General features: G+C 40.4%; 7 protein-coding genes across 7 annotated transcripts in view; all 7 read right to left on the bottom strand.

Moving 5' to 3' along the window:
• The window catches only part of LOC130040351 (olfactory receptor 14J1-like), a 9,415-nt gene extending 3,324 nt beyond the window's left edge, over window positions 1-6,091 (bottom strand). Inside the window, exon 1 of the mRNA XM_056132396.1 lies at window positions 5,170-6,091. Coding sequence (XP_055988371.1) covers window positions 5,170-6,091 — 922 coding nt within the window. The remainder of the gene's footprint in view (window positions 1-5,169) is intronic.
• A 7,249-nt stretch (window positions 6,092-13,340) lies between these two features.
• On the bottom strand, window positions 13,341-14,306 carry LOC130040350 (olfactory receptor 14J1-like). The gene has a single exon (XM_056132395.1). The coding sequence runs from the start codon at window positions 14,304-14,306 to the stop codon at window positions 13,341-13,343; it is 966 nt and encodes a 321-aa protein (XP_055988370.1).
• A 33,126-nt stretch (window positions 14,307-47,432) lies between these two features.
• On the bottom strand, window positions 47,433-48,371 carry LOC130040234 (olfactory receptor 14J1-like). The gene has a single exon (XM_056132245.1). The coding sequence runs from the start codon at window positions 48,369-48,371 to the stop codon at window positions 47,433-47,435; it is 939 nt and encodes a 312-aa protein (XP_055988220.1).
• Window positions 48,372-55,880: 7,509 nt separating this feature from the next.
• Window positions 55,881-56,849, bottom strand: LOC130040233 (olfactory receptor 14J1-like). Its single transcript, XM_056132244.1, has one exon. It carries the CDS (start codon window positions 56,847-56,849, stop codon window positions 55,881-55,883), a length of 969 nt encoding a protein of 322 aa, XP_055988219.1.
• Window positions 56,850-64,361: 7,512 nt separating this feature from the next.
• Window positions 64,362-65,327, bottom strand: LOC130040232 (olfactory receptor 14J1-like). Its single transcript, XM_056132243.1, has one exon. The coding sequence runs from the start codon at window positions 65,325-65,327 to the stop codon at window positions 64,362-64,364; it is 966 nt and encodes a 321-aa protein (XP_055988218.1).
• Window positions 65,328-82,325: 16,998 nt separating this feature from the next.
• Window positions 82,326-83,294, bottom strand: LOC130040231 (olfactory receptor 14J1-like). The gene has a single exon (XM_056132242.1). The coding sequence runs from the start codon at window positions 83,292-83,294 to the stop codon at window positions 82,326-82,328; it is 969 nt and encodes a 322-aa protein (XP_055988217.1).
• Window positions 83,295-89,647: 6,353 nt separating this feature from the next.
• LOC130040230 (olfactory receptor 14J1-like) lies at window positions 89,648-109,319 on the bottom strand. The gene is made up of 3 exons (XM_056132241.1): window positions 108,407-109,319; window positions 101,742-101,881; window positions 89,648-89,863 (listed from the first exon to the last, which is right to left on the bottom strand). Exons 1-3 carry the CDS (start codon window positions 109,317-109,319, stop codon window positions 89,648-89,650), a joined length of 1,269 nt encoding a protein of 422 aa, XP_055988216.1.
• Window positions 109,320-144,179: the final 34,860 nt, after the last annotated feature.

Genomic DNA, 144,179 nt, shown 5'->3' with positions numbered 1-144,179 from the left:
AGGACCCTTGGGGGATGCTGTGAAATGCCCTCTCCATTTATAGTGTTATCCAGCTCAATGCTCTGCTCGTTAATAAGCTTCGAAACTCTATTCGCTGTCATCAGCCTTCCTATTTACACATCACGACAACCACAGATTAGCTATTCTAGCAGGTTTCTAATTTTGTCATGTTTGAGGGCGAACGTTCCTGATGCTTTTCCTCTCATTCAATATTTTTCCTTGGAGTGAAAAAAATTAGTAGCTGGTTTTCCTCTTAGGTGGAAACAAAGGACCAAACAGGAAAACTATCCTTATAGTCTGGGAAAACTGTGATTGCCTGAGAGAAAGGGAAGGAAGGTAGGAGGTGAGGCTACAGGGTGTGAAGCTCAAACCCTGAATTTCTAAAGTGAATAAATCAGCCAACATCCAAAATGTCTACAGGTAATAACACTGGTAATAACACTGTTTTTCTCCAGAAAAAGTTCTATTTGATGGATTCCCTTGCAAACTTTTCCAAACATTTAAAGAGGACCTACTTCCAGTCCTTCTCGAGCTTTTCCAGGAAATTGATAAAAACAGAAGCTCTCCCAAACAGTTTCTATGAAGCCCATATCTTTCTAATACCAAAAGGAAACAAAGACACCACAAGAAAAGAAAATTACAGGCCGATATCCCTGATAAACACGGATGCAAAGATTCTGAACAAAATACTAGCAAATAGAATTCAACAACTCATCAAAAAGATCATACATCATGACCAAGTGGGATTCATCCCGGGGATGCAAGGATGGTTCAACATTCGGAAATCAATCAACATAATCCATCATATCAATAAAAGAAAAGATAAAAATCTTTTCTTTCAGATGTGCTTTTTCTTTGAGATGTGCAGCCGCAGGAATCGTGCACTCCAGAAACTCAAAATGTTTTAATGAGATGATACAGCATGAGTTAAAACATAAAAATCTTTTTTCTTGGTATTGCTTTGAATACTGGGGTGTTTGTGGTTTCAGATATATTTAGTACCATTTGTCCTGTCTCATTGAAGAATGCTGTTTTGATTAAAAAATATTTTTATTGAACCACTGTGATTTGCAAAGCTTTTTACAAAGTGTCAATTTCCCTTCATCAATGACCCCAGTTTCCTTCTTCCCTGTGACAGATACATTTTTAATTGAGTTGTAGTGTGATCTCATGGTTTTAGTGCTAAAAGTATTTGCATTAAGTCCCTCTAATGCCTCAGGTAGACCATTTATTTGTACAAGGTTAATTCTTTCAATCTATGAATACAGAAATATTTTCCATTTCCATCTTTACAGCATACAGCCGCAGAGAAGGGCCACATGGAGGGCTGGCTCCACAGCTCCTGGAGAAGGCACCAGCTTCCAGAAAGAGCCGAGATCACCGGGAAGTCCCAGATGGGGTAGGTGCCGCATCCCGCCTCCCCGAGATGGAACCCAGGTGACCAGAAGCCTCCACAAGCATAGCTCGAGTATGCGGGAACTAGGACTCTTCCTCCAAACGGCCGCGCGACATCTCTGTTTATACAAAGTGATCAATGGGAAGTAAACCACCCAACGTTTCTCCCTGAAAATCAGAGTTAAGTTTGGAGCACGGCCACAGCCCCAGAAGCACAAGGACTTAATGCAGAACCCAGCAGTTTGGAGCAGAAAAGTGAACGAACGATGAGTTAACCCAGGCCATCATTTCTGCCCAGAGGGGAAAGGGTGTTGCCCCATTCGCCCTCTCCTCTTTGGAAAGAAGATGGCAGCCACATGGGTGCCTTGTGGAGAGCAGGTGTGAGCCGGGGGTGTGGGGGCGACAAAAACCTCATGGGAGGGGGGGCGTTCCGGTCCATCCTTCACGCCCTACCGAGGTCACCAGTTGCCCCCTACGAGCGGCTCTTCAGCACGGCCACAGCCCCAGAAGCACAAGGACTTAATGCAGAACCCAGCAGCTTAGAGCAGAAAAGTGAACAGACTATGCGTTAATCCAGGCCATCATGTCTGCCCGGAGAGGAAAGGATGTTGCCCCATTCGCCCTCTCCTCTCTGGAAAGAAGATGGCGACCACATGGGTGCCTTGTGGAGAGCAGGTGTGAGCCGGGGGACTGGGGGTGACTAAAACCTCATGGGAAAGGGGGCATTCCAGTCCGTCCTTCACGCCCTACCGAGGCCACCAGTTGCCCCCCACGAGCGGCTCTCCAGCACCGCCACGACTCCAGAGCACAGAAACCAATCTCTTAATTATCTGACTCTCCGTAGAAATACTTCCAGGGTTAATTAGCAAAATCGCGGAAATCCAAAACCAACATTTAATTCTTGAACCCAGCTGTAGAAAGCGAATCACTCCACAATGCTTTCTCAGCATGTCTGATTTGGGGGGGGGGGGGTAAACTCTAAATAATAGTGGTGCATCTTTTATTGCAACAATGAATCTAATCAAAGCAGATAGAGTGTCAACTAGAATTCATCTGCCTCGCAGGCATTGGGTGGGGTGGGGGTGGGGTTTAATTGGGGTTCTTCGTGGTAAAAAATAAGTATTGGTAAAGGGAAAGGTGTTTGATATTTGTATGACTGAGACCTAAACCTGAAAGCTTTGTAACTTTTCCCACAGTGATTCAATAAATAAATAAATTATAAAAAAAAGAAATATATTACATTTCCTTGCATCTTTTTAAATTTTCTTTGGTGAAAGCTAGTGTATAAGTCATTTCACCTTTGTTAAGCTGATTACTAGGTGCCTCATTTGTGGATGCCATTTTAACTGTGGTTTTTAATTTTGCTTCTTCTTTAATGTGTTATTTGCATGGAAAATTCAGCATTCTATTGTATATTGATTTTTGCTTCATCAATTTACTGTGCTGGCTTATTGTATCTAAAGGATTTTTAGTGAGGATTTAGTGTTTTCCATAGATATTACCGTAGACATAGTGATATTTAAGTCAAATAATGAGACTCTAACTGGCTTTCAAATTTGATTTAGCATAGCTATTTTTAAATGTCAAATATCTGTGCTGTGTAAGTCCAATACAACTTTAAATGATAGTGAAAATGTTATATATCTTGTGCCTAATCTTAAAGGGAAAACTTTCAGCTTTTCGGCAATTTTTATTGGAATATGTAAAAAATGCCTGGGGCAATAGCAAAGCAGTAGGGCATTTGCCTTGCAAGCGACCCAGGTTAAATTCCTTTGCCTGTCTCGGAGTGGCCGACAAGCTACCAAGAGTATCTTGCCTGCGTGGCAAAGCCTGGCAAGCTACCTGTGACGTATTCGATATGCCAAACACAGCAACCACAAGTCTTGCAATGGAGACGTTACTGGGTCTGCTCGAGCAAATCGATGAACAAGGGGAGGACCGTGCTACCATGCTACCCTGTAAAAATGCCAGCCAGAGTCATAGTACAGGAGAGAAGGTGTTTGCATTGCAAGCCACTTACAAAGGTTTGAACCCCAGTATTTCATATGTCCCCTTGGGCACTGCCAGGAACTACTCTGGTACAAAACCAGAAAAAAAGCCTGAGTATCACGGTTTGGGGTATGCCCCCAAAACTAAAAGCACAAAAACCATAAACAGCAGCTGCAGAACAATGTCAAATGGAAATTTCATATCCCCTGAATTCAAAGTAACAGCAAAGCGAAAAGAACTGAGTCAGTATGACATTTGAATAAAAATAGGCACATAATACTGGTGGGGATGTTTCAAAATATCTTATTCACAGTTGCTGGGACCATTTCTTGATTCTACCTGATGGGAAAATGTTTTTTATTTTTGACGCTTCTTAAAAGATGAAGAATAGAGCTTCCTTTTGATCATGCAACTCCCAAGATATTTACCTTCAAAACATGAAAATATTTAACTGAAAGCACATATCCACACCCATGTTCACTCAGCATCATTTTCAATATACAAGACATGTAAACAACTCAAGTGACCAGTGGCAGATGAATGAACAACTATCAGAATATGTACATAATGGAATACCACACAACTGTGGGTGAAAATGAAATCATGCAACTTGCTTCAGCTCAGAAGGAATTGAGGTAAAGTTTACAGAGTGAAGTCAAACACCTGATTATCTCACTCATTTTCAGAGTTAAGGAAACAAGCAAAGAACTGAACAATTCCCAGTGAATACAGCCCTGAGATAAAGTCAAGAGAACAGTTGTGTAGGAGGCGTGGGGAAGGGGATCTTGCAACAATGGTGGAGGGGTGGAGGCACCTGCTGGTGGGCATCTTATAAAACAATAATATCAGTTCTATTATCAAAATATAAAAAATAAAAAAGGAAATAAAATTTAAAATCTAAATAAAAGTAGTAAATATTTATTATTATGGAGAGGTTGCAACATTGAGGAATATTTCAGAAAACAAAATATTGACATTTAATAATATGATAAATTGAAATATCGTATCAAATTATCTGAACATTTTATCGCTTACATACTGTACCTGCACAGACTATTCTCTAAATGACAAAAGCTTTCAGCATTATTGTTTTACTGGTGGTGGGATTAGAGCTGGGATGTTGTAGGTCTGACACTAGTCTCCTGTAAATGACCTGTAAATCATGATGCATAAAAAATAAGTCAATAAAATTTATAAACCTGCATTTCTTTGGATCTCCCAAATTATACTTTTCTTTAAATATTTGTTTCCTGTGAATGCAAAGTAACCCAATATACCTGGAGATGCAAAGCAAATGGGATATGGAGTTTTTCAAGGTGACTTCAGCATGTGTGATTGAAGTCTCAGGAAGTTAATAGAAGATTACTGGGTTTGGAATAACTAATGATGCAAAGAATCAGTGTTTTCTCAATCTTCGCTATCAGGTATGTAAAAAAGGAAAATGAGCGCTGAACCACATATACACTATTTTCCATGACTACCATATAAATTACCAGGGAAACAAAACTAAGTTGATGTCCTAAACATTATGTATTTTGCACTATTTTCACTTCCGGTTTTGTGAAGTAAAACTTAAAATATTCAAAGTGCTCTTATAAAATAAAACTCAAGAGTAGTTTTATTTAGTAGCCCTAAGTATGAATGTTTTTTTCAGCAGCACACACACACAGAGATTTCATCAACCATAAACATCAGTTAAAATGAATATTTATCTGTGAACTAGCACACGTTAATTTTACCCACATATATTGAACTTGTCTCCAAATAGAGAATGAATAGAAGTACATCTTTCTTTTCTTCTTTGAAAAATCTTTCTCAGGGCCAACTTTATAGCTTTGTTTCTCAGACTATAGATGATTGGATTGAATGTTGGGGGAAACACTGTGTAAAGAATAGTGAGCAAAATGTCCAAAGAAGATGGAGATTTTGAAAGAGGTTTAAAATAATCAAAAGCAACTGTAGAAAAAAATAATATGACAACAGCGAGATGTGGAAGGCATGTGGAAAAGGCCTTGGCTCTGCCCTCAGCAGATGGCATCTTCAGCACGGAAGAGAATATGTGCACGTAGGAGAACCCAATAAAGACAGAACAAAGAAGTGCCACTGAAGACAAGAAGGCAGAGACACCGATCTCACTGATATACTCATTGGAGCAGGAGAGTTTCAAGATCGGGGGGATATCACAGAAGAACTGGTAAATGATACGGGGACCACAGAAGTGGATGGAGAAAGTAGTTGCTGTATGCATGACTCCAGAGATAGTCCCACTGACCCAGACGCCTATGATGCCATGGACACAGGTTCTGACACCCATGATGATTTCATAGCGCAAGGGATGGCAGATGGCCACATAGCGGTCATAGGACATCAACGTGAGCATGGACACTTCAGCAGTACCACAGGAAACCAAAGCAAATACCTGCATGATGCATTCCCAGAGGGAAATATTCCCACTGTGCATGAAAGAGTTGTAAACGAATCTTGGCACAGTCACGGAAATATAGCAGAGATCCAACAAGGAGAGATGCTTCAGGAAGAAATACATGGGGGACTGGAGACTATCATCCAGGGAAGTCGTGGTGATGATGAGCATGTTGCCAGCTAACGCCAACAAGTATAGGACCAACAACAGACAAGCATAAAAGATTTCTAGCTCGGGCTTAGCAGAAAAACCTATGAGAAGAAATCCACTCGTGAAATTATCCATTCTTATTGATTTCTTGCTGTGTCTGACTGAAGGACAAGATGGAATCTGTTGAGCAGAAATATTTTATTATACTTTAATAAAGTTGTTCACAATGATTTATTCCATTTAATATTCCAACACCAATATCACCTTCAATACACTTTCCCACCAACATATTTCAAAAGTTTTATCCCAAGTCCCAAGGCCTGCCCCCAAAGACGGACCTAAATAATTTATTTTGCATTGCTTGAACAGAATGTTTGGGTAAGAAGTCGACATCATAAATTCCTCCTTATAAATCTGAAGAAGTTTTGTATCGTGATAATGATCTCAAGCAAATAGTTACATTATCTATGTGGAAGATTTGCATATTGTTTATGGGAAATTATAAGTTTTGTTATTGCCATTTCAATTTTCCAAACAACCAAAGTATAGGTTCCTAGGACATAGATGAAAAGGATCAAAGTCTAGGGTGATGGCACATAGTAGAATGGATTGTTAGGTTTCATGTTTTGGCTGAGCCTGACCTATAGTTTTTTTTTTTTTACTGGAGAGTTTGAAATTTGGGTGTTATTTGGTTTTAGGCCTCTCCCAGTGATGCTGGGGGATATTCCCAGCTCATAGGAATGTCTGGGAACCTGTGGTGCAGGAACAGAGCATGGAATTTCTCAATGCAGAGCACGACTGAGTTTATCCTGAAATTGATCCCTTGGAACAGGTGGTTTCTGAGCACTGCTAGGTGAGCCCTGGAGGCCCAGCAGCACTGCCAGACTGAATCCAGTCACCTCCAGCGTGACAGGATCCTAGAGGCACCTCCTCTTGGACTTTAGATATGAACTGGAAGCATCGTTTGCAGCATATTATGGGATTGGCCCAGGGGTCCCCCGAACACACACTGGGTAGTTTCTGCCCTCCCTAAATGAAAACAAACATATTCACATTCACATAAAAATATATGTACAGCCCAGACCTGAGAGTTTGCCTTGCATGTACCAGATCCTTGTTAGGCCCTTGGTACCACATGCCTCCCCCACAGTATTGCTGATCCTGAGGTCCCTGGGCACTCCTGGCTGGCATAAGTGCTCCCTAGCTCTGGAGGGCCCAGCGGCACCCCACCCTCAGGCCCTAGCATGGAGTCACCAGCCCCTGTGAGCTAGACTCACTGCTAATGGCTGCAGGCCCCTTGAGAACTTCTGGAACTTCCCTCTCCATCTAGAGTGCTGTTCAGCCAAAACACTGCTTGTAAATAGGCTTCAAAACTCTATTCATAGTCATCAGCCTTCCTATTTACACATCACTAGGAACACTCAGTGGCTATTCTGTGGGAGGTCTCAGGGCACAAGCTCCTGATGCTTTGACCTTCTTCAAAATTTTTCCTTGGAGTGAAACAAAATTAGTAGCTGATTTTCCTCTTACATGGAAACAAAAGACAGAACAGGAAAACTAACCTTAGAGTCTGGGGAAACTGTGGTTGCCCATAAGAAAGGGAAGGAAGCTTAGAGGTAAGGCTAAAGGATGTGAAACTCTTATCCTGAACTTCTAGAGTATATAAACCACCAAACAACCAAAATGTCAACAGATAATAACAAATAATAAATGTTTTTCTCTGGAAAAATGCTTTATTTTGTCATTTGTTTTTATTTTTGTGGTATGTCATCAGTGCTCGGGGAAGACTCATAACTTTGTGCTCGGAGGTTGATCTCTGCAGTGCTTGGGGGATGCCCAGTTTCCTGCTGCAAAGCCAGTGCTCAGCCTGCTGAGTTGTCTCATTCTCCCCAGAAAAACACAATTTCAAAACAGACTGTATTGATATGACCTATACAGGCACGATGATATGCTCACAATCACTGTGGTTAACACAAAGTACCATATCACATGTCCTGAAAACCTAGTTTCCCAGTCTGAAAGCTCAAAAGAACACTCTTTACAATGTGTATTGTTAAAATATAAGAATGCTGCTGAAATAAACTGAACTTATTCAAGCTTTCAGTTGAAATTTTTTATGTTGTGAAATATCATTTTTTACCCACCAAATATAGTTTGTAAAGATTTATTTCAAATTTGTTTATCAAGTACTGTTAGTTAATGAGAAAGTCACCTGAACGGTACAGTAAAATCTGTGTGTTCTCTGGAAAAAATTATATAGTTAAATCTATTTTGGGTCTATTCTACATAACACTTAAAATAAGGCACAAACTAATCAGTACTGAAGATTATTACGTCTATTTAAAATGAGTTACTAGCAAAATCCATTGAGAAACACTAAAATTAATGAACAATTACTTATATAAAGATTTCAAAAGGCTCTGAAAACAGGACATTAAATCCTTTTTTTCTTGAAATGGAATCGTGATTATTCTTGTAAGTAGGATTATATATTATATATACCTGAGAATCTCAAAAATGTGACTAGATAGGAGTGGAATTGGTATAGAGCATAAGGAAATAAGACAAATAACAAGAAATCATTTCTTACTGTGAGTGTATGATTATATCTGTTGCTGAATTATAAGTTTGCTTAAGTCTGAGATTGGTGGAACAAAATTATCTGATAGGAGGTGTCCCCAATACTTAACAAAGCTAAGTTCTTGGCATATTTGCTCATTGTTGGGGTGACAGTGTTTGAGCATGTGTGTGAGTGGCATCTGTGTGTATATTTGAGTGGAAGGTACCGAGTTAAAGATATTGATAGGAAAATGATGATTTTATTCCACAAAATGTTTCTGGATGGAAGAAGTTTCTATTTCTATTTTAAATTAAAATAATGTGAATTTTTGTATTTTAGTTTAAAATTTTCAAGTAAAGATGATTCTTTTTATGCCCTCAGAATCTGTCATTTATTTGCTTTCCATTTTGCAATATAGCCTTTCTTGAACCTAAGGAAACCTGCCAGAGCAACCCAGAAATTTCTTACCTGATCATAGGGATGGATAATCTGTCAGTTTCAGAAGTTGACATTGAGATGAAAGTCGTATCTCTGCCACTCAGTTCATATCAATAAAATTGGCCTGTGGAGAGTAAAGATGACTCCTTTTCAGTCCTTTGGCCATCTGGGGTTTGGGGTGAAGTCCCATTGCAGCCACAGAGATTCTGGGTTCTCTGTGTATAGGCAATTCTGAGCAACACCCTGGGGTCCAAACTTGCAATTCTATTGGGTTTTCCTGCAACGCATTTTTCTGTTGAAGTGATTTAATTAGCACATCTAGTAACTGGAAGTACAGCTTTATTTGTGTTCATTGAATCACATGGTAAATACTGTATAAGTTGTGTTTTGATTACAGAATACCTACAAGGCAAATTAATTTCTTTAATTAATTTTATTGACTCGATAAATAATTTAATTCATAATCTGATTTTAGGATAATACCCCGTTTGTAATAGTCTTTATTTAAAAATGAGGTAAATATGAAGTTTCCTGTCTATTAGTAAAAGAGTTATCCAGTCTTAATATTTTATATTAAAGATTTGGTAACATGGTTATAATAATATTAAAGTTTAGAGCATTGATGTACAAAGTTACTATATCCCACCAAAGTATCCAAGGAAAGTATCCCAGATTCTCCACCATTGTAACTATGTGACCTGTAATCTGCCTTTTCCTACTCCATCACTTTTCTCACACTTTCTGATAATCTGAGTTTTGTAATGCAAGGCCAAGGATTTGTCACTGTTCAATCCTATCCAATGTGATTCTACAAACGTAGCTTATATTTCTGTATACTACAGATAAGTGAGATCATCTGGTATTTGCCATTTACTCTTTGACTTAATTCACTTAACACACCTTCCAACTCCATCAACATTGCAGTCAACTGTATATTTCACCTGTTCTTATATCTACACAGTATTGCATTATCTGTATAATAACTTCCATATCCATTCCTCTGTCACTGGACATTTGGGTTGATTCCAAGTCCTGGCTATTGTATTAAGCATTGCTAGGAACATAGTTCTTCTCACTTATGATGTTAATGTTTACTTGTTGTTGGGTGGGGTAGATGCCCAGAAGTTGCATTTCTCCAACATATTGTAGGTATATTATTAGTTTTTTAAGAAATATTGATAATGCTTTCCATAACATTAACTATGTCGAGGGTTCCTTTTTCACATTTCTGGTTATTCCAATCTTTTTTTTTAATATATGCCATTCTCACTGGTGTGACATGTTATCTCACTGTCATTTATTTGTTTATTTACATTTCCCTGATACCAGAAGACAATATGCATTTTTTAATATCCATGGGTCGGTCATCTGTGTATCTTTTTCAGGGATGTGTCAATCTTTTCCCCCTCTTTTTGATGGGGTTTTTGGTACTTTTACTGTTGAGCATTTTAATAGCCTTATATGTAATGGATAGTAGCCTTTATCTGAATTGTTGTGTACAAATATTTTCCCACATTCAATAGGGCATCTTTTAATTTTTAGCCATGGGATATTTCGGCCATAGAAACCATTCTTAATTTGATGTATTTCATTTATTTACCTTTATTTTACTTATTATGTTAGGATGCGGATTTTGACTCCAGAGACTGCAAACAGCAAGCAAGGTTTATTGTAAGACTGGATAGCCAGGGTTGAGCCGAACCATCAGGCAAAACCCCGAACTTCTTCAAAAGGAATCTTATATATATAGGCCTTCACTGGCCATTACAGCAAAGCCCACACATTTCATAGCCAATAGATTTGTAACAACATATACTTTCTTAACCAATCCATTTAAAAGTACATCACTCCTTAGCCTATAGATTCAAAGATCAGCATTGATGTACATAGGCATTGTGGCTAGTGGGTATCTGGTAACTCAGATATTCGGTTATCTTCAATATTTACCTGGGTCCCTTTGATTCTCAGCTCCTGGCTCCTGCATTCTGGTGGGGCAGATAAGGGAAAAGTTACTAGCAGAGGTAACAGATAAGTAAGAGCCAACAAATGGTTTCAGAATTTACATCCCAATAAGGAAGGGCTTCACAGCTAAGGCTCTACTAGGGAGAGGGCAGGAAAGGGAGAGTTACTAATTAGCAGAGTTTAGCTCTGGAATTTTTCTCAGGGTCTCTAGGGACCTTACAATTATTGCCACTGTTTTTATTTATCTATTTTTTATTATTTTTATTAGTGAGACTCCATCTCCGAATGCAACAGCTATGTGTACCTAGGTTGAGAAGTCAACATGACAAATGACCTGGCACCCGAGCTGCGCAGGAGGAAGAGAGTGGCTTGGAACGCCTTCAAGAACTTCAAAGAAATAGCTAAGAGCACGAAGAACCTCCAGCTCTGGGCACATCTCTTTGATTCCACTGTTCTTCCTGCATTAACATATGCCTCAGAGACCTGGGCCCTACACAAACAAGATGAGAATGCTATTCAGGTCTCCCAAAGAAGAATAGAAAGAGCTACGCTTGGAATATCACGTTTCACTCAAATGAGAGAAAGAATCCTGAGTTCTGACATCCATCGACGATCAAGAATCAGGGACGCTGTCTCATTTGCCAAGGTGTCTAAAATCAGATGGGCTGGTCACGTAATGAGATTTAAAGATGACCGCTGGACTAGAGCTGTTACCGACTGGATCCCACGGGATGTCAAAAGACCGCGTGGCCGCACACCTACCAGATGGTCAGACTCCTTCATCAAGATCATGAACGATCGATTTGAGGCTCTTCATGTTCCCAGAGCAAACAGATGCCATTGGGCTACACTGGCACGCAACAGGGACAAATGGAGACGTTACTGGTGCCCGCTTGAGCAAATCAACGACTAACGGAAAGTTAAGTGATTAAGTGATTAGTGAGGCACCATGAGGTACAGTTGTATACTTACAAACTTTTGTGCTTGGGTTTCAATTATACAATGATCAAATACCCATCCCTCCACCACTGCCCATTTCCCACCACCACTAGCCACCGTTTTTAAATAATTGCAGACTTCTATTAGGTTCATATGCCGAACAGCTCTCGATATATTTACCTCACATATATTTAATGAATTTTGTTCTAATAGCATGTTCTTTTACTAGAGATAATTGCAAAGTATTTAAAGATTTCTGATTAAGCCCAGCACAAAGCAACAATATTTCTTTTAGCAATCTGTAATCAGTGTACTCTTAGAAATTCTTGCAACAACAATTAGGCAAGAAAAATAAATCATTGAGATACAAGTTTGAAAAATATAATGTGAGGAGTCACTATATACATGTGACATGATAACATCCATTAAATTAGAACATGTCATGAAAAGGGAAAACGATTAAAAATTTAAATTTAAAATTTTTAAATAGAACAGATATAGAACAAATGTCTAATATTATATTAAGCTTACAACATGGAGACTATATTTCAGAAGACAAAATAATAGCATAAAAGTATAAAAAATTTAAAATAGAATATAAAAGTATCCAAACATCAGATTATTCCTTCGATACTATACCTTCACAGGTACAATTTTCTAAATGACAAATCTTTTCATTTTTGTGCTTTTACAGATGGTGATATGGAATTTGGAACATTGTTGACCAAGGACTATCTTATCAACAACATTTTCATTGATGATGCCTAAAAAATAAATATATAAAATAAAATCCTAATATTTGTGTCTCCCCAGATTATTTTGTTATTTAAATATTTATTCCTTATGAACGAATGCATAGTAATCTAGTAATCTGACGAGGCAAGCAAATGGCCCTATGTGATGTTTTCAGGGAATCTTTGCTTTTCAAATTGTAGGCTAGGGTGATTTGTAGAAACTGATGGAGCTCTGAACGGCTAGTGATTGTAGAATCAGAGTGATCTAATCAATTCTTGGATATCATGTATTGTCTAAGCTCCAGCGAAACTAGGAAAATGAGCTATGAATGTTATATTTACCTCTTTTCTATAATTGCCACATAAATTGCTAGAAAAAATTGAGTTGTTGTCTTAAACATAGTGAAATTTCCGTTATTTTCAAACTGATTTTGTAGGATAGTACTTAAAATATTCACAAATCCTCTTTTGTAGCCCCAAATAAGTTTATTTTAGTTTTCCAGGTTGCACATATATAAAACGGTTTCAACAATCTTAAAACATCACTTAAAATAAAATGTAATCTAATACATTTAACAGGTAGGGCTCTTGCCTTGCAGACTGCTGATTCAATTCCCAGCAGATGGTCCCTCTAGGCCACCAGGAGTGATCCCTGGACATAGAGTCAGGACTAAGCTCATAGTACCACCAGGTGTGTCCCAAACACACATACACAAACAAAATTATCAATCAACTCCATAAATACTAGCAATTATATATTGAACTTGTCTCTCAACAGTGAATGAAAGGAAGTAAGTGCTTCTTTTCTTTGAAACACTTTTCTCAGAGCTAACTTAATGGCTTTGTTTCTCAGGCTGTAGATCATTGGATTCAACGCTGGGGGAACTATCGTATACATGATAGTGAGCAACATGTCCAAAGCAGTTGGAGATTCAGAATGAGGCTTGAGATACTCAAAGGCACCAGTAGAAAGAAACAATATGACGACAGCAAGGTGGGGGAGGCAAGTGGAGAAGGCCTTGGCTCTGCCCTCAGCAGATGGCATCTTCAGCACGGAAGAGAATATGTGCAGGTAGGATAATCCAATAAATATAAAACAAAGAAATGACAGCAAAGCTGTAAAGATAGTGACGTCAATTTCACTCATAAACTTACTAGAGCAGGCGAGTTTCAGGATCTGGGGGATATCACAGAAGAACTGGTGAATGACGCGGGGGCCACAGAAGTGGATGGAGAAAGTAGCTGCCGTATGCATGGCTGAAGAGATGGCCCCACTGACCCAGACTCCGGCAACCCCATGGACACAGGTTCTGACGTCCATGATGACGTCATAGCGCAGAGGAAGGCAGATGGCCACGTAGCGGTCATAGGACATCAATGTAAGCATGGACAGCTCAGCCGAACTACAGGTCATCAAAGCAAAGCACTGCACGATGCATTCCCAGAGGGAAATATTCCCACTGTGCATGAAAGAGTTGTAAAGGTATCTTGGTACAGTCACGGAAATGTAGCAGAGATCCAACAAGGAGAGATGCTTCAGGAAGAAATACATGGGGGACTGGAGACTGTCATCCAGGGAAGTCGTGGTGATGATGAGCATGTTGCCGATTAAAGCCAACAAGTATAAGACCAAGAACAGAGAAGCATAAAACAGTTCTTGTTCAGGTTTGGCAGAAAATCCCAAGAGAAGAAACCCACTCATTGTGAAGTTATCCATAGTCCTTGACTTCTTTCTTATTGTGGCTGACTGCAAGACAAGATGAAATCTGTTGAATAGAAATTTTTTTGATAAATCAATCTGAACTGTGAATTTTGGGTGAGAAATCAGAATCAGCACTTCTTACAAATTTGAAGAGGCTTTGCATAGTGATAAACATCTCAATAAATTTAGTTACTTTGGCTATTTGATGGGACTAGATATTGGTTATGGAATATTGTGCATTTTACCATTGCCATTTCAATTTTACAAAAGACAACAATTGAGGATCCTCAGACAAAGATGAAAAGAAATCAAAGTGCAGGAGACGTGGACATATGTAAAGGGTTGTTAGGTGATGTGTTGTGGATGAAACTGACCTTGTATCCTTCTTAGTTTTTTACTTGTGATTTTTGGAAATTTCTAGAGTTTATTTTTAGGCCACTCCCAGTGATGCTGCTAGCCACTCCCTGCCCTGATCTCATGGCTTTCTGGGAACCAGCTGTGCAGGACCAGAGCGTGGGATTCCTGCATGCAAAGGATCACTTTGCCTTCTCATAGATTTGATCCCTTGCAACAGTTGGTTTCTGAGCATTGCCAGTGAGCCCTCAAGCACTGGGGGCCATCAAACACTGCCAGACAGAATCTCTCATCCCCATATGACATGATCCTAGGGGCACCTCTTTTGGGGCCCTAGCTCTGAACTATAACTGTGCTTTACAGGATATCATGAGAGTGGCCCAGGGGTTCCATCAGCAGTGGCTGGGTTCTCCTGCCCTTAATACACCAAACATATATACAGACAACTGCACATATGTGCACATAAAAATAAATCTACGAAGAAAGTGCTCCCTGGTACTGGAGGGCCATAGGTGCATGGACCCGGAGGTCCTAGAATGGAGCAGCTGCCCCTGTGTGTGAGAGTCTCTGGGAATGGTTGCAGGTCTCTTGGGAGCTGCTGTGAACAGCCCTCTCCCTCCAAAGTGCCCTTCATCCCTCACACCTCTTGTAAATAAGCTTCTACACTCCATTCACTGACATAAGCCTCCCTATTTACCTGTCACTACAGAGCACAGTGGCTCTTGTGGGAGGTTTCTAATTTGGTCATGCTTGAGGGCAAACGTTCCTAATGCTTTTTCTTCTTTCTCAAGTTTTCTTCTTGGAATGCAAAAAGATTGCCAACTGGTTTTACAGTAAGGTGGAAACAAAGGACCAGAGGGGAAAACTAACCTTAGACTCTGGGAAAACTCTGTGATTCCCTAGAGAAAGGGAAGGAAGGTAGGAGATGAGGCTGCAGACTTGTGAGCAAAGACGCTGAATCCAGCCAGCCAGTGCCCACCCAGGACCAAGAGGACAGGCACCGTAGCTGGAGCAGAGGGAGTAGTGAGGTTCAACTGCACGATGTGAGGTGATTGTGGTTAAGTCCCAGGATGTAAAAGTGCCGGGTAGGCCAGAGCGATATCACAGCCGAGAGGGCACTTGCCTTGCATGAGGCTAATCTGGGTTCATTCCCCGGCATCCCATAAGATCCCCCTAGATCCACAGGAGTAATTCCTGAATTCAGAGCCAGGAGTAAGGCCTGAGCACCAACAGGTGTGGCTTTTAAACTAATAATATTAATAATAATAATAATAAAAACTGTTGATCTCCAGGGCTGAGTCTGCTGTGAGTGCCATGAAGAGTGGAAGGTATGGAGTTAAATGTAAATGATATGGAAGGGATCTTATGAATCCACAAAGTTGTTTCTGGAATGGAAGGATGTCCACAGGAATCTGATCATTTTATTCCACAAAACGTTTCTGGATAGAAGAAGTTTATATTCTTATTTTTTATTAAAATAACGTAAATATTTGTATTTTGCAATTCTCAAGTACAGATATGATTCTTTTTATGCCCATAGATCTGTCATTTATTTGCATTCCATTTTACAATATCACCTCTCTTTCTAGAACCTAAGGAAACTCACCAGATCAACCCAAAAATTTCTTACCTGATCATAGGGATGGATAATCTGTCAGTCTCAGAAGTCAACATTTAGTTGAAATTCAAATCTCTGCGATTCAGTTCATTTCAATAAAATGCAGTCCGTGGACAGTAAAGATGAGTCCATTTCTGTCCTGTGGCCATTTGGGGTTAGGTGTGAAGTCTCATTGTCAGGTATAGAGATTCTGGGTGCTCTGGGTGTAGGCAATTCTGTGCAACACCCTGGGGTCCAAACTTGCAATTCTATTGAGTTTTCTTGCAACACATTTTTATGTTGAAATGATTTTAATGATAACACTTACTGGGTTCTCCCTGCCCTCACTCTACCAAATCTCTATACATCCATATGTGGATATGTGCACATAAAATTAAAACTACAAAGGAAGCACTGGGAGCTTGCCTTCCATGTACCCGACACCAGTTAGGTTACTGGGACCACATGCTTCTCCACAAACAATTCAGTCCTTTGGCCCCTGGGCACTCTGGGCTGGCATAGTTGCTCCCTGCCACTGGAGGTCCAGCAGTACCTCACTTTCAGGCACCAGAATGGAGCAGCTTGCACTGAGAATGGCTGCAGGACCCTTGGGAGCTGCTGGGAACTGCCCTCTCCATTTACAGTGTTATCGAGCTCAATGTACTGCTTGTTAATAAGCTTCTAAACTCTATTCGCTGTCATCAGCCTTCCTATTTACACATCACGATAACCATACATTGGCTATTCTAGCAGGTTTCTAATTTTGTCATGCTTGAGGGCGAAAGTTCTTGATGCTTTTCCTCTCATTCAATATTTTTCCTTGAGGTGAAAGAAAATTAGTAGCCGGTTTTCCTCTTAGGTGGAAACAAAGGACCAAACAGAAAAACTAACCTTACAGTCTGGAAAACTGTGACTGCCTGAGAGAAAGGGAAGGAAGGTAGGAGGTGAGGCTACGAGGTGTGAAGACAAACCCTGAATTTCTAAAATGAATAAACCAGCCAGCAACCAAAATATCTACAGGTAATAACATTATTTTTCTCCAGAAAAAGTTCTATTTTGTTAGTTATTTTTATTTTTGTGGTACGTCAGCAGTATTTGGGGATGACTCATAACTCTGTGCTCGGACGTTGATCTCTGCAGTGCTGGGGGACCCCAGTTTCCTGCTGCAAAGCCTGTGCTTAGCCTGCTGAGCCCAGAATATCACTATTTCAAAACAGTGTGTATTTCTTCGTCAAGACCCTGAACGATCGGTTTGAGGCTCTTCGTGTTCCTAGAACGAACAGAAGCCATTGGGCTACACTAGCACACGACAGGGAAATATGGAGACGTCACTGGTGCCCACTCGAGCAAATCGATGATTAACGGGAAGTCAAGTGATCAAGTGTATTGATAGTACCTATATAGAAACAACAATATGCTCACAATCCCTGAAGTAAACATAAAGCATGATGTAAATTGTCCTGAAAACCTAATTTTCCAGTCTAAAAGCTTGAATAAACAGCCCGTCCAAAGTGTTTTGTTAAAAAATAAGAATATTACTGAAGTAAACTTAAAAATAATTATTTAGTCTTTCAGTTGAAAAATCTGAGTTGTGAAATGTCATTTGCACTGACGAAAAATAGAGTAGTTTATAAAGATTTATTTCAAAGTTATTTATCAAATGCTATTAATTATTGAGCATGTCACCTGAGCATACAAGATAGTACAGTATATTTTGTCTATTTAAAGTTAGTTCACTTGGGGCTGGAGCAATAGCACAGCGAGTAGGGCGTTTGCCTTGCATGCGGCTGACCCGGGTTCGATTCCCAGCATCCCATATGGTCCCCTGAGCCCCACCAGAGGTGATTCCTGAGTGCAGAACCAAGAGTAAACCCTGTGCATCGCCAGGTGTGACCCATAAAGCAAATAAATAAATAAATAACTGAATAAAATAAAATTATTTCACTAGCAAAATCATTGAGAAATTTTAAAATTGATGAATAATTATAACCAGAGATTCAGAAGGCTCTAAAATAGGATTCTGAATCATTTTTTTCTAAAATGGAATAGTGTTCATTCTTAAAACAATGATATATATATTTAATGATCCAAAATGTGTAACTAGTTATGAATGTGGTTTCTATAGAGTATAGGGAAATAAGCCAATAACCAGTAATTTTTCCTCAATACGAGTGTATGATTATGGTTATTGCTAAATTGGAAGGTTGTTTACAAGTCTAGTTACTGGGGCTGCTCGAGCAAATCGACAAGTCTAGTTAGTGTAGAGAAATTATCTCAGAAAAGTTGGTTTTCAGCACAAATCAATGCTAACCTCTGGGCGCATTTGCTCATTCTTGGGGTGATGGTGTTTGAGCACGTGTGTGGGTGTGCATGTGTGTAAATATTTGAGTGAGGTGTAGTGAGTTAAAAGGAATTGATAGGGGAGCGATCATTTTATTCCACAAAAATGTTTCTGGATGGAAGGAATTTCTCTTCCTACTTTTAAGGAAAATGATGTGAATTTGGGTATTTAAGTTTAGAAATATCAAGTAAAGATATTATTGTTTGTATGCCCTCAAAATGTCACTCATTTCCGTTCCTTTTTAACAATAGAGCCTATCTCTGTAGCACCTAAAAAACCTCTCCAGAGCACACCCAGAAGTTTCTTACCTCTTCATATGGACAAACTGTCGGTTCCAGAAGCTGACACTTAGATGAAAGTCGTATCTTGGCCCCTCAGTCCATTTCATTAAAATGCAGCCTGTGGAGATTGGAACCTACGTCAATTTGAGTCCTTTGGCCAAATGGGATTTGAGGTGAATTCCCATTGGCCGCTATACAGTTTCTGGGTGCTCTGGGTATTGGCAATTCTGTGGAACACCCTGGAGTCCAGACTGGCAATTGTATTGCATTTTCTTGCCACGCAGTTTCTATTAAAATGATTTAATTACCTCACTTAGTTACTGGTCGAATAGTTTTATTTGTGTTCATTGAATCACACCAACAATACATTATAAGTTGTGCTTTGATAATAAAATATGCTACAAGACAAATTAATTTCTTACTTAATTTTATTTATTGTATCAAAATTGAATTTACAATTTGATCTTGGGATAATGGTTCAGCTTGTAGTTGCCCTTCATTAAAAATGGGGTAAATACCCATAGTTTACTGCCAATTAAGCAAACAAAGACTATACCTGTCTTTTAAAAAATATTTTACATTATAGATTTGGTAACATGGTTATGCTAGTATCCAAGGTTAGAGCATTGATGTACAAAGTTTCTGTGCCTCACCAAAGTACCCAACCAAGCAAAGTATCCAAGAACCTCCCCCCTCCCTGTCCCTATATGATCTATAATCTGCCTTTTCCTTCTCCATCTCTTCTCCAAATCTGAGTTGTATACTGCAAGGCCAAGGATTTGTCATTGTTTAATCTTATCCAATATCATTTGACATTCTTGGTTCATCTTTCTGCATTCCTCAGATAAGTGGTATTTGTCATTCATTCTCTGACTTATTTCACTTGACATACCTTTCAATTCCATTGACACTGCAACCAAACTCCATGAGTTTATATATTGTAATATCTGCATGGTATTGCATTATCTATGCATTAACTTCTTTATCCACCCGTCTGTTACTGGACGTTCCAACTCCTGGCTATTATACTAAGCATTGCAATGAACATAATTTTGGTATTGGAGGGGTAGATGCCCGGAAGTCGAATAACTGGATTGTTTTGCTGGTCTATACCTATATTTTGAGAAATATTGATAATGTTTTGTATAGAAACTATAATAGGTGACATTGCAACCAACAGTGAATGAAGGTTCCTTTTTCACAGCACTAGTTATTCCAGTGCTATTTTTGGTGTGAGATGTTATCAATGTCTAATTTATGTATTTACTTATTTATTCACTTATTTTATTTTTTTGCATTTCTCTGATATCAGAAAACAATGAACACTTCATTGCATCTGTGGGTCATCTGTATGTGTTCTTCAAGAAGTGTCCATTCATCATTTTTCTTCAATTTCGATAGGATTTGTTAGATCTTTTCAAAATAAATTTATGTACTGGTTCTTCAGGTGTTCAGGTGTTCAAGTCAACTGAACACCTGAAGAACCTGCCGTCAGTACTCATCAATACACTGGCTCGGCTCTTCATTCACTACCTGTCTGAATGCAAGTTTCTGTCCCAATGGAAAACCAGCAGGACTGTACTACTGTTCAAGAAGGGAGACATCCATGACATTGGCAACTATCGCCCGATCTGCCTATTGTCTGTCATCTACAAGTTGTTCACTCGAGTCATCCTAAATAGGATTGGCAGAACACTAGATGAAGGACAACCATGCGATCAAGTCGGGTTCCGCAAAGGATTCAGCACCATCGACCATACGCACACAATCACTTAATCACTTAATCACTTAACTTCCCGTTAGTCGTCGATTTGCTCGAGCGGGCGCCAGTAATGTCTCCATTTGTCCCTGTCGCGTGCTAATGTAGCCCAATGGCATCTGTTCGCTCCGGGAACGTGAAGGGCCTCAAACTGATTGTTCATGATCTTGACGAAGAAGTCTGACCATCTGGTAGGTGGGCGGCCACGCAGTCTTTTGACATCCCGTGGAATCCAGTCGGTAACAGCTCTAGTCCAGCGGTCGTCTTTAAATCTCATTACGTGACCAGCCCATCTGATTTTCGACACCTTGGCAAATGAGACAGCGTCCCTGATTCTTGATTGTCGACGGATGTCAGAACTCCGGATTCGTTCTCTCATTTGAGTGAAACGTGATATTCCAAGCATAGCTCTTTCTATTCTTCTTTGGGAGACCTGAATAGCGTTCTCATCTTGTTTGCATAGGGCCCAGGTCTCTGAGGCATATGTTAATGCAGGAAGAACAGTGGAATCAAAGAGATGTGCCCAGAGCTGGAGGTTCTTCGTCCTCTTAGCTATTTCTTCGACATTCTTGAAGGCGTTCCAAGCCGCTCTCTTCCTCCTGCACAGCTCGGGTGCCAGGTCATTTGTCATGTTGACCTCTCGACCTAGGTACACATAGCTGTTGCATTCGGAGATGGTCATTCTGTTGAGAGCGAATGGGGCATCAGGAACGAGGCTGTTTCTCATAAACATTGTCTTCGTAAGATTCAGCTGTAGTCCTACCTTTCGACACTCATGGTCAAAGTCGGCCAGCATTTGTGCCGCTTGGCTGATGTTTGGTGTTATTAAAACAATGTCATCAGCAAAGTGAAGGTGGTGTAGTTGCCGACCATCTATCTTCACTCCCATTCCTTCCCATTCTAGTCATTGCATGATGTTCTCGAGGGTGGCAGTCAAGAGTTTCAGTGAAATGGTATCACCCTGCCGCACCCCTCTCTTGACATCAACGATCACTTCTTTGTAGAATGGTGAGATCCTGGTAGTGAATCTGCAATACAGCTCATGAAGGATCCTGATGTATTGGGCTTGAATGCCCTGATTGGTTAGGGCTTCAATGACCGCTTCCGTCTCAACAGAATCAAAGGCCTTCTTTAAATCAATGAATGTTAAACAGAGAGGCATCTTGAATTCCCGAGAAACCTCAATGAGCTTGGTTATCGTGTGGATATGGTCGATGGTGCTGAATCCTTTGCAGAACCCTGCTTGCTCGCATGGTTGTCCTTCATCTAGTGTTCTGCCGATCCTATTTAGGATGACTCGAGTGAACAACTTGTAGATGACAGACAATAGGCAGATCGGGCGATAGTTGCCAATGTCATGGATGTCTCCCCTCTTGAACAGTAGTACGGTCCTGCTGGTTTTCCGTTGGGACAGAACCTTGCATTCAGACAGGTAGCGTGTGAAGAGCCAAGCCAGTGTATTGATGAGTACTGACGGCAGGTTCTTCAGGTGTTCAGGTCTGACCTTGTCTGGGCCGGGTGCTGTTTGTTTCTTTACCGACGAAATGGCGTGTCGGATTTTGGAAGGGAGAATGTTGGGAACGACATATCCATCCTGTGGAATTTGGTATGTCGGCAAGTGGACATGGCTATCGAAGAGATTTGAGTAGAAGTCATGGATAATCTTCTCCATTGCCATTCTGGAGGATGTGATGGATCCATCAGGACGTCGGAGGGCAGTCATCTTGGTCTTGTAGTTGACGAAGGACAGGCGGGCCTTACAAATACTTTTCCCAGCTTCTGCTGCATCTACCAGTACTTCTGCTCTTCTCTCTTTGAGGTCTTCCTTGATCGCATCTCTACACTGCTTTGCGAACTCGGATGTTAGCTTGCGGTTGCCTGAGGCATGCGCCAAACCACGCTGGCGAATTAGCTCAAGAGTTTTCGAAGATAGGTGATTTTTTGTGGCTATCTCTCTCTTGGTGTTCCTCGCACATTCATGGAGGTGCTGAACCAGTCGATCGTATTCCTCGTCAATGTTGTCAACAATGGCATCTTCCCATGTTGCCTCAATAGTACCAAAGAGTTCCCAGTTGGTGGTCATTCTGGGAGTTCTCTTTTTGAACTTTGCAGCCCTTTCTCCCCGCTCTGTGAAGTAAAATTTTGCACGAAGGAGATGGTGGTCCGATCCCGTTCGAAATTTTGGGACAACAGCGACATCAGTCAGGCAAAACCATCGATTGAATATGATGTGGTCTATTTCGTTGTGGAATCGTCCACCGGGAGACTCCCATGTCCATCGTTTAGATTCTGCCTTCTGGAACTGTGAGTTACCATGAATGGTCTTGGTCGACATGATGAACTCAGACAGTCTCTCACCCTGTTCATTCCATTCTAGGCCATGGGTCCCGATGTGAAGTTCTTCAGCTGATCTTCTCGGTCCTATCTTGGCGTTAAAATCACCCACAATGATCTTGTAGAAGGTGTGGTCTTCTTTATAGAACTTCTCCAGCTCCATGTAGAACTTCTAGATTTCTCTTTCATCATAATGAGATGTTGGTGCGTAGACAACGAAGATAGAAACTGCAGGCAGTGAGCCACATCTATTCAAATGTAAACGTCCGATTCTGGTTGTTAGGCATTCGAATGAATCAATGCTCTTGGCCAAGTTTGTGTTGACAAGGACACCGACGCCTCCAACACCTCTTTTATCGCATGTTCCGAGGAAAAATTCTTCTCCAGTGTCGAAAACGGCATGGTGAGATTCGTGCCTTCTTGTCTCGGTCAGACCAATGATGTCGTACTTGATCATTCACGCTTGTACCATCAGGTCCTCGATGGATGCATCTGATGCTAGCGTACGTGCATTGAAAGTACAGATGATCACTTTTGTCTTCCTTTGTTGTGGCAGCCTAGGTCGGCCTTGAGATTTTGTCGGCCTCTCCTTTCTCATCCTTCTCAGTGCTGCCATGTCGGTGAAGCCTTCAGGGTCAGGTGAATGAGACACTACTTCCACTACCCAGCCGTCGCCACACACTCCAGGACGCTTTCCGGACACATCATAAGACACTAAATACCCATCTTCCAGAATTGTCGTACCGTATTTGATAGGGTTCAAATATGGTAACACCTACAAGGGTGATTAGAGGTCACCCCAAAAGCTTCTATCCCTCTCGGAAAGACTGGCAAGCTACCTAGATTATTCCGCCCTCACGGAAGAGCGTGGCAAGCTATCCGTTGTGTATTCGATATGCCAAAACCAGTAACTACAACTGGTCTCATGCACACGATAACCAAGCTCATTGAGGTTTCTCGGGAGTTCAAGATGCCACTCTGTTTAATGTTCATTGATTTAAAGAAGGCCTTTGATTCTGTTGAGACGGAAGCGGTCATTGAAGCCCTAGCCAATCAGGGCATTCAAGCCCAATACATCAAGATCCTCCGTGAGCTGTATTGCAGATTCACTACCAGGATCTCACCATTCTACCAAGAAGTAATCATTGATGTCAAGAGAGGGGTTCGGCAGGGTGATACCATTTCACCGAAACTCTTCAGTGCCACCCTCCAGAACATCATGCGATGACTGGAATGGGAAGGAATGGGAGTGAAGATAGATGGTCGGCAACTACACCACCTCCGCTTTGCTGATGACATTGTTTTAATAACACCAAACATCAGCCAAGCAGCACAAATGCTGGCCGACTTTGACCGTGAGTGTGGAAAGGTAGGACTACAGCTGAATCTTACGAAGACAATGTTTATGAGAAACAGCCTCGTTCCTGATGCCCCATTCGCTCTCAACAGAATGACCATCTCCGAATGCAACAGCTATGTGTACCTAGGTCGAGAGGTCAACATGACAAATGACCTGGCACCCGAGCTGCGCAGGAGGAAGAGAGCGGCTTGGAACGCCTTCAAGAATGTCGAAGAAATAGCTAAGAGGACGAAGAACCTCCAGCTCTGGGCACATCTCTTTGATTCCACTGTTCTTCCTGCATTAACATATGCCTCAGAGACCTGGGCCCTACGCAAACAGGATGAGAACGCTATTCAGGTCTCCCAAAGAAGAATTGAAAGAGCTATGCTTGGAATATCATGTTACACTCACATGAGAGAAAGAATCCGGAGTTCGGACATCCATCGACGATCAAGAATCAGGGACGCTGTCTCATTTGCCAAGGTGTCAAAAATCAGATGGGCTGGTCACGTAATGAGATTTACAGACGACCGCTGGACTAGAGCTGTTACCGACTGGATTCCACAGGATGTCAAAAGACCGCATGGCTGCCCACCTACCATATGGTCAGAATTCTTCATTAAGATCATGAATGATCGGTTTGAGGCTCTACCTGTTCCCAGAACAAACAGATGCCATTGGGCTACACTAGCAAGTGATAGGGACAAATTGAGACGTTACTGGCACCCGCTCGAGCAAATCGACGACTAACGGGAAGTTAAGTGACTAAGTGAAATTTATTTATTGAATCACTGTTGGACATGTAAAGCGATTTGGAGAACAACGCTTGACTAGAAACATTACCGACTGGATTCCACAGGACATCACAAGACCGCGTGGCTGCCCACCTACAAGACGGTCAGACTTCTTCATCAAGACCCTGAATGACTGGTTTGAGGCTCTTTGTGTTCCTAGAACAAACAGACACCATTGGGCTACACTAGCAAGCGACATGGACTAATGGAGACATTACTGGTGCCTGCTTAAGCAAATCGGTGATTAAAGGGAAGTCAAGTGATCAAGTGACTATGAGAGCAGTTACAAACCTTTTGGGTTTAAGTCTCTGTCATACAATGATGAAACACATTGTCCCTTTACCAGTGCCCATTTTCCACCACCAAAACCCCCAGTATAGTCCCTATCCAACACCCTCCCGCTACCTGTGTGGCAGATGATTTCCACATTACTCTCTCTCTACTTTGATTACATTCAATATTTCAACACGATCACGATCATGATCATTCTGTTGTTCGTCGATTGCCTCGAGCAGGCACTAGTAAAGTCTCCTTTGTCCTAGCCCTGAGATTATAAAGTGCCATATTCAGGCTCTTTCAGGGTTAGGAGAATGAGACATATCATTGTTACTCGTATTTGGAATATTGGGTATGCCACGGGGAGTTTGCCAGACTCTTCCATGTGGGAAGTTTATATTCAGTAGCCTGCCAGGTTGTCCAAAGAAAGAATGAGATAATAAGATGTCGCGGGCCCGCAAATGCGGCCACACTTTCACAGAGCTGGACTTTGTAGTCTCTGTCTCTTGGCCATTGAAGGGATTATATGGTGCCAGGGGGTCAGTTGGTGGGTGTGAACCCTGCCGACTGGAAGATAGAGGATCTGGGTGGAGGATGCTCAGCCCCGATCCGAGCAGGCTTGGAGATCTCAGCCCCAGGACCCACATGCCTTTGTTCCTCTGCCGATACCTTCGTGCGTGTGGAGAGTGGTCTCAGCAAGACACAAGACCTGAAGAAAACTCCTAGGGTGGCCAGAGGGTGGCCACCCAGGTTCTGGGGTCCTGGGCTGCTCTCCGAGCCAGGGTGGCCCAGGGCCCTGGGGCAGATGGAGGTGGAGACAAGGGCCAAGCTGGCAAATTGATCAGATGCCATTTATTCCATTCTCATCCCCATTCACTCCTGTCTCTCTCTCCTCTCCCGGAGCCGATCTGGAACCCTTTTGCTCTGACACTGGATCTCTGGAGCCCCTTCCCATCTTACAGTTTTAGTTTATATAGCAATCATGTAGGATCGTGACACAAAGGTAGGTTGAACATTAACAAATCAACAAAGAGAGGTAAGACCCCTCCTCCAGGAGATTAACTCAAGGATGAAATCTCATCTAAAGAGATTACTCCAGATTACTAGGAGATCTGTTCAAGGTGGATTCCCAACGAGGGTGTGTTCTTTCCTCAGCTAGGAATCTACTTAAATAGTTGTAGTAAATCTACTTCTAATATTTCTAGCAATGCCATTCTGTATGAGTCAGTAAGAGATATAAACTTACAGTTTGGTTCATCCTGAGAACATCTCACTATATATTCCATAGTCCTCAGGTCAGGTTAGTCTTCCTACCCTAGCAGGGTCCTAGTCTTGTCGTTACTTACTTTTGGATAATGACTGCATTTGTCCATGATCATGCCCTCAACTTGTAGTGGAGTATCGTGGCGTGTTGGCCTGGCCCGTTTCAATGCCAGGGTAGCTCACAGCTTGCCCTGTGTTCATTCAGTTCCTCGTTGGGACCTTGCTTTTGCGGTGGTAGGAACTAAGGGCAACTGAGTCAAGAAAGCAGATGCCCAGGAGTAAATATCATTTGGAGTTAATCAACTCCCAAGTTACAAAACATAATATTAACTGTCTTCCTGTGTCCATACAGAAAGGGCATTGCTTTAAGGTAAACTATGCAAAAGTTTAAATACAAGTTCAGTTTCCTTAGAAGGATCTGATCTTACAAGCTAATAGAATCTGATTAGGGAGAAAAGGTGATTAACTGGATGGGGAGGAGAGCACAGAGAAGAGTTTACAGATAAACAGAGGAATGGGAGTGACTTGGGAGCACTGGGATTGGTGTGACCCGATAAACCTAAGCTACCTGAGGAAGGACAAAACAGTGTTATCCTACACAGACCCACGATTATTATTTGGGATTTTACCCCAACACTCAGATCTGCCGAAAAACAACATTAGAAAATTTCTTTTTTATTGCTGATTATGAATAGCATATAATGATGCGCTCTCACAGTAGCGGCTAGCGATCTTGGAATTCTGAAATATTAATAGTTAAATCTGTAGGGATTTCTGCCCAAAGCAACTGGGTTCCAAGATTTGTTTCTGAGTCTCTGGGATCCTTGCTTAAGGAGCTTGTTGAGTAGCTAGAGGTCCCGTTTGTGGGCAGCGACTCGGGGGTCTTGCTGGGGCAGGGGAGGAAAGGACTGGCTCCACCCCCTTCCCATGAGGCCCTGAGTGTCTTGTCACTGCGGCCCCTACATGGCTGTCAATTGGACTCTGTAAGATGGCGGACCCTGAGTTACCAGGGGGATGAGGCAGTGAATCGGCACCTTTTCCCACAGGGGTGGGTAGGGGCTCGCAAACTATTGCTGAGTCCAGCTTTCTGCCAAAGCTGCTGGCCACTGGGTTCCGAGATCTTTTTCTTGGAATTTGTTAGACTTTGACTATTGAGCTTTTTGATAGCCTTATATATAATAGATATGAGTCTTTATCTGAATTATTGTATGAAATATTTTCTCATCTTCAAAAGGGTGTCATTTAATTTTAGCTCGTGGGAGTTTTATGGCCATAGAAACCATTTTTATAGGAGGTAGTCCATTTCTATACCTTGATTTTTCTTATTCTTGCCCCATTATCAGATAATTGAAGATTCTTTTGAGGTTCACATTCTGAAGAGCTCTAGATATGTTTACCTGGTGGACATTCACATAATTTGGCCTAATGCCATTTGTTTTAATTATAGTTAATATCAAAAGATTGAATTACTTCTGTCTTTAAATCAGCACAGAGCAAAAATATTTTTTAATCCTCCTGTAATCAGCGCATAGTCTTAGAAATCCTTGCCACAAAGTTTATGCAAGAAAAACAAATTATTGAGATTGAAATTGGAAAAGATAGGTGAAATATCACAATTTATATATGCCATGATAATGTACAGAAAGGGGATTATAACCCGTTTTGAAAAGGGAAACAAATTAAGAATTAAATTTGTGGAATATATGTCAAATATTATACTAAACTTACAAAAGGGAGAATATTTCATAAGACAAAATATTGATATTTTATATAATAAAATAGAAATGGAACAGAGCTGGAGCAATATCATAGCAGGTAGGGCATTTGCCTTGCATGCAGCCAACCTGGCCAAGTCGGGTTCGATTCCTCTGGCCCTCTCAGAGAGCCCGGCAAGGTACTGAGAGTATTCCGCCCACACTGTAAGGACTGGCAAGCTACCTGTGATGTATTCGATATGCCAAGAACAGTAACAAGTCTCACAATGGAGACGTTACTGGTGCCCACTCAAGGAAATTGATGAACAAAGGGAGAACAGTGGCAGTGACATTGAAATGGAACATCAACATGTCCAAACATGAAATTATCACTTACAGACTGTACCTCCACAGGTACAATTTTCTAAATGACAAAATATTTCACTAATATGCTTTTAGAGGTGGTAGGCTTGGAGTTGGAAAAATGTAGGCCTAAGACTATATTGTCAATAACTTTGTAAATAAAAGTGCCTTAACATATGATTCTCCCAGATTATTTTGTTATTTTAATTTTTATTCCTTAAGAATGAATGCAGAGTAATCCATTAATTTGAAAGTTTCAAAGAGACTGAGGTTTCAGACTTTTTCAAGGAAACTTTAGCATTTTTGATTTGAGCCTAGAGAGATTGGTTGAGAGTCATAGAGCTCTGAATAGCTAGTGATGTTAGAATCAGAGCAAGGTCATCAATTTTTGGATATCCTAGATTGTTTAAACTCCACTTCAAATAGAAAATGAAGCATAAATAAGTGCAATATCTAGCTGTTTTCTATCATAGCCAAAAACTTACTAGGGAAAAATGAATCAGTTGATTTCTTAAACATTGAGAAATTTTCATTATAATCACAACTGATGTTGCAGGGTAATACTTAAGGTATACATAAGTAATTTCTCTGTGACTCAAAATATGATTATTTTAGTTTTCCTTTAGCACATACATAAAATGGCTTAAAAAAACATAAAATGTCATGTAAAATAAAGTTTAAACTCTGGGGCCAGTGTGACAGTACATCAGATTGCCTGGCATACGGCTGCTTATGGCTTAATTCCCAGCAACCTATCTGGTCACGCTAGACCACCAGCAGTGATTCCTGGCACCAGAGTGAGGAATAAGTGCTGAACATCACTGGTGTGGCCAAAACACACGACAATTTAATTTATAAGAAACCTCTATAAATATTAGCAGTTATACACGGAACTTCTCTCCCAATAGTGAATGAGCGGAAGTAAGTATATTATTTCTTTGTAAAACCTTTCTCAGAGCTAACTTTATGGCTTTGTTTCTTAGGCTATAGATCATTGGATTGAATGTTGGGGGAACGACCGTATACATAATAGTGAGAAACATGTCCAGAGCAGTTGGAGATTCAGAATGAGGCTTGAAATACTCGAAGGCACCCGTAGAAAGGAACAATATGACGACAACGAGGTGGGGGAGGCAAGTGGAAAAGGCCTTGGCTCTGCCCTCCGCAGATGGCATCCTCAGCACCGAAGAGAATATGTGCACGTAGGAGAACCCAATAAAAAAGAAACAAAGAAGGGCCAGGAAACCTGTAAAGAGACTGACACCTACCTCACTCATGAACTCACTAGAGCATGCAATTTTTGTAATCTGGGGGATATCACAGAAGAACTGGTGAATGATGCGGGGGCCACAGAAGTGGATGGAGAAAGTAGTTGCCGTATGCATGGCTGCAGAGATGGCCCCACTGACCCAGACGCCGACGACTCCATGGACACAGGTTCTGACGTCCATGATGACGTCATAGCGCAGGGGCAGGCAGATGGCCACGTAACGGTCATAGGACATCAACGTGAGCATGGCAGTCTCGGCAGTGCAACAGGTAATCAAAGCAAAGCACTGCACGATGCATTCCCAGAGGGAAATAATTCCACTGTGCTTGAAAGAGTTGTAAATGAATCTCGGTACGGTCACAGAAATGTAGCAGAGATCCAACAAGGACAGATGCTTCAGGAAGAAGTACATGGGGGACTGGAGACTGTCATCCAGGGAAGTCGTGGTGATGATGAGCATGTTGCCAATTAAAGCCAACACGTATAAGACCAAGAACAGAGAAGCATAAAACAGTTCTTGCTCAGGTTTGGCAGTAAATCCCAAGAGAAGAAACCCACTCTTGTTGAAATTATCCATAGTCCTTGACTTCTTACTGTGCTTGACTGCAAGACAAGATGGAATCTTTGAAGAGAAATTGTTTTTGTAGCATCAGTATATACCATGAAGTTTGGGTAAGAAGTCAGAATCAAAACCTCTCCTTTATAAATATGAAGAGAATTTTTTTTATAGTAATAACCATCAATTCAGTTAATTTGTCTATTTGTAAGGAATGAATATTGGTCATGGAAAATTATGCATTTAACAATGCTGTTCCAATTTTACAAATGATAACTGAATTGACTCCTCAGAAATAGGTTAAAGAACATAAACTATAAGAGCCGGGACACAGAATAAAATATTTTTAGGTCATATATTTTGATAACTCTGACCTTGTTTAATTTTTTGGTTTTCCCCTGTGATTTATGGAATTAATTTTTCCTTTTAGTCCATTCCCAGTGAAGCTAGGGGGTCATTCCCAGCTCTGTTCTCGGAAGTGTCTGAGAACCAGCTGTGCAGGAGCAGAGCGTGAGATTTCTGCATGCAAAGCATGCACTGATCCTATCCTGGAACTGATCCCTTGCAATAGGCAGTTTCTGAGCACTGCCAGATGAGCCCTGGAAGCTTTCAAGCACTCCCAGACTTGAGCTGCTCACTTTCAGAGTAACAGGAATGTAGGGGCGCCTCTTCTTGGGCTTGAGCTCTGAACTACAAGTATGTTTAGCAGAATATCATGAGAGTGGCCCAGGGGTCCCCGCAATGATATTTGGATTCTCCCTGCCCTCACACTATCAAATCTATATACATCCATATGTGGATAGGTGCACATAAAAATAAAACTACAAAGGAAATGCTGGGAGCTTGCCTTGCATGTACCTGACACCAGTTAGCTCCCTGGGACCACCTGCTTCTCCACAAACATCTCTGTCCTTTGGTCCCTGAGCACTCTGGGCTGCCATAGGTGCTCCCTGCCACTGGAGGGCCCAGCAGCACCCCACCCTTAGGTCTTAGAACAGAGCAGCTGCCCCTGTGTGTGAGACTCACTGGAATGGCTGCAGGCCCTTAGAACTGCTGGGAACCACCCTCTCCATCCAAAGCTTTATTCAGCCAATGCCCTGCATGTCAATAGGCCTCTAAACTCTGTTCACTGTCACCAGCCTTTCTATTCACACATCACTACAGCCACAAAGTGGCTATTCTGACAGGTTTCCAATTTTCTGAGGCTTGAGGCAAAAGCTCCTGATGCTTTTTATTCTTACTCAGTATTTTCACTTGGAATGTAAAACAATTGCCAGCCAGCTTTCCTCTGAGTTGGAAACTCAAGACAGAACACAAAACTAATCTAAAACTCTGGGAAAACTCTGGGGTTGCTTGTAAGTAGGGAAGAAAGGGAGGAGGTGAGGTTAGAGGCTGTGAAGCTTCATCCTGAATTTCTAGAGCGAATAAAACAGCTAGCAACCCTTTGTCCACAGACAAAGTGATAAAGTGAATGTTTTTCTCCTGAAAACATCTTCTTTTTTATTGGTTTTTATTTTTGTGGTACGTCAGCAGTGCTCGGGAAGACTCATAATTCTGTGCTCGGAGGTTAGTCTCTGCAGTGCTTGGGGATCCCCAGTTTCCTGCTGCAAAGCCTGTCCTTACCTGCAGAGCCCAATAAATCACTATTTCAAAGCAGTGTGTATTGATAGTGTTAGGTCCCTAGGGACCCTGAGGGAGATTCCAGAGTTACAACTCTATAAATTAGTAACTCTCCCTTTCTTGTCCCCTCCCAAGCAGAGCTTTAGAGTGAAACTCTTCCCTGTTGGAATGTAAATTCAGGAACCATTTGTTGGGTCCTCCTTATCTGTTACCTCCCTTAGAACTCTTCCCTTATCTACCTACACCAGAATGCAGGGCTGAGAATCAAAGGAAGCCAGGTGATAACCAAATGTCCCAGTTACCAGATGCCCACTAGCCACAATGCCTATGTGAGTAAATGCTGATCTTCGAATCTATAGGCTAAGGAGTGATGTACTCTTAAATGGATTGGTTAAGAAGGTATATGTTGTTACAAATCTATTGGCTATGAAATGTGTGGGCTTTGCTGTAATGATCAGTGAAGGCCTATATAAGATCCCCTTTGAAGGAGTTCAGGGTCTTGCCTCACCTAACTGACCTGCCTCTCTGTGTAAGCGGCTTGACCCTGGCTAGCCAGTCTCACAATAAACCTTGCTTGCTGTTTGCAGTCTCTGGAGTCTCTTTGTGGATAAAGGGAGATCAGGATCCTTGCCCTAACAATAGCACCTATATACAAACAACAATGTGCTCACAATCCCTGAAGTAAACAAAGAGCATCATGCAAATGGTTCAGAAAACCTAATTTCCCAGTCTAAATGCTGAAAGAACAGCCTGTCCAAAGGGTATTGTTAAAAGATAAGAATATTACTGAAATAAACTTAAAAAATAATTTAATCCGTCTTTCAGTTGAAAATATTTGAGTAATGGAATATCATTTTTACCCAACAAAATAGAGTTATTTGTAAAGGTTCATTTCAAATATATTTACATATATATATTAAATGTTTTTATTGAGCAAGTCACCTGAATATACAATGGTGAATATACAATGGTCACCTGAATATACAAATGGAGTTATGAGTTTTCCCAAGCACTGCGGACCTACCACAAAAATAAAAACCATCAAAAGAGAAAAATTTGTGTGTGCTCTCTGGAAAACAGTCTTACTTAAATGAATTTCGTAACTAACTAATAAGAAACAGGCTAATCAGTAGTCAAGAATATTTTGTCTATTTGAAATTAGTTCACTAGCAAAGTCTATTGAGAAACTCTTAAATTGAGGAAAAATGGCTTATACAAAAATATTTCAGAAGGCTCTAAAATTAGGATTTTGAATAATTCTGTTTTCTGAAATGGAATCGTGATCATTCTTAGAACTAAGATATATTATTTATATACCTTAGGATCTCAAAATATGTAACTAGAGAAGAATGGGAGTTGTATAGAGTGTAAGAATATAATCCCAATAAAAGTAATTTTTTCTTACTGTGGTATGTGATTATATCTGTTGCTCTATTGGAAGGGTGTTTAAGTCTGAGATTAGTGGAGACAAATTATCCCCAAAGAGGTGGTTCTCAGCACAAATAAAGCTGATCTCTTGGTATATTTGTTCATTCTAGGGATGAGGGTGTTTGAGCATTGTGTAGGTGCACATGCAACTGAGTGTATATCTGAGTGACAGGTACTGTATTTAAAGGTATCGAAAGGGAAGGGATCATTTGATTTAAACAGAATCTTTGTGGATGGAAGGAATTTCTAATCCTGTCTTCAATGAAAATAATGAAAATATTTGTATTTGAGTTTAAAATTTCAAGTAAAGATATTATTCTATTTCTACCCTCAAAATCTGTCATTGATTTGTGTTCCATTTTACAATAAATTCTATCTTTGCAAAAAGAAACTCAGCAGAGCAAACTCAGAAATTTCTTACCTCATCCTAGTGACAAGCTGTCAGTCTCAGAGGCTCACACTTAGGTTAAAGTCATATCTCTGCTCCTCATGTCCTTTCACGAAAATATTTTAGACTCGAGAATATAACACAAGTCCATTAAGTCCTTTGGCCATTTGGGGTTGAAGGTGAAGTCCAATTGGCAGCAACAGAGTTCCTGGGTGCTCTGGGTATTGGCAATTTTGTGTAACGCCCTGGGGTCCAAACTTTTAATTCTATTGGGCTTTCTTGCAATGCATTCTTCTGTTGAAATGATTTAATTGCCTCACCTAGTTGCAGGAAGTATAGCTTTATTAGTGTTCACTGACTCGCATCTAAATGCAGTATGAGTTGCGTTTTGATTACAAAATATGCTACAAGACCAATTAATTTCTTATATTAATTTTATTGACTGGCTACAACTTAATTTATAATTTGATCTTAGGCTAATGTCTTGGGTGGGAGAGAGAGCACAGCAAGTAGGGCGTTTGCCTTGCACGTGACCAACATAGGTTCGATTCCTCCGTCCTTCTCGGAGAGGCTGGCAAACTACTAGAGTATCCTGCCCACATGGCAGAGTCTGGCAAGCTCCCTGTGGTGTGTTTGATATGCCAAAAACAGGCACAACAAGTCTCCCAATGGAGACGTTACTGGTGCCCGCTAGAGCAAATCGATGAACAACGTGAGGACAGTGCTACAGAGCTACAGATAATGTCCTAGTTTGTAACTGCCTTTGTTTAAAAATGGGGTAAATACCCATAGTTTACTACTAACTAAGCAAAGAAATATCATAGTCTTTTTTTTTAAATTAATTTTTTATGTTACACATTTGATAACATGGTTATATTATTGTTAAACTTGAGAGCATTGATATATAAAATTACTGCAATTTTGGATACCACTGTATCCAAACAAAGTATCCAAGACTCCCCACCGTTGTCCCTGTGTGACCTGACATTGGTCTTTCCTTCTCCTCCCTTCACTTGTAACACTTGTCATCCCGTTGCTCATCTATTTGCTCTAGCAGGTGCCAGTAACATCTCCATTCACCCCTGTCACATGCTAGTGTAGCCCAGTGGTGTCTTCTTGCTCCAGGAAAACAAGGAGCATCAAACCATTTATTCAGGGTCTTGACGAAGAAGTCTGGCCACCTTGCAGGTGACGGCCAGGCCACCTACGTCCATGAAACCCAGTCTGCAATGGCGCTAGTCCTGCGGTCATCTCCAAATCACATTATCCGTCCGGCTCATCTGATGTTTGATGCCTTGGCATGGAGGCCAAGGGTTTGTCGTTGTTTGATCCTACCCAATATCATTCAATATTTTTGGCGTATCGATCTGTATACCGCAGAGAAGTGATATTTGCTCTTTACTTTCTGTCTTATTTCACTTCATATGCCTTGCAATTCCATCAACACAACAGCCGACTGTATTATTTCACCTGTTCTAATGACTGCACAGTATTGCGTTATCTATATAATAACTTCTGTATCTGATAGTACAGTGGGTAATGTGCTTGCTTTGCACCCTGTCGACCTGGGTTGGATTCCTTTGCCGCTCTTGGAGAGCCTAGCAAGCTACTGAGAGTATTTCGCCTGCACAGCAAAGCCTGGCAAGCTCTCTGTGATGTATTCGATATGCCAAAGACAGTAACAAGTCTCAGAATTTGTTGTGAGACGTTACTGGTGCCCACTCGAGCAAGTCTATGAACAATGGGAGGACATTGCTACAGTGCTGCTGTATCCCTTCATCTGTCATTGGACATTCCAAGCCCTGGCAATTATATTAAGCTTTGCAGTGAACACAGTTGTACTTAGTTTTTATGTAAATTTTTTGTTTTTTTTGTCTGAAGGGTCAGATGCCAGAGGTTGAATTGCTGCATCATCTTGAAGGTCTATTCTTCCTCTTTTGAGAAATATTCACAAAGCTTTTTCATAGACACTGAAACAGGAAACATTCCAAAGAACTCTGAATGTGGGTTCCTTTCTCACAGCACTGGTTATTCCAATCTTTTTTAATATATGTCTTATACGTGCCAATTTCACTGCTTTGACATATGACAGCAATGGCATTTTTATTTATTTATATTTTCCACTACCTTGGTACCAAAAGACAAGGAAAACTTTCTCAGTCTGTGAGTCATCTGTTTGTCTTCTTCAGGAAAGTGTTTATTTTTCTTTTCTCACTTTTGATTTCACTTTGGAGTTGAGCATTTTGATAGCCTTCTTTACTATGGATATTAGCCTTTAGGGCTGGAGCCATAGCACAGTAGGTAAGGCATTTGCCTTGCATGTGGCTGACCCAACAGACCCAGGTTCGATTCTTCTGCCCCTCTCGGAGAGCACAGGAAGCTACTTAGAGTATTTCGCCCAAAACGCAAAGCCTGCAAAGCTACCTGTGACGTCTTTGATATGCCAAAACACAGTAAAAGTGTCACAATGGAGACGTAACTGGGCCTGCTCGAGTAAATTGATGAACAAAGAGAGGACAGTGACATTAGCCTTTAATTGAATTATTGTGTGCAAATATTTACTCACATTCAACTGGGTGTCTTTTAATTTTAGCCTGTGGGTAAGGTTTTGGCCATTGAAAATCTTTTTTACTTGATGTAGTTCATTTGTTTACCTGGGTTTTACTTATTTTTGCTCCCATTATCAAATAATTGAGTATTCGTTTGAGATCCATATCCTGGAGAGGGCTGGTTATATTGACCTGATAAATTTCATGAATTTTGGTCTAATATCATGGTTTCATTAACCATAGTTTATTACAAAAGATTGACATATTTCTGTCTGAGATCAGGAACAAAGCAAAAATATTTCTTTTAGCAGCCTGTATCCAATGTACTCTTAGAAATCCTTGCCAGAACAATTGGGCTAGAAAAATAAGCCATTGACATCCAAATTGGAAAAAGACAAAGTGAAATAACACTATATCTGACATGAAAATGTGCATAAGAGAAATTAAAACGTCATGAAAAGGGAAAAATTAAAAATTTAAATGCGTGAAATAAATGTCCAATATTATATTCAGCTTAAAATATGGGGAATATATTTCAGAAAACAACTTATAGACATTAGCAATACAATGAAATTAAAATATAGCATCAGATTATTCAAAAATCAAATTATCTTTTACATTCTCTACCTGCAGAGATGCCATTTTCTCAATGACAAAAATTTTCAGTATTATGCTGTTACAGGTGGTGTGATTGGAGCTGGACATTGGAGACCTGAGACTAGATTGTCAACAACTTTGTACATGATGGTGCCCAAAAGTAAATATATAAAATAACGTCTGTATTTCTCTGGTTCTACCAGGTCATTTTGAAATTTAAATATTTATTTCTAACGAATGTCTGCATAATAATCAAGTAATCTGAGGCAGAAAAGCAAATGGGTTATGGGATATTTTCAGGGAGACTTGAGCTTGATAGAAGCCTAGAGAGATTGGTAGAAAATTTTGGAGCTTCGAGTGGCTAGTGATGTTAGAGTGTGTGCAATCTCATCAATTCTTGTATGTGAGGTTTTGACCAAACTCCAGTGTTAGCTGTTAAATGAGCTATGAATGTTATATCTAACTTTTTTCCATCGTCACCACAGAAATTACCAGGGAAACAAAATTAAGTAGAACATTGTTTAATTCGTATTATTTTCACATCTGATTTTGTAGGGTGATGCATCAATTATTCACAGGTCATTTTTCTGGAGCCCAAAGTATGATGCTTTAGTTTTCCAAGAAGCACATACATAAAAGGATTTTATCAACCATAAAACATTACCTAAAATAAACTTCGATATGTGGGTCCAGAGAGATAGTGCAACACTAGGGCTCTTGCCTTACATGCTGCTGATTAAAGTTTGATTCCAAGCAACACCAAAAATCCCCTAGTCCACCAGAAGTGATCCCTGAGCACAGAAACAGGAGTAACCATTAAGTAGATCAGGTATGGCACGAAACACAATAAAAACTAAATTTAGCAAACAATTTTATGAATATTACCATTTATATATTGAACTTGTCTCCCAATAGGGAATGAATGGAAGTAAGTGCTCCTTTCCTTCTTTGAAACATCTTTCTGAGAGCCAACTTTATGGCTTTGTTTCTCAGGCTGTAGATCATTGGATTCAATGCCGGGGGCACTACCGTATACATGATAGTGAGCAACATGTCCAAAGCAGTTGGAACCTCAGAATGAGGCTTGAAAAACTCGAAGGTGGAAGTAGAAAGAAACAAGATGACGACAGCAAGGTGGGGGAGGCAAGTGGAAAAGGCCTTGGCTCTGCCCTCCGCAGATGGCATCCTCAGCACGGAAGAGAATATGTGCACGTAGGAGAACCCAATAAACGTGAAACAGAGAAGTGCCAGGAAAGCTGTAAAAAGAGTGACGTCTACCTCATTCATAAACTCACTGGAGCAGGAGAGTTTCAGGATCTGGGGGATATCACAGAAGAACTGGTGAATGATGCGGGGGCCACAAAAGTGAATGGAGAAAGTAGCTGTCGTATGCATGACTCCAGAGATTGTCCCAGTGACCCAGACGCCAGTGACGCCATGGACACAGGTTCTGACATTCATAATGACGTTGTAGCGCAGGGGCAGGCAGATGGCCATGTAACGGTCATAAGACATCACCGTGAGCATGAACACCTCTGCAGAACCACAGGTCATCAAAGCAAAGCACTGCAGGATGCATTCCCAGAGGGAAATATTCCTGCTGTGCTTGAAAGAGTTGTAAATGAATCTCGGCACAGTCACAGAAATGTAGCAGAGATCCAACAAGGAGAGATGCTTCAGGAAGAAATACATGGGGGACTGGAGACTGTCATCCAGGGAGGTCATGGTGATGATGAGCATGTTGCCAATTAAAGCCAAGAAATAAAAGATCAAGAACACAGAAGCATAATAGCTCTTCATCAGGTTTAGATGAAAATCCCATGAGAAGAAACCCACTTGTGGTGAAATTATCCATAGCCTCTGACCTCTTGTGGTTGACTGCAAGACAAGATGAAATCTGTTGAATAGAATTATTTTTTTTGATAATTCAGGCTTTGTGTAGTGATAACTATCTCAATCCAGTAGGTCTATTTAAAGAGAATGGCTATTGGATATAAAGAATTATGCATTTAACATTGCCATTTCAATTTTACAAATGACAATAATGGAGGATCCTCAGACAAAGACGAAAAGAAATCAAAGTACAGGAGACTAGGACATATATCAAGGGTTTTTAGGTGATGTTTTGTTGATGAAACAGACCTTCATCCTTTTTATTGTTTTACTTATGATTTTTGGAAATTTCTAGAGTTTGTTTTTAGGCCACTCTCAGTGATGCTGATAGCCACTCCCTGCCCTGTTCTAATGGCTTTCTGGGAACCAGCTGTGCAGGACCAGAGCGGTGGTTGCCTGCATGTAAAGGATCACTTTGCTGCCTCATGATTTGATCCCTTGCAACAGTTGGTTTCTGAGCATTGCCAGTGAGCCCTCAAACACTGGGGGCCATCAAACACTGCAAGACTGAATCTCTCATCCCCACATGAAATGATCCTAGGGGAACCTCTTTTGGGGTCCTAGCTCTGAACTGTAACTGTGTTTTAGAGGATATCATGAGAGTGGCCCAGGGGTCCCATCAGCAGTGGCCAGGTTCTCCTGCCCTTAATACACCAAACATATATACAGACAACTGCACATATGTGCACATAAAAATGTAACTATGAGGAAAGTGCTCCCTGGTACTGGAGGGCCATAGGTGAATGGACCCTGAGGCCCTAGAATGGAGCAGCTGCCCCTGTGTGTGAGAGTCTCTGGGAATGGTTGCAGGTCCCTTGAGAGCTGCTGTGAACAGCCCTCTCCCTCCAAAGTGCCCTTCATCCCTCACACCTCTTGTAAATAAGCTTCTAAACTCCATTCACTGTCATAAGCCTCCCTATTTACCCATCACTACAGAGCACAGTGGCTCTTGTGGGAGGTTTCTAATTTGGTCATGCTTGAGGGCAAACGTTCCTAATGCTTTTTCTTCTTTCTCAAGTTTTTCTTCTTGGAATGAAAAAAGATTGCCAACTGGTTTTACAGTAAGGTGGAAACAAAGGACCAGAGGGGAAAACTAACCTTAGGCTCTGGGAAAACTCTGTGATTCCCTAGAGAAAGGAAAGGAAGGTAGGAGATGAGGCTGCAGACTTGTGAGCAAAGACACTGGATCCAGCCAGCCAGTGCCCACCCAGGACCAAGAGGACAGGCACCGTAGCTGGACCAGAGGGAGTAGTGAGGCTCATCTGCACGATGTGAGGTGATTGTGGTTAAGTCCCAGGATGTAAAAGTGCTGGGTAGGCCAGAGCCATATCACAGCCGGGAGGGCACTTGCCTTGCACGAGGCTAATCTGGGTTCATTCCCTGGCATCCCATATGATCCCCCAAGCACCACAGGAGTAATTCCTGAATTCAGATCCGGGAGTAAGCACTGAGATCCAACAGGTGTGGCTCTTAAACTAATAATATTAATAATAGTAATAATAATAATATAAAAACGGTTGATCTCCAGGGCTGAGTCTGCTGTGAGTGCCATGAATAGTGGAAAGTGGCGCTGGAGCGATAGCACAGCGGCAGGGCGTTCGCCTTACAAGCGGCCAACATGGTCGACCCGAGTTCAATTCCTCCGCCCCTCCTGGAGAGCCCGGCAAGCTACCAAGAGTATCTCGCCCACACAGCAGAGCCTGGCAAGCCACCCGTGATGTATTCGATATGCCAAACACAGTAACAACAAAGTCTCCAATGGAGACGCTACTGGGCCCGCTCGAGCAAATCGACGATCAACGGGAGGGCCTTTACCTTACCTTTACCTAAATGTAAATGATAGGAAAGGGGTCATATGACTCCACAAAGATGTTTCTGGAATGGAAGGATGTCGATAGGAATCTGATCATTTTATTCCACAAAATGTTTCTGGATAGAAGTTTTTATTCTTCTTTTTAATTAAAATAATGTAAATATTTGTATTTTGCAATTCTCAAGTTCAGATATGATTCTTTTTATTCCCATAGATCAAAGTTTCTTTAACCAGTCATCTGTTCTCGGGCACTCAGATTTTTCCAGATTCTGGCTATTGTAAAGAGTGCTGCAATAAACAGACAATTGCAGATGATATGTGTAAATATTTGAGTGAGCTGTACCGAGTTAAAAGGAATTGATAGGGAAGTGATCATTTTATTCCACAAAAATGTTTCTGGATGGAAGGAATTTCTCTTCCTACTTTTAAGGAAAATGATGTGAATTTATGTATTTAAGTTTAGAAATATCAAGTAAAGATATTATTGTTTGTATGCCCTCAAAATGTCACTCATTTCCGTTCCTTTTTAACAATAGAGCCTATCTCTGTAGCACCTAAAAAACTCTCCAGAGCACACCAGAAGTTTCTTACCTCTTCATATGGACAAACTGTCGGTTCCAGAAGCTGACACTTAGATGAAAGTCATATCTTGGCCCCTCAGTCCATTTCATTAAAATGCAGCCTGTGGAGATTGGAACCTACGTCGATTTGAGTCCTTTGGCCAAATGGGATTTGAGGTGAATTCCCATTGGCCGCTATACAGTTCCTGGGTGCTCTGGGTATTGGCAATTCTGTGGAACACCCTGGAGTCCAGACTGGCAATTGTATTGCATTTTCTTGCCATGCAGTTTTCTATTAAAATGATTTAATTACCTCCCTTAGTTACTGGTCGGATAGTTTTATTTGTGTTCATTGAATCACACCACTAATACATTATAAGTTGTGCTTTGATAATAAAATATGATACAAGACAAATTAATTTCTTAATTAATTTTATTTAGTGGATCAAAATTGAATTTGCAATTTGATCTTGGGATAATGCTCCAGCTTGTAGTAGCCGTTCATTAAAAATGGGGTAAATACCCATAGTTTACTGCCAATTAAGCAAAGATTATGCTTGTCTTTTAAAAATATTTTACATTACAGATTTGGTAACATGGTTATACTAGTATCCAAGGTTAGAGCATTGATGTACAAAGTTACTGTGCCTCACCAAAGTACCCAACCAAGTAAAGTATCCAAGAACCTCCCCCCTCCCTGTCCCTGTTATTCGTCGATTGCCTCGAGCAGGCCCCAGTAACATTTCTTTCATCCTAACCCTGAGATTATATTCAAGGCTCTTTAGGAGAATGAGACCCATCATTGTTACTGGTATTTGGCGTATTTGGTACGCCACGGGGAGTTTGCCAGACTCTTCCCTGTGGGCAGGCTACATTCGATAGCCTGCAAGTTTGTCCAAAGTAGGAATGAGATAATAAGATGTCATAAAAAGATGTCCTGATAAGATGTCGCGCGACCTCGAATGCGGCCGAGCGGTTCCGGAAGCTGGATATTATAGTCTCTGAGTCTTGGCTGTTGATGGGATTACACGGCGCCAGGGGGCCAGGTGGTGGGTGTGACCCCCGCCTACTGGAATTTGGAGGATCTGGGTGGAGGATGCTCGACTCCAATCAAAGTAGGCTGGGAGATCTCGGTCCCGGAAAGCTCAACCCGCCCCCCTCCAATGGGTCCCTATATGTTCTATAATCTGCCTTTTCTTTCTCCATCTCTTCTTCCAAATCTAAGTTGCATACTGCAAGGCGAAGGGTTTGTCATTGTTTAATCCTATCCAATATCATTTGACATTCTTGCATTCCTCACTCTCTGACTTATTTCACTTGACATACCTTCCAATTTCATCGACATTGCAGCCAACTGTATGAGTAGGTTTTGTGTTAATATTTTCTGTATTGGAGGGGTAGATGCCCAGAAGTTAAATTGCTGGATTATATTGCCTGTCTATATCTACTTTTTTGAGAAACATTCATAACGTTTTGTATAGAAACTAAAACATACGACATTCCAACCAACAGTGAATAAAGGTTTCTTTTTTCACAGCACTAGTTATTCCAGTGTTTTTTTTGGTGTGAGATGTTATCACTGTCTAATTTATTCACTTATTCATTCACTTATTTTATTTTATTTTTTTGCATTTCTCTGATATCAGAAGACAATGAACACTACATTGCATCTGTGGGTCATCTGTATGTGTTCTTCAAGGAAGTGTTCATCATTTTTCCTCATTTTTGATAGGATTTGTTAGATTTTTTTTTTAGATTGGTTTGAGACTCTTTGTGTTCCTAGAACAAACAGACACCATTCGGCTACACTAGCACGCAACAGGGACAAATGGAGACATTACTGGTGCCCGCTCGAGCAACTTGACGATTAAAGGGAAGTCAAGTGATCAAGTGACTGTGAGAGCAGTTACAAACCTTTTGGGTTTAAGTCTCTGTAGTCTATGTCATACAATGATGAAACACCTTGTCCCTTCACCAGTGCCCATTTTCCACCACCAAAACCCCCAGTATAGCGCCCATCCAAGACCCTCCCGCTACCTGTGTGGCAGATGATTCCCACATTACTCTCTCTACTTTGATTACATTTAATATTTTGACACGATCATGATCATCCTGTTGTTCATTGATTGCCTCGAGCAGGCTCCAGTGAAGTCTCCTTTGTTCTAGCCCTGAGATTATTTAAAAAGTGCCATATACAAGGCTTTTTCAGGGTTAGGAGAATGAGACCCATCATTGTTACTGGTTTTTGGCATATGGAGTATGCCACAGGGAGTTTGCCAGACTCTGCCGTGTGGGCAGGTTACATTCGGTAGCCTGCCAGGTTGTCCAAAGAAAGAATGAGATAATAAGATGCCGCGGGGTTGCAAGGGAAAGTTGGTGGGTGTGAACCCTGCCTACTAGAAGATGGAGGATCTGGGTGGCTGATGCTCAGCCCTGATCCGAGCAGGCTTGGAGATCTCAGCCCCGGGACCTGCATGCCTTTGTTCCTCTGCCGGTACCTTTGTGCGTGTGGAGATTGGTCTCAGCAGGACACAAGACCTGAAAAAAACTCCGAGGGTGGCCAGGGAGTGGCCACCCAGGTTCTGGGGTCGTGGGCTGCTCTCTCAGCCACGGTGGCCCAGGGCCCTGGGGCAGATGGAGGAGGACACAAGGGCCAAGCAGGTGGATTGATCAGATGCCGTTTATTCCATTCTCATCCCGTTAACTCCTGCTCTCTCTCCTTCTCTCCCGGACCCGGTCTGGAACACTTTCGCTCTGACTCTGGATCTCTGGAGCCCCTTCCGATCTTACAGTTTTAGTTTATATAGCAATCATTTAGGGTCGTGACACAAAGGTGGGTTGAACATCAACAAATCAACAAAGAGAGGTAAGACCCCTCCTCCAGGAGATTAACTCAAGGATAAAATCTCATCTAAAGAGATTACTCCAGATTACTAGGAGATCTGTTCAAGGGTGGGATCCCAACAAGGGTGTGTTCTTTCCTCAGCTAGTAATCTACTTAAATAATTGTAGTAAATCTACTTCTAGTATTTCTTGCAATGTCATTCTCTATGAGTCAGTAAGAGATATAAACTTTAGAGTTTGGTTCTTCCTGAGAACATCTCACTATATATTCTGCAGTCCTCAGGCCTGGTTCATCTTCCTAGCTCCAGCAGGGTCCTAGTCTTGTCGTTACTTACTTTTGGATCATGAATGCATTTGTCCATGTCATGCCCTCAACTTGTAGTTGAGAATTGTGGTGCATTGGCCTGGCCCATTTAAATGCCCTGGGTTCATTCAGTCCCTTGTTGGGACCCTGTTCTTGGGTTGCTAGGAACCAAGGTCAACTGAGTCAAGAAAGCAGATGCCCAGGAGTAAACATCATTCGGAGTCAATCAACTCCCAAGTTACAAAGTATAATATTAATTGTCTTCCTGTGTCCATACAGAAAGGTCATTGCTTTAAGGTAAACTATGTAAAAGTTTAAATACAAGTTCAGTGTGCTTAGAAGGATCTGATCTTACAAGCTAATAGAATTTGATTAGGGAGAAAAGGTGATTAACTGGCTGGAGAGCACAGAGAAGAGTTTACAGATAAACAGAGGAATGGGAGGGACTCTGAGCACTGGGATGGGTGGGACCCAATACATCTAAGCTACTTGAGGAAGGACAAAACAGTATTATCCTACACAGACCCACGATTTTACCCCAACACTCAGATGTGCTGAAAAGGCAACATTCGACAGTTTGTTTTGTATTGCTGATTATGAATAGCATATAATGTTGCGCTCTCACGGTAGTGGCTAGCGATCTTGGAATTCTAAAATCTTCATAGTTAAATCTGGAGGTATTTCTGCCCAAAATAACTGGGTTCCGAGATTTGTTTCCGAGTCTCTGGAATCATGGCTTAAGCAGCTTGTTGAGCTGCCAGAGGTCCAGTTTGTGGGCAGCAACTCTGGGTCTCGCTGGGGCAGGGGAGGAAAGGGTTGGCACCACCCCCTTCCCCTGAGGCCCTGAGTGTCTTCTCACTGTGGGCCCCTACATGGCTGTCAATTGGCCTCTGGAAGATGGTGGACCCTGAGTTGCAGGGGGAACAGGCGGTGGATTGGCACCTTTTCCCACAGGGGTGGCTCGGGGCTGGTAAACTAATGCTGAGTCCAGCTTTCTTCCAAAGCTGCTGGCCACTGGGTTCCGAGAACTTTTTCTTGGGATTTGTTAGACTTTGACTATTGAGCTTTTTGATAGCCTTATACATAATAGATATAAGTCTTTATCTGAATTATTGAATGAACTATTTTCTCCTCTTAAATAGGGTGTCATTTAATTTTAGCCCATGGGAGTTTTATGGCCATAGAAACCATTTTTATAAGATGTAATTCATTTCTTTACCTTGATTTTTCTTATTCATGCCCCATTATCAGATAATGGAAGATTCTTTTGAGGTTCACATTCTGGAGAGTTCTAGCTATGTTTACCTGGTGGGCATTCACATAATTTGGCCTAATACCCTTTGCTTTTATTATAGTTAATATCAAAAGATTGAATTACTTCTGTCTTAGATCATCAGAGAGCAAAAATGTTTTTTAATCCTCCTGTAATCAGTGCATAGTCTTAGAAATCCTTGCCACAATGTTTACCCAAGAAAAGCAAATTATTGATATTGAAATTGGAAAAGACAGGTGAAATATCACAATTTATATATTCAATGATAATATACAGAAAGGGGATGAAAACATATTTTGAAAAGGGAAACAACTTAAGAAATAAATTTGTGGATTATATGTCAAATATTATACTAAACTTACAACAGGGAGAATATTTCATAAGACAAAATATTGATATTTTATATAATAAAATAGAAATGGAACAGGGCTGGAGCGATAGCACAGTGGTAGGGCATTTGCCTTGCACGCAGCTGACATGGCCAACCCGAGTTAGATTCCTCCTCCCCTCTCGGAGAGCCTGGCAAGGTACTGAGTGTATTCTGCCCACACTGCAAGGCCTGGCAAGCTACTCGTGATGTATTCGAATATGCCAAAAACAGTAACAAATCTCACAATGGAGATTTTACTGGTGCCCACTAGAGCAAATTGATGAACAATGGGAGAACAGTGGCAGTGACAGTGAAATGGAACATCAACATGTCCAAACATGAAATTATCGCTTACAGACTGTACCTCCACAGGTACCATTTACTAAATGACAAAATATTTCACTAATATGCTTTTACAGGTGGTAGGCTTAGAGTTAGAAAAATGTAGGCCTAAGACTATATTGTCAATAATTTTGTAAATAAAAGTGCCTAATATATATATATTTATATGATTCTTATATATACTCCTATATTCTTATATATATATTTCTATAATTCTTCCAGATTATTTTGTTATTTTAATATTTATTCCTTATGAATGAATGCAGAGTAGTCTATTAATTTGAAAGAGCAAAGCTAATGAGGTTGGGAATTTTTTCAAGGAAACTTTAACATATCTGATTTGAGCCTAGAAGGATTGGTCAAGAGTTACAGAGCTCTGAATTGCTAGTTAGGTTAGAATCAGAGCAATCTCATCAATTCTTGGATATCCTAAATTGTTTAAACTCCAGTTTAATTAGCGAATGAAGCATAAACAAATGCAATATCTAGCTGTTTTCTATCATAGCCAAAAACATAGTAGGGAAAAAAATTCTTTTGAAATTTTAAACATTGGAAAATTTTCATTATATTCACAACTGATGTTGAAGGGCTGAAAGTATACTTAAGTAATTTTTCTGTGTCTCAGAGTATGACTATTTTAGTTTCCATTTATCACATACATAAAATGGCTTAATCAAACATAAAACATCATGTAAAATAAATTTTAAACTGTGGGGCTAGAGTGACAGTACATCAGGTTGCCTGGCATACCGCTGCTTATGGCTTAATTTCCAAACAACCTATTTGGTCACGCTAGACTTCCAGCAGTGATATCTGGCACCAGAGTGAGTAATAATCCCTGAACATCACTGGTATGGCCAAAACACACACAAGAAATTAATTAATAAGAAACCGCTATAAATATTAGCAGTTTTATATGGAATTTCCTCCCAATAGTTAATGAGCGGAAATAAGTATATCATTTCTTCCTAAAACCTTTCTCAGAGCTAACTTTATAGCTTTGTTTCTTAGGCTATAGATCACTGGATTGAATGTTGGAGGAACGACTGAATACATGATAGTGAGCAACCTGTCCAGAGCAGTTGGAGATTCAGAATGAGGCTTGAAGTACTCGAAGGCACCAGTAGAAAGGAACAAGATGACGACAACGAGGTGGGGGAGGCAAGTGGAAAAGGCCTTGGCTCTGCCCTCCGCAGATGGCATCCTCAGCACGGAAGAGAAGATGTGCACGTAGGAGAACCCAATATACAGGAAACAAAGAAATGACAGCAAAGCCGTAAAGAGACTGACACCTATCTCACTCATAAACTCACTAGAGCATGCAAGTTTCATAATCTGGGGAACATCACAGAAGAACTGGTGAATGATGCGGGGGCCACAGAAGTGGATGGAGAAAGTAGCTGCCGTGTGCATGGCTCCAGAGATGGCCCCACTGACCCAGACAATGACAAGCCCGTGGACACAGGTTCTGACATTCATGATGATTTCATAGCGCAGGGGCAGGCAGATGGCCACATAGCGGTCATAGGACATCACCGTGAGCATGGCCATCTCAGCAGAAATACAGGTAATCAAAGCAAAGCACTGCACGATGCATTCCCAGAGGGAAATATTCCCACTATGTGTGAAAGAGTTGTAAACAAATCTCGGTACGGTCACAGAAATGTAGCAGAGATCCAACAAGGAGAGATGCTTCAGGAAGAAATACATGGGGGACTGGAGACTGCCATCCAGGGAAGTTGTGGTGATGATGAGCATGTTGCCAGTCAAAGCCAACACGTATAAGACCAAGAACAGAGAAGCATAGAAGATTTCTTGCTCAGGTTTGGCTGAAAATCCCAAGAGAAGAAACCCTTTCATGGTCAAATTATCCATATTCCTTGATTTCTTTCTGCAGTTCACTGCTGGAAAAAATGGAATCTGTTGAGCGGAATTTTTTGGGTAACATCAGTCTAAGCCATGGAGTTTGGGTAAGAAGTCGGAATCAAAACTTCTCCTTTATAAATGTGAAGTGGTTTATTTTATAGTGATAATCATCAATTTAGTTAATCTATTTGAAAGAAATGACTCTTGGTCTTGGAAAATTATGCACTTCCAGATGAGCCCTGGAAGATTTCGAGCACTCCAAGACTAGAGCTGCTCACTACCAGACTAACAGGAACGTAGGTTCGCCTCTTCTTGGGACTGAGCTCTGAACTACAAGTGTGTTTTGGCCCAGGGGTCCCCTCAATGATGTTCGGGTTCTCCCTGCCCTCACTCTATCAAATCAATATACATCCATATGTGGACAGGTGCACAGAAAAATAAAACTACAAAGGAAATGCTGGGAGCTTGCCTTGCATGTACCTGACAGCAGTTAGCTCCCTGGGACCACACGCTTCTCCACAAACATCGCTGTCTGTTGGTCCCTGGGCACTCTGGGCTGGCATAGGTGCTCCCTGCCACTGGAGGGCCCAGCAGCACCCCACCCTTAGGTCTTAGAATGGAGCAGCTGCCCCTGTGTGTGAGACTCACTGGAATGGCTGCAGGCCCTTGAGAACTGCTGGGAACCACCCTCTCCATCCAAAGCTTTATTCAGCCAATGTCCTGCATGTCAACAGGCCTCTAAACTCTGTTCACTGTCACCAGCCTTTCTATTGACACATCACTACAGCCACAAAGTGGTTATTCTGGCAGGTTTCTAATTTTCTGAGGCTTGAGGCAAAAGCTCCTGATGCTTTTTATTCTTACTCAGTATTTTTACTTGGAATGTAAAACAATTGTGAGCCGGTTTCCTCTGAGTTGGAAACTCAAGACAGAACACAAAACTAATGTTAAACTCTGGGCAAACTCTGGGGTTGCCTGTAAGAAGGTAAGAAAGGGAGGAGGTGAGGTTAGAGGCTGTGAAGCTTCATCCTGAATTTCTAGAGCGAATAAAACAGCTAGCAACCCTTTGTCCACAGACAAAGCGATAAAGTGAATGTTTTTCTCCCGAAAACATCTTCTCTTTTGATGGCTTTTATTTTTGTGGTAGGTCAGCAGTGCTTGGGAAAACTCATAACTCTGTGGTCAGAGGTTTATCTCTGCAGTGCTTGGGGGATCCCCAGTTTCCTGCTGCAAAGCCTGTGCTCAGCCTGTTGAGTCCAAAAATCACTATTTCAAAACAGTGTGTATTGATAGCACCTATATATAAACAACAGTGTACTCACAATCCTTGAAGTAAACATCCAGCATCATACAAATTGTCCAGAAAACCTAATTTCCCAGTCCTAGTGCTGAAAGAACAGCCTGTCCAAAGTGTATTGTTAAAGGATAAGAATATTACTGAAATAAGCTTAAAAAATAATTTATTCCATATTTCAGTTGAAAATGTTTTAGTTATGGAATATCATTTTCACCCAACAAAATAGAGTAACTTATATAGGTTCATTTCAAATATATGTATGCTAAATGTTATTATTGAGCAATTCACCTGAGTATACAACGGTGCAGTAAAATTTGTGTGTGGTCTCTGGAAAACAGTCTTTAGTTAAATCAATTTCGTAACTAACTAATAAGAAACAGGCTAATTAGTAGTCAAGAATATTCTGTCTATTTGAAATTAGTTCACTAGCAAAGTCCATTGAGAAACCCGCAAATTGAGGAAAAATTACTTATACAAAAATATATTAGAAGGCTCTAAAAATAGTATTTTGAATAATTTTGTGTTCTGAAATGGAATCGTGATCATTCTTAGAACTAAGATATATTATATATATGCCTTAGGATCTCAAAATATGTAACTAGATAAGAATGGGAGTTCTATAGAGTGTAAGTATATAATCCCAATAAAAGTAATTTTTTCTTACTGTGAGTATGTGATTATATCTATTGCTCTATTGGAAGGGTGTTTTTGTCTGAGATTAGTGGAGACAAATTATCCCCAAAGAGGTGGTCCGCAGCACAAATCAAAGTCGATCTCTTGGTATATTTGTCCATTCTAGGGATGAGGGTGTTTGAGCATTGTGTAGGTATGCAACTGAGTGTATATTTGAGTGAAAGGTACAGTATTCAAAGGTATCGAAAGGGAAGGGATCATTTTACTCCGCAAAATCTTTGTGGATGGAAGGAGTTTCTAATCTCTAATCCTGTCTTCAATGAAAATAATGAAAATATTTGTATTTGAGTTTAAAATTTCAAGTAAAGATATTATTCTATTTCTACAATCAAAATCTGTCATTGATTTGTATTCCATTTTACAATAAATTCTATCTTTGCAAAAAGAAACTCAGCAGAGCAAACTCAGAAATTTCTTACCTCATCCTAGTGACAAGCTGTCAGTCTCAGAGGCTCACACTTAGGTTAAAGTCATATCTCTGCTCCTCATGTCCTTTCACGAAAATATTTTAGACTCGAGAATATAACACAAGTTCATTAAGTCCTTTGGCCATTTGGGGTTGAAGGTGAAGTCCAATTGGCAGCAACAGAGTTCCTGGGTGCTCTGGGTATTGGCAATTCTGTGTAACACCCTGGGGTCCAAACTTGCAATTCTATTGGGCTTTCTTGCAACGCATTCTTCTGTTGAAATGATTTAATTGCCTCACCTAGTTGCAGGAAGTATAGCTTTTTTTGTGTTCACTGACTCGCATCTAAATGCAGTATGAGTTGCGTTTTGATTACAAAATATGCTACAAGACCAATTAATTTCTTTATATTAATTTTATTGACTGGCTACAACTTAATTTATAATTTGATCTTAGGCTAATGTCTTGGGTGGGAGAGAGAGCACAGCAAGTAGGGCGTTTGCCTTGCACGCGACCAACATAGGTTCAATTCCTCCGTCCTTCTCGGAGAGCCCGGCAAACTACTAGAGTATCCTGCCCACATGGCAGAGTCTGGCAAGCTCCCTGTGGTGTGTTTGATATGCCAAAAACAGGCACAACAAGTCTCCCAGTGGAGACGTTACTGGTGCCTGCTTGAGCAAATTGATGAACAAGGGGAGGACAGTGCTACAGAGCTACAAATAATGCCCGAATTTGTAACTGCATTTATTTAAAAATGGGGAAAATACCCATAATTTACTGCTAATTGAGCAAAGAAATATCATAGTCTTTTTAATTTAATATTTTATGCTATACATTTGATAACATGTTTATATTATTGTTAAACTTGAGACCATTGATGTATAACGTTACTGCGATTTTTGATACTAGTGTATCCAAACAAAGTATCCAAGGTTCCCCACCGTTGTCCCTGTGTGACCTGACATTGGTCTTTCCTTCTCCTCCCTTCACTTGTAACACTTGTCATCCCGTTGCTCATCTATTTGCTCTAGCAGGTGCCAGTAACATCTCCATTCACCCCTGTCACATGCCAGTGTAGCCCAATGGTGTCTGCTTGCTCCAGGAAAACAAGGAGCATCAAACCATTTATTCAGGGTCTTGACGAAGAAGTCTGGCCATCTTGTAGGTGGCGACCAGGCCACCTACATCCGTGGTATCCAGTCTGTAATGGCTCTAGTCCAGCGGTCATCTCCAAATCACATTATCCGTCCGGCTCATCTGATTTTTGATGCCTTGGCATAGAGGCCAAGGGTTCGTCACTGTTTGATTCTACCCAATATTGTTCAACATTTTTGGCTTATCGATCCGTATACCACAGAGAAGTGATATTTGCACTTTACTTTCTGTCTTACTTCACTTCATATGCCTTGCAATTCCATCAACACAGCAGCCGACTGTATTATTTCACTTGTCCTATTGACTGCACAGTATTGCATTATCTATACAATAGCTTCTGTATCCAATAGCACAGTGGGTAAGGTGCTTGCTCTGCACACTGCCAACCTCGGTTCATTTCCTTTGCCCCTCTCGGAGAGCCCAGCAAGCTACTGAGAGTATTTAGCCTGCACGGCAAAGCCTGGCAAGCTCTCTGTGATGTATTCGATATGCCAAAGACAGTAACAAGTCTCAGAATTTGTTGTGAGACGTTACTGCTGCCCGCTCGAGCAAGTCTATGAGCAATGGGAGGACATTGCTACAGTGCTGCTGTATCCCTTCATCTGTCATTGGACATTCCAAGCCCTGGCAATTATATTAAGCTTTGCAGTGAACACAGTTGTGCTTAGTTTTTATGTAAATTTTTTGTTTTTTTTTGTTTGGAAGGGTTAGATGCTCAGAGGTTGAATTGCTGGATCATCTTGAAGGTCTATTCTTACTCTTTTGAGAAATATTCATAATGCTTTTTCATAGACACTGAAATAGAAACATTCCAACCAACAGTGAATGTGGGTTCCTTTCTCACAGCACTGGTTATTCCACTCTTTTTTAATATATGTCTTATACGTGCCAATTTCACTGCTTTGACATATGACAGCAATGGCATTTTTATTTATTTATATTTTCCACTACCTTGGTACCAAAAGACAAGGAAACCTTTCTCAGTCTGTGAGTCATCTGTTTGTCTTCTTCAGGAAAGTGTTTATTTTTCTTTTCGCACTTTTAATTGCACTTCAGAGTGGAGCATTTTGATAGCCTTCTTTACTTTGGATATTAGCCTTTAGGACTGGAGCCATAGCCCAGGGGGTAGGGCATGTGGCTGACCTGAACGATCCAGGATTGATTCATCTGCCCCTCTCCGAGAGCCCAGGAAGCTACTGAGAGTATTTCGCCCAAATGGCAAAGCCTGCAAAGCTACCTGTGACGTCTTTGATATGCCAAAACACAGTAACAAGTGTCACAATGGAGACATTACTGGGCCTGCTCAAGCAACTTGATAAACAACGGGAGGACAGTGACATTAGCCTTTAATTGAATTATTGTGTGCAAATATTTTTTTCATTTCATTTCATCATCCTGTTATTCATCGATTGCCTCGAGCAGGCCCCAGTAACGTCTCTTTCATCCTAGACCTGAGGAGAATGAGACCCATCATTGTTACTGGTATTTGGCATATTTGGTATGCCACAGGGAGTTTGCCAGACTCTGCCCTGTGGGCAGGCTACATTCGATAGCCTGCAAGTTTGTCCAAAGTAGGAATAAGACAATAAGATGTCATAAAAAAAAAGTTCTGATAAGGTGTCGCGTGGCCGCGAATGCGGCCGCGCAGTTCCGGGATCTGAATTTTATAGTCTCTGAGTCTTGGCCGCTGATGGGATTACACGGCACCAGGGGGCCAGGTGGTGGGTGTGACCCCCACCTACTGGAATTTGGAGGATCTGGGTGGAAGATGCTCGACTCCAATCCGAGTAGGCTGGGAGGTCTCGGACCCGGAACCCGCGTGGCTTTGTCCCTCTGCCAGTACCTTCATGTATGCGAAGAGTGGTCTCAGCATGGTGGTGGCTGGTCCTGGAGGTCTTCGGCTGCCAGAGCCCTGATCGGGGTGGGGAGGAAATCTCAACCTGCTCCCCTCCAAGGGGCCCTGGCGAGGAACACCCAGGCGCGGGGGCAGAAGACTGCACAGTTCTCGTCCGGGATCTGGATTTTATAGTCTCTGAGTCTTGGCCGCCAATGGGATTACATGGCGCCAGGGGGCCAGGTGCTGGGTGTGACCCCCGCCCACTGGAATTTGGAGGATCTGGGTGGAAGATGCTCGACTCCAATCCGAGTAGGCTTGGAGTTCTCGGCCCCAGAACCCGCGTGGCCCTGTCCCTCTGCCAGTACCTTCATGTGTGCAGAGAGTGGTCTCAGCATGGTGGTGGCTGGTCCTGGAGGTCTTCGGCTGCCGGAGTCCTGGTCGGGGCAGGGAGGAAAGCTAAACCCTAACCCTAACCCTAACCCTAACCCTAACCCTAACCTTAACCCTATGTGAGCAAATATTTACTCACATTCAACTGGGTGTCTTTAAATTTTAGCCTGTGGGTGATGTTTTGGCCATTGAAAATATTTTTTACTTGATGTAGTTCTTTTGTTTACCTGGATTTTACTTATTTTTGCTACCATTGTCAAATAATGGAAGATTCTTTTGAGACCCATATCCTGGAGAATGCTGATTATATTTACCTGATAAATTTCATGAATTTTGGTCTAATATCATGGTTTTTTTAACCATAATTACAAAACATTAACATATTTCTGTCTGAGATCAGGCACAAAGCAAAAATGTTCCTTTTAGCGACCTGTATCCAATATAGTCTTAGAAATCCTTGCCAAAACAATTGGGTTAGAAAAATAAGCCATTGAGATCCAAACTTGATAAAGACAAAGTGACATAACACTAGTTATATATGACATGAAAATATGCATAAGAGAAATTAAAACGTCATGAAAAGGGAAAAATTAAAAATTTAATTGCGTGAAAGAAATGTCTAATATTATATTTAGCTTACAACATGGGGAACATATTTCAGAAAACAACTTATTGACATTTAACAATACAAAAAAATTGAAATATAGCATCAAATTATTCAAAAATCAAATCATCTTTTACATTCTCTACCTCCAGAGATGCCATTTTCTAAATGACAAAATTTTTCAGTATTATGCCATTATAGATGGTGGGATTGGAGTTGGACATTGGAGACCTGAGACTAGATTGTCAACAACTTTGTACATGATGGTGCCCAAAAGTAAATATATAAAATAACGTCTGTATTTCTCTGGTTCTACCAGGTCATTTTGAAATTTAAATATTTATTTCTAACGAATGTCTGCATAATAATCAAGTAATCTGAGGCAGAAAAGCAAATGGGTTTTGGGATATTTTCAGGGAGACTTGAGCTTGATAGAAGCCTAGAGAGTTTGGTAGAAAATTTTGGAGCTTCGAGTGGCTAGTGATGTTAGAGTGTGTGCAATCTCATCAATTCTTGTATGTCAGGTATTGACCAAACTCCAGTGTTAGCTGTCAAATGAACTATGAATGTTATATCTTTTTTCTATCATCACCACAGAAATTACCAGGGAAACAAAATTAAGTAGAATATTGTTTAATTTGCATTATTTTCACATCTGATTTGGAAGGGTGATATTTCAATTAATCACAAGTCATTTTTCTGGAGCCCAAAGTATGAATGCTTTAGTTTTCCAAGAAGCACATACATAAAACGGTTTTATCAACCATAAAACATTACTTAAAATAAACTTTGATATGTGGGTCCAGAGTGATAGTGAAACGCTAAGGCTCTTGCCTTACATGCTGCTGATTAAAGTTTGATTCTAAGCAACACATAAAATCCTCTAGTCCAGCAGGAATGAATCCTGAGCACATAAGTAGGAGTAACCACTAAGTATATCAGGTATGGCACGAAACACAATAAAAACTAAATTTAGCAAACAATTCTATAAATATTCTATATTCTATAAATTCTAAAAATTCTATAAAAATTCTAAAATTCTATAATTCTGTATAAATTCTAAAAATTCTATAAAAATTCTAAAAATTCTATAAAAATTCTAAAAATTCTATAAAAAATTCTATAAATATTACCATTTATATATTGAACTTGTCTGCCAATAGTGAATGAATGGAAGTAAGTGCTCCTTTCCTTCTTTGAAACATCTTTCTGAGAGCCAACTTTATGGCTTTGTTTCTTAGGCTGTAGATCAATGGATTCAATGCTGGGGGCACTACCGTATACATGATAGTGAGCAACATGTCCAAAGCAGTTGGAACCTCAGAATGAGGCTTGAAAAACTCGAAGGTGGAAGTAGAAAGAAACAATATGACGACAGCAAGGTGGGGGAGGCAAGTGGAAAAGGCCTTGGCTCTGCCCTCCGCAGATGGCATCTTCAGCACGGAAGAGAATATGTGCACGTAGGAGAACCCAATAAATGTGAAACAGACAAGTGCCAGGAAAGCTGTAAAAAGAGTGACGTCTATCTCATTCATAAACTCACTGGAGCAGGAGAGTCTCAGGAGCTGGGGGATATCACAGAAGAACTGGTGAATGATACGGGGACCACAGAAGTGGATGGAGAAAGTAGCTGCTGCATGCATGACTCCAGAGATGGCCCCACTGACCCAGACGCCGGCGACTGCATGGACACAGGTTCGGAGGTCCATGATGACATCATATTGCAGGGGCAGGCAGATGGCCACGTAGCGGTCATAGGACATCACGGTGAGCATGGACATCTCAGCAGAACCACAGGTCATCAAAGCAAATACCTGCACGATGCAGTCCCAGAGGGAAATATTCCTGCTGTGCTTGAAAGAGTTGTAAATGAATCTCGGCACAGTCACAGAAATGTAGCAGAGATCCAACAAGGAGAGATGCTTCAGGAAGAAATACATGGGGGACTGGAGACTGTCATCCAGGGAAGTCGTGGTGATGATGAGCATGTTGCCAATTAAAGCCAACAAGTATAAGATCAAGAACACAGAAGCATAATAGAGTTCTTGCTCAGGTTTAGATGAAAATCCCATGAGAAGAAACCCACTTGTGGTGAAATTATCCATCGCCTCTGACCTCTTGTGGTTGACTGCAAGACAAGATGAAATCTGTTGAATAGAAATATTTTTGATGAATCAGTCTAACCTGTGAATTTAGGTTGAGAAATCAGAATCAGCACTTCTTATAAATGTGAGAGGTTTTGTGTAGAGATAACCATCTGTAAGGTCCCTAGGGACCCTGAGAAAAATCCCAGAGCTAAACTCTGCTAATTAATAACTCTTCCTTACCTGTCTCCTCCCTGGTAAAGCCTTGAGACTTAAATTCTGTCTCCATTTGTTGACTCTTCCTAATTGGGACGTAAATTCTGTCTCCATTTGTTGACTCTTCCTTATTGGGATGTAAATTCTGAAACCATTTGTTGGCCCTTTCTTATCTGTTACCTCTATTAGGAACTTTGCCCTTATCTACCTCCACCAGAATGCAGTAGCCATGAGCTGAGAATCAAAGGGAGCCAGGTACTCACCAAATGTCGGAGTTACCAGATACCCACTAGCCACAATGCCTATGTGCGTAAATGCTGATCTTTGAATCTACAGGCTAAGGAGTGATGTACTTTTAAATGGATTGGTTAAGAAAGGATATGTTGTTACAAATCTATTGACTGTGAAATGCACCGGCTTTGCTGTAAGGGTCAGTGAAGGCCTATATAAGATACCCTTTGAAGAACTTTGGGGTCTTGCCTGAAGGCTTGACCCTAGCTAGGCAGCTCAATCAACTACCTGCTTGCTGATTGGCATTCCTGCGTGGTCCTTGCTTGTGGTCGGAGATCCAGAATCGTGCCCCTAACACATCTCAATCCAGTAAGTCTATTTAAAGGGAACAGACATTGGTTATGAAAAATTATGCATTTTACCATCACCATTTCAATTTTACAAATGACAACAATGGAGGATCCTCAGAGAAAGATGAAAAGAAATCATAGTACAGGAGACTTGGACATATGTAAAGGGTTGTTAGGTGATGTGTTGTGGATGAAACTGAGCTTGTTTCCTTTTTATTTTTTTACTTGTGATTTTTGGGTTCCGGGGCCGAGACCTCCAAGCCTACTCGAATTGGTGTCGAGCATCTTCCACCCAGATCCTCCAAATTCCAGTAGGCAGGGGTCACACCCACCACCTGGCCCCCTGGCGCCGTGTAATCCCATCAGCGGCCAAGACTCAGAGACTATAAAATCCAGATCCCGGAACCGTGCGGCCGCATTCGCGGCTGCACGACATCTTATCAGAACTTTTTTTTTTATGACATCTTATTGTCTCATTCCTACTTTGGACAAACTTGCAGGCTATCGAATGTAGCCTGCCAACAGGGCAGAGTCTGGCAAACTCCCCGTGTCGTACCAAATATGCCAAATACCAGTAACAATGATGGGTCTCATTCTCCTAAAGAGCCTTGAATATAATCTCAGGTCTAGGATGAAAGAGACGTTACTGGGGCCTGCTCGAGGCAATCGACGAATAACAGGATCGACGATTTTTGGAAATTTCTAGATTTTGTTTTTCGGCCACTCTCAGTGATGCTGTTAGCCACTCCCCGCCCTGTTCTCATGGCTTTCTGGAAACCAGCTGTGCAGGACCAGAGCTTGGGATTTCTGCATGCAAAGGATCACTTTGCCTTCTCATAGATTTGATCCCTTGCAACAGTTGGTTTCTGAGCATTGCCAGTGAACCCTAGGGTCTCTCAAACACGGCCAGACAGAATCTCTCATCCCGACATGACATGATCCTAGGGGCACCTCTTTTGAACCCTAGCTCTGAACTGTAACTGTGTTCTGCAGGATATTATGAGTGTGGCCCAGGGGTCCCATCAGCAGGGACTGGGTTCTCCTGCCCTCAATATACTAAACATATATACAGACATATGCACATCTGCGCACATAAAAATAGAAACACAAAGAAAGTGCTCTTTGACATTGGAGGGGCATAGCTGTACCTCATCCCCAAGGTTCCAGAATTCAAAGTACTGTGATACAAAGCTGCCCCTTTGTGTGAGACTCACTGCAATGGCTGCAGGGCCCTTGAGAGCTGCTGTGAATAGCCCCCTCCATCCAAAGTGTTATTCAGCTCAATACACTGCTTGTAAATAGGCTTCTAAACTATTTATTCACTGTCATCAGCCTCTCTATTTACACATCACTACAGCCACACAGTGACTATTCTGGGAGGTTTCTGATTTGGCCATGCTTGAGGGCAAAAGATCCTGATGCTTTTTCATCTTTCTTATGTTTTTTTCTTGGAATGCAAGAAGATTACCAGCTGGTTTTACAGTAAGGTGGAAACAAAGGACCAGAGGGGAAAACTATCCTTGGACTCTGGGGAAACTAACTCTGAGACTGCCTGAGAGAGAAGGAAACAAGATAGGAGGTGAGGTTTAAAGGGTGGGAAGCTGGGAAGCTCTAGCCCTGAATTTCTAGAGTGAATGAATCAGTGAACAACCAAAATATATCAATAGATAGAAGAAAACATTTTTTTCTCCAGAAAATTGTCTTCTTTCATCATTGATTTTTCTTTTCTTTTCTTTCTTTATTTTTGCTTTTTGGGTCACACCCGGCGATGCACAGGAGTTACTCCTGGTTCATGCACTCAGGAATTACTCCTGGCAATGCTTGGGGGACCATATGGGATGCTGGGAATCGCACCTAGGTCGGTCGGCTGCATGCAAGGCAAATGCCCTACCCGCTGTGCCATTGCTCCAGCGCCTGATTTTTATTTTTGTGGTAGGTCAGCAGTGCTAGAGGAAGACTCATAACTCTGTGCTCAGAGGTTGATCTCTGCCGTGCTTGGGGGATCCCCAGTTTCCTGTTGCAAAGCCTGTGCTCAGTCTGCTGAACTGTCTCTCTCGCCCCAGAAAAACACAATTTCAAAACAGTGTGTATTGATAAGACCTACACATGCATGATGATATGCTCGTAGTCACTGTGGCTAACACAAAGCATCATGTACTTGTCCTGAAAACTTAAATTTCCTGTCTGAAACCATGAAATAACATCTTGTTAATTGTTAAAAGATATGAATATTGCTGAAATAAACTTAAAAATGATACTTGCACTTTCATTTGAATAATATATGAGTTATTAAATATCATTTTCACACAAGAATATAGAATAGTTTTTAAATTTATTTCAAATGTTTATATGAAATACTATTAATTAATGACAAAGTCACCTGAACATACAAATAGTACAGTAAAATTTGGGTGTGTTTTTGGAAAACAGTCTGTAGTTAAATCAATTTTGGATCACTATAACACTAAAATTAAGGCACAGGCTATCAGTACTCAAGAACATTATGTTTATTTATAATTAGTTCACTAGCAAAATCCATTGGGAAATCTCATAATTGATGAAAAATTATTCATAAGAAAAGAATTCAGAAGGCTCTAAAAATAGAGCTATGAATCCTTTTGTCTTGAAATGGAATCGTGATCATTCTTAGAACTAAGATATATTGACCTTAGGATCTCAACATATGTAACTAGGTAGGAATGGAATTGATATAGAATATAAGGAAATAAATTATTTCTCACTGTGAGTGTATGATTACGTCTCTTGCTGAACTGGAAGGTTGTCTTAGATTGGTGGAGAGAAATCTTCACCAAAGAGATGGTCCCCAACACAAATCAAAGCTAACCTCTGGGACTGGAGCAATAGCACAGCATGTAGGGCATTTGCCTTGCATGCAGCCGACCTGGGTTTGATTCTTAGCATCCCATATGGTCCCCGGGGTACTGCCAGGAGTAATTCCTGAGTGCAGAGCCAGGAGTAGCCTCTGTGCATCGTCGAGTGTGACCCCTCCAAAAAAAAAAAAGAATTAAAAATAAGCTCTTGGCACATTTGCTCATTCCTAGGGTGATGGTATTTGAGCATGTGTGTGGGTGTGCAATCTGTGTGCATATTTGAGTGGAAGGTACTAAATAAAAGGGTATTGATAGGGAAGTGATCATTTTATTCCACAAGCTGTTTCTGGATAGAAGGAGTTTCTATTCCTATATTTAATTAAATAATGTAGAATTTTCTATTTTAGTTTACAATTTTCAAGTACAGATATGATTCATTTTAAGCCGATAGATCTGTCTTTTATTTGCATTTCATTTTACAATACAGCCTATCTTTCTAGAACCTAAGGAAACTCGCCGGAGCATACCCAGAAATTTCTTACCTCATCATATGGAGAAGTTGTTAGTTTCAGAAGCTGACACTTAGATGAAAGTCCTATCTCTGCCACTCAGCTTTCTTCACTAAAACGTAGTCTGTGGAGAGTATAACACATATTTGTTTCAGTTCTTTGGTGATGTGGGATTTGGGATGAAGTCCCATTGGCAGCAACAGAGTTCCTGGTGCTCTGGGTATTAGCAATTCTGTGTAACACCCTGGGGTTCAAACTCGTGATTGGCCTGGATTTTCTTGCAACACATTTTTCTGCTGAAATAATTTAATAATCTCATCTAGGTACTGGATGTATAATTTTCTTTGTTCATTGAATCACATCATAAATACACTACATGTTGTGTTTTGATTACAGAATTTGCTACAAGGCAAATTAATTTCTTTAATTAATTTTATTGATTTGAGAACAATACACCACACCAGCCTGTAATTGCCTTTATTTAAAAAGGGGCTAAGAGTCTGGAGTGATAGCACAGTGGGTAGGGCATTTGCCTTGCACGTGGCCCACCCGGGTTTGATTCCCAGCATCCCATATGGTTCCCCCACCCCTCCAGCACCGCCAGGAGTAATTTCTGAGTGCGGAGCCTGAGTAACCCCTGTGCATCACCGGGTGTGACCCAAAAAGCAAAATAAATAAATAAATAAATAAAAATGAGCTAAGTACTTATAGTTTGCTGCCAAGTACTCAAAGAAGTTTCCTTGTCTTTTTAACATTTTATTATTTTGTAGTATATATTTGGTAACATGGTTATAGTAGTATTTAAGTTTAGAGCATTGTTCAAAATTAGTGCATCCACCAGAATTTCCAAGCGAAGTATCCAAGATCCTCCACCACTGTCCCTAGGTGATCTGGTATCTGCCTTTTCCTTCTTCATTACTTCTCACTTTCTGGCAATCTGAGTTTTGAAATGTAAAGCCAAGGGTTTCTCATCGTTCAATCCTATCCAATATTATTCTACAATCTTGATTTTTCTTTCTGTATACCACAGATAAGTGAAATGATCTTTTATTTGCCATTTACATTCTGACTTAATTCATTTAACACACCTTTCCATTCCATTGGCATTGTAACCAGTTGTATGATTTCATCTTTTCATAGAGATACACAGTATTGCATTGTCTCTATAATAAGTTATTGATCCATTTTTTCTGTTATTAGCCAGTTTTCAATTACTGGCTATTGTATTAAATATTACAATAAATGTAGTTGTGCTTAGTTTTTACATTAATGTTTTTTTGTTTGGGAGGGGTAGATGCCCAGAAAGGTCATATTGCAGATCTATTCCTAATTTTTTGAGAAAGATTGATAATGCTTTCCATGGACACTGTAACAGACAATATTCCAAACAACAGTGAATGAGGGTTTCTTTTTCATTGCACTGATTATTCCAGTCTTTTTATATATATGCCATTTTCACTGATGTGTGATGTCATCACTATTATCATTTATTGATTTGTTCCTAGAACGAACAGACGCCATTGGGCTACACTAGCATGCAACAGGGACAAATGGAGACGTTACTGGAGCCCGCTTGAGCAAATCGATGATTAACGAGAAGTCAAGTGATCAAGTGATTGATTGATTGATTGATTGAATTTCCCTGATATCAGAAGACAATGAACACTTTTTCACAACTGTGGGTCTTCTGTATGTATTCTTTAGGGAAGTGCCTGTTTATCTTTATTCCTCATTTGTGAGGGGATTTTTGGTACTTAGACTTATACTTTGTTGAACATTTTGATAGCCTTTTATGTAATGGATATTAGCCTTTATCTGGATTATTGTGAAACATTTTCTCATGTTCAATAAAGTGTCTTTTAATTTTAGCTTGTGGGGTTTTTTTGGATATTGAATTCGATGGAGCTTATTTATTTACCTTGATTTCACTTATATTTCATACCATTATCAAATAATTGAAGATTCTTCAGAGGTACAATTTCTGGAGAGCTCTAGCTATGTTTATCTGATCTACATTCCACATATTTTTGTCTCCTACCATGTCCTTTATCAAGTTAATAGCAAAAGATTCAAAGATTTTTGCTCAATATCAGCAACAAAGCAAAAAATATTTTCTTAATCCTCCTGTAATCAGCGTAGTCTTAGAAATCCTTGCCACAACAATAAGGCAAGAAAAATAAATTATTGAGACTCAAATTGGAAATGGTGAAATTTCACTATTTACATATGATAAGATAATGTACGTAAGGAAATTAAAACACATCAGGAAAAGGGAAACAGAGTGAAATATCACTATTTACATATGATAAGATAATATACATAAGGAAATTAAAACACATCAGGAAAAGGGAAACAATTTAAGAAAATTAAATATGTGGAATAAATGTCTATATTTTATTAAGCTTACATCATGAAGAATATAATTTAGAAGATAAAATATTGACATTTTATAATATAGTAGATGTAAAATAAAACTTCATAGTCCCTAAACATGAAATTATCTTTTATAGACTGTAACTCTTCAGGGACTGTTTTCTAAATGACAAAATTTTTAGTATTATTCTTTTACAGGTGGTGGGATTGAAACTGGAACATTGTAGGTCTGAGACTATATTGTCAACAGTTTCGAAAATAAATAAATATGCCTAAAAATAAATATATAAAATAAAAGTGTATTGCTGTGGTTCTCCTAGACTATTTTGCTGTTTAAATATCCATTCCTTATGAATGAATGTGAAGTAATCTCTCAATATGAAGAGGTGAAGCGAATGGTGTTTGGGATGTTTTAGGGAAACTTTAGCAGGTCTGGTTGGATCCCACAGGGATAGGTAGAATGCAATGGAGCGCTGATCAGCAAGTGTTGTTAGAATCAGAGAGATCTCATCAATTTTTAGATATTGTATACTGTTGAAACTTCAGTGTATCTAGGAAAATGAACTATGAATATTATATTTAACTCTTTTCCACCATCATCACAGAAATTACTAGGGAAATAAAATTAAGTTGATGTCTTAAACATAGTGAAATTTGCATTATTTTTACATTTGACTTTATAGGATAATAAATTAATCACAAGTCACTTTTCTGTAGTACAAGGTTTGATTCTTTTAGTTTTCCAGGTAAAATATACATAAAATGGTTTCATCAGCCATAAAACATCACTTAAAAATAAATTTTAATCCATGGGGCCAGAGTGATAGTATGGCAAATAGGACACTTGCCTTAAATACTGCTTGGCCTTGCATACTGCTGATATGGTTCAAATCTTAGCAACCCAGATGGTCTCCCTGCCCACCAGGAGTGAGCTCTGAGCACAGAGCCAAGAGTAAGCCCAGAGTACAACCAGATATGAACAAAAGCACAAAAATTTATCAATCACTATATAAATATTAGCAATTATACATTGAACTTGTCTCTCAATAATGAATGAATGGAAGTAAGTGCTTCTCTTCTTTGAATCACCTTTCTCAGGGCTAACTTTATGGCTTTGTTTCTCAGGCTATAAATAATTGGATTGAATGTTGGGGGAACTACCGTATACATAATAGTGAGGAATAGGTCCAAAGCTGTTGGGGATTCAGAATGAGGCTTGAAATACTCGAAGGCACCCGTAGAAAGGAACAATATGACGACAACGAGGTGGGGGAGGCAAGTGGAAAAGGCCTTGGCTCTGCCCTCAGCAGATGGCATCTTCAGCACTGAAGAGAATATGTGCAGGTAGGAGAATCCAATAAATAGGAAACAAAGAAAGGACAGCAAAGCCGTAAAGATAGTGACACCTACTTCACTCATAAAATCACTAGAGCAGGAGAGTTTCAGGATCTGGGGGATATCACAGAAGAACTGGTGAATGATGCGTGGGCCACAGAGGTGGATGGAGAAAGTAGCTGCCACATGCATGACTCCAGAGATGGTCCCACTGACCCAGACACCGGTGACTCCATGGACACAGGTTCTGACGTCCATGATGATTTCATAGCGTAGGGGCAGGCAGATGGCCACGTAGCGGTCGTAGGACATCAACGTGAGCATGGCCATCTCGGCAATTGCACAGAGGGCGAAAACAAAGCATTGCACTATGCATTCCCAGAGAGAAATATTCCCACTGTGCATGAAAGAGTTGTAAATGAATCTCGGTACAGTCACAGAAATGTAGCAGAGATCCAACAAGGAGAGATGCTTCAGGAAGAAATACATGGGGGACTGGAGGCTGTCATCCAGGGAAGTTGTGGTGATGATGAGCATGTTGCCAGTTAAAGCCAACAAGTATAAGACCAAGAACAGAGAAGCATAGCAGATTTCTAGCTCAGGCTTGGCAGAAAACCCCATGAGAAGAAACCCACTCATGGTGAAATTTGTCATAGTTCTGTTGTTGGCTAAAAGACAAGAAAGACTCATAAACAGATGTTTTTATTTTTTAAAAAATTCTATTATTATTATTATTATTATTTTGCCTTTTGGGTCATACCTGGCGATGCATAGGGGTTACTCCAGGCTCTGCACTCAGGAATTACTCCTGGTGGTGCTCAGGGGACCATATTGGATGCTGGTAATCAAATCCTGGTCGGCTGCGTACAAGGAAAATGCCCTACCTGCTGTGCTATTGCTACAGCCCCAGCAGATCTTTTTAATAACATCAATGAAGATCTTGAATGTGTGAGGAACTTTATTATTAAATACTGTCACTGTCCTCCCGTTGTTCATTGATTTGCTCGAGTGGGCCCAGTAACGTCTCCATTGTGACACTTGTTACTGTGTTTGGCATATCGAATACGTCACAGGTATCTTGCCAGGCTTTAAGGAGGTATTTTGTATAGTGGTAGTAAAGCAACAAACATTGATTATGATATTTATAAATTTTAAAATATCTCCTGGGGGGGACAGAGAGAGGCCCCAGCAGCTCTCCCCCGTGCCTCCTGGGTTCGAAGGGGTCTCAGGCCACTCCCCCAGCCCGGGTGGTCAGGGTCATGGGGCAGACGGTGGACAAAACGGGGCCAAGCCAGTTGGTTGATCAGTTGCCATTTATTCCATTCTCCCCACGTGTCTGCCCCAGTCTCTCTGAGCCCCCCATTCTAGTCTCACACTGCCCCTCATTCCCGTCTCCTTCTGTCTCTCCCGCTTATATCTTATTACAGCCTGGGATCTCTCTCTCCCTGTGCCTGCTCCTGTATTCTTCTACATTCTTCTCCCTCTTTCCCCCTTGCTAGTCTCTCTCAGCACTTCATCTTGCTGCCCTGTCTTTCTCTCATCTCTCTCCTGCTCTCTTGTCTCTCCAACTCCCCAGCACTCAGGGCTGACACTGCACCCAGTCTGGTAGCCAAATCAACATAAGAAAGCCCTTCCTGATGGCCCACCACATTCAAAGGGAACACCATCCAAGAGGTATTCCAAAGCCCTTCCTGACTGCCTCAGGCAAAATACCTCTTAAGGTGTTTTTCTTCTTTCCTCAGTCCAATAACTCTATCAACATCTTAAATATTAGTTATTTTTGTATGGACACAGTAAGAGATACATTGAGGCTTGTAGGGCAGCTCTCCTGGGAACATCTTGTCCTAGACTCAGACCACAGGGCTGAGGCCGAATTAGTCTTTCCTATCCCTACCACGGTCCTAGTCTCATCGTTACTTTTGGATCATGACAGCGTTTGTCCATGACCGAGCTCTTAACTTATAATTAAGCATTATGGCACTTTGGCCAGGCCCATCTCGATGCCAGGGTAGCATGCCAGGGTAGCACAGAGCTTACCGCTTGCCCTGGTTCCATCCAGTCCCTTGTCAGGACCCTGCTTCTGGGGTGCTAGGAAGTAAGGGCAGCTGAGGCTTAGGTGAGAGAACAGATGCCCAGGAGGAAAATATCATTTAGAGTCAAATAACTCTCACATTACAAAAGCATAGCATTTACTCTCTTCTTGTGTTCATACTAAAAGGACATTTCTCTGAATAAACTATGCAAAGGACTTAGGGGAGAAGAGAAAAACAATATTTACAGGTCAACAGAGCACAAAGAAAGAAGTTACAAATAAACACAGAGGACTGGGGAACACCATGATGGGAGCAACCCAATAGCCCTAAACTACCTGAGGTTATGCAGTAAGGACAAAACAGTGTTATCCTACAACAAATGTTGACATTTCATTTCAATTTTATAACAGAAAACAATTATAATGGTCAGTCATATTGTATAGAGAGGTTTCTTCATACGCTTTTCTGGTTCCCAAACTATTTTATGTTTTTTTGTTTGTTTGTTTGTTTTTGTCCCTTGTGGGTTTTTTATGATTTGCTTGTTTTGGGGGCCACATCTGAGGTTCGCAGGAGCCACCCTAGGCTCTGTGATTAAGGCTGCCTGAGAACCAGGATGTACTGTCATCTCTTGATCCTGACCTCTACCTGCCAAGCAGGCATTGACCCCTTAGGGCTCTCTTTTCCCTGACACAGCTTCTCTTCCAGTACCCTGGGATCTCCTGATATTTGCCAGCTGAATCCGTGGAGGCCTCCAGAATGGCCAGGCTAGTTCTATTGTGTTTTGGCACCACTGCTACACCATGTCTTCAGGCCCTAAATATGAACTACAGGTAGATCTGGGCAAGTTTCAACACAAGCATTATTTTTAACATAAAATAACATGTAAATTAATCTGAAAAAATTGCCCAGTAGAAAATTACAAAAGAAAACACCTTCCCCACCGTATTGTTAACATATAATAATATAGCTAAAATACATTTAAAAAACAGTTAAGTAAAATATAAGATTGATATAAATATGGTTTTATGTCCAAAATTATAATTTCATAAGGAGTTATAGATTAAAATAATAGGTAAGGTAAGGTAAAGGCCCTCCCGTTGTTCATCGATTTGCTTGAGCGGGCTCAGTAACGTCTCCATTGGAGACTTTGTTATTACTGTGTCTGGCATATCGAATACATCACGGGGAGCTTGCCTGGCTCTGCAGTGCGGGCGAGATACTTTCGGTAGCTTGCCGATTTTCCGAGAGGGGCGAGGAATCGAACTCGGGTTGGCCATGTTGGCTGCGTGCAAGGCAATCGCCCTACCACTGTGCTATCGCTCCTGCTAATTTAATAAGTAGTCACGTATGCATACAAGCATTATAGCTCAAGATGTGCATGACCTCTATGAAAGAGCAAATTATTTAACAAGTATTAAAAAAAGCAGTCAGTGTTAAGCAAAATAAGTTTGCATGCAAATAGCATTTTAATCACAGAATACTAAGCATTTTAGCTTTGGATTCATTTTAAATTAGTACATTCTCCAAAACCATTGACAAATTTTAAAAGCAATTAAATAATTAATAAGAATATAAAGTAAAGGCCCTCCTGTTGATCATCGATTTGCTCGAGCGGGCCCAGTAACGTCTCCATTGGAGACTTTGTTGTTACTGTATCTGGCATATCGAATACTCTCGGTAGCTTGCCGGGCTCTCCGATGCATATATATATAAAATACATATAAGGTAAAGGTAAAGGCCCTCCCGTTGATCGTCGATTTGCTCGAGCGGGCCCAGTAACGTCTCCATTGGAGACTTTGTTGTTACTGTGTCTGGCATATCGAATACTCTCGGTAGCTTGCCGGGCTCTCCATATAAAAAGAATATAAAAAGACTGAAAATATAATTATAACTATTTTTTTCTATAATGAAATCATGATCACTGTTTGGATTAGGTTATATCATATATACCTTAGGATTTCAAATTATGGATCTATACAGGAGTTGAACTGGCAGAGGTTAAAGGTCATCAGGGAGCAAGACACAAAATATTTCTCAACATGAGTGTATGATTATATTTAAGTCTAATTAATGGATTTTTAATTCTAACTGTAAGACACACATAAAACTTGTTTGGCTTTGTACTTTAAGCTTTACAAAGTTAATCTTAAGAATAAACCTCGAATAATTGAATTAGAAGTTAAGGCTGAGAAAATTTGTCTATTCACTAGTGTTTGAATTTACTGTGCAGGAAGAATATTCAGGTCTGAGATTGGTGGAACCGAAACAGCCCAGAAGTGGTTATTCCCAGCACACATCAGCCTAACCTCTTTGAACAGCTGTTCATTCTTGGAGTGCTTTGGTTGGGGGGAGGAGATAAGAAGGAGGGCACACATCTTCATGTATTTGTATGGAAGAGTCACGAAAAGAGGATTTTCTATCCAGGCTCTCACAGAATTAGGATGGGTGATCTTCCCCACCTCCATTCTTCCGGGAGTCTAGCAGTGATGTCCATGAACTGCCTCTGGTGCCATATAAGCTCATTAACCAGCCATGGTCCAGAGACTCATAAATAAATCTTGAAAGAGATCAACAAGCTGCAGATATGCTTCCGGACCCCAAAGTCACCATCTTGTTAAAAATTTAACTCCAGCTCTATGACCCCATTTAAAATTTAAGAATTTCTGTGCACACTGGCATGACATCTCAAACTCTCCACCACTGATATACCTGGACTAGCACATCGCGTTGGGGGCTATGCAAAGTCACACACTTTCTCTTAGGAAATCTTTTTGGATAATTTTTAGCGAATTATTCACAATGAGGAATATAAAATAAATTATATCGGGCCTGCTATTGAGGGAGAAGTGGGTGATAGTTGGGAAAATTGGAAATATTGGTGGTGGGAAGGTGTAATTGTGGTGGGATTGGTGTTGGAATATTTAATGCAATAAATCATCCTGGGCATACTTATACAAGTAAAATAATTCAAAAATATAAATTAAAAGAATTTTAAAACATATTTTTCTAGAGAGGTGAGACTTGTAGTTTGCAAAATATTTCTGTTACGAAAAGAATTTGCAGTTCTCATTTCAAGATGCCATTTCTCATTTAAAAAATCTGAAATTTTATAGTTTCTTTCAAATGTTTCAAGTGAAGAATATTTCTGGTTTTATTTTACAGACTCAAAAAAAATCTGTCATTATCAGTATTTCATTCTCCTTCTCTACACTATAAGATAAAACTTATCTTACCTTTCTGGAACCTGAGGAAATCACCAGAACATGTTCAGGAACTTCTTCTTTTAACATATGGGCAAGCTGCCAGTGTCTGCGTTTCACAAGAGATGAAAGGCCCCATACCTGTAATTCAGTCCCTTTCAGCAAAATACTGTCTGTGGAGAAAAGAACATTAAGTCTGTTCCAATTCTTTGGCCACTTGAGGGTAGGTCTGAGGTCCCTTTGGCGAGGGAGGGTTCCTGGGCGCCCTGGGTATTTACAGATCCTTGTAAGTACCCTAGAGATCAAATTAGCCATCATGTTCAGTTTTCTTATAAGTTATTTTTCTGTTGACTTGATATAATGATCACACCAAGCTATGAAGGTTATTGTTGCAAGTTTATTGGATCAAATTATAGAAAGCATCATGTCTGCTGCTTTAAATTCAGAACATCCCAAAAGCTTCATTGTACTGAATCTATTTAACTAAAGAGTCATCTAATTTATAATTTGATCCAATGTCAATGTCTAATAGTAGAGTCCTCTTTATTTGAAAAGGGAAATATATATTGATCAACAAAGCAAAAAATTACACCCCAATCTGACGGCATTAAATACCACTTGAAACTCTCTCCGAGTAAAGAAGGAACCAATAACTATTCAAATAATATATGGATAAATATTCAATGGGCTCACTAATCTAAAACTGTTGAATAATATTAAAATCACAATGCACAAGATCAGTTTAGAATTAGAAGATAAGTAAAATAGCAAGGAATTCATATTACTATGTAAATTATTTTATTCAAATTAATATAGTGACATATATTTATATTGCTATCACAACGAAATATTTATCGTGAGTTATATTTCACACATGTGAGTTTTTCATAGGTATTACTCAAAATGGACAAAAATAATTTCTATGTATTTTTTCACTTTTAAACTATCTTCTAAAGAGCTGCTAATAAAAACACATTTCTCAAGAACAAAAAAAATAGAGACAAAATTTTCATAACGTTTTTAAACCATACATACTTTTGTGTTACTGATCTTGGAGGTAAATATTTTCCAGTAAATAATGATGAAATTCATAGCTGTTTAATGTGAGACTGTAGCAGGGAAGATGTTTTCTCGAAGAATCAGAAGTAAGAAATGAAATTTAGGTACACAATTTGTCAAGATCATGAAATGTGAATTGCGGGTTAAATAAGGTTAAAAATAAAGAATTCAATACCTTTTAAAAACCGATTGTAGAAAATCTTATGTTGCTTTATTTATTATTAGAACTGTTTTTTTTTTTATAATTTATTTATTTATTGAATCACTGTGGGAAAAGTTACAGAGCTTTCGGGTTTAGGTCTCAGTCATGTAGATACCGAACACATTTCCCTTTACCAATACTCATTTTTAACCCCGAACCCCAATAGACCCCCACCTCCCACCCCTCCCAATTCTTGTGAGGCAGATGAGTTCTAGTTAATACTCTATCTACTTTGACTAGATAGATTATTTCGATAGAAGATGCACAATTATTGTTTAGAGTTTACGACCCCCCCCCCCCAATCAGACATGCTGAAACAGCGTTGTGAAATGATTTGCTTTCTACAACTTGGTTTAAGAATAAAATGATGGTTTTGAATTTCTGCTATTTTACTTATTGACCCTGGAAGAATTTCTATTAAAAGTTAGCTAGTTAAGAGATTGATTTCTGTGCCCTGGAGTCGTGGCCGTGCCGGAGAGCCGCTCGTGGGGGGCAGCTGGCGACCTCGGTGGGCCATGGGGGACGGCCCACAAAGCCCCCCTTCCCCTGAGGTCCCCGCCGCTCCCCCGAGCCCGGCTCAAACCCGCTTTCCACAAGGCTCCCGTGTGGCCGCCATCTTTCTTTCCAGAGAGGAGCGGGCGGGCCGGTCAACACCCTTCCCCCTCCGGGCAGGCTTGGTGGCGCGGATCAACACAAGTCCATTTGCTTTTCTGCTCCAAGCGGCTGGTTCTCTGTGCTAAGTCCTTGTGCCTCCGGGGCCGTGGCCGTGCCGGAGAGCCGCTCGTGGGGGGCAGCTGGTGACCTCGGTGGGGCGTGGGGGACGGCCCACAAAGCCCCCCTTCCCATGAGGTCCCCGCCGCTCCCCCGAGCCCGGCTCAAACCCGCTTTCCACAAGGCTCCCGTGCGGCCGCCATCTTTCTTTCCAGAGAGGCTATTATTAGAACTGTTGAAGTTTAAATATTTTTAAATATATATCTAATATTAACTTTAAATTATCTGAATATTTTATTCCCTACATACTGTACATCCACCATTCTCTAAATGGTAAAATCTTTCAGTATTATGGTTTTCCTGGTCAGGTGATATTGGAGCTGGAACATTGTAGGTCTCTTGGATATCACCTGTAAATCACAGTTGATAAAAAAAGAAATAAAATAAAACCCGCATTTCTGAGGATATCTAGATTATTCTTTTCTTTAAATATTTGTTCCTTGTGATGGCAAAGTCACCTTGAAATTTTTCAAAGTGACTTCAGCGTGTGTGATTGGGGTATGATCAGGAGTTGATAGAAAAATTACTGGGCTCTGAATGGCAAATGACGCTGAGAACCAAATTTTTTTTATCAATTCTTAGCTATCAGATATGCAAAAAAATCAGTGTAACTAGGACACTGGGCTATGCACTTTATATCCACTATTTTGTGACCACCATATAAATTACTAGGAAAAAAAATTAAGTTGATGTCATAGACATTGTGAATTTTACACTATTTTCACTTACTGTTGTGTTAAGTAAAATTTAAAATATTCACAATAGCATTATTATGTAGGTTTTTTGTAGAAGTGTAGTTTTATGTAGCCCTGTTTTATTTCTCAATGTTTTAGTTTCTCAAGGAGCCCATGAACATAAAGATTTCAACAACCATTAACATCATTTAAAATAAATTTCAATCTGTTGGCTAACATATTGTTCATTGTATAGTGAACTTATTTCCTAATTGAGAACAAACAGAAGTAATTGCTTCTATTATTCTTTGAAAAACCTTTTTCAGTGCTAACTTGATAGCTTTATTTCTCAGGCAATAAAACAATGGATTGAATGTTGGTAAAACAGCTGTATACAGAGAAGTGAGCAAAATGTCCAAAAAAGCTGGAAATTCAGAAAGAGGCTTTAAAAATTCAAAAGTACATATATTAAAAGAATAATATGATAGTGAGTTGGGGGATACAAGTGGAAAAGGCTTTAGCTTGCCCTCAGTCAATGGCATCATCAGAACAGAAGAGAATCCAATAAAAATAGAACAGAGAAATGCCACCAAAGTTGTGGATATGGTCATATCAATCACACTCATAAACCGACTAGAGCAGGAGGACCTGGGGGATATCACAGAAGAACTGGTGAATGATGCAGGGGCCACAGAAGTGAATGGAGAAAGTAGTTTCCATATGCATGACTCCAGAGAGGGTTCCACTGACCCAGATGCCAGCGATTCCATGAGCACAGGTTCTGACGTCCATGATGAGGTCATAGTGCCGTGGAAGGCCACGTGGTGGTCATAGGGCAACACTGTGAGCATGAATACCTCAGCAGAACCACAGGAAACCAAAACAAAGCACTGCACTATGTATTCTCAAAGGAAAATATTTCCACTATATATCAAAGGCGTCGAATATCAGATGGGCTGGACGCGTAATGAGATTTAGAGACGACCGCTGGACTAGAGCCATTACCGACTGGATTTCACAGGATGTCAAAAGATCGTGTGGCCGCCCACCTATGAGATGGTGAGACTTCTTCGTCAAGACCCTGAACAATCGGTTTGAGGCTCTTTGCGTTCCTAGAAAGTGCAGATGCCATTGGGCTACACTAGCACACAACAGGGATGAATGGAGACTTCACTGGCGCTCGCTGGAGCAAATCGATGAGTAATGGGATATCAAGTGATCAAGTAATCATAGAGTTATAAATGAATCTCAGCACAGTCATGAAAATATAGCAGAGATCCAACAAGGAGAGATACTTCAGTAAGAAATACATGGGGGACTGGAGACTGTCATCCAGGGAAGTTGTGGTGATGATGAGCATGTTGCCAGTTAAAGCCAACAGTTACAAGGCTAAGAAGAATAAAATACTAAGAAGACTAATAAAATATATTTAGCTCAGGCTTGTCAGAAAAATCAAGGAGAAGAAACCCACTAATGATGGAAGTATGAATAGGCTATGGATTCTGACTTTTGTTGACTGTAAGACATGATGGAATCTGTTGAATAAAAAAATTTTTTAAAACATTTATTGCTGGAGCGATAGCACAGCGGGTAGGGCATTTGCCTTGCATGCAGTCAACCTGGCCGACTCGAGTTCAATTCCTTTGCCCCTCTTGGAGAGCCTAGCAAGCTACCGAGAATATCTTGCCTGCACAGCAAAGACTGGTAAGGTACCCGTGATGTATTTGATATGCCAAAAACAGTAACATCAAGTCCTACAACGGAGACATTACTGGGCCCGCTCGAGCAAATCAATGAACAATTGGGAGGACAGTACAACATTTGTCTAAGATAAGAGGTTGGGGAAGTGTAGTTGTCTGGCAACTCCCTGGACCCCGGGAATGTAAAGACTGTTCCTTGAGTCAGGGACGATTGTCTCTCAAGACTTGCAGGTGCAATATGTCCCACACGGGTCACAGAGTTCTAGTCATATGACCAAATTTATCAGGAAAAATAGAGGGTGAGGGAATGTTTCTATGTGCACTGACTAGCAATTGGTGAGTAGGAAGAAGCTGCTGAAGCACTATCCTTGATGCTCTATGGAAGAGACAAGGTTGAAATATTGCTGACACCCAAAGATGTCTGTTTCCCACTTCTCAAACCATCAGCCACTGACAGTCAAGGCCAGTTAATCTAGGTGATTCTTCGAAATGTCAGGTTTCCCTAGCAACAGTCATTTCCCAGAGAAGTTAGGAATCTACAGGCCCAGAGACTTTTAGTGAGAGGGTCAACAGATTTGCCAGAAAGAACTCCAGCAGGTAAGAAACCCATAGAATGATTCCCTGAAGAAGTTAGATAGAGTGATAACCATGGAAAGCAATTTATTTCATTTTCTATGTGAAATGTCTGGATATTATTTATAGAACATAATAAATATTCACATTACCATTTCAATTTTACAAATGATAAACATATAGGTTTGTAGGACATAGATGGAAATGAAACAAAATATAGACGTTTGAGATATAGAATTGGAGTTGTTGGTCACATGCATTGGGTGAACCTGATCCACTTCCTTTTTTTCAATCATGAGTTTGAAATGTTTGGATTGTACAGTTTTTAGACCACACCCAGTAGTGCATGGACCCATTCCCAGCTCTCTTCTCAGAATTGTCTGAGAACCAGCCATGCAGGAACAGAGCATGGTCTTCCTACATGCATAGCACCACTTAATCTCCTCCTGCATTTGAGCCCTTGCACCTTGAGGTTGCTGAGCATTGCCAGGTGAGCCCTGGAGGTCCTCAAGCACTGTCAGACTTGTTCTGGTCATCCCCAGCATGTTAGGGACCTGGGGGCACCTCACTTTTTGTGCTCAAACTCTGAACCATGACCATGGCTAGCAGAATATTAAGGGATTTATTCCGGGGTCCCTTGAACACATGTTGGGTAGTGTCTGTCCTCCCTAAATGAAAATAAAAATAGTCACATAAAAGGGCGCATGCAGGAATAACACTGAGTGTTTGCTTTGCTTATGTCAGATCCTTATTGGGTCTCTGGTACTATATTGGTATATATTAAAGAATGGTATAAGGAAATTAGGCATATCACGAATGTTTTTCTCTCACCATGAGTATATGATTATGTTTACTGCTGATCAATGGATTTATTATCCTAACCAGAAATATACTTTTCTTCTTTTCAGACTTTCTGAACTAATTTCATGAATGAGCCCTTAGTAATTTAATTCAATGGCTGTGAGGAATTTGTCTCTCTTCTGAATAGTGTATGAAATTATTATATTGGGAAGTTGTTCAAGAATGAGGTTGGTGGTGAGGAATTAGCACACGAGAGGTGATTCCAGCACAAGTAAATGCTAACCAATTTGAATATCTGTTTATTCTCACTATAGTGTGTGTGTGTGTGTGTGTGTGTGTGTGTGTGTTTCATTTTGGAAATCCTGGTTTGCAATACAGGTACTGAAAGGTTGTCATGCTTGTCTCTACCTGCTTTGAGCACTTGGTTCTTTTCCAGAGTGATCATTTCTAGCTATTCTCGTCAGAGTGGTCCCTTCTCTATCCAGGCTTCCCTCCCCACACCACCATTGGGCAAGCTCCCAACTGCTTTTGACCATGGACCATTTTTCCTGGCCCTTGTTACTATTGTCCTTGGTTATTAATCTGCTATGACTTCTTTTTATATTCCACAAAGGAGTCCCATCTTTCTCTAAAGGCTGTCCCTCTTCCTCTGATTCATTTCACTCAGCATGATATTCTTCATGTCCATCCATTTAGTCCAAAATTATGACTTTATTTTTCCTGTTGGTAAAGCGTATGAAGCTCTAATCCTGAATTTCCAGAGTATATAAACCAGTGAACAAGAAAAATGTCAACAGATAATAATAAAAAATGAGTGTTTTTCTCCATTAAAATGTCTTCTTTTAAATTTGTTTATTTTTTTGTGATAGGTCAGCAGTGCTCGGGAATGATTCATAACTCTGTGCTTGGAGGTTGATCTCTGGCAGTGCTTGGGATCCCCAGTTCCTGCTGCAAAGACTGTGTTCAGCCTGCCAAACTGTCTTTCTGGCCCCAGAAAAACACAGTTTCAAAACAGTGTGTATTGATAGGACCTACAAACAATGATATGTGCAGAACCATTTTGTTTAACATAAAGCATGATGTAAATTGTCCAGAAAAACTAATTTCTCAGTCTAAAAGCTTGAAAGAGCACCTTGTCCAAATATATTATTAAAAGATAAGAATGTTGCTGAAAGAAGCTTAAAAATAATTTACTCAAGGTTTCAGTCTAAAATATATGAATTATGAAATATAATTTTCACTTAACAAGAATAGGCTAGTTCATAAAGATTCATTTCAAATTTACATATTAAATGCTAATATTATTGAGAATGTCACCTAAATATACAATAGTACAGTAAAATTGTTTTGTTCTCTCTGTAAAACAGTCTGTAGTTTAATCAATTTTGTATCTGAATAACACTTAAATTAAGGCAAAGAGTAATCAGTACTCAAGAATATTATGTTTTGAAATTTGCCTATAAATAGATAGAAGGAGAATATCATGCTGAGTAAAATGAGTAAGAAGGAAAGGGACAGTTATAGAACGACTGCATTTATTTGTAGAATATAAAAATAAAAAAGTAGTATGAAACCGATATCCAATGCCAGGATAAAAGGGCCAGGAGGACCAGTCAACGGTGGGCCAATGATGTGGGAGATGGAGGGTAGTTAAGATAGAGGAGGATCCATTATGACAATATTAGTTGAAAATGATCACTCTGGACAAGAACTGAGTGCCAAAAGCAGGTAAAGGGATATACTGATAAGCTTAAAGCATCTTTATCACAAACCTTAATCCTTAATGCCTATGAAAGAGAGAAAGAGAGAGAGACAGAGACAGAGACAGAGAAAGAGAGAGAGAGAGAGAGAGAGAGAGAGAGAGAGAGAGAGAGAGAGAGAGAGAGAAAGAGAGAGGAGGAGAGAGATGCCTGCCAAAAAGGCAGGCTGGGGTGAGGGTTAGCTTAAATGGGTGGGAGGGAAACTGTAGACACTGGTGCTTGGAAATTACACTGGTGAAGGGATGGGTGTTGGAACATTGTGTGACTGAAATGCAATTATGAGCAATTTTGTAATGCTCTATCTCATGGTGATTCAATAAAAAAATTTAAAAAAAGAATATTATATTCACTTAAAATTAGTTCACTAGCAAAATTCATTGATAAAATCTGAAATTAATAGATAATTATATAAAAAGATTTTTAAAGGCTCTGAAAATAAGATCATAAATCACATTTTTTGAAATGGAATTGTAATATTTCTTGAATTTTTTCTAAGATATCCTTAGGATATCTTTGAGATCTTAGGATCTCAAAATACATAACTAGATAGAAATGGAATTGGTTTAGACTAAAAAAAATAATACCAGTAACAAGTAATTATTTCTCACTGTAGTTTTTGATTATATTTATTGCTACATTGTAAGGTTGTTTAAATCTGAGATTGGTGGAGAGACTTACCCAGGAGAAGGGGGTCCCTTGTACAAATCAAAGCTAACCTCTGGGCACATTTGTTCATTCTTGGGGTGATGGTGATTGAACATGTGTGTGGGTGTGCATCTGTGTGTATATTTGAGTGAAAGTACCGAATAAAAAGGACTTTATTTGGAAGTGGTCATTTTACTCCAGAATTTGTTTCTGGATAGAATCAGTTTCTCTCTCTCTCTCTCTCTCTCTCTTTAAATTAAAATAATGTGAATTTATGTCCCATACCCAAATGAGTATGGGACATCTTAGTTTACATTTTCAAGTAAAGATATGATTCTTTTAATGGCTCCAATCAAATTCTGTCACTTATTTGCATTCTATTTAATAATATAGCCTCTCACAATCCCCCAATACTCCTTGTCCCAAGCCTGCTTCTATGGCAAGCACTTTTCTTCTTTATCTTTCTCTCTCTCCTTTTTCTTTTATGCTTTGTGGATTGTGATACAGGTAGTAAAAGGTCATTGTGTTTGTTCAGGGTGTTTAGTACTTTTATTAGGAAGGTAAAATTGGAGTAACTTTTTAACTTGATGGCAGCTTTGGGATGTGGACAGGACTGCTGAGGCTTCTGGAAGTACAGGGAAGTAGGGGGAGGTAACCCATACCCATTCTGAGAAAGCCTGGAGATTTCAGTCAAAAAACCCACATATAAGAACTTTCAAAAGGTTAGTATCTTGGTGAGGCCCATTCTAAGACAGGGAAGGCTGGCTGGGGTATGGTGGTGATTTTAGATTAGGGGAGCTAATGGTTGCCAGGGGTTCTCCTTGCGTGGACTTCCGGCTAACCTGCCCCCACTCCAATTTATCCGGGTCTGTTCACTCTTGCAAGGGTCCAGATTAACTGCAACTTTTGATCCCCTCTAAGATTTACATATGGGGTTTTTTAAACAAGGCTGATAAATGAGCTTATATAGCTAAGCTGGAGGTAGTTTGTGGGCATGTCTCCCACAGGCCTATATTTTGGCCTTTTAATTTCTCATGAAACTTGGTCCTGAGTTCTTGGAGTCCAGCCAGAGGCACAGCAAAATTGCCTTTATTTTAAAAAGGAATAAATACAAATAGTTTACTATCAATTAGGCAAAGAAGTATCCCGGTCATTTTTTTTTTTAAATTTTAGTTTACATTGTAGTTTAGGTAACATGATTGTAGTAATATTAAAGTTTCAGAGCATTGATGTACAAAGTCACTGTACCTCACCAAAATATCCAAAGAAAGTTTCCAAGATTTTCCACCACTGTTCCTATATGAAGTGGTATCTGCCTATTCCTTATCTATCACTTCTCCCCATTGTCTGGTAATCTGAGTTTTGTAACGTAAGGCCAATGTTTTGGCATTCTTCTTTCTAACCCAATATTATTTGACACTCTTGACTAATATTTCTGTATACCACAGATAAGTGAGATTATCTGGTATTTGCCATTTACCCTCTGACTTAATTCATTAATATACCTTCCCATTTCTTTGGCATTGCAGTCAATTGCATGAGTTTATTTGTTCTTATAACTGCACAGTATTGCATTATCTATATGATATATTCTATATCCATTCATTTTTCATTGGACATTTGGGATATTTCCAAGGCCTGGCTATTGTACTAAGCATTGCAATGAACATAGTTGGGCTTAGGTTTTATGTTAACGTTTTTTTGTGGGGCGGGAGAGGTAGATGCCTAGAAGTTAAATTGTTGGATCATATTGGAGGTATATTCTTAAGTTTTTGAGAAATATCTATAATGCTTTTCTTTGAGAGAAACTGACAATATTCCAACCAACAGTGAATGAGAGTTCCTTTGTCACTGCACTGGTTATTCCAGTCTGGTTTTTATATATGACATTGTCACTGCTGTCAGATGTCATCTCTTAAAAGTCTCTTTATATTTTTTTCCCATTTTTCAAGGGATTTTGGGTAATTTTACTGTTGAGCATTTTAATAGTCCCATATAAAATGGATGTTAGCCCTTATCTGAAGGATTGTGTGCAAAGATTTTCTCACATTCAATAGGGTGTTTTTTCTTAATTGAGCCCATGAGAAATTTTTGGACATAGTAACCATTTGTAATTTGATGTATATATTTTATACAATTTTTTTTTACCTTTTTTCCTGCCACCATTATTAAATAATTGAAGAATTTTGAGGTCCATATTCTGGAGAGCTCTAGCTATGTTTAACTGATATCCATTCAAATATTTTGTTCTAATTCTATGTTATTTTCAATCACTGTCCTCCGGTTGTTCATCGATTTTCTTGAGTGGGCCCAGCAAAGTCTCCATTGTCAGACTTGTTGTTACTGTGTTTGGCATATCGAATACATCACGGGTAGCTTTCCAGGCTTTGCTGTGTGGGCGAGATACTCTCGTTAGCTTGCCGGGCTGTCCGAGAGGGGTGTAGGAATCGAACTCGGGTCAGCCTTGTTGACTGCGTACAAGACAGATGACCTACCCGCTGTGCTATGTTCTTTTATCATAGTTAATTGCAAAAGATTAAAATATTTCTAAGATGAGGCCCAAAGCAAATCTGTTTTTTTTAATCCATCTGTAATCAATTTAGACTTAGAAATCCTTGACATAGTACTTAGGCAAGAAAAAGAAATCATTGAGATGCAAATTGGAAAAAGTCACTGTCACTGTCACATTCCTCCTGTTTTTCATCTATTTGCTTGAGTGGGCCCAGTAACGTCTCCATTTTGAGACTTCTTGTTACTGTGTTTGGCATACTGAATATGTCACGGGTAGCTTGCCAGGCTATGCCGTGTAGGCGAGATACTCTCAGTAGCTTGCAGGGCTCTCTGAGAGGGGTAGTGAAATCGAACCCGGCTCAGCCGGGCTGGCTGCGTGCAAGTCAAACGCCCTACCACTGTGCTAAAAGTGATATATATCTATTTAAATATGCCATGATAATAAACAAAAATAAATTAAAACACATCATGAAAATGGAAATAACTTAAAAAATTTAAATATGTGGAATAAAAGTCTAATATCACATTATGCTTACAACATGGAGAATACATTTCAGAAGACATAATATTGACATTTAGTAGTGAAATAAAATTTAAAAATAACGTAAAATTATCCAAACACTAAAATATCCCTCACATACTATACTTCTGCACAGGCCATTTCCTAAATGATAAAATTTTTAGTATTATGCTTTTGCAGCTGGTGGGATTGGAGCTATCATTGTAGGCCTGAGACTAGATTGTCAACAGTTTTGTAAATAATGGTGCCTAAAATGTATATGTATATAAAATAAAAGCCCATGTTTCTGTGGCTCTCCCAGATTTCATTATTTAAATAGTTATTCCTTATGAATGAATGCATAGTAATCCAGTAATCTGAAAAGGCAAAGCAAATGGGGTATGGGACATTTTCAGGGAATGTTTACCAATGTCTAATTGGCACCAAGGGGATTAATAGATAGCTATGGAGCTCTGAATGGTTAGTGATGTTAGAATCAGAATGAACACATAAATTTTTGGATATAATGTATTGTCCAAACTCCTGGAAAATGAACAATGATTGTTATATCTAACTCTTTTTTCTAATCACCACATTAATTAGTAGGAAAAAAATTAAGCTGATGTCTTAAAAATAGTGAAGTTTGCATTATTTTCACATTTGATTTTTAGGGTGATATTTGCCTTGCACGTGGCTGAACTGGTTGACCTTGGTTGGATTCCTCCACCCCACTCAGAGAGCCCAGCAAGCTACCGAGAGTATCTTGCCCACATGGCAAAGACTGGCAAGCTACCCATGATATATTCGATATGCCAAACACAGTCACAACAAGTCTTACAATGGAGACGTTACTGGGCCCGCTCGAGCAAATCGATGAACAACGGGAGGATAGTGCTACAGTGCTATTAATTTATTCACATTTTTAAATAGCCCATAGGATGATTATTTTAGTTTTCCGGGTAGCACATACATAAAAGGTTTTCATCAACCACAGAACATCACTTAAGTAAATTTTAATCTCTTGGAGTCGAAGTGATAGCACAGCAGGTAGAGGACTTGCCTTGTATACTGCTAATTTGGTTTAATTTCCTGCAACCCAGATAGTCGCCATAGCTCACGAGAATGGTTCCTGAACAGAGAGCCAGGAGAAAACCCTAAGGACTACCTAGTGTGGACAAAAATACACAAAAAATTTAATTAATAAATTTGTATAAATATTACTGTTTATTTGTTGAACTTTTCACCCAAGAGTGAATGAATGGAAGTAAGTGCTTCTCTTCTTCTTTGAAACACCTTTCTCAGCGCTAACGTTATGGCTTTGTTTCTCAGGCTATAAATCATTGGATTCAATGCTGGGGGAACTACCGTATACATAATAGTGAGGAACATATCCAAGGCTGTTGGAGATTCAGATTGAGGCTTGAAATACTCAAAGGCACCAGTAGAAAGGAACAATATGACAACAGCGAGGTGGGGGAGGCAAGTGAAAAAGGCTTTGGCTCTGCCCTCCGCAGATGGCATCCTCAGCACCGAAGAGAATATTTGCACATAGGAGAATCCAATAAACAGGAAACAAAGAAATGCCAGCAGAGCTGTAAAGAGAATGATGTCTATTTCACTCATAAATTCACTAGAGCATGCAAGTTTCAGAATCTGGGGGATATCACAGAAGAACTGGTGAATGACACGGGGGCCACAGAAGTGGATGGAGAAAGTAGTTGCCGCGTGCATGACTCCAGAGATGACCCCACTGACCCAGACGCCGAAGACCCCATGGACACAGGTTCTGAAGTCCATGATGACGTCATAGCGCAGGGGAAGGCAGATGGCCACATAGCGGTCATAGGACATCAACGTGAGCATGGATAGCTCAGCAGAACTACAGGTCATCAAAGCAAAGCACTGCACGATGCATTGCCAGAGGGAAATATTCCCACTGTGCATGAAAGAGTTGTAAATGAATCTTGGCACAGTCACTGAAATATAGCAGAGATCCAGCAAGGAGAGATGCTTCAGGAAGAAATACATGGGGGACTGGAGACTGTCATCCAGGGAAGTGGTGGTGATGATGAGCATGTTGCCACCTAAAGCCAACAAGTACAGAACGAGGAATAGAGAAGCATAGAAGATTTTTAGCTCAGGCGTATCAGAAAAACCCATGAGAAGAAACCCACTCATCGTGAAATTATCCATAGTTCTTGATTTCTTATTTTGGTCGACTCCAGGACAAGATGAAGTCTGCTGAAGAAAAATTATTTTGGTAACATCAGGCTAAACAGTGAAGTTTGGGCAAGAAGTCAGAATCAACCCTCCTCCTTTATAAATGTGATGAGGTATTGTATATTGACAACCATCTCATGCAATATAGTTATTTCATCTATTTGAAAGAAATGAACTTGCTTATAGAAAATTATGCATTTTCACATTGCTAGTTCAATTTAACAGATGATACCTGTATAGGATCTTAGGTCATAGGTTAAAAGGGATCAAAGTTCAGCACCTGGGACATACCATAAAAGGTTGTTAGGTCACATGAATCTGACTCAGTTTCCTATTTTTTTTCACTTGTTCATTTTGGAATTTGGGCGCTATTGGTTTTAGGCCACTTGCAGTGATGCTGAGGGTCATTCCTGGCTCAGTTCTCAGAGGTTCCTGAGAACCAACTGTGCAGGAACAGGCTATGGGATTCCTGCATGCAAACATTCACCGAGTCTCCTCCTGGGTTTGATCCCTTGTACCCTGCCGTTTCTGAGCATTGTCAGGTGAACTCGGAGCCCCTTGAGCATTTCCAGCCAGATCCGGTCACCTTCAGCACGACAGAATCCTACGGGCACCTCTTCTCAGCTCTAGCTCTGAACTTGAAGTGTGCTTTGTAGAATATCATGGCAGTGGCCGGGGTTTCTTCTGCAAGATTTGGGTTCCTCCTGCCCTCCCGATATCAAATATATATATACACAATCTTATGCATATATATATGCATATGAAAATAAAAATACACAGAGAATACTATCAACTTGCCTTGCATGTACCAGACACAAGTTAGGTCCCTGGTACTCCATGCCCCTCCGCAAACATTTCTGTTCCTTACGTTCCTGAGCACTTCTGGGTGACAGAGATGCCCCCTGAGAGGTACTCCCTGCCACTAGATGGCCAGAGAAACACCTCACCCTCAGGCCCTAGAATGGAGCAGTTGCCTCTGTGTGTGAGTCACTGAGAATGACTGCAGGTCCCGTGAGAAGAGCTGAAAACCGCCTTCTCCATCCACAGTGTGATTCAGCTCATTATCCCACTTGGAAATAAGTGTGCAAGCTCAATTCACTGTCATCAACCTTCCTATTTACACGTCACTACAATCACACAGGGTCTATTTCCAGAGGTTTATAACCTTTTCATGCATGAGGTCAAAAGTTCCTGATGCTTTTTCTTTTTACTCAATATTTTTTCTTGACCTAATGAAAATTACCAGCTGGTTTTTCTCCTTGGTAGAACAAACTACCAAACAGCAAAACCAACCTTAGACTCTGGAAAACTCTGTGATTGCCTGAGAGAAAGGGAAGGAAGCTAGGAGATGTGGCTACAGAGTGTGAAGCTCTCATCCTGAATTTCTAGAGTGAATAAACCAGTGAACAACCAAAATATGTCAGTCGATAAAAATAAATAATGAATGCTAATTTCCCAGTCTAAAAATCTTGAAAGATCTGTCCACAGTGAATTGTTAAAAATAGAAGAATATTGTTGAAATAAGTTTAAAAATAACCTAACTGCTTTTTCAGTTGAATAAAGTATGTTATGAAATAAAATTTTCACACTAAAATATAGTTTGTAAAGATTTATTTCAAATTCATATATTAAATGAAATTAGTTAATGAGGAAGTCACCTAAACACACACTAATAGTACAGTAAATTTTATATGTGACCTCTGGAAACTTGTCCATAGTTAAATCAAGTTTGTATCTAAATAACAAATTACTGCAAAGACTTATCTGTTCTTAAGAAAAATATGTTAATTTAAAGTAATTTTATTAGCAACAGCCACCCATGTTTCTGGTTGAAGCTCTAACTCTTCTCAATTAAAATGATGTGAATTTATGAATTTTATTTTACATTTTTCAAGTAACGATCACTCCAGGACGCTTTCCGGACCCGCGCGGCAGCTCCGGCCGAGACCCACGCACGACTGAAGACCCACAGAACAAGATAAGCGGAACTCTCTGAGACCTTGGACTCCAGGCTCGGCGGACCCAGGGACAGAGCTTCTCTGCTTGCTCCCACCACCACAGGTGACAAAGGGATTCTAATCAGGAGCCCCACCCTACCCTGCCCTGTCTGCTTCCATCAACCACCCAGGGATCGAATTGTGCACAGGAGACCCACCCTACCCAGATAAATACCCCACTGGCAGACTCCACTCTCGACACTACTTCCACTACCCAGCCGTCGCCACACTCCAGGACGCTTTCCGGACCCGTTCAGCAGCTCCGGCCGAGACCCATGCACAACTGAAGACCCACAGAACAAGATAAGCGGAACTCTCTGAGACCTTGGACTCCAGGCTTGGCGGACCCAGGGACAGAGCTTCTCTGCTTGCTCCCACCACCACAGGTGACAAAGGGATTCTAATCAGGAGCCCCACCCTACCCTGCCCTGTCTGCTTCCATCAACCACCCAGGGATCGAATTGTGCACAGGAGACCCACCCTACCCAGATAAATACCCCACTGGCAGACTTTCACTCTCGACACTACTTCCACTACCCAGCCGTCGCCACACTCCAGGATGCTTTCTGGACCCGCGCGGCCGCAAGCGGCCGCGCGACACATCATAATACACTAAATACCCATCTTCTGGAATTGTCATACCATATTTGGTAGGGTTCAAATATGGTAACACCTACAAGGGTGATTAGAGGTCACCCCAAAAGCCTCTATCCCTCTCAGAAAGACTGGCAAGCTACCGAGAGTATTCCGCCCGCACGGAAGAGCCTGGCAAGCTATCCATTGTGTATTAGATATGCCAAAACCAGTAACTACAACTGGTCTCATTCACCTGACCCTGAAGGCTTCACCGACATGGCAGCACTGAGAAGGATGAGAAAGGAGAGGCCGACAAAATCTCAAGGCCGACCTAGGCTGCCACAACAAAAATGATCGTCTGTACTTTCAATGCACGTACGCTAGCATCAGATGCATCCATCGAGGACCTGATGGTACAAGCGCGAATGATCAAGTACGACATCATTGGTCTGACCGAGACAAGAAGGCACGAATCTCACCATGCCGTTTTCGACACTGGAGAAGAATTGTTCCTCGGAACATGTGATAAAAGAGGTGTTGGAGGCGTTGTTATCCTTGTCAACACAAACTTGGCCAAGAGCATTGATTCATTCGAATGCCTAACAACCCGAATCGGACGTTTACATTTGAATAGATGTGGCTCACTGCCTGCAGTTTCTATCTTCGTTGTCTATGCACCAACATCTCATTATGATGAAAGAGAAATCGAGAAGTTCTACATGGAGCTAGAGAAGTTCAAGTAACGATATGATTCTTTTTATGCCCTCAAAATCTTTTATTTTATTTGCATTCCATTTGACAATGTAACCTATCTTTCTAGAACCTAAGGTAACTCACCAGAACACACCCAGAAATTTCAGAAATATCTTAACTTATCATAGGGACAAGCTGTCAGTCTTAAAGGCTGACACACGAAAGTCATATCTCAGCCACTCAGTTCATTTCAATAAAATACAGTTTGTGGAGATTGAAACCTTAGTCCATTTCAGTCTTTTGGCCATTTGGGGTTTGGGGTGAAGTCCCATTGGTAGCAACAGAGTTCCTGAGTGCTCTGGGTATTGGCTATTCTGTGCAACACCCTGGGGTCCAAACTTGCAATTGTATTGCGTTTTCTTGCCATGCATTTTTCTGTTGAAATGATTTAATGATCTCACCTAGTAACTGGAAGTATAGCTTTATTTGTGCTCTTCCAGCCTTTTTTTGATATATGCCATTCCTAACGTGTGAGATGTTATCATTGATTTTTTAATTTATTCATTCATTTATATGTTTTTGCATTTACATGATATCAGAAGACAATGAACAATTTTTCACATCTGTAGGTCATCTTTTATGTGTTGTTCTGAAAACTGTCTGTTTATCATTTTCTCTATTTTTGATACTTTCACTGTTGAGCATTTTGAGAGCCTTATATATAATGGATATTAGCCTTTATCTGAAATTTTGTGTGAAATATTTTTTGAGTTTCATTAGGGTATCTTTTAATTTTAGCTTGTGGGAGGTGTTTTGACCATAGAAACCACTTTTAATATGATGTAGTTTATTTATTATTTTGATTTTACATATTTTTCATACCATTCTCAAATAATTGAAGATTCTTTTGGAATCCATGTGCTGGAGAGCACTTACTATATTTACCCTATATATTTAAAGAATTTTGGTCAAATACTGTTTTAATTGTAGTAAATTGCAAAAGATAGAATTATTTCTAAATTCAGGCACAAAACAAAAATAGATTCCTATACTCCTATAATCAGCATAGCCTTAGAAATCCTTAACACAAAAATTAGGCAAGAGAAACATATAATTGATATTCAAATTGGAAAAAGACAAGGTGAAATATGACAATTTAGAGATGACATAATAATATACATAAAAGAAATTAAAGCACATTATGAATTAGGAAACAACTTAAAAATTAAATATGTGGAATAAATTCTAATACTATAGTAAGTTTACAACATGTAGTATGTATCTACAAAGACAAAATATTGACATTTTGCAATATAATAAAATTAAAATAGAATGTCAAATTAACCAAACATCAAGTTATCACTTACAGATTATACCTTCTTTGTTACCATTTTCTAAATGAAAAAAAATTTTCAGTAATATACTTTTACTAGTGGTGAGATTGCAGCTGGAAAATTATAGACCTTATACTATATTGTCGAAAAATTGTACATAATGGTGCCTAAAAAAATAAATATATATAATAAAAGCCTGTATTTCTGTAGTTTTCCCATATTATTTTTTAAAAGTATGTATTCCTTATGAATGAATTCATAGTAATGTACTAAACTGAAGGGGCAAAGACATGGGGTTTGGGACGTCTTCAGGGAAACTTCAGCATGTTGGATTGGAGCCTAGAGGGACTGGTAGAAAGTTAGGAAACATTGAATAGTTAGTGATGTTAGAAACTGAGTGATCTTATCATTTTTGGATATAAATTACTGTTTAAACTCTAGTGTAACTAGGAAAATGAACTGAAAATGCAATATTTAACTCTTTTCCATCAAGGCACAAAAATTACTAGGGAAACAAAATTTAGTTGATGTCTTAAATCTTGTGAAATTTGCATTATTTTCACTCAGATTTTGTAAGATTATGCTTAAATTATTCACAAGGTATTTTTTTCTGTAGCCCAAAGTACGATTATTTTATTTTCTGGTAACATATATGTAAAATGGTTCTGTGAACCCAAAAACATGACTTAAAATAAATTTTAGTTTTTGGGGCCAGTTTTATCAATGGTACAGCAGGTTGCCTTACCTACTGCTTGGCCTTGCATCTTCCTAATTATGGTTTAATTCCCAGCACCGATATGGTCCCCCAAGCCTACTAGGAGGATATCTGAGTACAAACCTGGGAGTAAGCCCTGAGTAGCATCAGGTGTGCCCCAAAATACACATAAAATTTAATTTATTAATCATCTCTATAGATAATAGCAATTATATATTGAACTTGTCCCCCAAGTGAATGTGAATGAATGGAAGTGCTTCTTTTCTTCTTTGAAACACCTTTCTCAGAGCTAACTTTATCGCTTTGTTTTTCAGGCTATAGATCATTGGATTGAATGTTGACGTAACTACAGTATACATAATAGAGAGCAACAGATTTAAAGCAGTTGGAGATTCAGAATGAGGCTTGAAATACTCAAAGGCACCAGTAGAAAGGAACAAGATGATGACAGCGAGGTGGGGGATGCAAGTCGAAAAGACCTTGACTCTGTCCTCCGCAGATGGCACCCTCAGCACTGAAGAGAATATGTGCATGTAGGAGAACCCAATAAACAGGAAACAAAGAAACAGGAAACAAAGAAACACAAGAAAAGTTGTAAAAAGAGTTACATATATCTGACTTATAAAGTCATTTGGGCAGGTGAGTCTCAAGAGCTGGGGAATATCACAGAAGAACTGGTGAATGATGTGGGGGCCACAGAAGTGGGTGGAGAAAGTAGTTGCAGCATTCATGACTCCAGAGATGACCCCATTGGCCCAGACACCGACAACCCCATGGATACAGGTTCTGACATCCATGATGACATCATATCGCAGATGGCCATGTAGTGGTCATAGGACATAAAGTGAGCATGGACACTTCAGCAGTACCACTGGAAACCAAAGCAAATACCTTCACGATGCATTCCCAGAGGGAAATATTCCCACTGTGCATGAAAGAGTTGTAAATGAATCTGGGCACAGTCACGGAAATATAGCAGAGATTCAACAAGGAGAGATGCTTCAGGAAGAACTACATGGGGGACTGGAGACTGTCATCCAGGGAAGTCGTGATGATGATGAGCATGTTGCCAGCTAAAACCAACAAGTACAGGACCAAAAGCAGAGAAGCATAAGTGATTTCTTGTTCAGGTTTAGATGAAAAACCCCTGAGAAGAAACCCACTCGTGGTGAAATTATCCATAGTCCTTGATTTCTTACTGTGGGTGACTCCCAGACAAGACAGAATCTGTTGAATAGAAATTTTTTTTGGTAACATCAGTCTAACTTGAAGTTTGGGTATGAAGTCAGTATAAATGTGAATAGACTTTGTAAAGTGAGAACTGTCTTAAGCAATTTATTACTTTGTCTATTTGAAAGGAATGAACATTGGTTATAGAAAATTACTCATTTTACCATTGCCTTATAATTTGACTGATAACAGTATAGAATCTGTGGACATAGGCAAAAGGTTTAAAGTACAGAAATCTAAAAGATAGTATAAGGAGTTGTTGGCTCACATGCTTTGGATGAACCTGACCTTCTTTTTCTTTTTCTTTTTTTTTGGCTTTTTGGTATCACACCCAGTGATGTACAGGGGTTACTCCTGGCTTTGCACTCAGGAATTACTCCTAGTGGTGCTTGGGGGACCATATGGGATGCTGGGAATCGAACCTGGATCGGCCACATGCAAGGCAAATGCCCTACCTGATGTACTATTACTTCAGCCCCCCCTTATTTTCTTTTTTAAATTTTTTTCACTTGTAATTTTTGGAAATTTGGGTGGTTTTGCTTATCATTTCCCAGTGATCTTGGGAACCACTCCCAGCTCTGTTCCCAGGAGTACCTGAGAATCAGCTTTGCAGGAGCAGAGAGTGGAATTCCTGCATGCAAAGCACCAAAGAGCCTCTTCCTGGATTTGATCCCTTGCCACAGGCGGTTTCTGAGCATTTCCAAGTGAGTCATCGAGGACCTCGAGCACGGCCAGATGGGATCTGTGCATTTGCAGCATGACAGGAACCTGAGCTCCTCACTCTTGGGCCTAAGCCCTGAACTGCAAGCCTGGGTAGCAGAATATCGCAGGAGTGTCCCAGGGGTCCCCTGAGGATGCTTGGCTTCTTCTCGCACTGTACCAAATATATATGCATGCATATGTGCACATAAAAATAAAGCTGCAAAGAAAGTGCTCAGAGCTTACCTTGCATCTACCAGACACCAGTTAGTTCCCTGGTACTACATGCTTCCCCCCACAGGCATTGCTGGTCCTGAGGTCCCTGAGCGCTCATGGGGGTGGGGGGCATGGTATCCATGCTCCCTGGCACTGGAGGGCCCAATGCACCTCACCCTCAGGCACCAGAATGGAGCAGCCTGTCCCTGTGTGTGACGGTCACTGAGAATGGCTACAGGTTCCTCTAGAACTACTGGGAACCGCCTTCTCCATCTACAGTGTTATCCAGCCAATACACCTCTTATAAATAAGTTTCTCAACTCTATTCACTGTCATCAGCCTTCCTATTTACACATCACTTGAGCCACTCAGTGGCTACTCTGGGAGGTTTCTGATTTTGTCCATTCTTGAGGGGAAAAAGCTCCTGATGCTTTTTCTTCTCACCCAATAATTTTCCTTGGAGAGAAAGAAAATTAGTAGCTGGTTTTCCTCTTAGGTGGAGACAAAGGACCAAACAGGAAAACTAATGTTCGAGTCTGGGAAAATTGTGATTGCCTGAGAGAAAGGGAAGGAATGTAGGAGGTGAGGCTACATGGTTTGAAGCTCGAACCCTGAAATTTTAGAGTGAATAAAAACCAGCGCACAAACTTTTAACAGATGAAAATAAACAGTGTATGCTTTTCGCCAGAAAAAACATCTTAATTTGCTATCTGCTTTTATTTTGTGGTAGGTCAACAGTGCTTGGGGAGACTCATAACTCTGTGCTTGGAGATTGATCTCTGCAGTGCTTGGGGGACCCACAGTTTCCTGCTGCAAAGCCTGTGCTCAGTCTGCTGAGCTGTCTTTCTTGCCCCAGAAAAACACAGTTTCAAAACAGTGTGTACTGAAAGGACCTACACAGTCATGATGATATGCTCACAATCACTGTGGTTAACATAAAGCATCATGTACATTGTCCTGAAAACCTAAATTTCTAGACTGAATGCATGAAATAGCATCTCCTCTGAAGTTTATTGTTAAAAAATATTAATATTGCTGAAATAAACTTAAAATTAATTTATCAAGCTTTCAGTTGAGTAATATATCAGTTGTGAAATATCATTTTCATCCATCATTTCATCCAACGGCCAGGAGTGATTCCTGAGTGTAGAGCCAGCCAGGAATAACCTCTGAACATCACTGCACATGCCTTCCTCCCCTGCATAAAAAAAAAAGAGTAAAGAGTGGCTGTTGTAGTGAAGCTGCCTGAGTATATCTGATTTGTGACCTTCGTTCTCCGTTCTCCGTGCCTTGGTTTCTTCATTTGCAAATAGGAATGGTTCTAAAGATACAAGATAAGCCTTCTAGTGATTCTGGGAGCCACTCCCAGCTCTGTTCCCAAGGGTGCTGGAGAATCAGCTTTGCAGGAGCAGAGAGTGGAATTCCTGCATGCAAAGCACCCCAGAGCCTCCTCCTGGATTTGATCCCTTGTAACAGGTGGTTAATGACAACTCTCAAATGACAAACAACACCTTGTGCTCAGTTAGTGACCACACTAGACCACACTAGGGCTGACGCAGATGCCCCAGGGAGAGTCAAGGACTCACTCCTTGGCTGCATCAGCCAGATTCGGAGGCTGGCTGGATCTGGGAGGAGGCACCCAGGGGTTCTTGCTCTGCCATGGGGGGTGGTGGAGCTCCTGGAGTGGGTTACTGAGTGAGGACAGGGGCAGGCTGGGAACAGGGCCTTTCTGATGGGGACAGAGCTAAGAAGCTGGGTAGGAGATGTGCCACTCAGAGTGCACCCAGGCACCTAAGAAGGTCTCGATCCCCATGTGCCTGATGATGAAGGCCTTCAGGAACCTCTGTCTCAGGATCCGTGCCTTGGGAGTGAGGGAAATGACTGGGCCTGGGCTTCCCTCACAAGGCGGGGGATGTCCGCATACTTGAGAACAGACGCCTAACCACTTCCGTAGAATCACTTAATCCCTGTCATGTCACTTAACCTATTTGTGACTCAGCTCCTGCTCTGGTGACATGGGAGAGCAATGCCAGCTTTGTGTAATGAGGAAACCCACGGGTCTTTGTGAAGCACCAAGAGCCAGCTCTGCTACTGCTGGTCTGTGTCCATCCAACACACCTACCAGGCCGGGGCGGGTGGAGGCTGTGCCTGACTGGCATGGGTGTCCCCGAGATGACTCACCATCTGGCTTGGGACGTCTTCTTCAGGCACACGGTCCCAGCTCTCTGCCCCATTCTGAGCCGCAGCCTTGATCACGTTTGATCATATATTGATTGACAGGTCATTTTCCCAGCATTTCCACCAATAAACCTGAGAAGGAAGAGATCACTTCCTTGGCAGGAGACAAGTGGCTTTGCCAGCACTAAGAGCAGACAAGCGGAAGGTCCCATTGATGTCTCCCTTGGCGACCAGTGAAAACTGATCACCCCAAGTCATCTCTATCTCCCAGGAGAGGGGGAGTAAGGAGGCAATAGTGGTGGTGGAGAATGCGCACCGGTGGAGGGATGGGTACTCGATCATTGTATAACTGAAACCCAAGCACAAAAATTTGTAAGTCTACAACTGTACCTCATGGTGTTTCACTAATAAAAATTTAAGGAAAAAAAATAAAAAGAACAATTATATTCACAAAAAAGAAAGAAAGGAAGAAAGAAAGAAAGAAAGAAAGAAAGAAAGAAAGGCAAGAAAGAATAGCTTTGAGGAGAACATAATGAGGGGCAAAGTTTGGGAAAGTTGCATTTTCACAGCTTTAAGTGACTCTGGGTACTCGAGGCCCTCGACCCATAGACACACGCCACTTCCCTTCTCACAGCCTCCCCTCTCAGATGCTTGGTCCAGTGAGGGCTAAAGTGGCCATCTGTGTGACTCTCTATGGCATGGGGTTTTAGTGAAGGCAGGCAGCCCCCGTCTAAGGCCCACACAGCCCCATCACTAGCTGCATTTTTTTTTTTTAAATCACAAGCAATGTGACAGTGGTAGGGCATTTGTCTTGCACACAGCTGTCTCGGCCAACCCAGGTTCGATTCCTCCGCCCTCTCGGAGAGCCCGGAAAGCTACCAAGAGTATCTCACTCACTGGCAAAGCCTGGCAAGCTACCCGTGATGTTTTCGATATGCCAAACACAGTAACAATAAGTCTCACAATGGAGACGTTACTGGGCCTGCTCGAGCAAATCGATAAACAACAGGAGGACAGTGCTACAGTGCTACCCAACATATATAAAATAGCTTATAACGATCTATCTCAAATTTATATACTGAACCTTATTAATTATTGAGAATCTTACCTAGATATACAAATAGTACATACATGCAAATAGTAAAAATTGTGTGTGCTCTCTGGGAAACAGTCTGTAGTTAAATCAAGTTTGTATCTAAATAACACTTAAATTATGTCTCAGAATAATCACTTAAATCACTTAACTTCCCGTTAGTCGTCGATTTGCTCGAGCGGGCGCCAGTAACGTCTCCATTTGTCCCTGTCGCGTGCTAGTGTAGCCCAATGGCATCTGTTCGCTCCGGGAACATGAAGGGCCTCAAACCGATCGTTCATGATCTTCAGGAAGAAGTCTGACCATCTGGTAGGTGGGCGGCCACGCGGTCTCTTGACATCCCGTGGAATCCAATCAGTAACAGCTCTAGTCCAACGGTCGTCTTTAAATCTCATTACGTGACCAGCCCATCTGATTTTCGACACCTTGGCAAATGAGACAGCGTCCCTGATCCTTGATCGTCGACGGATGTCAGAACTCCGGATTCTTTCTCTCAATTGAGTGAAACGTGATATTCCAAGCATAGCTCTTTCTATTCTTCTTTGGGAGACCTGAATAGCGTTCTCATCTTGTTTGCGTAGGGCCCAGGTCTCTGAGGCATATGTTAATGCAGGAAGAACAGTGGAATCAAAGAGATGTGCCCAGAGCCGGAGGTTCTTCGTCCTCTTAGCTATTTCTTCGACGTTCTTGAAGGCGTTCCAAGCCGCTCTCTTCCTCCTGCGCAGCTCGGGTGCCAGGTCATTTGTCATGTTGACCTCTCGACCTAGGTAGACATAGCTGTTGCATTCGGAGATGGTCGTTCCATTGAGAGCGAATGGGGCGTCAGGAACAAGGCTATTTCTCATAAACATTGTCTTCATAAGATTCAGCTGTAGTCCTACCTTTCCACACTCACGGTCAAAGTCGGCCAGCATTTGTGCCGCTTGGCTGATGTTTGGTGTTATTAAAACAATATCATTAGCAAAGCGGAGATGGTGTAATTGCCGACCATCTATCTTCACTCCCATTCCTTCCCATTCCAGTCGTCGCATGATGTTCTCGAGGGTGGCACTGAAGAGTTTCGGTGAAATGGTATCACCCTGCCGCACCCCTCTCTTGACATCAACGATCACTTCTTTGTAGAATGGTGAGATCCTGGTAGTGAATCCGCAATACAGCTCACGGAGGATCCTGATGTATTGGGCTTGAATGCCCTGATTGGCTAGGGCTTCAATGACCGCTTCCGTCTCAACAGAATCAAAGGCCTTCTTTAAATCAATGAACGTTAAGCAGAGCGGCATCTTGAACTCCCGAGAAACCTCAATGAGCTTGGTTACCGTGTGGATATGGTCGATGGTGCTGAATCCTTTGCGGAACCCTGCTTGCTCGCATGGTTGTCCTTCATCTAGTGTTCTGCCAATCCTATTCAGGATGTCTCGAGTGAACAGCTTGTAGATGACAGACAATAGGCAGATCGGGCGATAGTTGCCAATGTCATGGATGTCTCCCTTCTTGAACAGTAGTACGGTCCTGCTAGTTTTCCATTGGGACGGAACCTTGCATTCAGACAGGTAGCGAGTGAAGAGCCGAGCCAGTGTATTGATGAGTACTGACGGCAGGTTCTTCAGGTGTTCAGGTCTGACCTTGTCTGGGCCGGGTGCTGTTTGCTTCTTTACCAACGAAATGGCGTGTCGGATTTCGGAAGGGAGAACGTTAGGAACGACATACCCATCCTGTGGAATTTGGTATGTTGGCAAGTGGACATGGCTATCGAAGAGATTTGAGTAGAAGTCATGGATAATCTTCTCCATTGCCATTCTGGAGGATGTGATGGATCCATCAGGACGTCGGAGGGCAGTCATCTTGGTCTTATAGTTGGCGAAGGACAGGCGGGCCTTACGAATACTTTTCCCGGCTTCTGCCGCATCTACCAGTACTTCTGCTCTTCTCTCTTTGAGGTCTTCCTTGATCGCATCTCTGCACTGCTTTGCAAGCTCGGACGTTAGCTTGCGGTTGCCTGAGGCATGCGCCAAACCACGCTGGCGAATTAGCTCAAGAGTTTTCGAAGATAGGCGACTTTTTGTGGCTATCTCTCTCTTGGCGTTCCTCGCACATTCATGGAGGTGCTGAACCAGTCGATCGTATTCCTCGTCAATGTTGTCAACAATGGCATCTTCCCATGTTGCCGCAATAGTACCAAAGAGTTCCCAGTTGGTGGTCATTCTGGGAGTTCTCTTTTTGAACTTTGCAGCCCTTTCTCCCCGCTCTGTGAAGTAGAATTTTGCACGAAGGAGACGGTGGTCCGATCCCGTTCAAAATTTTGGGACAACAGCGACATCAGTCAGGCAAAACCGTCGATTGAATATGATGTGGTCTATTTCGTTGTGGAATCGTCCACCGGGAGACTCCCATGTCCATCGTTTAGATTCTGCCTTCTGGAACTGTGAGTTACCATGGATGGTCTTGGTCAACATGATGAACTCTGACAGTCTCTCACCCTGTTCGTTCCATTCTAGGCCATGGGTCCCGATGTGAAGTTCTTCAGCTGATCTTCTCGGTCCTATCTTGGCATTAAAATCACCCACAATGATCTTGTAGAAGGTATGGTCTTCTTTATAGAACTTCTCTAGCTCCATGTAGAACTTCTCGATTTCTCTTTCATCATAATGAGATGTTGGTGCGTAGACAACGAAGATAGAAACTGCAGGCAATGAGCCACATCTATTCAAATGTAAACGTCTGATTCGGGTTGTTAGGCATTCGAATGAATCAATGCTCTTGGCCAAGTTTGTGTTGACAAGGACACCGATGCCTCCAACACCTCTTTTATCGCATGTTCCGAGGAACAATTCTTCTCCAGTGTCGAAAATGGCATGGTGAGATTCGTGCCTTCTTGTCTCGGTCAGACCAATGATGTCGTACTTGATCATTCGCGCTTGTACCATCAGGACACGACTTCCACTACCCAGCCATCGCCACACTCCAGGACGCTTTCCGGACACATCATAAGACACTAAATACCCATCTTCTGGAATTTTCGTACCATATTTGATAGGGTTCAAATATGGTAACACCTACAAGGGTGATTAGAGGTCACCCCAAAAGCCTCTATCCCTCTCGGAAAGACTGGCTAGCTACCGAGAGTATTCCGCCCGCACGGAAGAGCCTGGCAAGCTATCCGCTGTGTATTCGATATGCCAAAACCAGTAACTACAACTGGTCTCATTCACCTGACCCTGAAGGCTTCACCGACATGGCAGCACTGAGAAGGATGAGAAAGGAGAGGCCAACAAAATCTCAAGGCCGACCTAGGCTGCCACAACGAAGGAAGACAAAAATGATCGTCTGTACTTTCAATGCACGTACGCTAGCATCAGATGCATCCATCGAGGACCAGAATAATCAGTAGTTAAGAATATTATGTCTATTTAAAATTTATTCACTAGCAAATTCCATTGAGAAATCCTAAAACTGATGAAAAATTACTTACATGAAAAGATTTCAGAAGGTTCTGAAAATAGGATTCTGAAATATTTTTTCTGAAATGGTATTATGATCACACAGGATTATATTATACCTATATCTATATATATTCTCTTAATCTGTCAAAATATGTAATAATATAGGAATGGAATTGGTTTAGAGTATAAGCAAATAAGACCAATAACAAGTAATTATTTCTCACTGTGAGTGTATGATTATATCTGTTGCTGAACTGGAAGATTGTTTAAGTCTGAGATTTGTGGAGAGAAATTATCCCAGAAGAGGTGGTATCACACATTATAACAGTCATCCTGTTCATTGATTTTCTCGAGCAGGCACCAGTAATGTCTCCTTCGTCCTAGCCCTGCGATTTTAGAAAGTGCCATATTCAAGGCTCTTTCAGGATCAGGAGAATGAGACCCATCATTGTTACTGGTTTTTTGGCATATTGAGTACACCACGGGGAGTTTGCCAGACTCTGCTGTGAGGGCAGGGTACTTTCAGTAGCCTGCTGGGTTCTCCAGAGTAAGAACTAGATAATGCTTTGTCTTCATGATGGAATGAACATTGACTATGAAGACCATGAATGTTAAAATTTCCATTTCTACCTCATGATGTCTCACTAATAAAAAAAATTTCCATTTCAGTTTAAAACAGAAAAAAATAATAAAAGGGTAAGAGTACAGAGGTTAGGTCATACACTTTTCAAGAGTACAAAAAGGTTTTATGCTTTTGTTTTGATGTACCAAACACAGTAACAACAAAGTCTCCAATGGAGACGTTACTGGGCCCGCTCGAGCAAATCGACGATCAACGGGAGGGCCTTTACCTTACCTTTACCTTGGTTTTAGACACTCATGGTGATGCTGGAGGCCATTCCCAGCTCTCTTACAGGGGTTTCTGAGAACCAGATGCACAGGAACAAAACTTGGGGTTTCTGCATGCAAAACATGCTCTTGCCCCAACTGAATTCAATCCCTTTCACCAGCCCGTTTCTGAGCATTGCCAGAGAGCCTGGAGGCTCTTGAGCCTGCCAGACTGGATCTGTGCATCTGCAACGTGACAGGAACCTGGGGGCACCTCACTCTTGGGTCCAATCTCTGAACTGTCATCCTGATTAGCAGAATATCAATGGATTGGCCTAGAGGTCGTCTGAACACATATTAGTTTCTGCCCTCCCTAAATGAAAACAAAAATATTCACATAAAAATAAACATATAGGTACAGAACTGAGAACTTGCCTTCATGTACCAGATCCTTATTAGGTCCCTAGTCCCACATGGCCTCCCCAACACACACACACACACACACACACACACACACACACACACACACACACGCCAAGTATTGCTAGTCCTGGGTCCATGAACATCCCTGGGAGACATATTTGCTCCCTGGCATGAGAGGACCAAGCAGACTGCAACGTCAGGCCCAATTAAAAGGGATTGATAGGGAAGAAAGTAATCATTTTACTCTACCAAATGTTACTGGAATGGAAGGAGTTTCTCTTCCTATTTTTAATTAACAATGTGAATTTATGTATTTTTGCTTAAAATTCTCAAGTAAAGATATGACTCTTTTTATGCCTTCAAAATCTGTCTTTTGTTTGTATTCCAGTTTACAACACAGCCTGTTTTCTACAACCTAAGGAGAGTCACCAGAGCACACGGAGAAATTTCTTACCTCATCATAGGGACAAGCTGTCAGTCTCAGAAGCCGACACTTAGATGAAAGCCATATCTCTGCCATTCAGTTCCTTTCAATAAAACATAGTTTGTGGAAGGGTTAACTTGGGTCCAATTCAATCCTTTGGCCATTGGGGGTTAGGTGGAAAGTGCTTTTGTCAGCAGCAGAGATTCTGGGTGCTCTGGGTATTGGCAATTCTGTGCAACACCCTGGGGTTCAAATTTGCAATACTATTGGGTTTTCTTCCAACATATTATTCTGTTGAAGTGATTTTAATGATCACACCTACTAACTGGAAGTATAGCTTTATCTCTGTTCAGTGAATCATATCATAAATATATTGTAAGCTGTGCTTTGATTTCAGAATATGCTACAAGGGAATTTGTTTTCCTTAATTTTATTGACTATCATAATTTAATTTATCATTTGACTTTATGAGAATTTCTACACTTAAAATTGCCTTTATCTTAAATAGGGATAAATATGAATGATTTACTGCCAATTCATCAAGGAAGAATCCAGTTTTTGTTAATTTTAACATTTTATATTTGGACTAGGGAACATGGTTATAGTAATATTGAATGTTCAGCGCATTAGCATGAAAACTTAGTGCACTCCCTCAAAGAACCCAAGCAAGGTATTCAAGATTCTCCACCACTGTCTCTATGTGACCTGTAATCTGCCTTTTCCTTCTCCATCTCTTCTCCCCCATTTTCTGGTAATTTAAGATTTATAATGAAAGACCAAGGGTTTGTCATTTTTCAATCCTACCCAATATTGTTCAACACTCTTGGCTTATCTTCCGTATAACCACAGATAAGTGAGATCATCTGGTACTTGTCATATACCTCCTGACTTATTTTACTTAGCATACCTTCTGATTCTATGATTTCATCAGTTCTTATAACTGCACAGGATTGCATTATCTATATAATAACTTCTGTATCTATTCCATTGTAATTGGACATTTGGGTTGTTTCCAAATCCTGTCTATTGTATTAAGCATTTTATTGAATGTAGCTGTGCATAGTTTTAACTTTCATGTGTTTTTCGGGGGTCAGTAGATGCCCAGAAGCTGAATTGTTGGATCATATTGAGAGTTTATTCTTACATTTTTGAGAGCTTTTCAAAATGCTTTCCATAGATACTGAAATAGGCAACATGCCAACCAACAGTGTATGTGGGTTCCTTTGCCTCAGCACTGGGTATTTCAGTTATTTTTTATATATGCCATTCTCATGGCAATCAGTTGTTATTTCACTCTCATCTTTAAAATATTTTTATTTCTTGCATTTTTTTGACATCATAAGACAATGAACTCTTTTCCAGGTCTTGGGTCATCTGTATATCTTCTTCAGGGAAGTGTCTGTGTATCATTTTTCCGCATTTGGATAGGATTGTTGGTACCTTAACTGTCAAGCCTTATATATAATGGATATTTGCCTTTATCTGAATTATTGTGTGAAGTATTTTCTCTCATTCAATAGGGTGTATTTTTAATTTTTGCTTGTGTGTGTGGGAGGGGTAGGCCATAGAAACCATTTTTAAAATTTGATGTATTTTATTTCTTCACCTTGATTTTACTTATTTTTCAATTATCAAATAATTGAAGATTCTTTTGTTGTCCATGTGCTGGAGAGCTTTGACTATATTTACCTGATATATTTCATGAATTTTGGTCTAATGCCATGCTTTTTTATCATAGTTAATTGCAAAATATTGAATTATTTCTGTTAAGATCAGGCACAAAGCAAAACTGTTCCCTTTATCCTTCTTACAATCAGCATAGTCTTAGAAATGGTTGTCACAACAATTAGGCAAGAAAAATAAATCATTGAGATCCAAATTGCAAAAAAACTGTAAGTGCTTCTTTCCTTTTTTGAAACACCTTTCTCAGAGTTAACTTTGTGGCTTTGTTTCTCAGGCTACAGATCACTGGATTCAACGCTGGGGGAACTATCGTATACATGATAGTGAGCAACCTGTCCAAAGCAGTTGGAGATTCAGAATGAGGCTTGAAATACTTGAGGGCACCAGTAGAAAGGAACAATATGACGACAGCAAGGTGGGGAAGGCAAGTGGAAAAGGCCTTGGCTCTGAGGGTGAGTAAATTTGTCTATTCTCTAGTGTTTGAAGTTATAGTACAGGAAGAATATTCAAGTCTTAGACTGGTGGAGAGGAAACGGCCCAGAAGAGGTCAACCCCAGCACACATCAAACCTAAGCTCTTTGGAAGGCTGCTCTTTCTCAGAGTGATTTGGTGTGTGTGTGTGGGGGGGGGGGTGGCAGGCAGGTAGGGGAGAGTATGACTGTATGTGTTCGTGTGTGAGAGTCTCACATCATAGAGGTGATAATTGTGTTGAGCAAAATGTTTCTGCTATGGAAGGAATTTACAGTTTCATTTCAAGATTCCATTTTTCATTAAATAATCTGTAATTATATAGTTTCTTTCAAATGTTTCAAGTGAAGAATTTTACACACTCAAAAAAATTATCAGTATTTCATTCTCCTTATCTACACTATAAGATTGAACTTATCTTACCTTTCTGGAACCTAAGGAAATCACCAGAACACGTTCAGGAACTTCTTCTTTCAACATATGGGTAAGCTGCCAGTATCTGCATTTCACACGAGATGAAAGTTCCCATACCTGTGATTCGGTCCCTTTCAGCAAAATACTGTCTGTGGAGAAAAGAACACTAAATCCATTTTAATTCTTTGGCCTCTTGAGGGTAGGTCTGAGGTCCCTTTGGCGAAGGAGGGTTCCTGGGCGCCCTGGGTATTTACAGTTCCTTCCTAGAGACCAAATTAGTGATTATATTCAGTTTCCTGGCAAGTTATTTCCTTGTTGAGTTGATATAATGATCACACCAAGCTATTTAAGGTTATTGTTGCATGTTTATTGGATCACATTATAGAAAACCATCATGACTTGGGCATGAAATTTAGAACATCCAGAAAGTTTCATTGAGCTGAATCTATTTGACTGACTGAAGAGTCATTTAGTTTATAATTTGATTCTATTACAATGTCTAATAGTAGAGTCCCCTTTCTTTAAAATGGGTTCTAGAAGTAGATATCAATCAACAAAGCAAAAATTATAACCCAATATCTGATGACATTAAATATCACTTGAAACTCTGAGTAAAAAAGGAAACAGTAGCTATCAAAAATAATATGTGGATATCTGCCCTTTCCCTGCCCTGGCAGCAAGGTGGTTACCTCCTCAGAGCTTATTAGAAAGCCAGGTATGAGCCAGTGGTGACGGGGCAACTGCAGTCACATGGGAAGGGGGGCGGTACCGGCTCGTCCTTCATGCCCTACCGAGGTCACGAGTTGCCCCCCATGAGCGATTCTCTGGCAAGGCCATGGCTCTAGATGCACAGAAACCAATCTTGTAATTATCTGGCTCTTTCCAGAAATCCCTCCAGACTTACCTAGTAAAATATTAGAAATCCAAAATCGCAAGGCTGCTATTGTGGCCGCACAACATGATATGGTTCTCATAAACAGCTATAGAAAACAAATTATTTCACAATGCCTTTTCAGCTATTCTGATTGTTGAGTAGAAATTCTAAGCAATAATGGTGCATCTTTTGTTGAAATAATGAATGTAATTAAAGTAGAGAGAGAGTTAAGTAGAAATCATCTGCCTCACAGGCATTGGGAGGGGTGGGAGGGGGGTATATTGGGGTTCTTGGTGGTGAAAAATGAGTACTGGTGAAGGGAAAGGTGTTTGATCATTGTATGACTGAGACTTAAACCTGAAAGCTTTGTAACTTTTCCCACAGTTATTCAATAAATAAATATAAGGAAAAGAAATAATATGTGGATTTGTACTCAATGAGTTCACTAATCAAAAACTTGAATATTAAAATTAACATTGTTTAAAATAAGTTTAGAATTAGAAAAGTAATAAGTAAAATAGCAAATAATTCCTATTGTTATGAGAATTATTTTATTCAATTTAAAATGGCTTCACATATTCATATCATTATCACAATCTCGTATTTATCCTAAATTATATTTTATAGATGTCAGCTTTTCATAAGTATTACACAAAATAGACCAAAATAATTTTATTACTAATTTTTAATTTTAATTTTAATTTTTATCTTCTAACTTGTGAATAAATGCACGTTTATCAACAAAAAAATGAGACAAATTTTTCATAAAGTTCTTAAATCCATACATGCTTTTGTGTTCCTGATCTTGGAGAGTAAGTGTTTTTCAGTAAATAATGAAAAAGATCTATAACATAATATAAGACAAGGAGGAAAGAAGTTGTTTCAAAGAATCAGAAATCAGAAATGAAAGTTTAGGTACACGAGTTGTCATGATCATGAAATAGAAATTACAGACTAAATAAGAGTAAATATAAATTATTTAACACCTTTGAAAAATTGATTGCAGAAAATCTTATGTTATGAAAATCTTATCTATTATCAGATTTGTTGAAGTTTTAATTTTTAAAATATTAAATGTCCCAGATATTACCCATTTTTTTATTTAGGAGGGTAGAAGGTTTTTTTTATCCAGTAGGATGACATGTTTTAATAATTGTATACACACAGGCACACATACGCACATACACCATAGGAGATAAGCCTTTAGCTTGATAAAATCCCATTTGTTTATTTTACTTTTGTTTCCTTGTCATGAAGACAAATCCCTCAAAACATCACAGAAATCGTGGAGTCCATTGCCTTCGTTTTCATAGATGCATTTTCTTTATTCATGCTTAACATCGAAGTCTGTATGGTTTGAGCAATCTATATTTATATTCTTAGTGAGATGGTGGTTCAACTTCATTCTTCTTTTCTTTTTAGATCACACCCTGAGATACACAGGGGTTACTCCTGACTTTGCACTCAGGAATTACTCCTGGAGGTGCTTGGGGTCCATATGGAATGCTGGGAATTGAACCTGGGTCGTCCACGTACAATGCAAACACCCTACCCGCTGTACTATCCCTCCAGCCCCCAGCTTCATTCTTTAGCATGTGACTACCCTGTTTGTACATCGCCATCAGCTAAAGAGATGTTTCTTCTTCACTAACTACCCAGATGTTTTGTTGTACGTGAACTGTCTATATTTCTGATGGCTTCTTTATAAGCTCTTAATTTTAATCCATTATTCTGAGTGTCTGCAGTGGCTCCACATCACATTGTTTTGATTGCAAACTATAACATCATCTAACTCACAACTAAATACCTCCCATATTTTGCTTTTCTCAGAATTTCTTTTACGTACTGGAGAATCTGTGGTGTCACACATTGTTATATGCCTAGCAATGTGTCATTGGAATTTTGATAGGCACTAACTGTTTAGTAATTTGCATGAGTCTATTTAGTAATTTACATCTACTTTATTAAACTAATTTTTTGTTTCTAATGGATTTTAGTGATGCTTTAAGTGATGTTATATTATTTACTTTAGCACAATAATAATAACATTATTTAACATGTTATTTAACATGCTAAAATAACGTATTATTTCAATAACGTCATCATTTCAATAACATATTGAAATCTTGGTTGCAACATGTTAACCAAGATGTTAAAATAATCTAAGTTCCTATTAATATTTGAGTGCATAAATTGAAATAGTACATATATACACAATGGAATCTAGCTCAGCCTTGAACAAAAGATAAAACTTTGCCTTTTGTGTAAACACAAAGTGGATCTCGTATTAAACCTTATTATGCTAAGTACAGTTGGTGAGAAGAGAAGGGCTGATATATTATGCTTTTGCTCATGTGAAATATAAGTCAGAAAAACAAATAAACAAAACAAAATCTGAGTTGCATTCAAGTGGTACCAACTTATGAGGCATCCCACTTATTTCCAGACAATGGAATTCTCCTAGCCATGCTGAATCTATCTCGGAAGAACCTGTCATTGTTGTTTATTGCTTTTTATTTGAATTTTTGTAGCTCTAGGAATTGATCCTAGAGATTCACATATGCAATACAAGTGCTCTCCACCTTTTATCTCTCCAGCCATTTTACTACCTTTTTGAGTTGAAGTATATTTTGGGTGTGGAAGTATGTCTTCCCCTGACCTTTTTTTGCCAACTAGTTAACTGTATAATGGTTTTCAACATTTTACTTGGACTCTATATTCATCGTTAATGCTCAAGTGAATCTCCAGTATATAGCAGATGGTTGGCTTTCTTTCCCGTTACATATAGCTACTCTGTATCTTTGCACTTGTGATTTCAAACCATTAATTAGTAGTGTATTTGGCTTAAAGGGATTCATTACCATTTTTGTTTTGGGGTCACACCTTGCGAGGTTCATGGCTTACAGATAGAAAACATACAGACGGAACAACTAAGAGAGCGATGGGCTTATAAAAGAACTCGTCTTATAATATATACTCAATTGAATTTCATGAACAAAACTATCAAAAGATATTATTGAATATAAACATGCATTTTTGTGCATAAGAAAGAGCTAAATTATTCCTATTGAAAAACTGGAGAAAAGGCATAGAATTTGAGCTCTCTCTCTCACTCTTTCTTTCCTCTGTGTCTCTCAGAATCACATTTCCTCATTATCAATTATAGAGCGATTTATCAGTTTAGTTATACGTTTGAACAGTGATAATGGCATCAGAGATTCGGATGATTTTCCTAAGTTAAACACATTGGCAGGGCTGAAGAGAAAGAAAGCAATTACAGAGGTTTCCTTATATGCTGCTGAGAGGCCAAAAATAAATGAATAAATCTTATTGGCAAAGCAAAATGAAAATTTTTAGCATTTCCATTTTAACCAAGTCAAATTAAAAGCAAACTATACAAGAGAATTAAAAGTTACATAGTTTCATTATTGTTAGTCTTTAGTCATCTCTATGAATATTATAGGCTACCTGCAGTGAGTGGCCTGTAACTTCTTTTAACTTCTTTTCCAATTTGAATCTCATCCATTTCTTTCTTTCTTTTTTTTTTTTTTTGCTTTTTGGGTCACACCTGGAGATGCTCAGGGCTTACTCCTGGCTTTGCACTCAGGAATCACTCCTGGCAGTGCTCAGGGGACCATATGGGATACTGGGACTAGAACCCAGGTCAGCCGCGTGAAAGGCAAACACCCTACCTGCTGTGCTATCACTCCAGCCGCTCATCTATTTCTTTTCCGACTTAATTCTGGCTTAATTTCTTTCCAATATCATTTTGTGTAATATTGGTTAGAATGGATATCTTTGTCCAGTGACTTATATAGAAAAGATTTTAGCTTTCAGTCATTGAAGATAACGTTAACTATTCATTTGTTGCATATGATTTTTAATAACTGAGTTAAGTACCTTTTATGTTTTTATAAATTTTCAAAAACTATGAAAGCATGTCACATCTTGTTTAAAGCATTTTTATTCACCTACTGATATAATCATATGATTTATGTCATTTCTATTGTTGATATGTTACATTATTTTTTTTTTGCATATGTTGAACCATCCTTATGTTCATGGAGTAAATCCTACTTGCTCTTGTTTTGTAATTGTTCTTGTATGTTGAGTGTGATTTACTAATATATTTTTGAGAAAAATTGTGTCATATTTTCAAAGATATGTTCTAACACATGTGTTTTGTGTGTAGTCTCAGTCTGTTTTGGTATCTAGTCAACAATGGCCTTATGGCTTATAGATATTGATTAGAATAAGCGTGTGTCTTTAATGTTCTGAAGTATCACTGCAGCAATATCAACCTCTGACCACCATTCACTACTTCCTGCCCAATTTTCCAACTCCAACACCTAGAGGCATGGGCCAGTCCATCTTTTCTTTCTTTCTTTCTTTTTTTTTTTCCTTTTATTGGGTCACACCCAGTGTTGCACAGGAGTTACTTCTGGCTCAGGCTCATACTCCTGGCAGTACTTGGAGGACCTTAGGGGATGCTGGAAATTGAACCTGGGTCGGCCACATGCGAGGCAAATGCCCTACCCACTATGCTACAGCTTCACACCAGTCTATCCTTTCATCTGTTAGATATGAACCAGGGTCTTTGCACACACACTCTTTCCTACTCCCAGGTTTCCACCTCCCTCCTTTTACTGATGACATCTATAATATTGAAGTTTAGCTCCAGAGACAAACAGAACATGGTAATGCATTTGTTTTGCATGCGGCCAGCACCATTTTGATGCTTTGCACTGCATATGATCCCGTGAGCACCACCAGTAGGTACACTTGGGGACAGACCCATTCTCAACACAGCCAGGAATAAGCCCTGAGCACCCTGTGTGTGATGCAAACCCCTATCCTCCAAAAGTTCAACTTCAGCTTGATAGTTCCTCCAGGTGTACTGTTGAGGACTCAGCACAGCATTGACCTGTCCCTAAACTTACTGGCTTAGAGTTTGAGACCTAGTGTCATCCCACAAATTATGCTGAGAAAAAAATAACCTGGTGACTATGACTGACAGAGAAAATGAGACAAATAATAAACTGATACTATAGACAAGAGATTTGAATTGGTGGCCAAACCACTGGGAGTTAGCTTAACTCTTATTATCCATAAAATACCAGTAATAAATTAAAAAAGAAAACTGCTGAAGGGATCATCTACTTAACGTACCAGGATGGAAATCTTCAAGTACATCAGAAAGTTTGATGCACACCAAGGATTACATCAATCTTCTTGATACTTAGTAACTGAGGAAATGGTTGAAACAAAATTAAATTAACAAAAGAAGATGAAAAAAATCTAAGAATTCAAAGAGAAATTAAGGTGCTAAAGAATATAGTGAAAGGACTGAACAGTGGCTGAATGGAAGAAGCAAAAAATTAAATAAATGACCTCAAAAACAAGGCACAAGAAACCATCATAAAGAATAGGTCATAGACAATAATATGGGATCAGAGAGATCATAAAGTGACTTGAGCACTTTCCTTGCATACAGTCAACCCAAGTTCAGTCCCAGCACCCCATTTGAACACAGAGCCAGGGGTCAGCCCTGAGCAAGGCTGAGTGTGGTCCCCAAACAAATTCAAAACCTATAACTCTCTAAATAGTATATTTCTAAATATTTTTATTGTAGATAGCATATATATATGCATGCAATATATTTCTCATAAGACAGTTTTCCCTATAACCAGTTCTATACTTATATGCAGTGTCCAGAGTCCTTTTTTACACAGTATATTTTTGGGCTTGTCTCTTATGCTAAGACAAATAGACATGAGTCAAAAAAACAGGTACACTTTACTTCTTTTAAAAACCATTCTAAGAGCTGCTTTCATTGCTTTGTTTCTCAGGCTATAGATCAATGGATTGAGCGTTGGGGGCACAATAGAATAAAAAATAGTGAGCACAATGTCGAGAGCTGATGGATTTTCAGAATGAGGCTTTAAAAACTCAAAGAAACCTGTAGAAGCAAATAAAATGACAACAGCAAGGTGGGGAATGCATGTGGAAAAAGCCTTAGTTCTGCCCTCAGCAGATGGGATCCTCAGCACAGAAGAAAATATTTGCACATAGGAGCAACCAATAAAAATGATACAGCCAAATGACAACAGAATGAAGAAGACTGAGACCCCAACCTCCCTGATATAGTCATTAGAACAGGAGAGTTTCAGGATCTGGGGGATATCACAGAAGAACTGGTGGATGATGCGGGGGCCACAAAACTGGATGGAGAAAGTAGCTGCCGTATGCATGACTCCAGAGAGGGTCCCGCTGATCCAGACACCGGCGATCCCATGGAGACAGGTTCTGACATTCATGATGACGTCATAGTGTAGGGGAAGGCAGATGGCCACATAACGATCATAGGACATCAACGTGAGCATCGCCATCTCAGCAGAACTACAGGTAATCAAAGTAAAGCACTGCACTATGCATTCCCAGAGGGAAATAGTTCCACTTTGTTTGAATGCGTTGTAAATAAATTTTGGTACAGTCACGGAAATGTAGCAGAGATCCAGCAAGGAGAGATGCTTCAGGAAGAAATACATGGGGGACTGGAGACTGTCATCCAGGGAAGTTGTGGTGATGATGAGCATGTTGCCAGTTAAAGCCAACACATATAAGACCAAGAACAGAGAAGCATAGAAGAGTTCTTGTTCAGGTTTGGCAGAAAATCCCAAGAGAAGAAATCCACTCACATTGAAATTATCCATAGTCCTTGACTTCTTACTGTGCTTGACTTCAAGACAACATGGAATCTTTGAAGAGAAATTGTTTTTGTAACATCAGTCTAAACCATGAAGTTTGGGTAAGAAGTCAGAATCAAAACTTTTCCTTTAGAAATGTGAGAGGTTTTGTATAGTGATAACCATCTCAAACAATTTAACGACTTTGTCTATTAGGAATAGATACTCATCATCATCAATAATGCATTTTAGCTTTGCTATTTCTATTTAGTAAATGATATCAGTATAGGATCCTTGGGCATAGTTTAAAAGGGAGCAAGTACAGGAGTGTGGACATAGCATAAAACATTTTTCCGTCACGGATTTTGGATAAAAATGACCTTGTTTCATTTTTTGTTTTTCACTGGTGATTTTTGGAATTACTGTTTTTATTTTGTTCATTTGTTTGTTTGCTTTTATCTACTCCCAGCTATATTCTCAGGGGTTGCTGAGGACCAGCTTTGCAGGAGCAGAGCGTGAGATTCCTGCTTACAGAGCACTGAGACTCCTCCTTCATTTGATTCCTTGCACAAAGTGATTTCTGAGCACTGCAAGCGAGCCATGGAGAACTTTCAATACTGCCAGACTGAATCTGGTCATCCCCAGCATGACAGAATCCTAGTTTCACCAATTTGGGACCCAGCTCTGAACTGCAACTGTTTTTTTTCAGTATAACAGAATGATGGTGTAGAGGGTCCCCTCAGCAATACTTGGGTTCTTCCGACCCTCATTATACCAAAAATATATACATATATACTTATATATACACATATATATCCTTAAGTAGATATGTCCACATAAAAATAAAACCACAAGAAAGTACCTGGAGCTTGCCTTGCATATAGTCGACGCCACTTAGGTCTCTGGTATCACCTGCTCCCTGCCCCCACAAGCATTACTGGTCCAGAGGTCCCTGAACATTCCTGGTGGCATAGGTGCTCCCTGGCACTCGAAGCCCACAGCACCTCACTCTCAGGCCCTAGAATGGAGCAGCTGCCCCTGTGTGCGAGAGTCACTGGGAGAGGCTGAGGCCCCTTGAGAACTGCCGGGAACCGGCCTTTCCATCCAAAGTGTTATTCAGCTCAATACAACACTTAGAAATAAGTTTCTAAGATCTCCATTCACTATCATCAACTGTCCTACGTATACATTACTAGGACCACACAGCAGTTCATTTTAGGGGGTTTATAATATTATCGTGCATGAGGGCAAAAGTTCCTGATGCTTTTTCTTCTTACTCAGTATTTTTCCTTGCAATGCCAGCTGCTTGGACTCTTAGTTGGAAATATAGGACCAAACAGCAAAACAAGCCTTAGATGCTAGTAAAAAACTGTGATGGGGGAGGATGGGCACTGGTGGAGGGATGGGTACTTGATCATTGTATAACTGAAACCCAAGCACAAAAATTTGTGAGTCTATAAGTGTACTTCATGGTGTTTCACTAATAAAAAAAAAGATAAAAAAAAAAACTGTGATTGCCTGAGAGAAAGGGAAGGAAGGCAGAAGGTGAGAATGGAAGGTACAGCTAAAGTGTGTGAAACTCTCATCTCAAATTTCCAGAGTATATAAACCAGTGAACAGACAAAATGTCAAGAGATAAAAATGAACAATGAATGTTTTTCTCCAGAAAAATGTCTTATTTTGCTATCTGCTTTTATCGTGTTAGGTCACCGGTGCTTGGGGAAGACTCATAACTCCGTGCTCAGAGGTTGATTTCTGCAGTTCTTGGGGGATGCCTAGTTTCCTACTGCAAAGCCTGTCCTCAGTGTGCTGAGCTGTCACTCTTGTCCCAGAAAAAACAATTTTGAAAAATTGTCTACTGGTATGACCTACACAGGCACATTGATTTGCTCACAATCACTGTGGTTAACATAAAGCCTCATGTCCTTGTCCTGAAAACCTAAATTTCCAGTCTGAAAGCATGAAATAACATCTCGTTTATTGTTAAAAGATATAAATATTGCTGAAATAAACTTAAAAATAAATTTTCAAGCTTTCAGTTGAACAGGATATCAGTTATGAAATGTCATTTTCACCCAACATGTATAAAATAGTTTATAATGATCTCTCTCAAATTTATATATTGAATTTTATTAATTATTGAGAATGGAACCTAAACATACAAATAGTACATACATACAAATAGTAAAGTTTGTGTGTGTTCTCTGGAAAATAGTCTGTAGTTTAATCAAATTTGTATATAAATGAAACTTAAATTAAGATTCCAAATAATCAATACTGAAGAATATTATATCTATTTAAAATTGGTTCACTAGCAAAATCCATTAAGAAATCCTAAAACTATGAAAAATTCCTTATATGGAAAGATTTCAGAAGGTTCTGAAAATAGGATTCTGAATTATTTTTTCTGAAATGGTATTATGATCACACTTAGGATTATATTATATTATTTCTATATACAGATTTTTTAGGCTCTCAAAATATTCAATTAGATAGGAATGGAATTGGTTTAGACTATAAGGAAATAAGACCAATAGCAAGTAATTATTTCTCATTATTTCTGAGTGTATGATTATGTCTGTCGTTGAACTGGAAGGCTGTTTAAATCTGAGATTTGGGGAGAGAAATTATCCCAGAAGAGGTGGTTCCAGCACAAATCAAAGCTAACCTCTTTGGCACATTTGTTCATTGTTGGGGTGATTGTGTTTGAGCATGCGTGTGGTTGTGCAATTCTGTGTACATTTAAGTGAAACGTACCGAATAAAAAGTGACTGATAGGGAATAGATCATTTTACTCCAGAAAATGTTTCTGGAATGGAAGGAGTTTCTCTTTCTATATCTAATTAATATATTGTGAATTTATGTGTTTTAGTTTAGAATTTTTAAATAAAGAGGAGCTTCTTTTTATGCTGTCAAATCTGTCATTTGTTCCATTCCATTTTACAATATAGCCTATCTTTCCAGAACCTAAGGAAATTCGCCAGAGTACCCCCAGAAATTTCTTACCTCACCATAAGGACAAGTTGTCAGTCTCAGAAGCCAACAGTCACTTAGATGAAAGTCTTGTCTCGGCCATCCAGTTCCTTTGACTAAAATGCAGTTTGTGGGGTGTATAACATGAGTCCATTTCAGTTCTTTGGCCATTTGGGCTTAGGGATAAAGTCCCATTGGCAGCATTAGAGATTCTGGGTTCTCTGGGTATTGGCAATTCTGTGTAATACCCTGGGGTCCGAACTTGCAATTCTAATGGGTTTTCTTGAAGTATATTTTTCTGCTGAAGTATTTTAATGACCTAGTTACTGGAGGTATAGCTTTATTTGCATTCTCTAATCTTATAATAAAAACAAATACCATATCTTAATTTCAGAAATCAAGAGCAATGTATTAATATATTTTAATCAATTGTTTTAACTAGATATTTATTCAACTTATGATTTAATCTTGGCATAATATCCAAACCTGTTATTACTTTTTGTTTAAAACAGATATAAAATACCATTTGTTTGCTTACAATGAATCAAATTAATATCCTAGTCTTTAAAAAGTAGTGTTTAATATATTTTTTAGTAAAGGTTATAACAGTATTAAAATTTATAGTTTCAATGAACAAAGTTATTACACCCCATCATCTGTCAAATGTCCAACATTCTCCACCACTTTCCCTTGTCACCTGTGGTCTACCTCTATCTTCCTATCTGCTCCTCCACTGTTTTGTAATCTTAATTTTTCTCTGTAATTGTTCAATACTATTCAGTTCTGTTCAAAACTCTTGATTTATCCTTCTATATATATCACAGATAAGTAAGATCATCTGATATTTGTCTTTTGCCCTCTGACTTATTTCACTTATCATGACACCTTCCAATTCCATTGACATTGTAGTCCACTACATGATTTTATCATTTCCTAAAGCTGCATAGTATTGCATTGTGTATCTATAGTAAATTCTGTATCCATTCATCAGTTCATTGGTGATTTGGTTTGTCTCCACATCTCGACTATTGTATCAAACATTGTGATTAACTAGCTATGCATAGTTTTTGAATGTTAATATTTTGTTTTGTTTTATTTTATTTTTTTAGTTTGGAATTTAGATGCCCAGAGTTGAATCGTCCTTATGGAGTTCTATGCTAAATTTATGAGAAATATCCATGTTTCCCTAGAGATGGATCACACTAAATTCCCACCAATAGTATAAGAAGGTTCCTTTATTATCATGCCCCAGTCACTGGGTATTTCCTATATATATATCTAGTATCTAGATAGGTAGATAGACTCTTCTCATTGGTGTTAGATGTTATCTCAATGTTACTTGGTTTTGCATTTTCATTATAATAGTAGCTGGTGAACATTTTTTCAAAAGTCTTCTTCAGGGAATGTTTATCTTTCCTCCAAATTTTGATGGGATTATTGGTGTTTCTATTGTTGATCATTGTGAGATATTTATGTATTTTGTATGTTAGCCGGTATCTCTTTATTGTGGGCACATATTTTCTCACATTCTATGGGGAGACTTTTTGTGTTATCCTGGGTTTGCCTGACCATGTAAAATCGTTTACATTTGATGTAGTCCATTTCTTCGGTTTTGTTTTCCTTATTCCTGCCACTGTTTTCAAGTTATTGACATCAGTTATGACACAATGTCAAGTTATATACTTGCAAAGTTTATATCCTAGAATTATACTTATGCTTTTATTGACATGTATTTTATGAATTTTTTCTAATACCTTATTTGTAATTATATTTAATGGCAAGAGATGAAACGCTTTCCCTCTAAGATCAAGGCACAAGCAAAAATGTTCTCTTTCTTCATTTGTGATCATTAATCTTAGAAGGCCATGGAAATAAGGCATGAAAAAGACATCAAAGGTATTCAAATTGGAAAAAGACAAAGTTAAATAGCACTCTTTGCATATAACTTGCTAATTAGCACTTTCCTGTTAGTACTGTCCTCCCATTCATCAAATTGCTTGAGTGGGCACCAGTAACATCTCCACTGTGAGACTTGTTACTGTTTTTGGCATATCAAATATGCCACGGGGAGCTTTCCAGTCTCTGTCATGTGGGCGGAATACTCTTGGTAGCTTGCCGGGCTCTCTGAGAGGGACAGAGGAATCAAACCTGGGTCGGCCACGTGCAAGGCAAACACCCTACCCACAGTCGATGGCTCCAGCCCGACTTGATAATAGGCATAGAAAACCTTAAAAGTCCACAAAAAAACTCTTAATAAAAAATGAATACACACTGCAGTGTTGCAAGTGATAAAATTAATACTCAAAAGTTGCTTGTGGGGCTGGAGCAATAGCATAGTGGGTTTGGGCATTTGCCTTGCACGCGGCCAACCCAGGTTAGATTCCCAGCATTCCACAAGGTTCCCTGAGCAACTACCGGTGTGATTCCTGAGTGCAGAGGCAGGAGTAACCCCTGTGCATTTCCGGATGTGATCCAAAAAGCCCCCCAAAAAAGTTGTTTGTATTTTTATATAAAATCATTCCCTGTTTATAGTGCCCAAACATAGAAACCTGAAAAATCAACAATATATAGGAAAGACTTCTGTTTCACCTACTATAAGTCACCATTGAAGGAAACAGAAGAGAACACTAGGAATTAGAAAAATATTTCATGTCCATGGACTGTTTACGTTGCCAAAAATGACCATCCTGACACATGCACACTATTATTCATTGCTGCACTCAATCCAATGGCTAAGATATGGAATCAATTTAGGTGTCCAATGACAGATGAATGGATTATAAAGATGTGGTAGAATGCTATGCGGCTACAATTAGAGTTGAAATCATGCTATTTTCTGTGGTTGGACCAGGAAGATCTCATGTTGAGTGAAGTAAGCCAAAAGAAGAGAGACAAACACAGGACAATCTCACTTGTCTGTGGTATAAAGAATACTGAATGAGGAAAAGTACTACAACAAAAGGGGGTGCAACTAGATCATCCTTGACCCTAGTGTTTAGAGAGGAGAAGGACAGAGTTGAAAAGAATTCAAGGAGGTAAGAAGAGAAAAGGATGCAATGGGTGAACAGGCATCAGAGCTTCAGTTATACCAGAAATATATGGGAATGGTAGAGCCCTATGCCACCCCCCAAGACACAGACTCAACAAAACTGAAAATATGAGATCTAAGCCACAACCACTAAAAGGTTGTAATGTGCCTGTCAAGTTGAAATGCAGGGGTAGGGTGTAAACTGAAGTGGGAAGGGAATATGGGAATACTAATGGAGATATCTAAAGCTTACATGGATATAGAAAAATCTGAGTAGCCTAGAGATTATAGAAGAACAGAATTAGAAAAATTAGAATACTAGAACAAACAAGGACTGTTAAGCTGCAGTGATTGGTAGAGTTTGACATCAGATTGAACAGTTCCAATGAACAGATTAGTAACTCTGATACCTATATTGTTGTATGATATCTGACAAGGGGTCCCTAAAATTCACTGAAAAAATTACATAATCAATGATACTGAGTCAGTTTTCTTTGTGAATAAAATGAACTACATTCTACCTTACACGTGTGGAATAAATTACTTTACTGTGGGTTATAAAATTCGTGGAAAAACAATAAAGATTTTACTCTAAATGTCAAAATTTTACCTTCTATCACTCTGCATTTTTCTTAGATATTCTCCTTATAAATTTATATTATAGGCATAATCCAATATTTGTTATATTTTTAAATCTGGTGTGTTTTAATTTTATTAACCTTCTATGTGCCTAAAGTTATATAATGTTATTTTCTATTTTAATTATAAATGTCTATTCTTTAGATCCCAGAAATGAGAAAAATGCATGCTTTGTCCCTCTTAAGTCACACACTTTGCTCTCTCCCATTACACAACTTCTGATTTTTATTCTGTTTTGCACGATTATTTTGTCACTTTAGTTTATTTCTTATTTTGTGGATAATCACTTTTACGGTGGTCCGATCCCGTTCGAAATTTTGGGACAATAGCGACATCGGTCAGGCAAAACTGTCGATTGAATATGATGTGGTCTACTTCGTTGTGGAATCGTCCACCGGGAGACTCCCATGTCCAACGTTTAGATTCTGCCTTCTGGAACTGTGAGTTACCATGGATGGTCCTGGTCGACATGACGAACTCAGACAGTCTCTCACCCTGTTTGTTCCATTCTAGGCCATGGGTCCCAATGTGAAGTTCTTCAGCTGATCTTCTCGGTCCTATCTTGGCATTAAAATCACCCACAATGATCTTGTAGAAGGTGTGGTCTTCTTTATAGAACTTCTCCAGCTCCATGTAGAACTTCTCGATTTCTCTTTCATCATAATGAGATGTTGGTGTGTAGACAACGAAGATAGAAACTGCAGGCAGTGAGCCACATCTATTCAAATGTAAATGTCCGATTCGGGTTGTTAGGCGTTCGAATGAATCAATGTTCATGGCCAAGTTTGTGTTGACAAGGACACCGACGCCTCCAACACCTCTTTTATTGCATGTTCCGAGGAACAATTCTTCTCCAGTGTCGAAAATGGCATGGTGAGATTCGTGCCTACTTGTCTCGGTCAGACCAATGATGTCGTACTTGATCATTCTCGCTTGTACCATCAGGTCCTCGATGGATGCATCTGATGCTAGCGTATACATGCATTGAAAGTACAGACGATCATTTTTGTCTTCCTTCATTGTGGCAGACTAGGTCGGCCTTGAGATTTTGTCGGCCTCTCCTTTCTCATCCTTCTCAGTGCTGCCATGTTGGTAAAACCTTCAGGGTCAGGTGAATGAGACCAGTTGTAATTACTGGTTTTGGCATATCGAATACACAACGAATAGCTTGCCAGGCTCTTCTGTGCGGGTGGAATACTCTCGGTAGATTGCCAGTCTTTCCGAGAGGGGTAGAGGCTTTTGGGGCGACCTCTAATCGCCCCTGTAGGTGTTACCATATTTGAACCCTATCAAATATGGTATGACAATTCCGGAAGATGGGTATTTAGTGTCTTATGATGTGTCCGGAAAGCGTCCTGGAGTGTGGCAGCGGCTGGGTAGTGGAGGTAGTGTCCACGTGGAGAAGATTATCCATGACTTCTACTCAAATCTCTTCGATAGCCAAGTCCACTTGCCGACATACCAAATTCCACAGGATGGATATGTCGTTCCCAATGTTCTCTCTTCCGAAATCCGACACGCCATTTCGTCGGTAAAGAAGCAAACAGCACCCTGCCCAGACAAGGTCAGACCTGAACTCCTGAAGAACCTGCCGTCAGTACTCATCAATACACTGGCTCGGCTCTTCACTCGCTACCTGTCTGAACGCAAGGTTCCATCCCAATGGAAAACCAGCAGGACCGTACTACTGTTCAAGAAGGGAGACATCCATGACATTGGCAACTATCGCCTGATCTGCCTATTGTCTGTCATCTACAAATTGTTCATTCGAGTCATCCTAAATAGGATTGGCAGAACACTAGATGAAGGACAACCATGCGAGCGAGCCGGGTTCCGCAAAGGATTCAGCACCATCGACCATATCCACAGATAACCAAGCTCATTGAGGTTTCTCAGGAGTTCAAGATGCTGCTCTGTTTAACGTTCATTGACTTAAAGAAGGCCTTTGATTCTGTTGAGATGGAAGCGGTCATTGAAGCCCTAGCCAATCAGGGCATTCAAGCCCAATACATCAGGATCCTCCGTGAGCTGTATTGCGGATTCACTACCAGGATCTCACCATTCTACAAAGAAGTGGTGATACCATTTCACCGAAACTCTTCAGTGCCACCCTCCAGAACATCATGCGAAGACTGGAATGGGAAGGAATGGGAGTGAAGATAGATGGTCGGCAATTACACCACCTCCGCTTTGCTGATGACATTGTGTTAATAACACCAAACATCAGCCAAGCGGCACAAATTCTGGCCGACTTTGACGGTGAGTGTGGAAAGGTAGGACTACAGCTGAATCTTATGAAGACAATGTTTATGAGAAACAGCCTCGTTCCTGATGCCCCATTCGCTCTCAATGGAACGACCATCTCCGAATGCAACAGCTATGTGTACCTAGGTCGAGAAGTCAACATGACAAATGACCTGGCACCCGAGCTGTGCAGGAGGAAGTGAGCGGCTTGGCACACCTTCAAGAACGTCGAAGAAATAGCTAAGAGGATGAAGAACCTCCGGCTCCGGGCACATCTCTTTGATTCCACTGTTCTTCCTGCATTAACATATGCCTCAGAGACTGGGCCCTACGTAAACAGGATGAGAACACTATTCAGGTCTCCCAAAGAAGAATGGAAAGAGCTATGCTTGGAATATCACGTTTCACTCAAATGAGAGAAAGAATTCGGAGTTCTGACATCCGTCGATAATCAAGAATCAGGGACGCTGTCTCATTTGCCAAGGTGTCAAAAATCAGATGGACTGGTCACGTAATGATCTTTAAAGATGACCGCTGGACTAGAGCAGTTACTGACTGGATTCCACGGGATGTCAAAAGACCGCGTGGCCTCCCACCTACCAGATGGTCAGACTTCTTCGTCAAGATCATGAATGATCGGTTTGAGGCTCTTCATGTTCCCAGAGCGAACAGATGCCATTGGGCTACACTAGCACTCGACAGGGACAAATGGAGACGTTATTGGTGCCCACTCGAGCAAATCGACGACTAACGGGAATTTAAGTGTTAAGTGATAATCACTTTTACATTTGAAAACTTAATTATTAAATTTCAATTAATTTGTCTTTCATTCTTATAATGTTAATGAATCCAATTAAATTTTAATTTTAATTGGAGTATATTTGTATATATAACATATAGGTTAGTTTATTAAAAGGAGGAAGTTATAATAGTGTTAAATTGCGTGATACATATGCATATATATGAACTACTACACCCTACCATAGTAATTTACTTATTAAAATTATTCTTTCTTTTTATTAGCATATTTATCTCTATATTAATATTATTTTATATTTCTGTGTTGTTATATATTTATTTGACTATTTAAAGCATTCGGCAGAGACTGGCAAGCTACCCATGATGTATTCGATATGCCAAACACAGTAACAACAAGTCTCACGATGGAGACGTTACTGGGCCCGCTCGAGCAAATCGATGAACAACGGGAGGACCGTGACCGTGAAAGCATTCCTATCAGAGGCTCTCACAGATTACATTGTAGTATAAACATTTTTTACCCAAGAGTGGTAAATTAATTCATTTTATCTGTAGTGGAAAAATGAAGCTTTTGTGATCATTTCAACATATCTGGCTGGCAACTGACAGTATTGATTGAACACTACTGAGGCTCTGAATGGCCAAAAATATTGAGAATTAGGGCATGTTTTTGTCAATTCTTAGAACATACAATAATATTGTGTGCCATTTTATCGAAATGAGGAATGAGACTAATGTATATTATTTATAGAACAATGAGCAATTAATCCTATTTTTTGGCATTTTCTATCATTATCATACAAGCCAGACACGGGGGCAGAGTCTCCTGCCCCGAGCAGAGCCCCAGCAGCTGAAAACCTCCGGAACCAGCTACAACCATGCTTAAGACAACTCCACATGTCGGAGGAACCTCTTGCATAAAGGAACCGGCAGAGGAACCCAGGTGTGCGGGACCCGGATTTGAGATCTCCAAGCCTGCTCGGATCGGGACTGGGCCTCCTCCTCCACTCAGATTCCCCATCTTCCAGTAGCTAGGCATTACACCAACCACTGCCCCTGGTGCTGTGTTATCCCATCAACAGCCAAGACCCAGGGTTTATAAAACCCAGCTCCCGGAAGCGCAACTGCATTTGTGACCTCTTATTGTCTAGTTCTCACTCTTGGAAACCCAACAAGCTACCGAGTGTATCCTGCCTGCATGGCAGAGTCTGGCAAGCTTCCTGTGGCGTATTCGATATGCCAGAACCCAGTAACAACGATGGGTCTCATTCCCCTGACCCTGTAGGAGCCTCCAATGTGGAACTTGCTAAAATCTCAGGGCTAGGACATTACTGGTGCCTGCTCGAGGAAATTGAGGAACAACAGGATGACAGTGATACAGTGAAACAGTGATCACACAAAATGATAAGGAAAGAAATCAATTTGACGTCTTAAACATTATGAAATTTGCATTATTTTGACACCTAGTTTGTGTAGTAAGATTTAAGTTATTCACAAGAGTAATTTTAAAGTAGTATATATGGAGTCCTAGGTCTAAGTAATTTTATTTCTCATGTGGCACCAAAAAAAGTTGTGTAAATCACAAAATATTGCAATTTTAATTTATTGATTGGCTCAAACTCGCTCTATTTTAAATTGGTCTCACAATTGAGAATGAATAGAAGTAAGTGTCTCAACAAAAGAGGTATGTTACTCTTCTTTTAAAAATATTACTTAGAGCCAACTTTATAGCTTTATTTCACAAGCCATAGATGATTGGATTGAAAGTTGGGGGAAAAACTATGTAAAAAACACTAAGAAAAATATCTAAAGCAGTTGGAGAGTCATAATGAGGCTTCAAATATTCAAAAATACTAGTAAAATTAAATAACAGACAACAACAAGGTGGGGGAGGCAAGTGGAAAGGCCTTGGCTCTGCCCTCAGCAGATGACATCCTCAGAACAAAAGAAAATATGTGCATGTAGGAGAACCCAACAAACAGGAAACAAAGAAATGCCAGCACAGCCATGAAGGCAGTGACACTGATCTCATCCAGGTACTCATTAGAACAGGAGAGTCTCAGGTCTGGGGGATATCAGAGAAGAACTGGTGAATGACACGGGTGCCACAGAAGTGGATGGAGAAAGTAGTTGCCATATGCATGACTCCAGAGAGGGTTCCACTGACCCAGATGCCAGAGACTCCATGGAGACAGGTTCTGACGTCTATGATGATGTCATAGTGCAAGGGCAGGCAGATTGTCACATATTGGTCATTGGAGTATGGCCAGCTTAGCACCCACACAGAGTATGAAGACAAAACACTGAAAACGCATTCCCAGGAGGAAATGTTTCCTCTCTTCAAGACTGTGTTGATATAGAATCTCAGCACAGTTACAGAAATGTAGCAGTGATCCAAAAAGGAGAGATGCTTCAGGAAGAAATACATGGAGGACTGGAGACTGTCATCCGGGGAAGTTGTGGTGATGATGAGCATGTTGCCAGTTAAAGCCAACAAGCACAGAACGAGGAAAAGAGAAGCATCGAAGGTTTCTATATCAGGCTTGGCAGAAAACCCCAGGAGAAGAAAAATGCTGAAATTTGTCATCGTTTTGCTGTTGGATGCAAGACAAGATAGACAATCTATAATAGACATTTTTGATAACATCATTGAAAAATCTGAATGTGTTGTGATGAATTTCTTCATTATACTTATGGAGATGTTTTATATAGTGGGAACCATGGTGACAAATGTGCTTTGTCTTCGTGATGGAATGAACATTGACTATGAAGATCATGTATGTTAAAATTTCCATTTCAGTTTAAAACAGAAAAAATAAAAAAAGGGTAATAGTATAGAGGTTAGGTCATGCACTTTCCAAGTAACCAAAAAGGTTTTGTGCTTTTGTTTTAGTTTGGTTTTAGACACTCCCGGTGATGCTGGAGGCCATCCCCCGCTCTCTTACAGGGGTTTCTGAGAACCACCTGCACAGGAACAAAACTTGGGGTTTCTGCATGCAAAGCATGCTCTTGTCTCAATTGAATTAAATCCCTTGCACCCTCCCATTTCTGAGCTTTGCCAGTGAGCCCTGGATTCTCTTGAGCACTGCCAGACTGGATCCATGCATATGCAACGTGACAGGAACCTGGGGACACCTCACTCTTGGGCCCGAGTTCTGAACTGCCAGTCTGGTTAGCAGAATATCAAGGGATTGGCCAAGGGGTTGCCTGAACACATATTGGATAGTTACTGCCCTCCATAAATGAAAACAAAAATATTCACATAAAAATAAACATATAGGTACAGAACTGAGAGCTTGCCTTCATGTACCAGATCCTTATCAGGTCCCTGGTACCACATACCCACCCCCTGTCCCCACACACCAAGTATTGCTGGTCCTGAGGTTCATGAGCACACCTGGGAGGCATAGTTTCTCCTGGAACTGTAGGACAGAGCAGACTGCACCGTCAGGCCCTATTAAAAGGGATTGATAGGGAAGAAAGTAATCATTTTACTCTACAAAATGTTTCTGGAATGGAAGGAGTTTCTCTTCCTAGTTTTAAATAACTGGTTTTGGCATATTGAATATGCCATGGATAGCTTGCTATGCTCTGCCGAGTGGGTCGGATACTCTCAGTAGCTTGCCAGGCTCTCCGAGAGGGATAGAGGCATTTAGGGCGGCCTCTAATCACACTTGCAGATGTTCCCATGGTTCAAACCATATTTGAACCCCATCAAATATGGTGCAGTAATCTTGGAAGATGGGTATTAAGAGTCTTATGATGTGCTTGTGACCGTGCAGTCCGGAGAGTGTTCTGGAGCATGGAGGCGGCTGGGCAGTGGAGGTAGTGGAGGAAGTGGAGGTTTGCTGATGAGGTATTTATCTGGTATCGGTAGGGTGGGGCTTCTGGGTGTAATACCTGAGTCACTGGAGATTGGTGGAAGCAGGCTGGGCAGGGTAGGGTGGGTCTTCTAGGTTTAATCCCTGGGTCACTGGAGATCAGTGGGAGCAGGCAGAGGATCTCTGTTTCCGGGTCCCATTGATCCTGGAGTTCAAGGTCACAGAGTTCTGCTTACCTGGTTCTGTGGGGCTTCACTCGTGCGTGAGTCTCGGCCTGAGTGTCCGGACAGTGGCCTGGAAAACAGCTGGGTACCGGAGGTAGTGGAGGATATGCCAAATCAGTAAATGCAATGGGTCTCATTTCCCTTACACTGAAAGAACCATCAATATGGCAGTGTTAAGAAGAATGAGGAAGGAGAGGCTGATAAAATCTCAAGGCTGAACTCGGATGCCAAATAAAAGGACAAAAATGGACTGTCTGTACTTTCAACGCACATATGCTTGGCATCGGATGCATCCATTGAGGACCTGATGGTCCAAGCACGAAAGATCAAGTATGACATTATTGGTCAGACCGAAACAAGAAGGCATCAGCACATCATGCCGTTTTTGACACTGGAGAAGAACTGTTCCTCGGAATATGCGACAAAAGAGGCATTGGCGGTGTCGGTGTTCTTGTCAACACAAACTTGGCCATGAGCATTGTTTCATTTGAATACCTAACAACCCGAATTAGAGGATTACACTTGAATAGATGTGGCTTACTGCTGGTAGTTTCTATCTTCATTGTCTATGCACCAACATTCAATTATGTAGCACTGTATCACTTTCGTCCCATTGTTCATTGATTTGGTTGAGTGGGCACCAGTAATGTTTCACAAAAACTTGTGAGACTTGTTGTTACTGTTTTTGGCATATTGAATATGCCACAGGTAGCTTGACAGGCTTTGCCGTGTGGGTGAGACACTCTTGGTAGCTTTCCAGGCTCTCCGAGAGGGGTGGAGGAATCGAACCCGGGTCGGCCATGTCGGCTTACTGCAAGGCAAATGCCTTACCTGCTGTGCCATCACTCCATCCCTTATCCAATTATGATGAAGAAGAACTTTAGAAGTTCTACACGGAACTGGAGTAGTTGTATAAAGAAGACCATATCTACAAGATCATTGTCGGTGATTTTAATGCCAAGATAGGACTGAGAAGATCAACTGAAGAACTCCATATCTGGACCCATGGCCTAGAATGGAACAAACAGGTCTGAGTACATCGTGTCGACCAAGAACATCCATGGTAACTCACAGTTCCAGAAGGCCAAATCTAAACGTTGGACATGGGAGTCTCCCAGTGGATGGTTCCACAACAAAATAGACCACATCATATTCAATCGACGGTTTTGCCTGACCGATGTCGCCGTTGTCCAAAATTCCAAATGGGATCGTACCATGGTCTCCTTCGTGCAAAATTCTACTTTAGGGAGCGGGGAGAAAGGGCTGCAAAATTTGAGAAGAGAACTCCCAGAATCACCATCAACTGGGAGCTCTTTGGCACTATTGCTGCAACATGGGAAGATGCCGTCGTTAACAACATTGACAAGGAATATGATCGACTGGTTCAGCACAATCTCCATAATTTGCAAGAAACGCCCAGACAGATATAGCCACAAAAGGACACCTATCTTCGAAAACTCTCAAGCTCATTTGCAAACGTGGCTTGGCGCAAGCCTCAGGCAACTGCAAGCAAATGTCTGAGCTTGCAAAGCAGTGCAGAGAAGCGATCAAGGAAGACCTCAAAGAGAGAAAAGCAGCAGTACTGGCAGACATGGCAGAAGCCAGGAAAAGTATTCGCAATGCCCGCCTGCATTCTCCAACTACAAGACCAAGATGACTGCCCTTCGATGTCCTGATGGATCTATCACATCTTCCAGAAGGGCAATGGAGAAGATTATCCATGACTTCTACTCAGATCTCTTCGATAGCCACATCCACCTGCCCACATACCAAATTCTGCAGGATGGATATGTCATTTCCAACATTCTCCCTTCCGAAATCTGACATGCCATTTCATCGGTAAAGAAGAGAATAGCACCCGGCCCAGACAAGGTCAGACCTGAACACCTGAAGAACCTGCCGTCAGTAGTCATCAATACACTGACTCGGCTCTTCACACGCTACCTATCTGAAGGCAAGGTTCCCTCCCAATGGAAAAACACAGGACTGTATTACTGTACAAGAAGGAAAACATCCATGATACTGGTAACTATCACCCGATCTGCCTGTTGTCTGTCGTCTACAAGCTGTTCACTTGAGTCATCATGAATAGGATTGGCAGAACACTAGATGAAGGACAACCATGCAAGCAAGCCGGGTTCTGAAAAGGATTCAGCACAATCGACCATATCCACATAATAACCAAAATCATTGAGGCTTCTTGGGAGTTAAAGATGCTGCTCTGTCTAATGTTCATTGATTTAAAGAAGGCCTTTAATTCTATTGAGACTGAAATGGTCATAGAAGCCCTAGACAAGCAGTGTGTTCAAACTCAATACATCAGAATCCTCCATGAGCTGTATTACGGATTCACTACCAGGGTCTCACTATTCTACAAGGAAGTGATCATCCATGTCAAGAGAGGGGTTCCACAAGGTGATACCATTTCACCGAATCTCTTTAGTTTCTACCTCAAGAATTTTCTAGTGACAACAGGAATGGGAAGAAATAGGAGTGAAGATAGACGGTCGGCAACAATACCACCTCCGCTTTGCTGATGACCTCATTCTAATAACACCAAACATTAGCTAAGCAGCACAAACGCTGGCTGACTTCGACTGTGAGGAAAGGTAGGACTACAGCTGAATCTCACGAAGACAATGTTTATGAGAAATGGTCTCGTTCCTGACCTTCTATTTGCTCTCAATGGAATGAACATCTAATGCAACAGTTATGTGTACCTAGGTCAAGTAGACAACATGACAAGCGACCTGGCACCTGAGTATGCAGGAGGAAGAGAGTGGCTTGATACACTTTCAAGAGCGTGAAAGAAATAGCTAAGAGGATGAAGAACCTCCGTCTCTGGGCATATCTCTTTGATTCCACTGTTCTTCCTGCATTAACATACACCTCAGTGACCTAGGCCACTGAGAAAACAGGATGAGAATGCTATTCGGGTCTCCCAAAGAGGAATCGAAGAGCTATGTTTGGAGAATCACGCTTCACTCAAATGAGAGAAAGAATCTGAAGTTCCCACCTCCATTGGTGATCAAGAATCACGGACGCTGTCTCGTTTGCCAAAATCAGATGGACTGTACACATAATACGATTTGGAGACAACCGCTGGATTAGAGCCATTACCGACTGAATTACATGGGACATCAAAAGATTGCATGGCCCACCACTAGGAGATAGTCAGACTTCTTCGTCAAGACCCTAAATGATCATTTGATGCTCTTTGTGTTCCTGGAGTGAGCAGACACCGTTGGGCTATATTAGCACGCTATATGGATGAATGAAGATGTTACTGATGCCAGTTCAAGGAAATTGATGAGTAATGGGATGTCAAGTGATGAAGCAATCAAGTGATTTTTACGTAATAATGTGAATTTATTTATTTTTGCTTAAAATTTTCAAGTAAAGATATGATTCTTTTTAAGCCCTCAAAATCTGCCTTTTGTTTGTCTGTTTTCTACAACCTAAGGAAAGTTACCAGAGCACACCTAGAAATTTCTTACCTCATCGTAGGGACAAGCTGTCAGTCTCAGAAGCCGACACTTACATAAAGCCATATCTCTGAAATTTAGCTCCTTTCAAAAAAACATAGTCTGTGGAGAGGTTAAGTCGGGTCCATTTTAATCCTTTGGCCATTGGGGATTAGGTAGAAAGTGCCTTTGTCAGCAGCAGAGATCCTGGGTGCTCTGGGTATTAGCAATTCTGTGCAACACCCTGGGGTTCAAATTTGCAATACTATTGGGTTTTCTTCCAACGTATTATTCTGTTGAAGTGATTTTAATGATCACACCTACTAACTGGAAGTATAGCTTTATCTCTGTTCAGTGAATCATATCATGAATACATTGTAAGCTGTGTTTTGATTTCAGAATATGCTACAAGGGAAATTGTATTCTTCAATTTTATTGACTATCATAATTTAATTTATAATTTGACTTTAGGAGAATCTCTAAGCTTAGAATTGTCTTTATCTTAAATAGGGGCAAATATGAATAATTTACTACCAATTCAGCAAGGAAGTATCCAGTTTTGGTTAATTTTAATATTTTATTATTTTATTATTAGATTCTGTGTCTGGCATATCGAATACTCTCAGTAGCTTGCCGGGCTCTCTGAGAGGGGCGGAGGAATCGAACTCAGGTTAGCCATGTTGGCTGCGTGCAAGGCAGAAGCCCTACCCGCTGTGCTATCGCTCCAGCCTCAGAATAAATTTTGAAGCATGGGATTAGAAGTAATGTCTCCATTGGAGACTTTGTTGTTACTGTGTTTGGCATATCAAATATGTCACGGGGAGCTTGCCAGGCTCTGCCGTGCAGGCGAGATACTCTCGGTAGCTTGCCGGGTTCTCCAAGAGGGGCGGACGAATGGAACTTGGGTCGGCCATATTGGCTGCATGCAAGGCAAACGCCCTACCGCTGTGCTATCGGGCTGGAGCGATAGCACAGCAGGTAGGGCGTTCGCCTTACAAACGGCCAACATGGCCGACCCGAGTTCGATTCCTCCACCCCTCTCGGAGAGCCCGGCAAGCTACCGAGAGTATTCGATATGCCAAACACAGTAACAACAAAGTCTCCAATGGAGACGTTACTTCTAATCCAATGGAGACTTTACTGGGCCCGCTTGAGCAAATCGACGATCAACGGGAGGGCCTTTTATTATTAGATAAACTGGTTATAGTAATATTAATGTTCAGAGCATTAGTATGCAAACTTAGTGTACCCCATCAAAGAACCCAAGCAAGGTATTCAAGATTCTCTACCACTGTCTATATGTGAACTGTAATCTGCTCTTTCCTTTTCCATCTCATCTCCCCCATTTTCTGGTAATCTAAGTTTTATAATGAAAGGCCAAGGGTTTGCCATTTTTCAATCCTATCCAATATTGTTCAACACTCTTGGCTTATCTTCCGTATAACCACAGATAAGTAACATCATCTGGTATTTGTCACATATCCCCTGACTTATTTGCCTTTATCTGGGCTGGAGCGATAGCACAGTGGGTAGGGCATTTGTCTTGTGCCAACGGGGCTGACCCGAGTTCAAGTCCTCCACCCCTCTCAGAAAGTCCAGCAAGCTACCGAGAGTATCTCTCCCGCATGGCAAAGCCTGGCAAGCTACCCACGATGTATTCGATATGCCAAACAAGTCTCACATTGTTACCGTGCCCGCTTCAGCAAATTGATGAACAATGGGTGGATGGTGCTACAGTGCCTTTATATGAATTATTGTGTGAAATATTTTATCTCATTAGATAGGGTGTCTTTTTAATTTTTGCTTGTGTCTGGGGTGGGAGTAGGCCATAGAAACCATTTTTAAAAATTTGATGCAGTTTATTTCTTAACCTTGATTTTACTTATTTTTCAATTATCAAATAATTGAAGATACTTTTGGTGTCCATGTGCTGGAGAGCTTTGACTATATTTACCTGATATATTTCATGACTTTTGGTATAATACCATGTTTCTTTATCACAGTCAATTGCAAAATATTGAATTAGTTCTGTTAAGATCAGGTACGAAGCAAAACTGTTTCCTTTAGACTCCTTATAATCAGCATAGTCTTAGAAATGCTTGTCACAACAATTAGGCAAGAAAAATAAATCATTCAGATACAAATCTCAAAAAGACGAAGTGTAATATCACTATTTACATGACATTATGATATACATAAAAGAAATTAAAACACATCATAAAAGTAATAAACTTAAAATTTTAATTAATTGAAATAAATGTCTAATATTATATTAAGCTTAAAACATGGAGAATATATCTTAAAAGACAAGCTATTGACATTTAATGATATAAGGAAATTGAAGCAGAACATCAAATTCTCCAAACATCATATTATCCTTATGGACTATACCTCCAATAGTACCATTTTCTAAATGACAAAAAGTCTCAGACTATACTGTCAACTACTTTGTAAATGATGGTAGCTAAAATATATATATAAAATAAAAGCCTCTATTCCTGTGGCTCTCCTAGATTCTTTTGATATTTAATATTTATTTTTTATGAATGAATGCATAGTAATCCATCAATCTGAAGGGAATGGGCAAAAAAAGGGGGGGAAGAGGTTTGGAACATTTTCAGGGAACTTTATCAAGGCTGACGGGAGCCAGAGGGATTGGTAGAATATTCTGGAGTTCTAAACGGCTATTGATGTTTGAATCAGAGCAAGCTCATCAGTTCTTGGATATCACATATTGTTCATACTCCAGTGAAACTAGGAAATGAACTATGAATGTTATATCTTCCTCTTTACCATCATCATGACATCAAATACTATTAAAACAAAATTAAATTGATGTATTAAACAATATAAAATTTGCAATTTTCTGCATCTGATTTTGTAGATGAATACTTAAAATACTCACAAATTGTTGTCCTACAGAGCTAAGTATGGTTCTTTTAGTTTTCCACGTAGCACATATATAAAAGTGTTACATCAATCACAAAACATCACTTAAAATAATTGTAATCTATTGAGGTCAGAGTGAAGTACAGCAGGTTGCCTTGCATACTGCTGATCATGGTTCAATTATCAGCAACCATCCGGTCCCCAGTCCATGGAGTGATACCTGAGCACAGAGCCAGGAGGAAGATCTGAGTAGCACCAGGTTGAGCCCAAAACACACACACAAAATCAATCAATCAACTCTATAAATATTAGCAGATATATATATGTGCTCCCGGGAAAGCACAAGGCAGAGTCTCCTACCCTGTGTCTGACTATCCTCGCCAGGGCCCAACAGCTGAAGACCTCCAGGCCCCAACCAAGGCCTTACTGGGGCCACTCTCCACACACTTGGATAAGCCTCAGACATAACAGAACTGGCAGAGGAACCCAGGTGTGTGGGACCCGGGGCTGAGATCTCTAAGCCTGCACGGTTTGGGACTGGACCTGTCAGTAGCTAGACAGTTACACCCTCCAACTGCCGTGTAACCCCAACAAAGGCCAGGATCCAGAGATTATCACAACAAGCTTAATTTTCTCTAAATTTTCAGGGTACCTTAAATATCCTTAAATATCCAACCCACACGGCAGAGCCTGGCAAGCTATCCGTGGTCTATGCCAAATAGACCAAATTGATATGCCAAATCCAGTAATAAATGGATCTCATTTCCTTAACCCTGAATATGCAGAGTCGAGAAGGATATAGAAGGAGAGGCTGATAAAACACCAAGGCAGACATAGGCTGCCAAAATGCAGAAAAACAAAAATGATTGTCTGTACTTTTAATGCTCGTACGCTGGCATCCGCTGCATCCATTGAAGACCTTATGGTACAAGCACGAAAGATCAAGTACGACATCATTGGTCTGACCGAAACGAGAAGACATCAATCCCATCATGCTGTTTTCGACACTGGAGAAGAACTGTTCCTTGGAACATGTGATAAAAGAGGCGTCGGTGGTGTCGGTATCCTTGTCAACACAAACTTAGTCATGAGCATTGATTCATTTGAATGCCTAACAACCCGAATCAGACGATTACACTTGAATAAATGTGGCTCACTACCGGCAGTTTCTATCTTTGTTGTCTATGCACCAACATCCAGTTATGGTGAAAGAGAAACTGAGAAATTCTACATGGAGCTGGAGAAGTTCTATAAAGAAGATCACACCTTCTACAAGATCATTGTCGGTGATTTTAATGCCAAGATAGGACCAAGAAGATCAGTCGATGAACTCCACATCGGAACCCATGGCCTGGAATGGAACGAACAGGGTGACAGACTGTCTGAGTTCATCATGTCAACCAAAACCTTCCATGGTAACTCACAATTCCAAAAGGCTGAATCTAAACGTTGGACATGGGAGTCTCCCGATGGACGGTTCCACAATGAAATAGACCACATCATATTCAATCGGCGGTTTTGCCTAACCGATGTTGCTGTTGTCCCAAAATTCCAAACGGGATCAGACCACCGTCTTCTTCGTGCAAAATTCTACCTCACAGAACGAGGAGAAAAGAATGCAAGGTTTAAGAAGAGGACTCCCAGAACAACCACCAACTGGGAACTCTTTGGCTCTGTTGCGGCAACATGGGAAGATGCCGTCATTGACAACATTGATGAGGAATACGATCGAATGATTCAGCACCTCCATGATTGTGCAAGGAATGCCAAGAGAGAGATAACCACAAAAAACCATCTTTCTTCGAACACTCTTGAACTTATTCGCCAACGTGGCTTGGCACGTGCCTCAGGCAACCACAAGCAAATGTCCGAACTGGCAAAACAGTGCAGAGAAGCCATCAAGGATGACCTCAAAAACAGGAGAGCAGCAGTACTGGTAGATGCAGCAGAAGCTGGGAAAAACATTCGTAATGCCCGCCTGTCCTTCACCAACTACAAAACCAAGATGACTGCCCTCCGACATCATGATGGATCTATCACATCTTCCAGAAGGGCAATGGAGAAGATTATTCATGACTTCTACTCAGATCTCTTTAATAGCCACATCCACTTGCCCACATACCACATACCACATGATGGTATGTCGTTCCCAATGTTCTCCCTTCCGAAATCCAACATGCCATCTCGTCGGTAAAGAAACAAAGAGCACCTGGCCCAGACAAGATCAGACCTGAACACCTGAAGAACTTACCATCAGTACTCATCAATACATTGGCTCGACTCTTCACACGCTACCTGTCTGAATGCAAGGTTCCATCCCAACGGAAAACCAGCAAGACTGTACTACTCTACAAGAAAGGAGACATTCACGACATTGGCAACTATCGCTCAATCTGCCTATTGTCTGTCATCTACAAACTATTCACTCGAGTCATCCTGAATAGGATTAGCAGAACACTAGATGAAGGACAACCATGTGAACAAGCTGGATTCCGAAAAGGATTCAGTACCATCGACCATATCCACACAATAACCAAGCTCATTGAGGTATCTCGGGAGTTCAAGATGCCACTCTGTCTAACGTTCATTGATTTAAAGAAGGCCTTTGATTCTGTTGAGACGGAAGCGGTCATGGAAGCCCTAGCCAATCAGGGCGTACAAACTCAATACATCAGGATCCTTCGTGAGCTCTATTGCGGATTCACTACCAAGATCTCACCATTCTACAAAGAAGTAATCATCCATATCAAGAGAGGGGTTTGGCAGGGTGATACCATTTCACCAAAACTCTTCAGTGCCACCCTCGAGAACATCAGGCGACGACTGGAATGGGAAAACATGGGAGTGAAGATAGATGGTCGGCAACTACACCACCTCCGCTTTGCTGATGACATCGTTCTAATAACACCAAACATCAACCAAGCGGCACAAATGCTGAATGACTTTAACCGTGAATGTGGAAAGGTCGGACTACAGCTGAATCTTACGAAGACGATGTTTATGAGAAACAACCTTGTTCCTGACGCTCCATTCGCTCTCAACGGAACCACCATCTCCGAATGCAACAGTTATATATACCTAGGTCAAGAAATCAACATGATGAATGACCTGGCACCTGAGTTGCGCAGGAGGAAGAGAGCGGCTTGGAATGCCTTCAAGAGCATTGAAGAAATAACTAAAAGGACAAAGAACCTCCAGCTACGAGCACATCTCTTTGATTCCACTATTCTTCCTGCATTAACATATGCCTCAGAGACCTGGACCCTACGAAAACAGGATGAGAACGCTATTCGGGTCTCTCAAAGAGGAATCGAAAGAACTATGCTTGGAATATCACAATTCACTCAAATGAGAGATAGAATCCGGAGTTCTGATCTTCGTCAACGCTCAAGAATCAGGGACGCTGTCTCATTTGCCAAGACATCAAAAATCAGATGGGCTGGACACGTAATGAGGTTTACAGACAACCGCTGGACTAGAGCCATTACTGATTGGATTCCACGAGACATCAAAAGATCACGTGGACGCCCACCTATAAGATGGTCAGACTTCTTCGTAAAGACCCTAAATGATCGATTTTAGGCTCTACATGTTCCTAAAACGAACAGATACCATTGGGCTACACTAGCACGCAACCGGGATGAATGGAGACGTTACTGGCACCCGCTCGAATAAATCGATGAATAATGGGGATTAAGTGAAGTGATTAAGTGATATATATATATATTTACATATATATATTAAACTTGTCTCCCAATAGTGAATGAATGGAAGTAAGTGCTTCTTTACTTTGAAACACCTTTTTCAGAGCTAACTTTATGGTTTTGTTTCTCAGGCTATAGATCACTGAATTGAATGTTGGGGGGAATGACTGAATACATGATAGTGAACAACATGTCCAAAGCAGTTGGAAATTCAGAACGAGGCTTGAAATATTCGAAGGCACCAGTATAAAGGAACAATATGTTGACAGCAAGGTAGGGGAGGCAAGTGGAAAAGGCCTTGGCTCTGCCCTCCGCAGATGGCATCCTCAGCACAGAAGAGAATATGTGCACGTAGGAGAATCCAATAAACAGGAAACAAAGAAATGCTAGCAAAGCTGTAAAGAGTATGACATCTATCTCATTCATAAATTAACTAGAACAGGAGAGTCTCAAGAGCTTGGGAATATCACAGAAGAACTGGTGAAAGGGGACCACAGAAGTGGATGGAGAAAGTAGCTGCTGCATTCATGACTCCAGAGATGACCCACTGACCCAGACACCGACAACCCCATGGACACAGGTTCTGATGTCTATGATGACATCATAGCACAGGGGAAGGCAGGTGGCCACATAGCGGTCATAGGACATCACCGTGAGCATGAACACCTCAGCAGAAGTACAGGTAATCAAAGCAAAGCACTGCACTATGCATTCCCAGAGGGAAATATTTTCACTATGCTTGAAAGAGTTGTAAATGAATCTTGGGATAGTCACGGAAATATAGCAGAGATCCAACAAGGAGAGATGCTTCAGGAAGAAATAGATGGGGGACTGGACACGGTCATCCAGGGAAGTTGTGGTGATGATGAGAACATTGCCAGTAAAAGCCAGCAAGTATAAGACCAAGAATAAAGAAGCATAAAAGAGTTCTTGTTCAGGTTTAGCAGAAAATCCCATGGGAAGAAACACACTTAAGGTCAAATTATCTATAGTCCTTTATATTTTACTGTGGTTGATTGCCAGACATGACAGAATCTGTTGAATAGAATTTTTTTTGTAACATTAGTCTAAACTGAACTTAGGGTAAGAAGTCAGAATCAACACTTCTCATAATCAATTTAAAGAGGCTTTCTGTAGTGATAACCATCGAAAGCAATTTAGTTGCTTCATCTATTTGAAAGGAATGGATATTGGTTATAATAAATTATGCATTTTTGCATGGCCATTTCAATTTTACATGTGATAACAGTATAGAACCCTTAAATTTGAAAAAAAAAGGGATCGAGGTATAAGGTTCCTTTAAGGTTTAAGACCCAGGACACAAATAAGATTTTATTAGGTCATATATTTTGGATGAACCTGACCTTGTTTTCTTTCACTTGTGATATTTGGAATTTTGAGGATTTTGCTTTTAGGTCTCTCTGAGTGAGCCTGGGGGGATATTCCCAGCTCTGTTCTCAGTGGTTTCTGTGAACCAGCTGCGCCAGGGCAGAGCGTGGGATTCCTCCATGCAAAGCACCACTGAGCCTCCTCCTGGCTTAATCCCTTGCAGCAGACAGTTTCCGAGCATTTGCAGTGAATCCTGGAGGCCCTCAAGCACTGCAGATGGGATCCATTCATCCCCAGCATGACAGGAACCTGGGGCACATCACCTGGGTCCAAGGTCTGAACTGCAATGATGGTTTGCAGAATATCGCAGGGATGGCATAGGGGTCCTTTCAGCAACGTTTGGGTTCTGTCAGCCTCACTCAACTGAGTCTATAAATACATCAAATGTAGATATGGGCACAGAAAAATAAAGCTACAGAGAAAGTATATAGAACTTGTCTTGCATGTACTGAACAGCAGTTAGTTCCACGTGTCCCTCCACACACATTTCTGTCCTGTGGTCCCTGAGCACTCCTGGATGGCATCGGTGCTCTTGGCACTGGAGGCCCTACCAGCACCTCACCCTCAGGTCCTAGAATGGAGCAGCCTGAGCCTGTGTGTGACAGTCACTGCAAGTGGCGCAGGCCCCTTGAGAACTTCTGGGAGCTTCCTTCTCCATCCAGAGTGTTATTAAGTCAATACACCGCTTGGAAATGTGTTTTAAAGCAAGTCAGGGTTAGAGCTTCGCAGCCTTTAACCTCCTGTCCTACCTTCCTTCCCTTTTTCTAAGGCAATCACAGAGTTTTCCCAGAGTCTAAGGTTAGCTTTATCATTTAGTCTTTTGTTTCCACCTTACCATAAAACTAAACTGAAAGTTGTTTTGCTTTATTTGGGGGGGGGGTCACACCTGGCGATGCACAGGGGTTACTCCTGGCTCTGCACTCAGGAATTACCCCTGGCGGTGCTCAGGGGACCATATGGGATGCTGGGAACCGAACCCGGTTTGGCCACGTGCAAGGCAAACACATCCTACCAGCTGTTCTATTGCTTCAGCCCCCCCCAAACTGAAAGTTGATTTACTGTAATCAACTTTCATATTTACACAAAACTATAGCCAGTGGCTATCAGAGGTTTACAATTTTGTTATGCATGAAAGCAAAAGTTGCTGATTTTTTTTCTTCTTACTCAATATTTTTTTCGGAGTGAAAGAAAATGACCAGGTGGTTTTACAGTAAGGTGGAAACAAAGGACTAAATGATAAAGCTAACCTTAGACTCTGGGAAAATTCTGTGATTGCTTGAGAAAAAGGGAAGGAAGGTAGGAGGGGAGGTTAAAGGCTGTGAAGCTCGAACCCTGAATTGCTAGAGTATACAAACCAGTGAACAACCAAAATATGTCAATAGATAAAAATAAACAATGATGTTTTTCTTCAGAAAGATGTCTTCTTTTGTCATTTATTTTGCGGTAGGTCAACAGTGATAGCACAGCAATAGGGCGTTTGCCTTGCATGCAGCCAGCCTGGCCGAGCCAGGTTCGATTCCTCCGCCCCTCTCAGAGAGCCTGGCAAGCTACGGAGAGTATTCAATATGCCAAACACAGTAACAAGAAGTCTCACAATGGAGATGTTACTGGGCCTGCTTGAGCAAATCGATGAACAATGGGAGGACAGTGACAGTGAAAGGTCAGCAGTGCTCGGGGATGACTTACAACTCTGCGTTCAGAGGTTGATCTCTGCAGTGCTTGGGGGAATCCCAGTTTCCTGCAGAAAAGCCTCTGCTCAGCCTGCTGAACTGTCTTTCTCACCCCAGAAAAATACAATTTTAAAACTGTGTATTGATAGGGCTTACAAAAGCAAGATGATATGCTCAACAATCACTGTGGTTAACACAAAGCATTATGTCAAGTGTCCTAAACAACTAATTTCCCAGTCTGAAAGCTTGAAAGAACATCCTGTCCAAACTGTATTGTCAAATGATAAAAATATTTCTTCAATCACTGTCACTGTCACTGTCCTCTCGTCGTTCATTTATTTGTTCAAGCAGGCCCAGTAACGTCTCCACTGTGACACTTGTTACTGTGTTTGGCATATGGAATATGTCGTGGGGAACTTGCCAGGCTTTGTCGTGTGGGTGAGATACTCTCTGTAGCTTGCTGGACTCTATCAATACACAGAACCCCAATATACCCCCCTTCCATCCCTCCTAATATCTGTGAGGAAGATGAATTCTACTTAACTCTCTTTGTACTTTGATTACATTCATTATTTCAGCAAAAGATGCACCATTATTTTTTAGAGTGTAACCCAACAATCAGAACTGCTGAAAAGATATTGTGAAATAATTTGTTTTCTACAGCTGCTTATGAGAACCATATGATGTTGGATTTCTGATATTTTACTTATTAAGTCTGGAAGGATTTCTACCAAGAGCCAGATAACTATGAGATTGGTTTCTGTGTGTCTGAAGCCATGGCCATGCCAGAGATTCACTCATGGGGGGCAACTATTGACCTCAGTAGGGCGTGAAGGATGAGCTGGGAACACCCTCCTTCCCATGAGGTTGCAGTTGCCCCGTCACCGCCGGCTCATACTTGGCTTTCTAACAAGCTCTGAGGCATCTGCCATCTTGCTGCCCAGGGGGAAAAATGTGGAAGGGAACGACACCCCTTCCCTCCCGGGAAGGCATGGTACCGTGGATTAATGCATAGTACATTCATTTTTCTGTCGCAAACTGCTGGGGTCTGCATTAAGTCCTTGTGCCTCTGGACCCATGGCTGTGATGGAGAGCTGCTCATGGGGGACAACTCATGACCTCAGTATGGCATAAAGGACAAGCCGGGAATGCCCCCCTTCCCATGAGGTTGCAGTTGCCCTGTCACCGCAGGCTCATACCTGGCTTTCCAAAAGGCTCCGAGGTGGCCGCCTCTTGCTGCCCAGCAGCAAAAAGCTATATTCTATTTGTTATAAAATTGGAGCGATAGCACAATGGTAGGGCGTTTGTTTGCCTTGCATGCAACTGGCCTGGCCGACCCGGATTCAATTCCTCTGCCCTTCTTGGAGAGTGCGGCAAGCTACTCACAGTATCTTGCCTGCAAGGCAAAACCTGGCAAGCTAACCGTGACATATTCGATATGCTAAACACAATAACAACAAGTCTCACAATGAAGATGTTACTGGGCCCGCTCAAGCAAATCGAGGAACAAACGGAGGACAGTGCTATAAAATTGAAATGAAATTTTAACATTTATAATCATCATAATCAATGTCCGTTGCTTTCACAGACACAAATGAAATTTGTCAGCCTGGCAAAAACTATATAAAAGGTCTCCATATTAATAACAAAGTTCTTCACTACATATTGAAGATTATCATTGTTGTAATTAAAAACATCTATTTAAGAGTCTTTCTTGTCATGCAGCCAACAACAGAACTAGGACAAATTTTACCGTCAATGAATTTCTTCTCCTGGGGTTTTGTGCCAACCTGAGCCAGAAATATTCTATGCTTCTCTGTTCCTCGTTCTATACTTGTTGGCTCTAACTGGCAACATGCTCATCATCACCACGACTTCCCTGGATGGCAGTCTCCAGTCCCCCATGTATTTCTTCCTGAAGCATCTCCCCTTGTTGGATCTCTGCTACATCTCCGTGACTGTGCCAAGACACTTTTACAACTCTTTCATGCACAGTGGGAATATTTCCCTCTGGGAATGCATTGTGCAGTGCTTTGCTTTGATGACCTGTATTTCGGCTGAGCTGTCCATGCTCACGGTGATGTCCTATGACCTCTACGGTGGCCATGTGCCTTCCCGTGCACTATGACATCATCATGGACGTCAGAACCTGTGTCCATGGAGTCGTCGGCGTCTGGGTCAGTGGGGCCATCTCTGGAGTCATGCATACAGCAGCTACTTTCTCCATCCACTTCTGTGGCCCCCGCATCAATCACCAGTTCTGTGATATCCCCCAGATCCTGAAACTCGCATGCTCTAGTAAGTTTATGAGTGAAATAGACGTCACTATCTTTACAGCTTTGCTGTCATTTCTGTTTTATATTTATTGGATTATCCTATGGGCACAAATTCTCTTCGGTGCTGAGGATGCCATCTGCGGAGGGCAGAGCCAAGGCCTTTTCCACTTGCCTCCCCCACCTTGCTGTCGTCATATTGTTTCTTTCTACAGGTGCCTTTGAGTATCTCAAGCCGCATTCTGAATCTCCAACTGCTTTGGACATGTTGCTCACTATCATGTATACGATAGTTCCCCCAGCGTTGAATCCAATGATCTACAGCCTGAGAAACAAAGCCATAAAGTTAGCTCTGAAAAAATTGTTTCAAAGAAAAGAAGCACTTACTTCCTTTCATTCACTATTGAGAGACAAGTTCAATATATAATTGCTAATATTTACAGAGTTGATTGATAATTGTGTGTGTATGTGTGTTTGGGACACACCTGGTGGTACTCTGAGCTTAGTCCTGACTCTATGTCCAGGGATCACTCCTGGTGGCCTAGGGGGAACCATCTGCTGGGAATTGAATCAGCAGTCTGCAAGGCAAGAGCCCTACCTGTAAAATGTAATAGATTACATTTTATTTTAAGTGATGTTTTAAGATTTATGAAACCGTTTTATATATGTGCAACCTGGAAAACTAAAATAAACTTATTTGGGGCTACAAAAATTATTTGTGAATATTTTAAGTACTATCCTACAAAATCAGTTTGAAAATAACGGAAATTTCACTATGTTTAAGACAACAACTCAATTTTTTCTAGCAATTTATGTGACAATTATAGAAAAGAGGTAAATATAACATTCGTAGCTCATTTTCCTAGTTTCGCTGGAGCTTAGACAAGATATCCAAGAATTTATTAGATGATATCCAAGAATTTATTAGATCACTCTAATTCTATAATCACTAGCCCTTCAGAGCTCCATAACTTTCTACCAATCACCCTAGCCTACAATTTGAAAAGCAAAGATTCCCTGAAAACATCACATACGCCATTTGCTTGCCTCATCAGATTACTAGATTACTGTCCATTCACTTATAAGGAATAAATATTTAAATAACAAAATAATCTGGAGAGACACAAATATTAGGATTTTATTTTATATGTTTATTTTTTAGGCATCATCAATTAAAATGTTGTTGATAACATAGTCCCTGGTCAACAATGTTCCAAATTCCATATCACCATCTGTAAAGGCACAATACTGAAAAGTTTTGTCATTTAGAAAATTGTACATGTGAAGGTATAGTATCGAAGGAATAATTTGATGTTTGGATAATTTTATATTCTATGTTAATTTTATTATATTATTATGCTATTATTTTGTCTTCTGAAATATAGTCTCCATGTTGTAAGCTTAATATAATATTAGACATTTATTCTACATCTATTCTATTTAAAATTTTTAAATTTAAATTTTAAATCGCTTTCATTTTTCATGACACGTTCTAATTTTTTATGCATGTTATCATGTCACATTAAATAGTGACACTTCACATTATATTTTTCAAACTTGTATCTCAATGATTTATTTTTCTTGCCTAATTGTTGTTGCAAGAATTTCTAAGAGTACACTGATTACAGATTGCTAAAAGAAATATTTTTGCTTTGGCCTGGGCTTAATCAGAAATCTTTCAATGTTTTGCAATTATCTCTGATAAAAGAACATGGTATTAGAACAAAATTCATTAAATATATGTCAGGTAAACATATTGAGAACTGTTTGGCATATGAACCTAATAAAAGTCTGCGATTATTTAAAAATGGTGGCTAGTGGTGGTGGGAAATTGGCACTGGTGGAGGGATGGGTATTTGATCATTGTATAATTGAAACCCAAGCACAAAAATTTGTAAGTCTACAACTGTACCTCACGGTGTCTCACTAATAAAAATAAAATAAAAATATGAAAATAAATAACTAAAAACGGTGGAAATAATAAGTAAGATAAAGTAAATAAATAAAATCCATCAAATTAAAAATGGTTTCTATGGCCGAAATATCCCATGGCTAAAAATTAAATAACATCCTATTGAATGTGGGAAAATATTTGTACACAACAATTCAGATAAAGGCTATTATCCATTACATATAAGGCTATTAAAATGCTCAACAGTAAAAGTACCAAAAACCCCATCAAAAAGAGGGGGAAAAGATTGACACATCCCTGAAAAAGATACACAGATGACCGACCCACGGATATTAAAAAATGCATATTGTCTTCTGGTATCAGGGAAATGTAAATAAACAAATAAATGACAGTGAGATAACATGTTACACCAGTGAGAATGGCATATATTTTAAAAAAAGATTGGAATAACCAGAACTGTGAAAAAGGAACCCTCGACATAATTAATGTTATGGAAAGCATTATCAATATTTCTTAAAAAACTAATAATATACCTCCAATATGTTGGAGAAATGCAACTTCTGGGCATCTACCCCACCCAACAACAACAACAAATAAACATTAGCATAATAACTAAGAACAACTGTGTTCCTAGCAATGCTTAATACAATAGCCAGGACTTGGAATCAACCCAAATGTCCAGTGACAGAGGAATGGATATGGAAGTTATTATACAGATCATGCAATATTTTGTAGCTATAAGAACAGGTGAAATATACAGTTGACTGCAATGTTGATGGAGTTGGAAGGTGTGTTAAGTGAATTAAGTCAAAGAGTAAATGGCAAATACCAGGTGATCTCACTTATCTGTGGTTTACAGAAATATAAGCCACGATTGTAGAATCACATTGGATAGGATTGAACAATGACAATTCTTGACCTTGCATTACAAAACTCAGATTACCAGAAAGTGTGAAAAAAGTGATGGAGTAGGAAAAGGCAGATTACAGGTCACATAGGTACAATGGCAGAGAATCTGGGATACTTTGCTTGGATACTTTGTTGGGGTATAGTAACTCTGTACATCAATGCTCTAAACTTTAATATTATTATAACCATGTTACCAAATCTTTAATATAAAATATTAAAATTTAAAAGGCTGGATAACTCTTTTACTAATCGACAGGAAACTTCCTATTTACTTCATTTTTAAATAAAGGCTATTACAAATGGGGTATTATCCTAAGATCAAATTATAAATTAAATTATTGATCCAGTCAATAAGATTAATTAAATTATTTTGCCTTGTAGGTATTCTGTAATCAAAACACAACTTATACAGTATTTACCATCTGATTCAATGAACACAAATAAAGCTGTACTTCCAGTTACTAGATGTGCTAATTAAATCACTTCAACAGAAAAATGCGTTGCAGGAAAACCCAATAGAATTGCAAGTTTGGACCCCAGGGTGTTGCTCAGAATTACCTATACACAGAGAACCCAGAATCTCTGTGGCTGCAATGGGACTTCACGCCAAACCCCAAATGGCCAAAGGACTGAAAAGGAGTCATCTTTACTCTCCACAGGTCAATTTTATTGATATGAACTGAGTGGCAGAGATATGACTTTCATCTAAATGTTGACTTCTGAGACTGACAGATTATCCATCCCTATGATCAGGTAAGAAATTTCTGGGTTGCTCTGGCAGGTTTCCTTAGGTTCAAGAAAGGCTATATTGCAAAATGGAATGCAAATAAATGACAGATTCTGAGGGCATAAAAAGAATCATATCTTTACTTGAAAATTGAAAACTAAAATACAAAATTCACATTATTTTAATTAAAAATAGGAATAGAAACTTCTTCCATCCAGAAACATTTTGTGGAATAAAATCATCATTTTCCTATCAATATCTTTTTTACTCAGTACCTTCCACTCAAATATACACACAGTTGCATATTCACACACATGCTCAAACACCGTCACCCCAACAATGAGCAAATATGCCAAGAGGTTAGCTTTGTTATGTGTTGGGGACACCTCCTATCGGATAATTTTGTTCCACCAATCTCAGACTTAAACAATCTTACAATTCAGCAACAAATATAATTATACATCAGAGTGAGAAATAATTTCTTGTTATTTGTCTTATTTCCTTATACTCTATACCAATTCCACTCCTATCTAGTCACATTTTTGAGATTCTCAGGTATATATAATATATAATCCTACTTACAAGAATGATCACGATTCCATTTCAAGAAAAAAAGGATTTAATGTCCTGTTTTCAGAGCCTTTTGAAATCTTTATTATATAAGTAACTGTTCATTAATTTTAGTGTTTCTCAATGGATTTTGCTAGTAAACTCATTTTAAATAGACGTAATAATCTTCAGTACTGATTAGTCTGTGCCTTATTTTAAGTGTTATGTAGAATAGACCCAAAATAGATTTAACTATATAATTTTTTCCAGAGAACACACAGATTTTACTGTACTGTTCAGGTGACTTTCTCATTAACTAACAGTACTTGATAAACAAATTTGAAATAAATCTTTATAAACTATATTTGTTGGGTAAAAAATGATATTTCACAACATAAAAATTTCAACTGAAAGCTTGAATAAATTCAGTTTATTTCAGCAGCATTCTTATATTTTAACAATACACATTGTAAAGAGTGTTCCTTCGAGTTTTCAGACTGGGAAACTAGGTTTTCAGGACATGTGATATGATGCTTTGTGTTAACCACAGTGATTGTGAGCATATCATTGTGCCTGTATAGGTCATATCAATACAGTCTGTTTTGAAATTGTGTTTTTCTGGGGCGAGAGAGACATTTCAGCAGGCTGAGCACCGGTTTTGCAACAGGAAACTGGGGATCCCCCAAGCACTTCAGAGATCAACTTCCGAGCACAGAGTTATGAGTCTTCCCCGAGCACTGATGACCTACCACAAAAATAAAAACAAATGACAAAACAAAGCACTTTTCCGGAGAAAAATATTCATTATTTGTTATTACCTGTTGACATTTTGGTTGTTTGCTGGTTTATATACTCTAGAAATTCAGGATAAGAGTTTCATACCCTTTAGTCTTACCTCTAAACTTCCTTCCCTTTATTATGGGCAATCACAGTTTCCCCAGACTCTAAGGTTAGTTTTCCTGTTAGGTCTTTTGTTTCCATGTGAGAGAAAAATCTGCTACTAATTTAGTTTCACTCCAAGGAAAAATTTTGAAAGAGTAGTAAAAGCATCAGGAGCTTTTGCCCCTCTCGCATGGATAAAATTGGAGACCTCCCAGAATAGCCACCATTGTAGAGTGGTTGTAGTAATGTGTAGATAGGAAGACTGATGACAGTGAATAGAGTTTAGAAGCCTATTTACAAGCAGTGTTATGGCTGAATAGCACTGTAGATGGAGAGGGACTTTTCAGAAGTTCTCAAGGGGCCTGCAGCATTAGCAGTGAGTCTAGCTCACAGGGGCAGGTGACTCCACTCTAGGGCCTGAGGGTGGGGTGACGCTGGGCCCTCCAGAGCTAGAGAGCATTTATGCCAGCCAGGAGTCCCCAGGGACCTCAGGATTAGCAATACTGTGGGGGAGGCATGTGGTACCAAGAGCCTAATAAGGATCTGGTACATGCAAGGCAACTTCTCAGGTCTGTGATGTACATATATTTTTATGTGAATGTGAATATGTTTGTTTTCATTTAGGGAGGGCAGAAACTACCCAGTGTGTGTTCGGGGGACCCCTGGGCCAAACCTATAATATGCTGCAAACGATGCTTCCAGTTCAGATCTAAAGCCCAAGAGGAGGTGCCCCTAGGATCCTGTCACGCTGGAGGTGACTGGATTCAGTCTGGCAGTGCTGCTGGGCCTCCAGGGCTCACCTAGCAGGGCTCAGAAACCGCCTGTTGCAAG

Source organism: Sorex fumeus, unplaced genomic scaffold (genome assembly GCF_029834395.1).
Source record: "Sorex fumeus unplaced genomic scaffold, SorFum_2.1 ptg000094l, whole genome shotgun sequence".
Taxonomy (NCBI): Eukaryota; Metazoa; Chordata; class Mammalia; order Eulipotyphla; family Soricidae; genus Sorex; species Sorex fumeus.
The sequence above is the reverse complement of the archived record's forward strand: the minus strand, read 5'-3'. Positions and strand labels throughout refer to the sequence as shown.

What these genes read in the sequence shown, in the direction of transcription:
- LOC130040350 (XM_056132395.1), bottom strand. Translation starts at nt 14,306, where the DNA reads ATGGATAACTTCACAATGAGTGGGTTTCTTCTCTTGGGATTTTCTGCC.
- LOC130040234 (XM_056132245.1), bottom strand. Translation starts at nt 48,371, where the DNA reads ATGGATAATTTGACCATGAAAGGGTTTCTTCTCTTGGGATTTTCAGCC.
- LOC130040233 (XM_056132244.1), bottom strand. Translation starts at nt 56,849, where the DNA reads ATGGATAATTTCACCACAAGTGGGTTTCTTCTCATGGGATTTTCATCT.
- LOC130040232 (XM_056132243.1), bottom strand. Translation starts at nt 65,327, where the DNA reads ATGACAAATTTCACCATGAGTGGGTTTCTTCTCATGGGGTTTTCTGCC.
- LOC130040231 (XM_056132242.1), bottom strand. Translation starts at nt 83,294, where the DNA reads ATGGATAATTTCACGATGAGTGGGTTTCTTCTCATGGGTTTTTCTGAT.
- LOC130040230 (XM_056132241.1), bottom strand. Translation starts at nt 109,319, where the DNA reads ATGGATAATTTCAATGTGAGTGGATTTCTTCTCTTGGGATTTTCTGCC. An exon ending in TAGAATGGTTTTTAAAAGAA is followed by an intron (nt 101,882 to 108,406) that starts GTAAAGTGTACC and finishes TTTTCTCCACAG; the next exon opens with ACAGTATTTTGCTGAAAGGG. An exon ending in TTTCCTTAGGTTCCAGAAAG is followed by an intron (nt 89,864 to 101,741) that starts GTAAGATAAGTT and finishes TCTATTCAACAG; the next exon opens with ATTCTGTCTTGTCTGGGAGT.